Below are 144179 nucleotides of genomic sequence, written 5' to 3'. Positions count from 1 at the left end.
ACTGAAGAAAATGTTGAAAAAGCTCTTTGCAATTTAAAACCATCCCTGTCTATAGGACCTGATGGACTATGTGCATACTTCTTAAAAAAGCTTTCCACAGAACCCTTAAGCAGAACCCTTAAGCATAATCTTTGGAAAAGCCTTCATGACCAGTTCCCTTCCCAAACTTTGGTCACTAGCCACGGTCATCCCTGTCTTCAAAAAAGGAAACCCCAGCTTAGTTGAAAATTTCAGACCAATCTTTCTATGCTGCATTACCTGTAAAGTTATGGAATCCATCATCAACCAATACATTACCCTCCACCTAGAAACCTACTCTATAATAAACAATTTGGTTTCAGAAAAAAATTATCATGTAACTTACAACTTCTTCACTGCAAAAACATATGGACTACTAATCTTGATCAAGGCAAAACAATTGATGCAATTTACATAGACTTCTGTAAAGTTTTTGACTCAGTGGTACACGACAAACTTCTCTTAAAACTAAAATCCTATGGCATCTCCGGACCTCTCCACAATTGGATAACAGCATTCCTGTCAAACAGACAACAAGTGGTCAAAATAGGCAGTGCCCTATCAAATCCTGTTCCCATCAATAGTGCGTTCCCAAGGCAGTGTTCTTGGACCAACACTCTTCATATTGTACATTAATGATCTCTGTGACCATATTAAAAGTAATTGTGTTCTCTTTGCTGACAATCTTAAACTATTTAACACTACCAACAATACAGCTACCTTTCAAAAAGACCTTGACTTTGTGTCAGAATGGTCTAAAACCTGGCAACTCCAACAACTGCAAAAGCCAACACAATCCTAGGTTGCATTAACATAGGATAGAATCAAGATCATGTGAACTATTAATACCATTTTATGAAACCTTAGTAATATCACACCTGGAATACTGTATCCAATTTTGGTCAGGCTGGTTTCAACTCCGCATATAATGGTCTCAGTGGGGATGTATTTGGGAGTGACTGCAAAGTTGAACCTTTGAAAGGACATCGGTTTCAGCTTTGGTGAGGATCCTATCTGAGATGTTATGCACTGTTTGTTTCATGTGTGCTATGAGGGTGGAGGGGTTTGTTTCTGGCGTTCTTGTTAATCCTACCAGCAGACAAGGGCAACGCCACGGTGGTTATGAACACATCTGACTACCAAACCAAATTAACCAACCTACTCCAAGACCCTGCATACAAGCCCCTAAAAACAGACCCCACCACCTACCTAGAAAAACCACTAGATCCAAAATAAAAGCCTCCCCATCAGCAAGAAATCCAAAGAATCATTCCAAGAGAGAAATCATCCAGATGCCCTAAGCTCACGGCCTCCCAAGATACACAAAGAAGAGAGGGTCAACCTATTTTTCAAAGCACCAAAAGGCAAGATGAAACAAAGGATTGAAACTAATCGAGGAGACAAGCAACCTGGGAGAAATTTCCCAACAGTGAGAACAATTAACCAGCAGAATGGCTTGCCTTCAGAAGTTGTGGCTGCTCTACCCCGGAAGGCTTTTAAGAAGAGACTGGACAGCCATTTGTCTGGAATGGTATAGGCTTTCCTGCTTGAGCAGGGAGTTGGATTAGAAGACCTCCAAAGCTTCTCCCAAGCCCATTATTCTGTTAAATAACTTTACTAAATTCTGCTTTGTTTCTTCTTCTCAGCTATATGTTTGACTTCATAACCCCTTAGCCACAATACAGATTTTGTTGTAGACTTCCTGCTCTCCAGTGGGATTCTCTTATATTATCTCATGATTTCTTTACTTATGTCTCCTTGGTTTTTTTTCTTGCCTGTGTTACTACTGTACTTACAAACTCTGGACAGGCAGACTACCAGCACCCAAAGCCCTATCATTTTGAACCAACTGCACTCGTTTTTCCACCTTGTATGCCACCCTTAGGTCACATATTACTAGAATAGCATTTTCTGCCATAAAATATCCATGGCAAGCAACATTTTATAGGAAACACGATGTCCTGAAAATGTTTTATATCCTATCTACTAACTAATATATAGAGAATGTGAGCTTCACTCTCAAAGAGAGCCTTTTAAAAGGCTGATTTACATTACCCTACTACCTAGTTAAAAAAAAACCACTTCCATGAGCATATATTGACATTTTATTTCAAGGTTATATTAAAATGTGAAATAAGATGATAATTTGTAGGAACAGGCACCAAGCAACAGGACTCTTCAACTGGAGTAATGCAGAATTAAAATTTAAATGGACAATGTCAAGCATCCCTATCAATTTTTCATTTCAGGGCTTTTTTTCTGTTCTCATTCACAATGATGTTTCTCTTCCTCCTGCAGGTAGTATGAGCACCTCTTGCATTCTGAATGGTATTAACATGGCTGAGATTGTAGAGGTCAGTGAAATATACTAGAAAGATATAGGTGATTTTGAGTCTGATTTTGTTAGCGCCATCGGGTTGATTTTGGTCAGGCTGGTTTCAACTCCGCATATAATGGTCTCAGTGGGGATGTATTTGGGAGTGACTGCAAAGTTGAATCCTTTGGAAAGGACATCGGTTTCAGCTTTGGTGAGGATCCTATCTGAGATGTTATGCACTGTTTGTTTCATGTGTGGCTATGAGGGTGGAGGGGTTTGTTTCTGGCGTTCTTGTTAATCCTACCAGCAGACAAGGGCAACGCCACGGTGGTTATGAACACATCTGACTACCAAACCAAATTAACCAACCTACTCCAAGACCCTGCATACAAGCCCCTAAAAACAGACCCCACCACCTACCTAGAAAAAACCACTAGATCCAAAATAAAAGCCTCCCCCATCAGCGAAGAAATCCAACAAAGAATCATTCCAAGAGAGAAATCATCCAGATGCCCTAAGCTCTACGGCCTCCCCAAGATACACAAAGAAGGAACCCCACTCAGACCCATAGTCAGCTCCATAGGCTCACCTCTACAAAACCTAGCCAAATTTCTCGCCAAACAACTACAGCCCTATGCAGAATCCATCGCTTCACACGTAAAAAACTCATTCCAGTTCATAGAGATCATAAAGAAACAAAACTTACAGCCCAGCGACACTGTGAGCTTTGATGTCATATCCTCTTCACCCAAGTGCCAATCAAAGAAGCCTTGACAGCTATCCAAAACAAATATAACCCCCAAGCACATCCTAGATCTGACCAACCACTGCCTATCCAACACATACTTCATCTATAACGGACAAAATACAAACAAATAGAAGGCGCACCCATGGGATCACCCTCTCACCTGTCATTGCCAACCTCTACATGGAACACTTTGAAACCCAAGCACTAGAAAAATCTGATCACAAACCCAAACTCTGGCTCAGATAATGACGACACCTTCATAATCTGGCCACACGGAAAGAAAAACTTGAAAACTTCCTCACACACCTCAATAGCCTACACCCCAAAATACAGTTCACCATGGAAACAGAAGTTAACAATAACTTCCTTCCTAGATGTCTTAGTCTACAAGAAACCCAATGGCTCCCTAGGACACACCATCTACCAGAAGAAAACACACAAACCGCTATCTGCATGCACTCTCACACCACCACCCAGCACAGATCAACTGTAGCCAAGACACTCATCTCTAGAACAAAATGCTTAGCTGACGAACAACACCTAAAACCGAACTACACACTCTCACAAACGCATTTAACATCCAATGGATTCCAGAGAAATAAGATTACCAAACTAATCCAAAAGAACCCCCACTAACACCCAACACAGAGAGCAAGAAAATGGCACAGCCCTCCTCCCATATATAAAAGGCACCACAGACAGAATCAGCAAGATCCTCCACAAACATAACATCAAGACAGCATTCTGCACAAACCAAAAAATATCCACCATCCTAAGAAACCCCAAAGACAAAATTGAGTTAGAAAATCAAGGAGTATATGAAATCCATGCACCGCCTGCCCCACCACATACATCGGACAAACCAACAGAAGAATAAGTGCACGATTGAAGAACACAAGAACTCATTCAAAAAGAGGAACCAACTTCTTCCCTGGTCCAACCTTTTAAAGTCACAGGACACGATATTGACTTTAAAAAGACCAGAACTATCGCCAAAACTGAACACTTTAACAACAGAATAATCAGAGAAGCCATCGAGATAGAAAAACGCCCACACAGCATGAACAAACGAGATGATACCTCCCGCCTACCAGCCATTTGGAAACCTGCCTTATTGACAAACGAGTCCTTAACACGAGGAATGACACCAGACCCACACTCACGAGGTCCACACAGGATGTCACCACCACACATCCACCCAGAAAGCAGACCGAAACCCACACTGATCAGGAAGCACGACCAAGGACCAGAAGCCAGACAGCAGCTGCAACATTAGCCATTTCAAACCCCTCCAATCCATGTATGCAGCAGACTGACACCCACTACGAAGATGTAGCACGAACACGAACACGAAGCCAAACAGCAGCAGTGCAGCTCACCAGCTCAAATGCCCCTGCAACTCAGACTAATCTGAGCACAACCAAGCCCCCACCCAAACAGGACACACCCCCAGCCAATCAGAGCACAAACCCCCCCCATCCAATCAGAGCACAGCCAAGCTCCCACCCAATCAGTTCAAACCCCCACTAGCAGTTAAAAAGGAAGAAACAGCTGCAATCACACATTGCTCCCAGAAGCACGAAGCTGAAGCCTGAAGATGACGAATGAGACTTCGTCGAAACGTCGCCAAGACACTTCCAATTTTACGCGGGAGAAAACCCGAATAACCAAAGACCTACATATATATATATATATATATATATCCAGAAGCACACTATTTTCTAGTCACCAGAAGTAGAAAAGTCTCACCCAATAATCAAATAATCACAAATGGCCTGTCTCTATCTGTGTCTTCTGAACCCCATCTCTCCACACTTTTAAATATGCTCAAAAGCTGTAAGGGTGAGACGGATCTTGGAGTCCTAGTGGACAATCAATTAAATATGAGCCAGCAGTGTGTGGCAACAACAACAACTGCAAAAAGCCAACACAATCCTAGGTTGCATTAACATAGGGATAGAATCAAGATCATGTGAACTATTAATACCATTTTATGAAACCTTAGTAATATCACACCTGGAATACTGTATCCAATTTTGGTCAGCACGTTACAAAAAAGATGTTGAGAGTCTGGAAAAAGTGCAGAGAAGAGCAATAAAGATGATTAGGTGGCTGGAATCTAAACATATGAAGAGCAGATGCAGGAATTCTGTTTGTCTAGTCTCGTGAAAAGAAAGACTAGCGGTGACATGATAGCAGTGTTCAAACAGAAACAAACAACAACAACAACAACAAAACAAAAAGGGGCATGTAGCAAATTTCAAAAACCGCTACAGAGATATATGCAACCAAATAAAAATTGAATGCACAAATTACCACACCAAGCAAGAAGACCTTCTGCACACAAATTCCAATCGTGCTTTTTATAATTTTGTAAATAACAAACTTAATGTCTCGAGATTCATCCCACCACTAAAAGAATCTAACGGCAAAGAAAATAATGACGAAACAGTTAAAGCAAACCTCTTTAACACATTCTTCTGCTCAGTCTTTGTCAACAGCAATGGCTCAAAACCAAAATAGATTTCACTGAAGAAAATGTTGAAAAAGCTCTTTGCAATTTAAAACCATCCCTATCTATAGGACCTGATGGACTATGTGCATACTTCTTAAAAAAGCTTTCCACTTATATAGCAGAACCCCTAAGCATAATCTTTGAAAAAGCCTTCACGACCAGTTCCCTTCCCAAACTTTGGTCACTAGCCACGGTCATCCCTGTCTTCAGAAAAGGAGACCCTAGCTTAGTTGAAAATTACAGAACAATCTCTCTATGCTGCGTTACCTGTAAAGTTATGGAATCCATCATCAACCAATACATTACCCTCCACATAGAAAAAAACAACCTACTCTCTAATAAACAATTTGGTTATAGAAAAAAATTATCATGTAACTTACAACTTCTTCACTGCAAAAATATATGGACTACTAATCTTGATCAAGGCAAAACAATAGACGCAATTTACATAGACTTCTGTAAAGCTTTTGACTCAGTGGTACATGACAAACTTCTCCTCAAACTAAAATCCTACGGCATGTCCGGACCCCTCCACAATTGGATAACAGCGTTCCTGTCAAACAGACAACAAGTGGTCAAAATAGGCAGTGCCCTATCAAATCCTGTTCCCATCAATAGTGGCGTTCCCCAAGGCAGCATTCTTGGACCAACACTCTTCATATTATACATTAATGATCTCTGTGACCATATTAAAAGTAATTGTGTTCTCTTTGCTGACAATCTTAAACTATTTAACACTACCAACAATACAGCTACCTTTCAAAAAGACCTTGACTTTGTGTCAGAATGGTCTAAAACCTGGCAACTCCAAATCTCAACCAGCAAATGCTCTGTCTTACACTTTGGAAAAAGGAATCTAAACACTAAATACAAACTCGACGGACATTATCTTACAGATGACCCCCACCCTATCAAAGACCTTGGAGTCTTCATATACAATGACCTAAGTGCCAAAGCCCATTGCAACTACATCGCAAAAAAAGCATTAAGAGTTGTAAACCTAATCTTACATAGCTACTTCTCCAGAAACACTACACTACTAACCAGAGCTTACAAAACATTTGCTAGACCAATTCTTGAATACAGCTTGCCTGTCTGGAACCCAAACCACATTTCAGACATCTATACAATTGAACATGTCCAGAAATATTTTACAAGAAGAGTTCTCCACTCCTCTGAATACAACAAAATACCTTATGCCACCAGACTTGAAATCCTAGGTTTAGAAAACTTAGAACTCCTCCGCCTCCAACAGGACCTGTATTTAACTCATAGAATCATCTATTGCAATGTCCTTCCTGTTGAAGACTACTTCAGCTTCAATCACAACAATACAAGAGCAAACAATAGATATAAAACTTAATGTTAACTGCTTCAATCTTGATTGCAGAAAATATGACTTCAGTAACAGAGTTGTGAATGCTTGGAATACACTACCTGACTCTGTGGTCTCTTCTCAAAGTCCCCAAAGCTTTAACCAAAAACTATCTACTATTGACCTCACCCCTTTCCTAAGAGGTCTATAAGGGGCGTGCATAAGAGCACAAACGTGCCTACTGTTCCTGTCCTACTGTTTCCTTTCATTATATCCAATTTATATAGTTATTACATGCTTATACTCATATATATGCTTTTATGTTGTATAGTTGCTTCATGCTTATGCTTATGTATGCTGTTATGACAAATAAAATAAATAAAATAAAATAAATATTTTGAGGGACTGACACAAAGAAGAGAGGGTCAACCTATTTTTCAAAGCACCAAAAGGCAAGATGAAACAAAGGATTGAAACTAATCGAGGAGACAAGCAACCTGGGAGAAATTTCCCAACAGTGAGAACAATTAACCAGCAGAATGGCTTGCCTTCAGAAGTTGTGGCTGCTCTACCCCGGAAGGCTTTTAAGAAGAGACTGGACAGCCATTTGTCTGGAATGGTATAGGCTTTCCTGCTTGAGCAGGGAGTTGGATTAGAAGACCTCCAAAGCTTCTCCCAAGCCCATTATTCTGTTAAATAACTTTACTAAATTCTGCTTTGTTTCTTCTTCTCAGCTATATGTTTGACTTCATAACCCCTTAGCCACAATACAGATTTTGTTGTAGACTTCCTGCTCTCCAGTGGGATTCTCTTATATTATCTCATGATTTCTTTACTTATGTCTCCTTGGTTTTTTTTCTTGCCTGTGTTACTACTGTACTTACAAACTCTGGACAGGCAGACTACCAGCACCCAAAGCCCTATCATTTTGAACCAACTGCACTGTTTCCACCTTGTATGCCACCCTTAGGTCACATATTACTAGAATAGCATTTTCTGCCATAAAATATCCATGGCAAGCAACATTTTATAGGAAACACGATGTCCTGAAAATGTTTTATATCCTATCTACTAACTAATATATAGAGAATGTGAGCTTCACTCTCAAAGAGAGCCTTTTAAAAGGCTGATTTACATTACCCTACTACCTAGTTAAAAAAAAACCACTTCCATGAGCATATATTGACATTTTATTTCAAGGTTATATTAAAATGTGAAATAAGATGATAATTTGTAGGAACATGCACCAAGCAACAGGACTCTTCAACTGGAGTAATGCAGAATTAAAATTTAAATGGACAATGTCAAGCATCCCTATCAATTTTTCATTTCAGGGCTTTTTTTCTGTTCTCATTCACAATGATGTTTCTCTTCCTCCTGCAGGTAGTATGAGCACCTCTTGCATTCTGAATGGTATTAACATGGCTGAGATTGTAGAGGTCAGTGAAATATACTAGAAAGATATAGGCAAAGAATTTTTATTTGAATATTCAGATAGCCAAGTTGATGTGTTGGTTGGTTAATTGGTTTAAAAACGCATGACTGGGGAAGCCTTTGTAGATGAAAACCAGAAAGTGAGTCAGAATTAGAAATTGTAAGTAGTTTTGAGGGTGACATCATGTGGGTGAGGGTTTTTTTCAAATCTGCAATGGTTCCTTAGGCAAGGTCCAACCTGAAGTCTGCTCCTACTGCTTTTTCAGGAGCAAAATAATGGTGAGTTTGTTTTGAAAAAATATATTGTAAATCAGGGAAACAGACATCTATTGAAATCTAGGAAGGCCATTTTGATCTGGCTGTTCCAGAAAATATTTGGGGACTGAGGTAGAAATGGCTATGCTGAATGCATAAATTGTTTATATATGGTTTCATGATACATGAGAATGTTGATTATTACTCATGTTACTACATATTGTTTTAAAAGGTGAGTGTTTCACTATTTGGAGCCAGCTATGATTTGTTGTTGCCAACATCCCTGAGTTGAACTGAGGACCACATTTTCAGTGATGTGTTATACTCTCAAAAGTATACAAGATTGGGATAAAGAAGTAATAACAATAATAACAACAACAGAGTTGGAAGGGACCTTGGAAGCCTTCTAGTCCAACCCCCTGCCCAGGGAGGAAACCCTACACCATCTCAGACAGATGGTTATCCAACATTTTCTTAAAAATTTCCAGTGTTGGAGCATTTACAACTTCTGCAGGCAAGTTGTTCCACTTATTAATTGTTCTAACTGTCAGGAAATTTCTCCTTAGTTCTAAGTTGCTTCTTTCATTGATTAGTTTCCACCCATTGCTTCTTGTTCTACCCTCAGGTGCTTTGGAAAACAGCCCAACTCCCTCTTCTTTGTGGCAACCCCTGAGATATTGGAACACTGCTATCATGTCTCCCCTAGTCCTTCTTTTTATTAAATTAGACATACCGAGTTCCTGCAACCGTTCTTATATGTTTTAGCCTCCAGTCCCCTAATCATCTTTGTTGCTCTTCTCTACACTCTTTCTAGAGTCTCAGTATCTTTTTTACATCGTGGGGACCAAAACTGAATGCAGTGTTCCAAGTGTGGCCTTACCAAGGTATTATAAAGTGGTATTAACACTTCATGTGATCTTGATTCTATCCCTCTGTTTATGCAGCCTAGAACTGTGTTCGCTTTTTTAGCAGCTGCTGCACATTGCTGGCTCATATCTAAATGGTTGTCCACTAGGACTCCAAGATCCCTCTCACAGTTACTACTATTGAACAAGGTACCACATATATGGTACCTGTGCATTTTGGGTTTTTTGCCTAAATGTAAAACCTTACTTTTTTCACTGTTGAGTTTCATTTTGTTAGATAGAATAGAATAGATAGAATAGAATAGAATTTTTTATTGGCCAAGTGTGATTGGACACACAAGGAATTTGTCTTGGTGCATATGCTCTCAGTGTACATAAAAGAAAAGATACGTTCATCAAGGTACAACATTTACAACATAATTGATGGTTAATATATCAATATAAATCATAAGGATTGCCAGCAACAAAGTTACAGATAGCGCCCAATGTTCAAGTCTGTCAAGATCCTTCTGTAACTTGAGCCTATCTTCTGGAGTGTTGGCTATTCCTGCCAGCTTGGTGTCATCTGCAAATTTGATGAGTTCCCCATCTATCCCCTTGTCCAAGTCATTGATGAGGATGTTGAAGAGTACTGGGCCTAAAACAGAGCCTTGGGCTACTCCACTGCATACTTCCCTCCATGTGGATGTAGTTCCATTGAGGACTACACGTTGAGTGGGGTTGGTCAGCCAGTTACAAATCCATCTGGTGGTGGTGCTGTCAAACCCACATTTTTCTATTTTATCTAGTAGTAGGTTATGGTCTACTTTATCAGATGCTTTACTGAAGTCCAAGTAAATTATATCGACAGAAACAGAATCTATCTATATAAGCAGAGTTTACATACTTATAAGATCAGATCAAAATCTTTTCCTGCTTGTTAATCTACTTAATTGTTGCCCAAAATGGCTTTTGGAAGCCTTGTTTACAGGTTTTCTATCAATAAACATATTTGTTTTCATGTAATTATTTCACAATTATTTCATGCAAAGCTTTTGCATTTGTGCACTGGGGATTTACAAGTCATTGCAGAATAACATAATAACAGAATTGGAAGGTACCTTGGAGGTCTTCTAGTCCAACCCCTGCTTAGGGAGGAAACCCTATACTATTTCAGACAAGTGGTTGCCCAATTTCTTGCCCAATTTCGAATGATGGAGTACACACAACTTCTGGAGGCAAGTTGTTTCACTGATTACTTTTTCTAACTGTCAGGAAATTTTCCCTTAGTTCTAGGTTGCTTCTCTCCTTGATTAGTTTCCATCAATTGCTTCTTGTCCTTTGGAAAATAGGTTGACTCCCTCTTCTTTGTGGCAGCATGTCATTTCAACTGTCAGGTTTTCCCTGATATTTTCTTTATTCTTTTTGTCCCAATGGAAAATTACCCATTAACATCCAGTAAACCAGGGGTCTCCAACCTTGGTCCCTTTAAGACTTGTGGACTTAAACTCCCAGAGCTTTGCTGGCTGAGGGACTCTGGGAGTTTAAGTCCACAAGTCTTAAAGGGATCAAGGTTGGAGACCCCTGCAATAAACCATTTAAAAGTGGAATGATACTTAAAAGTTGATTTTAGGGTCTTCTAGTTTAAAACATTTCAGAAGATGTTTCAAGAATTGGATATGTAGATGCACTTTGGATGGAATTTAGAAGTGAGATTTGCAAGTGTCTTTCAAGTGACCAAGTCTAAGCCTAAACTAGGGCTTAATTCATTCAGTGTGACCTGCTTCATCCTACTATTATGAAACACATGAAAAATATTATTGAGGATTTTGTTAAGATGGAAGAAAATAGCTTGGGTGCTATTATAGGTAATATTTTTTGAGTTGAGTTTGATTCCTAGATACTTCATGTTCATATCTATATTGCTTTCATGGCAATAGTATAGAAGCAGTTTGTCATTATCTTCCATCCAAAGAAAGTCCACAGACTTTCAATGTGATTTTCTGTCTAAGTACTGATGATCCAGTTCTCTTTAACTTGTTGAGATCAACCAAGGCCATAAATAAGAATCCCCCCCTCCATATACAATATAAAGGATCCCAATTTGATTTGTCTTGATAGCCCAACCATATGAATCTTTGACTTGTCTCTGGCATATATCACGGCTCTTTGATTACTGTTTTCATGTGATGCTGCATGATATCTATAAAGTGGTAAAATGCAGATTTGCACATTGATAATTTCTTCTTGGATTCTGAATTTATCATCAGTTATATCAAAATTTAGCATCAACTAAGAAATTAGTTAACCATTAATTAACATTTCCCTCCAGAACAATATATGCTCCACTCACAAGATTTATTTTATAATGCTCATATGATTGGGATCTAATATTCTTTGTTGCTAAAGTAAGAGGAATTTCAGAAAGATGGATGCATTCTTTTCCAAGTAGTGCCTGAGCAATGTTTCTATATGAAAGTAGACATACAATATTTACATACAATACATATTTCTATATACAAGAAGAGTTCTCCATTCCTCTGAAAACAATAAAATACCTTATCCCACCAGACTTGAAATCCTAGGCTTAGAAAACTTGGAACTCCGTCGCCTTTGACAAGACCTAAGTTTAACTCACAGAATCATCTATTGTAATGTCCTTCCTGTTAAAGACTACTTCAGCTTTAATTGCAATAATACTAGAGCAACCAATAGATTTAAACTTAATGTCAACCGCTTTAATCTAGATTGCAGAAAATATGACTTCTGTAACAGAATCATCAGTGCTTGGAATACTTTACCTGACTCTGTGGTCTCTTCTCATAATCCTAAAAGCTTTAACCAAAAACTTCCTACTATTGACCTCACCCCATTCCTAAGAGGACCATAAGGGGCGTGCATAAGCACACAAACGTGCCTACCATTCCTGTCCTATTATTTTTCTTTTCATCTTCCTATATATATATATATATGCTTATACCTCCTTATATTTACTCATATATGTGTTTATATACTATATAATCTTTTTGTATGATACCTACATATATTGTTGTGACAAAATAAATGAATAAATAAATAAAGTCCTAGTTTATTTTCTGCATATATATAAATATAAAAAAATCCTGAATGCCTGCTTACATTAATGTTATTGTCATATGTAGCAGTCTGTATTTCTCTGTTCATTTAAAAATAATAATTTAAAAAGGGCATGGATAAGAAGGTCTGTTGTTTGTTGCAAACATAATAATTAAAAGGGGGCATGGAAAAGGAGGGCTAACATCTATCTTGATGTATCTGCTAAGGGGAAGCAACTTGAAAGTCACTGTGTTGTGTTACAGGCCCCCATGGAGTATCTCCCTTTTATATCAGTTAAACATTAATGAGTTCCAGTCGAGTATGAAGGCAATGAACAGAAGGCAAAAGACTATGGAAGACAGATCAATCTGGCCAAACTGCATGTGTATTTGTTGATGAAAACACTGGAGAAGGATGCATTGAAAGAATAAAAGGCAAGATCTTTGCTACCTATAATATTTTCCTTATTATGAGTTTCATGCTATTGTTGGAATCCTGGTTTTGTATTGCTGACATAGAATAGATCCGAAATGGGAATACATCAGAAGTTTTAGAAAGACTCAGTGAGGAAGCTTTGTCTCTGGTCATCATCTCTTCTTCCTGTCCCTAGAGGCTGTGAATCTCTGATGAATGATTCTCATATCCTGATTTTTTTTTCAAAAAAAAAAAAATCTTTGTAATAGTTTTAGTGTGTTTGTGTCCCCCTAGTTAAGATTAATTAGACAAGCTAATGAGACTGATTAGTCTTTAGCTGTGACCTTTGGCCTTTAGGATGTACTTTGAGCTAATAGAGAGAATGGGGATTATGAGCTGTGATAATGTGCTTGTGTTGGCCTTTTAAAGGCAAACACATTTATTGCTACTTAGAGAAAATTGATCTAATTGTGCTGGAAGCATTTCTGCAGACAGAACATGGAATTTTTATTAAGGAGGTGACTCAAGTTCAGCCAAGATAGCTGGCCTTAAAACAGGAACAAGATCCTTTAAAAAGATTTCATATACTATAGAAATCTTCCTTGCCAACTTCTAATAAGTTTCTTTCAGATGAAGCATACTTTTGCTTTCTGCTTCTTTCTTCAGGAAAGCTGGCTGTCAGGTTACTAGGCTTAACAAACATGAAAGATAGAAACTTCAAGAAAGGTAACTTTTAAATCTGAAAAGTAAAGTTATGCCATGTGTTAGAAAAAGATTGCAATGCGTAGGTAGATACACAGGAAAGGAAATACATCTATTGATTATCACTGTGGTATCACTTCCAGGAAAGGCCAAGTTGGTGGGTATATTGAAAATCTAGAAAGGAAAGAGATTGTGGGAGAGAGAAATCCCTATGCTTGTAGCTAGCAAACATTTATTTGGGATGACCATGCTCCTAAATGAATAAAACTGGATCTCTAAAATACAAGCTATAATTTAAAATTTAAAAATGCAACATTTTTCTCATCAGAATTGTTTCGTTTTTACTATAAAATAGTGAACCCTTAGAAACCAGTGATCAAAAGACCTTTTACACAGGACCTTTCACTCCATTTTTTAATGGCAGAAGCCTATTACTAAATCTGAACTCGCTCCATGTAGCTCAGTAAATTTTATTTCTATTATTGCAACTGGCAACAGTTAGGGTTGTGGCAAAGTTTTTTTTTTTTTTTTATTCACCTGAAAATTCCCGAGTCCTCAGTTTTTCCATTTCTTTTTTGTGAAAGACCTATAAATGACGCAGAGATGCTAGCATATTGGTGTTGACCAAGTAGCATTACTTTAGGGGTTCTTCTCATCGTTCCCATCACCCATCTCCTTCCACTTATGACTGTATGACCGTAACCTTGTTGCTTGTATCCTTACAATATTGTTTCCTCATTGCTTAATTGTATCCTATGACTATCATTAAGTGTTGTACCTTATGATTCTTGATGAACATATCTTTCTTTTATGTACATTGAGAGCATATGCACCAAGACAAATTCTTTGTGTGTCCTATCACACTTGGCCAATAAAAAATTCTATTCTATTCTATTCTATTCTATTCTATTCTATTCTATTCTATTCTATTCTATTCTATTCTATTCTATTCTATTCTATTCTATTCTTTGTTCTTTAAAAAATAATCTTGAAACTTAATTACTCACAATAAATATTTACTATTTAAGTAAGTATATTTAGCTGGAGAATGACTTATTTTCCAGCTAATTTCTGCTTTTGCTGTTTTTTCTAGCACGTTATTAACTCCTCTTTCATTTACTTGTTCATAACAACTATATTTCTTCTTCTCTGAGTCAATTTTTTTTATATAAACCATAGATACATAATAGAAAGCATTTAACATTTCAATTTCCTGAGATCTAATGGCTCTTTGTTCCAGCATTTTCTACCTATATGAACTGGTTTACATGCTGGTTTGCAGATTACCCTATTTCTAGAAGTTAAATGTTTTGGGCTTAAAACTTAGAACTATAAATTTGATAAATGGAGGTTGGATAGTGACATACTTTGGTTCTATTTATTTATTTTAAGTTGTGGTATCTGTCAAGCTTATGTAGCTTGGCCTTATTTCTGGAAGTTCCTATGGTAAAGAAGACTATTGCTTCATTGGAATTAGAACTTCTTTCTTCTAGCTCTACCTCTGTTGGGCATGATAATTATAGGATCAAGGATTAGAGAACTGTTTTTTTATAATTGCTAGTTTTGACTATTCCTTTTGACTATAAATGAAATTTGGAGTCTTGTTAGTCTACCTTGGTTTTAATGAATTAGTATAAATGATTATCTTCTTTTATGTATTATTAATATCTGTAATCTTTCCTGCGAAGATTGAAGAGATGGGTAAATTGCAGAACCAATAAATATACAGGCATAAGCTTGGGACTCTGGATGCAGTTTTGAGAAAATATGCATTCTGTAAATGATTATAAAAATGGCTTTTGTAAATTGTGTTACATTTGCATCTGATGAACCTGAAATCTGCCTGAAATCAGAATACTACCAGTTTGCTTCCAAGGCTGGAAGTCAGATTCATAACTATACCAATTATTAGATGTGCTGGATAATACTTAGATGAATATGACTTTGTTTATATCTTAATAAAGGAAAGCAAGGGTTTTCCCACATTATTATAATTTAATACAGATCACATTTTTGCTTCTTTTTGATTTGTGGAGAGTAGAAATATTTATAGTATTATACATTTCTGCAAACAATGTAAACTTTTCCCCTGTGACATGGTAAACATAAAATAGTTTTTTCACTATAGATATTTAAGTTCTCTACATGCCAGAACCCCACCCCCCAAAAACAACAACAACAACAAAGTACTATACTTTAGGTTCTCAAATATCAGCATTTGGTTTTTCCTGGGTTTATCTAGCACCGATGCAATTATTAGCTAATTTTTACTATACAGAATTAGACTCCTACAACATTTTAAGTCTTCTGCTTTGGGCAAATATGTATTTTCTGCAAAGTTCACTTTTGCCTGTAGGTTTGAGACAAAAAGCACTAATGTGTAGCATATGTCATGGTCTGATCATTTTCTCCTTCGCCTAGACTTCCGGACCGCCACTCACCACCGCAGGGAGACGGAACCTATACGTTGGTTCCGTCCCAGGCGCCTGATGGACCCTGAGAGGTTCCTGACGGAGCTTGGGCCATTCCCTGAGGATCTGGCCCACGGCACGACTGAGGAACTAGTCGCGGCCTGGGAACAGGCCGCGGCTGGGGCCCTGGATCGTGTCGCGCCTTTGCGGCCTCTGACCCGGCACAGATCTCGTCCAGCCCCTTGGTTCTCTGAGGGGCTGAGGGAGATGAAACGCCGGAGAAGACGCCTAGAGAGCACCTGGAGGTCCAGTCGTTCCGAAGCTGATCGGACACTAGTTAGGTCCTATTCTAGGACCTACCTGGTGGCAATGAGGGAGGCGAGGCGTTCCTATGCCTCCACCCTCATTGCGTCGGCAGATAACCGCCCGGCCGCCCTGTTTCGGGTGACCCGCTCCCTCCTTCATCAGGAGGTGTGGGTGTAATGCTCGTCCTTTGCAGGGACGTGCCGAGGAGTTTAGTGGTTATCTATACGATAATATCGCTCAGCTCCGGGACGGTCTGGACCGAAATTGGGATGATCCAAGCGAGGGAGAGGAGACACGTCTTGTTGAGCCGGTTTGGGATGAGTTTGACCCTGTGGCTCCCGAGGACGTGGACAGGTTGTTGGGGAGGCTTCACGCCACGACATGTTTACTGGACCCGTGTCCTTCCTGGCTGGTACTGGCCACTCAGGAGGTGACACGAGGCTGGCTCCAGAGGATTATCAACGCTTCTTTGTTGGAAGGGGTTTTCCCTGCCGCCTTGAAAGAGGCGGTGGTGAGACCCCTCCTCAAGAAGCCCTCCCTGGACCCAGCTATTTTGGGTAACTATCGTCCAGTCTCCAACCTTCGCTGCTGCTAAGGTTGTAGAGAGTGCTGTGGCGCGACAGCTACCCCAATACCTGGATGAAGCCGTCTATCTAGACCTGCTCCAGTCCGGCTTCGACCCGGATACAGCACGGAGACAGCTTTGGTCGCATTGGTGGATGATCTCTGGAGGGCCAGGGACAGGGGTACCTCTGCCCTGGTCCTATTAGATCTCTCAGCGGCTTTTGATACCATCGACCGTGGTACCTGGCTGCGCGGGTGGGGGGGATGGGGAGGGGGAGGCACCGTGTATCGGTGGTCCCCCCCCTACCCCCCCGACCGGCCGCAGACGGTGTTGACAGGGGGGCAGAGGTCGGCCGCGAGGTGCCTCACTTGTGGGGTCCCGCAGGGGTCGATTCTCTCGCCCCTGCTGTTCAACATCTATATGAAGCCGCTGGGTGAGATCATCAGTGGCTTCGGGGTGGGATACCAACAGGACGCTGATGACACCCAGCTGTACTTTTCCGCCCCGCGCCACCCCAATGAAGTTGTTGAAGTGCTGTCCCGGTGTTTGGAAGCCGACGGGTCTGGATGGGGAGAAACAGGCTCAAGCTTAATCCTCCAAGACGGAGTGGCTGTGGATGCCGGCATCCCGATTCAGTCAGCTGCAGCCGCAGCTGACTGTTGAGGCGAGTTATTGGCCCCAAAGGATAGGGTGCGCAACTTAGGTGTCCTCCTGGATGATCGGCTGTCGCTTGAAGATCATTTGACGGCCGTCTCCAGGAGGGCCTTCCACCAGGTTCGCCTGGTTCGCAGTTGCGCCTTCCTTGATCGGGATGCCTTGTGCACAGTCACTCACGCTCGTTACCTCTCGCTTGGATTATTGTAATGCTCTCTATATGGGGCTCCTTGAAGTGCACTCGGAGGCTTCAGTTAGTCCAGAATGCAGCTGCTGGTGATAGAGGGAGCTCAGCTCCACGTAACACCGCCTCCTGCGCAGACTGCACTGGCTACCTGTGGCCTTCGAGTGCACTTTAAGGTGTTGGTTACGACCTTTAAAGCGCCCATGGCTTAGGGCCTGGGTACTTACGGGACCGCCTGCTGTTACCACATGCCTCCCACCGACCCGCACGCCTCACAGAGAGGGACTTCTCAGGGTGCCGTCCGCCAAACAATGTCGGCTGGCGGCCCCAGGAAGGGCCTTCTGTGGGGCTCCCACACTTTGGAACGAGCTTCCCCCAGGCTTACGTCAAATACCTGACCTTCGGACTTTCCGCCGCGAACTGAAGACATACCTTTTTATTCGCGCGGGGCTGGCTTAAATTTTAAATTTTAAATTATATAAATTTTATCGATTTTAAATTTTCTACTAATTTTAAATGGGGTTTGGTTTTATAAATTTTAAAGTTCTAGGCTAATTATAATAAGTTTTTTAACTTGCATTTTAAATTGTATACTGTGGTGTTTGTATTTTATTGTTGCCTGTACACCGCCCTGAGTCCTTCGGGAGAAGGGCGGTATAAAAATCAAATAAATAATAATAATAAATAATAATATAACAAAAAACCATTCAGAAATAGGTGTTGTGATATACAATATATTTATTCAGTCTTTATTATGCTCACCGATCACCAAGATATAGATGACAGAAGGACAGTGGAATGACCCATAAAACAGTTTCGTAAATCTCTACTTCTAAAAATTAATATATGATTTTAGTGATCTATATCTTAGCAAACAACAATGTAACTGCTACTGTGCATGTTTTGTCTGAAAGATATTCAACATGAGGCTAAATTCTGATGAAAGAGAAACCTCTGGTATCTTACTGATACCCAGTTCAAATCTTTGTTGTTTATTGGGGATACCAAGAACTTGCCTGTATGCAGATGGAAATATTCCAAACCACAAAGATTCTGTGGGAATTGTTCACATGTCCATGTCATTTCTCAATGTGAGTGTGCTGAGTACACATCAGTGGGCATTCTAGAGCAATTTTTCTGAAAACTTACCTTATCTATGTCTTCATTGGTAAATTGTATCTGCCCTGAGGAAGTCATTTAATGCTGTAGGACCTTTGGCAAATATGATATGACTCTTCCAAAATATTGTATCATGCTCAACATTTCCTTAGCTCAACTATGAATCTTGGCAATTAATTTCAAAGTTAATTTTCAGTCTCTTTAGCTATGAGCTCATGTAACATTTCAAATGTGATCCAGGTTCAAGTCTTCTTCATCCATAGAAACTGTCTGGGTAACTTTGGTATAGTTACTATCTCTCAGCCCCCAAATGATATGGGAAAATTGTGGAATGATTGTCATCTCATTGCTTTTAGAGAAATGTTGGGAAATAAACTTATCACATAAAAATGAAATAAATATGGATGGAATCTTCCAAATACAGGAGGCATTTGGATTTCTTTAGTTCTAAACTTATATCCATTCTGATTTTTCAGACTTTATATCATTTTCGATATAAAATTCCCACACCCTATCTGCAGGGTGTGGTAATGAAAAAATCAAGATGGAGGCCAGCCCTACTATAGAAGCACATGCAAACTAGGTGGAGCTTTGAACCAAAGTTGTGGCTTCCACATTTATTTTTTAAACTATATACTGCAGACTTCCTTGTTCTTTGGTCATATTCATTCTCTGTAAGGCAAGATGCTTGCCATTAACATTGGAATGCCTTCCAGGTACTATAGCCATGTAAGTTTTTCCCTTAGGAACAATTGGGGAGCATGTAATAGTTCAAAATTTAAGCTTGAAGTGAAAATCTACTAAAGTAGTGTGAGGAATGTAATTGATTTGTCAAAATGTCTGCAAACATGTTCTGAAATCATGGCTGTGTTCATTCTTGTATTAGTTGTGAAACACACTCCACCGCCATTGATTTGTAAACATACTTCCTATGTATTCTGTGCTGAGGAGGGCATGGAACTGGTCCTGATAAGAAATACTTATTAGAGTCACTATGTTTTGCAAGCTCTTTCACCTGCTGAGTATAATAGTAAATAGCCCATTGTTTTGCATTTGTAGTATTCAGCAATTTTAGCAGAGTATTTTGTTGTTTGTGCATGTTCTTTACATGAATACACCTAGAATACATCTAAAACTCTTTAGCTGTCTTGATGTAGATTACTTTGTATGGCTTGATTTTTTTTCTGTGTTATCTCTGGACATTCAATTCTGTGATAACTTTTAGCAATCCCTCGCAGCCAGTGGTGGGATTCAGCCAGTTCGCATCCCTTTGGGAGAACCCTTGTTAGCTTTCTGAGCAGTTTAGCAAACTAGTTGTTGGAAGAAATCATTAGAGCAGAGAACCGGTTGTTAAAATACTTGAAATCCCACCACTGCTCGCAGCCTTGTTAGATTTCTCTAGTTTTGACTTCTCTATTATCACTTCAGGGTTTCTTATTATCTGCATGCCCCCCTTTAATAGTAAAGCAATTTTTATTCATGACTTTTGCCATAAATTCTGGTTTGAAATGCACATAACATTTAGATGATAATTTATAAACCGTGTTGTCTTCAGACAGTTGGAATGATGGCTCAAAAATGTCAAAATGACCACCCAAGTCATGCAGTTGAAGCTCCATTGTTGTTAAAATATGTGATGTATGTAAAAAAGGAAGGGGTTCAATAACATGATCCCATCTTTCACTTATATGTACCTACTTCCTTATGAGTGCTTCTATCTAGAATTTTCACATTCCTTGGTGAAAGCAAGTTCCCTCATGGATCAATTTTTTTCCTGGGAACAAAACATGCCCCCATTTTTCCCAGTACAAAGAGACTTTAATCCAGTGATGGCTAAACTTTTCCAGACTGAGTGCACAAAGCCTGCGCATGTGCACGCTAATGCGTGCATGCACGCCCGAACTCCCAAATGCAATGCATGCATGGGCCCTGCACATGCACCCACCCCCCATGCATGTGTGCATGGCCCCGCACACAGCCCACCTCCGCATGTGTCCTGCCCCCTGTACATGCATCCACAGCCCCCCACGCGTGTCCCATCTCCCCAAGCATGCGCGGCAGAGATCTGAAGATCAGCCAGCTGGCAGGAGGCATGCGCAGTAGAGCTGAACTGGGGCGACAGCTCGCATGCCATTAGAAAGGGTGCTGTGTGCCACCTCTGGCATGCGTGCCATAGATTCGCCATCGCGGGTCTAATCCTTATTTGCATCAGTGTTGGCGCTGGCAGAAATGTCTATATCTGTTTATGATCTGTTTTCATAAATGAAAGTGTGAATTTCACCATTGCTTCTTCCGCATTTAGTTCAGTTTGAGGGAAGTTTTATAGGGAGAGAACCTCGGCTTTCAAATCATCCAGAAAACTTGCTAAAAACCGAAAGCCTCTGGTGGGAAAAGTTGGGCAGGGTATTACATGATTTCAGATGAGAATTCTCCTTACATTCAAGAATCGCCAAAGCTGCAAAGTAATCAGATTCTGAAGCTATGTTTATTCTTTACAAAAAATGCTTTGAGGCTTTCAGTTACTAGCATAGTTCATTTACAATAACTGAATATATAAACAACCACAACCCTTAAGCTGTTTTTTCCCTCCCTACCAGAACGCTTCTTTCCTTGCTAACTACTGCTTTAGTTTTGTGTTCTTCCTTGCTGTGTACAGTAAGTGTATCAGCATCTCCTCCTGTTTACTGATTAGCATCAGATTTCACTACAAGGGCTCCTGAAAGACTCCAGAGCTGGGGTCTCCAACCTTGGCAACTTTAAGCTTGGCAGATCAACTCCCAGAATTCCCCACCCAGCTTTGCTGGCTGGGGAATTCTGGGAATTGAAGTCCACCAGGCTTAAAGTTGCCAAGGTTGGAGACTCGTGCTCCAAAGAGTCATGAGCTATGGGGTTCTGGCAAACAGCCTTTTGAGTTTGAATCAGCAGTCAAACATATACGGGTCCCTGATAAAACCAGGGAGGGTTTCATTCTTCACTGCAGCTTGTCCTCCGTAGCTAACAGCAGTTTGAGATTACAGTAGAGCCTGGAATTTAGAACAGAATGAACAAAATGATTTGAGCTTGAAATGGCATGTTTCAAATTTGAAACGGCCACGTTCTAATGTTTTCCTAATCATTCCAGAAGTTTTCCATGGATGAAATATAGTGCTTCCAGAATGATTAAAAATGATAATAGTTCTTAGATAAGGTCATAGCTATCCTTTTGCTTTTTGAACTCAAAACATTTCGAAGAACTGTCATCCAGTTCCACACTAACAATTCAAATTACCTATTTGCATATGGCTGCTTCATAATGCAGGAAGAGTATTGTAGATAAGTTTCATCACTTGACCTATAAGTGATGTGTTGGATGCTGCTCTCCTAAAATTGTTGAGTTCACTAAAGAAAATTACAATTGGGTTGAGTTCATTTACGTCAACTTTAATTTAAATTCAGCACAACACACATGCCCCATCTACTTAATTATTTCCCTTACATATCATAAATAATAATTTGATGAAAATTTTGGAGGACTTATTTCGTAGAATATACAGTATGTGACCCTGAAATTTAAGTAGGTTTTTTTCAACAAAGGTGCTCTATCAGCAGCAAAAACAAAACCTCAGAAATATTGTCTATTCCATCTCAGATTTCTTCCCTGATTTTTAAATCAAAATAAGACATCAGAAAATCCAATTTATAACATAGAATTAATGTCTATGTATTCTTCCTTTACCTCAGTTTTTTTTCTTTTCATACATCTAGAAAGTGTGTTGAGGAAGGATATTTTACAGGTATACTATCATCCTAAAATGCTGCTTTGCAAAGCTTTGCTCATATTGATCTGCTAAAGAACCTTTACAAGATACTCAATAAATGGCTAACATTCACAGATTCCAGTTTTGCCACTGTAAAAGTAACAAGAACTCAGATCACGGTGGGGAATAGGGGGGGAGGGAGGGAGGCAGAGACCACAATTAGGCACAAAAGCAATCAAAAATAAACTATAAAATACATGAATCGGAGAACATTAGAACAAATTAATGGTCTACATGAAAAGTGATTCCTTAAGGATATTTTCAAAGTTTTATTAAATGCTTCAGAGCTCCCAAAGGGTTTTAATTGCATAGATGGAGAAATGGTGTGGATGGCCCCAATAAATAGGGTCAATATTTCTTTCAACATCACAGAGGCAACTGCTCTAATAAACAGTGCTTAGTGAATCTTCTGAGAGCTGGTTTGGTGTAGTGGTTAAAAACACCAAACTAGAAACCAGGAGACTATGAATTCTAGTTCTGCCTTAGACACAATAGCTCATTTTGGATCAGTCCCTTTTTGTCAGCCCTAGAAAGAAAGCAATGGCAACAATCTTGCCATGAAAATGGCACAGACGTGCCAGGAGACAAACTTGACCTCAAATGCACAAAAGAGCACATATCTATGAACTCTTTGCACCAATATTTTCAAGGCATTGAATCAAATTTAGAGACAACTAAGTTTAGTATTATGCTAATGGTCCAGGTAGTGGCTCCACCTAGCCAATCTTGTCTAAATCTAAAAGGTTAAGCAAGCCAGACTTGGTGAATACTTAGGTGAGAGGTAGAAGAAGACTATCCTAGGCTAGGCTGTGAAGTTAAAGAAATTAAAGAAAGCAATGACCAATGTGGATGTGTTTTTCTGGTGAGACCGGTCTATCAGGGCCACCTGGCCTACCAAATATGGGATGGAGCATATTGCTTCCGCTTTTGCCTTTCAGCCCCAATCCAGGAGCCCTCGCAGGCAGTCACTTCTGCGACAAACTATTTTGTGTTAAATTTAAATTTACCGACAAAGAAATAAAGGGAGACAAATATAGCTATTTCAAGCTTTTTAACTCTCATCAGCTTGTCTGGGATTTGAATCCGAGCGACTTGCATATTTGGCAGATGTATTAACCTCTAGGTCCATGATGGTGAACCTATGGCACGCATGCCAGAGATGGCACAAAGCGCCCTCTCTGATGGTACGTGAGCTGTCACTCCAGTTCAGCTCCGTTGTGGCATGCGCGCATGCCTCCCACTGGCCAGCTGGTCTTCAGGTCTATGCTGCGCATGCTCAGGGGGTGGGAAGCATGCAAGGGGCCGCACACCCATGCATGGGGAATGGGGTACATGCAGAGGGCGTGTGCATGCAGGGGGGTGGTCACATGCAGGGGGTCATTTTGGGGGTTCTGACACGTGCGTGCATTTGCACATGCTCACTTTGGGCACTCGGTCTGGAAAAGGTTAGCCATCACTGCTGTAGACCATGGGCTCTCCTTGCTTTGTCGGCTGTACTGGGTGGAGATTAAGTGTACCCCTGGTACAGCCGACAAAGTGAGGAGAGCCCGTGGCCTAGAGGTTAATGTATACATTTATATAGTAAATAAATTATATAATATATACATTTGCTGCAATGGTAATAAGGGAAGATACACATTCAACCAGGGTTATCTTGCTGTAAATTAAATTCCCTAGCCTTCATCCATGATTGAAATGTGCCTTGATAACTAAGTTTATGAAACACAATCTTTGTAGGACCAACATCAAATCACAACATTTGAACACTTTATTCAAAATCAGGTTGAATGTTAAAATGAGTCACAAAAATCCTAAAGAGTTCAGTTAGAAACAAAAATATTGTTCCTTTCAGTAGAAGGTATAGACATTTGTTTTGACATATAGCTAAAAAAATAATAATCACGGGGTTATACTGGCTATGAAAATTTAAGTACTAATTCTGTGTTTTGTAAAGTGTTCTCTTTGAACCAAGATAGATAGGTACTTTTTACATAAAAAATAAACATAATTTATAGCAGTTCTTAACTATTAGTGCTGTTCCAGTTCACATAATTACCTCCGTTTACTGTTCATGTATTTGAAAACAGGTAATTGAAATTAAACTTCAGTGATTCAAGGCAGGGATAGTAAAAATGAATCTACCAGCTCATACAAAGTCTGTTTTTTTCTTGAACAGTTTTAGTCAATGGAGAAAAACAATTATTGTTCTTCACCTTTATGTTGCCCAAGATTGCATTTACTTTCTTTAAAATGTCTGGCTCATTTTGTGATCTATGAAAACCCACAGATTTCCTCCCCCCACAAGTACCGCTGTTCAATAGGATCTCCTTATTCCTCTACTCAGATCTTTTATTATTATCCCCATCCCCCCAAAAATGTAGGATGTTGCATTTGTCCCTGTTGAAATGGATCTTTCTGGCTTCTACCAGATTAGAAATAGGGATATAAAACAAGGGATCCGATCTTTGTTCCTTCCTTGCTTGCTTTCTGTTTTCTCTGAAGTGGAAAATACTGTAGATATTCTTAGTCTCTTTGGAAGGAACAGGCTTTCTACTGGAGAAGTAACTTATAAAACAAAGCTTGCTAATCCTTTTGGACCTTACGCATTTGTGCTGTATACACACTCTTTAAAGACCTTAGTGAATAGACCATGGTTGTCAAATTTGTGGCGTCACATTGCCATCATGTGACATTTCACGGTTTTCCCTTCATGGAGCTGGGGTGGGCATGGCCTGCGCGTGAAGCATCCGGATTTAAAGAGCAGTGGCCAAATATCCAAAGTGGCTGCTTCATTGACTTCAGTGATACGACTAGCTCTAAGTGGAAGGTGTAGAAAATGAGTTTCATTGTATTGTTTTGAAAATTGTGGTTTAAGATGGTGCCTCAGTTGAGAGGCTGGATCAAAGGAGCTACAGGAAGGAGTTAGGGACATTTTCTCCCTAATAACCAAGAAGTTATCATCTCATACAATACCGTCTTCTCTAACCTCTCCATGAGAGACACATAATTAATACAAATATCACTGTACACTGTTTAGGGGTTTCCCCCCCTGTGTTTTGTTTGCCTCAGTGACAGTTCTTCCTCCCCCCTCTTTTATTCTAACATCCTGAGTCCTGCATGACCTTTAGCTGTAACTCTAGATATTTCAGGGACAGCAGAGTGAATGCCTTGTGTTATCTGATCCCCTGCCTGATCTGTACTAGGCAAAAACTACCCTCCAGATGGCAGTAATTCAAGTGGACTTCCCTCTGTGCTCAAGAGACGGAAGAAAAGAATTCCATGAACAGAAAGATCTTGACAGACTTGAACATTGGGCGCTATCTAACAAAATGAAATTCAACAGTGAAAAAAGTAAGGTTCTACATTTAGGCCAAAAAAACAAAATGCACCAGTACCGTATATGTGGTACCTTGCTCAATAGTAGTACCTGTGAGAGGGATCTTGGAGTCCTAGTGGATAACCATCTAGATATGAGCCAGCAGTGTGCAGCAGCTGTTAAAAAAGCCAACACAGTTCTGGGCTGCATAAACAGAGGGATAGAATCAAGATCACGTGAAGTGCTAGTACCACTTTATAATGCCTTGGTAAGGCCACACTTGGAATATTGCATCCAGTTTTGGTCGCCACGATGTAAAAAAGATGTTGAGACTCTAGAAAGAGTGCAGAGAAGAGCAACAAAGATGATTAGGGGACTGGAGGATAAAACATATGAAGAACGGTTGCAGGAACTGGGTATGTCTAGTTTAACAAAAGAAGGACTAGGGAGACATGATAGCAGTGTTCCAATATCTCAGGGGCTGCCACAAAGAAGAGAGTCGGGCTGTTCTCCAGAGCACCTGAGGGTAGAACAAGAAGCAATGGGTGGAAACTGATCAAGGAAAGAAGCAACTTAGAACTAAGGAGAAATTTCCTGACAGTTAGAACAATTAATAAGTGGAACGACTTGCCTTCGGAAGTTGTGAATGCTCCAACACTGGAAATTTTTAAGAAAATGTTGGATAACCATCTGACTGAGATGGTGTAGGGTTTCCTGCCTGGGCAGGGGGTTGGACTAGAAGGCCTCCAAGGTCCCTTCCAACTCTGATGTTATGTTATGTTATGTTAAGACCTGGTCAGTTTTTGAGCCCACAAGGCGCTTTCCGAACCACACAGTTGTCAATCAGCTTTAAATGAATAGAACATTTCAAAGGAAGGCAATAGTTTTCACTGAATAATATGCAGAGATCTTGGTCTGTTCTGAACTGGGTGTAGCGAATGGGAAATGTGTTATGTCCACTGATGACAAATATTGTGATTTTAGACCATAGGGGTTCTAGTTGTGTTTACATTATCACAGTCCCCCAAATGCTACAAAATCTAGTATTTTACAAGATCATTTTTCTCAGTTTATAACAGCATTCCCAAGCTGGCACCCTCAAAATGTATTAGCGTGTCCAAAATTCCCAGCCAGCCTGATTACTAACCACACTGGGATTTCTCAGAGTTGCTATGCCAGTGGTTATGGTGAGCATCGGACTCAGGAACAGAAAGATCTTGACAGACTTGAACATTGGGCGCTATCTAACAAAATGAAATTCAACAGTGAAAAAGTAAGGTTCTACATTTAGGCCAAAAAACAAAATGCACCAGTACCGTATATGTGGTACCTTGCTCAATAGTAGTACCTGTGAGAGGGATCTTGGAGTCCTAGTGGATAACCATTTAGATATGAGCCAGCAGTGTGCAGCAGCTGTTAAAAAGCCAACACAGTTCTGGGCTGCATAAACAGAGGATAGAATCAAGATCACGTGAAGTGTTAGTACCACTTTATAATGCCTTGGTAAGGCCACACTTGGAATATTGCATCCAGTTTTGGTCGCCACGATGTAAAAAGATGTTGAGACTCTAGAAAGAGTGCAGAGAAGAGCAACAAAGATGATTAGGGACTGGAGGATAAAACATATGAAGAACGGTTGCAGGAACTGGGTATGTCTAGTTTAACAAAAGAAGGACTAGGGAGACATGATAGCAGTGTTCCAATATCTCAGGGGCTGCCACAAAGAAGAGAGTCAGCTGTTCTCCAAAGCACCTGAGGGTAGAACAAGAAGCAATGGGTGGAAACTGATCAAGAAAGAAGCAACTTAGAACTAAGGAGAAATTTCCTGACAGTTAGAACAATTAATAAGTGGAACGACTTGCCTTCAGAAGTTGTGAATGCTCCAACACTGGAAATTTTAAGAAAATGTTGGATAACCATCTGACTGAGATGGTGTAGGGTTTCCTGCCTGGGCAGGGGGTTGGACTAGAAGGCCTCCAAGGTCCCTTCCAACTCTGATGTTATGTTATGTTATGTTAAGACCTGGTCAGTTTTTGAGCCCACAAGGCGCTTTCCGAAACACACAGTTGTCAATCAGCTTTAAATGAATAGAACATTTCAAAGGAAGGCAATAGTTTTCACTGAATAATATGCAGAGATCTTGGTCTGTTCTGAACTGGGTGTAGTGAATGGGAAATGTGTTATGTCCACTGATGACAAATATTGTGATTTTAGACCATAGGGGTTCTAGTTGTGTTTACATTATCACAGTCCCCCAAATGCTACAAAATCTAGTATTTTACAAGATCATTTTTCTCAGTTTATAGCAGCATTCCCAAGCTGGCACCCTCAAAATGTATTAGCGTGTCCAAAATTCCCAGCCAGCCTGATTACTAACCACACTGGGATTTCTCAGAGTTGCTATTCCAGTGGTTATGGTGAGCATCGGACTCAGGAACAGAAAATTGATGTTCTGAGACAATGTGTGGTAGGGGTGAGACGGAAATATCTGAGAAAGATAAATATTTGAAAAACACCAACTGCTGCATTTGCTACTCATTTGTATAATAGCTTCCTGTGGAATGGGGGACTCAATCCTGTGGAATGGGGGTTTAATATTGGGAAGTAAAAATAAATGTGCTTGCTGCCAGAATCACAAAGTACAGAGCAAACATCTAACAACTGTTTCCGCCCGTGAGTGGCGTAAGCAGGGGTTGCATTGTTAGTCCCAAATCCAGCATTAAGCCTCTGGCTTTGTCACAGCAAGACCTATTCTACAGCAGAAAAATTCTTGTCAGCTGCATAATCCATTTCACTAACATCTTTTTGCAAAGACTGAAGACCTGTTCAGCTCCTAAGATTAGGTGAAATTTATATATTCCTGTTTGTATCGTCATTCTTCCTTTGTTATATATGTAATCTTTTAATATATTTTATATCGATCAATAAATATAGATACACATTTTAGCAACAGTTCTTTGTAGCCTAACCCATCAAAATTCTTTCTACCCAGCTCATAAAACAAACAAACAAAGAAATGCTTTGTTTTCCTCTGGCAACTGCCTACTTCGATAATTCACAGAATTGTTTTCAATATTGGAAATGAAACTCATTTTCCACATATGTAATGGGGGCAATATTTAGATGACTTGATAAACTGAACTGTCTTATTGGTTTTCCTCTTAATCAATAACTACCGGTTATGAACTCTACGTACTTCTTTAATTTTAGAAGGGTTTCACCCTTAAATACCAGTAGTATACATTTGGTGCTGGTCCACTTGGAAAGCATCATGGATCCGCTGTTAGATCCCTTGCAGTTAGTCTACCAAACAAATAGATCGCCATGTAGAGTGGTCACCAACTAGTGGTCCATGGCTGGGAGCGGAGGGTTGAGTAGAGGCCGACGAGGTGCCCCTCGACACAAGTGACATCGAGATGGCCATGCTCACCCAGTCACATGACCACCTAGCCATGCCCACCCAGCCAGTCATTAAGGAGATCATATTAGTGGTCCGCAGGATTTTAAATTATGAATTTAATGGTCCCTGAGGTCCAAAAGGTTAGTGACCCCTGCGCTAGACGATGCTGTCAATATGGCACTGCACTACATCTTGCAGTGTCTTGAATCCCCAGAGAACTATTCACAGGTCCTCTTCATAGACTTTGGCTCAGGCTTAAAGTCGCCAAGGTTGGGGATCCCTGTGTTAAAGTACTGAAGTTTGCAGATGGTACAACAGTCATTGGTCTCATTTGAGACAGTGATGAGTCTGCCTATAGATGGGAGGTTGAACAACTGGCCTGTGGCAGCTGGAACAATCTGGGACTGAACATGTAGAGATGAGAGAGGATTTTAGAAAGAGCCTTCCTATTCTACTGCCGTTTACTATATTTGACAGCACAATATCAGCAGTAGAATCCATCAAGTTTCTGGGTTCTATAAATTCCAAGGATTTGAAATGGACACCTAACATTAGAACCTGCATCAGTCTTACATATTGTAAGACTGATGCATGTATGTATGTATTACATACATGCTCAGTCTTACATATTGGAAAAAAGAACCCAAACACTAAGTACATACTTGATGGACATTACCTTACAGATGACCACCACCCTGTTAAAAACCTTGGAGTTTTCAAGGTCAAATGATCTAAGTGCCAAAGCCCACTGCAACTACATAGCAAAAAAGGCTCTAAGAGTTGTAAACCTAATCTTGCGTAGCTTCTTTTCCAAAAACACTACACTACTAACCAGATCATATAAAACATTTGCTAGGCCAATTCTAGAATACAGCTCGCCTGTCTGGAACCCACACCACATTTCTGACATCAATACAATTGAAGGTGTCCAGAAATATTTTACAAGAAGAGTTCTCCACTCCTCTGAAAACAACAAAATACCTTATCCCACCAGACTTGAAATCCTAGGCTTAGAAAACTTAGAACTCCGTTGCCTTCGACAAGACCTAAGTTTAACTCACAGAATCATTTATTGTAATGTCCTTCCTGTTAAAGACTACTTCAGCTTTAATTGCAATAATACAAGAGCAACCAATAGATTTAAACGTAATGTTAATCGCTTTAATCTAGATTGCAGAAAATATGACTTCTGTAACAGAATCATCAGTGCTTGGAACACTTTACCTGACTCTGTGGTCTCTTCCCATAATCCCAAAAGCTTTAACCAAAAACTTTCTACTATTGACCTCACCCCATTCCTAAGAGGACCATAAGGGGCGTGCATAAGAGCACAAATGTGCCTACCGTTCCTGTCCTATTGTTTTTCTTTTTCTTCTTATATATATATGCTTATACTTCCTTATATTTCCTCATATATATGTTTATATACTGTATAATCTTTTTGTGTGATAACTATATATATTGTTGTGACAAATAAATAAATAAATAAAAAATAAATTTAGGAAGTTTTGACTGCCCCAAGAGCTGTTGATATAGTTTTACAGAGGAATTATTGAGTCTGTCATCTGTACTTCAGTAAACAGGTAAAGACTCCAAAGGATAGTTAGAGCTGCAGAAAAACAATTGCAGCCAGCCTGCATATTGTACAGGTCAGAACTGCATACTGTACAGGTCAGAAGGAGTGCTGAGAAAATATCTACAGACCCCTCACATCCTGAACATAATCTGTTTCAACTCCTCCCCCCAGAACACCACAATAGGGTATTGCATGCCAAAAAATCGAGACACAGGGACAGTTTTTTCCCTTGTGCCGTCGCTTTGCTGAATACCTAATCCTCATAGTATTGTTTTATGCCTAAGTATATTAACCCATGTTGTATGGCTGTATTATAGTTATTGTTATTGTTAGCCTTTTCATTGTCTCTATTACCCATTCTTATTGGTATTATATTATGATTATTAATACTCTATTGCTTTGCATGTACATTGAGAGCTTGTGCACAAGAGACAAATTTCTTGTGTGTCTAATCACACTTGGCCAGATAAAGTTATTCTATTCTATTCTGTTCCATTCTGTTCTGTTCCATTCCATTCTTTTCCAAATCAGGTAAAATCCAAATTCAAGGCCAAATTGGGTTAATTTAGATAATTCTGACATTTTTCTAAACTATGCTAAAGGTCCACCCAATCTTCCTTGATATTCTCTTGATTTAGGACTTATTCAAGGTATTGAATAATAATAATAATAATAATAATAATAATAATAATAATAATAATAATAATAATAATAATAATAATAATAATAATAATAATAATAATAATTTAATTTTTATACCGCCCTTCTCCCGAAGGACTCAGGGCGGTGAACAGCCAAGTAAAACAATACAATATATTACAATAAAAACTATTTAAAAAACTTATTCAATGTGGCCTAAATTTAAATATAAAATACATAATATAAAATAAACCCCATTTAAAAACGAATTAAAAACCCCTATCAAGCCAGTCCTGCTCGGAAGAATAGGTACGTCTTCAGCTCGCGGCGAAAAGTCCGGAGGTCAGGAAGTTGTCGAAGTCCTGGGGGAAGCTCGTTCCAGAGGGTAGGTGCCCCCACAGAGAAGGCTCTCCCCCTGGGGGTCGCCAGCCGACACTGTTTGGCTGACGGCACCCTGAGGAGACCCTCTCTATGGGAGCGTACCGGTCGGTGGGAGGCATGTGGTAGCAGAAGGCGGTCCCGAAGATATCCCGGTCCTATGCCATGGAGCGCTTTAAAGGTGATAACCAACACCTTGAAGTGCACCCGGAAGACCACAGGTAGCCAGTGCAGCCTGCGCAGGATTGGTGTTATATGGGAGCCACGAGTGGCTCCTTCTATCACCCGCGCAGCTGCATTCTGGACCAACTGAAGCCTCCAGGTGCTCCTCAAGGGGAGCCCCATGTAGAGAGCATTGCAGTAGTCCAGGCGAGAAGTGACGAGGGCGTGAGTGACCGTGCATAAGGCATCCCGGTCTAGAAAGGGGCGCAACTGGTGCACCAGGCGAACCTGGTAAAAAGCTCTCCTGGAGACAGTCGCCAAATGATCTTCAAAGGACAACCGTTCATCCAGGAGAACACCCAGATTGCGCACCCTCTCCATTGGGGCCAATAATTCGCCTCCAACAGTCAGCCGCAGTTGCAGCTGGCTGTACCGGGATGCCGGCATCCACAGCCACTCAGTCTTGGAGGGGTTGAGCTTGAGCCTGTTTCTCCCCATCCAGACCCGCACGGCCTCCAAACACCGAGACAGCATTTCGACAGCTTCATTGGGGTGGTCAGGGGTGGAAATGTACAGCTGGGTGTCATCCGCGTACAGTTGATAACTCACCCCAAAACCACTGATGACCTCACCCAACGGCTTCATATAGATGTTGAACAGGAGAGGCGAGAGAACCGACCCCTGTGGCACCCCACAAAGGAGGCGCCTCGAGGTCGATCTCTGCCCCCCTGCCAACACCGTCTGCGATCGGTCGGAGAGATAGGACGAGAACCACCGAAACACGGTGCCTCCCACTCCTAAACTCCCCAACCGTCGCAGCAGGATACCATGGTCGATGGTATCAAAAGCCGCTGAGAGATCTAGGAGAACCAGGGCAGAGGAATAACCCCTATCCCGGGCCCTCCAGAGGTCATCCACCAACGCGACCAAAGCTGTCTCCGTGCTGTACCCGGGTCGGAAACCGGACTGGAACGGGTCTAGATAGACAGATTCATCCAGGTACTGGGGTAGTTGATGTGCCACCACACTCTCAACCACCTTCGCCACAAAGCGAAGGTTGGAAACTGGACAATAGTTACCTAAAACAGCTGGGTCCAGGGAGGGTGTTGTGTCTTGCCCGCCCTCAGAGCAGCCGGGGCCTTCTTACCTCATTAATCTTGCCTGACTCCTGACACATCTACAAGATGGATCTGCAACAGCTGGCGCTGATTGTGCAGCAGCTACAAACAGACAACCAGCAACTGCAACAGCAAGTCGCCCAGCTGACTGCTCAACTGGCTGCTGGGAATGCCCCAGCAGTCCAACCTCCTCCTCCTCCTCCTCCTCAGCGCCACAGCCCGGTACCGGTGCCGGAGAAGTTCTCAGGACGGATGGAGATGTTCCCGGCCTTCATGGCCCAGTGCCAGACCTACATGGCAATGCGGCCGGGGGACTTTCCAGATGACCGGGCCAGGGTGGCCTTCGTGATGAACCTGTTGTCTGGCCAGGCTGCGCAGTGGGCCACGCCCTTGGTGCTCAGGGACAGCCCCTTGCTGGCGGACTACCAGGGGTTCTGGGGGCAACTACGCCTGATGTATGAAGACCCTGTGCGGGCCCAGACGGCTGCCTGGCGCCTCGGAGAGATCCAACAAGGGCCCCGCCCCCTCCGGGAGTACATCGCGGAATTCCGGTTGCTGTGCCATGATTCGGACTGGAACGACACGGCACTAGCGGACGCATTCAAGAGGGGCCTTTCGGAAGAGCTGCAGGACGAGCTGGCTCGGGTGGAGGCGCCATGCGACCTCGTTGACCTGGTGCCCCTCTGCCTGCGCCTCGACACCTGTCTCCAGCAACACCCGTCCTGTCGCCACCAGCAACCGTCAAAGACCGTCGCCCTCCCTCGACCCGTGCCGACCCCGTCCCGTGCCACCCCACGCTTCGTGGCCGCCGCCGAGGAGCCCATGGAGTTAGGAGCGGCCAGGCCTCGCCTGACGGCCCAGGAGCGGAGCCGGAGGCGCCAAGGGGGGCTGTGCTTGTACTGTGGGGAGCCCGGCCATTTCGCCGCCGCATGCCCCAGGAAGCACGGCGGAACACGTATGCCCGTCCCCGAATCCCGGCCTGGCCAGTCGGGAAATGGGGCAGGCCCGGCCCAGGGGAAACCCTAGGCCGGGCACGGACCAAGCCCCCGCCAGACATGGCCGACGTGGACCCTGGGCCCCCTCGGCACCTGATTTTGGACACCCGGGTGTGGGTGGGTGACCGGCCGGAAGGGATCCCAGCACACGCGCTGGTGGATTCAGGGGCCACCACGAACTTTATGGACCGGGCCTTCGTGGACCATTTTGGTGTCCCCTTGGTTCCGGTAGACCCTCCGATGAGCGTCGAGACCATCGACGGGAGGGAGCTGGTGGCGGACCCATTAACCGCCACGCAGCCCTTGCGCCGCCATCGGGGACCACGAGGAGGCGATTCGCTTCTACGTGACAGCGGACCTCCACTTCCCAGTGATCCTCGGACTGGCCTGGCTGCGGACGCACGACCCTCAGGTGGCCTGGTCGCGGAACGCCATCTCGTTTCCCAGCCTGCAGTGTGTCGACCACATCCGCCACACCTGCGCCGGCCAGGACGTCTTCACCCCGGCCGTCGCCGTGCCCCCGGAGCTGCAGGACTTCGCTGACGTCTTCAGCGAAAAGGAGGCGGACCGCTTACCCCCGCACCGGCCCTACGACTGCCCCGTGGACCTGCAACCCGGCGCCCCGCTGCCCACGGGACGCCTGTATTCCATGTCCGAGCCCGAGTTGGCCGCCCTCAGGGACTTTCTGGACAAAAATCTGGCCCGAGGGTTCATCCGGCCTTCCAAGTCCCCTCTGTCGGCCCCGGTCCTCTTCGTAAAAGAAGACGGGATTTGCGCCTGTGTTGCGACTACCGCCGCTGAACGCCATCACGGTGCGGAATCGCTACCCCTGCCGCTCATCCCGGAGCTGATGGACCAGCTGCGGGAGGCCTCCATCTTTACCAAGCTCGACCTCCGGGGGGCCTACAACCTGGTGCGGATGCGTGAAGGGGATGAGTGGAAGACGGCGTTCGGCACCCGGTACGGACACTACGAGTACACGGTTATGCCATTCGGGCTGACCAACGCCCCCGCCGTCTTCCAACATTTTATGAACGATGTGTTCTGGGACATGTTGGATCGGTTCGTGGTGATCTACCTGGGACGACATCCTGGTCTACTCCCGGTCCAGGGAAAGTCACCTCCAGCACCTCTGCCTGGTCCTGCAGCGCCTGCGGGAGCACCAGCTCTATGCCAAACTGGAGAAGTGTTTTTTCCTCCGGTCGTCCATCGAATTCCTCGGGCACATCCTCTCACCCGAGGGGATTGCCATGGACCTGCGCAAGGTGGAGGCCCTGAGCAGCTGGGAAGCCCCGCGTCGGGTGAAGGATGTCCAGCGGCTGCTGGGCTTCGCCAATTACTATCGGACCTTCATCCCGGGCTTCGCCATGCTGACGGCCCGCCACCCAGCTCCTTCAGAAGAAGGTCCCGTTCGGTGGGGTCCCCGGAGGAGGAAGCCCCCCCGGCCCTCCAGAAGGCTTTCGCCACGGAGCCCATCCTGCGACATCCCGACCCGCACCGGCCTTTTGTGGTGGAGACGGACGCCTCCAACGTCGCCCTCGGAGCGGTGCTGCTACAGGCCCCGGCGGATGGCGGCACTCTTTTTCCCTGCGCGTACTACTCGCGGAAGCTCAACCCTTCCGAGCGCAACTATACCATCTGGGAAAAGGAGTTGCTGGCTATCAAGGCCGCGTTCGAGGCGTGGCGGCACCACCTGGAGGGGGCCCGGCATCAGGTGGAGGTCCGAACGGACCATCGGAACCTCGAACATCTCACCACGGCTCGGAAGTTGAACCAGCGGCAGATCCGGTGGTCGCTGTTCTTTGCCCGGTTCAACTTCCGCGTCACCTATATCCCCAGTGGCCACAACCGGAGGGCGGACGCCCTGTCCCGTAAGCCGGAGTACCTGAGCGCCCAAGACCCTCTTCCTCCACGGACTGTACTGCCGGCGGAAGCCTTGGCCGCCGCCCGGGAACCGGTGGACTTACGGGCCCGGGTGCGGGAGGCGCAGCGCCAAGACGCCTGGTCTCAGCAGCGGCGAGCGGAGGCGGGCCCCACGCCTCCGTGGACATTGGAAGACGACGTACTCAAGTTCCGGGGGCGGTTGTATGTGCCCACGGGGCCGCTCCGGTCCCTCGTCCTGACCCAGTGCCACGACAACCCTGCCGCGGGCCATTTCGGGTTTTTCAAGACTCTCAACCTGGTAACGCGGACCTTCTGGTGGCCCCGGGTGCGGCATGATGTCCATGCCTATGTGACGTCCTGCGTGCCGTGCCGGCAAGCCAAGGCCGCCACGGGGGCCCCCCCCGGTCTCCTCCAGCCCTTGCCGACTCCTGACAGACCCTGGGGGGCGATTTCCATGGACTTCCTGACGGACCTGCCGCCGTCCTCGGGGTTCACCACGGTGCTGGTGGTGGTGGACATGCTCACCAAGATGGCACACTTCATCCCGTGCCGCGGGCTGCCCACCGCCACCAAGACAGCCCGTCTCTTCTTGCAGCACGTCTTCCGCCTCCACGGCCTGCCGGACAGGGTGGTGTCGGACCGTGGGGTGCAGTTCACGGCTCGCTTTTGGAAGAGCCTGATTGCCGCATTGGAGGTGCAGGTGTGCCTGTCGTCGGCGCACCATCCGGAGACCGACGGCGGACGGAAAAGGTCATCGGCGTCCTGGAACAGTACCTCTGGTGCTTCGTGAACCAACAGCAGGACAACTGGGCCGATTACCTGTCCCTGGCGGAGTTCGCATTCAACAACTCCCAACACACCTCCACCCAGACCACCCCGTTCCTGGCCAACTTGGGGTACCATCCGCGCTCTTCCTCTGGCGCCCCGGACTCCCGGTTCCCGAGACACAGTCCTTTCTCTCCGAGTTGCACGCGTCCAGCAGATGGTGCGCCGGCAGCTGAATCGGGCGAAGGAGGACTACAAGCGGTCGCCGATCGCTCCCGACGGGCAACACCCACTGGTGGTCGGAGACCGTGTGGCTCTCCACAAAGCATCTCCCGTCCGACCGCCGGTGAAGAAACTGGACCACCGGTTCATCGGTCCGTTCCCGTCGGCGGTCATCAATCCGTGGCCTACCGATTGACCCTGCCGCGTTCCATGCGGATCCATCCCGTCTTCCATCGGTCCTTGCTGGTCCCTGAGGCCCCGCCGTCTCCCCTCCGGCGCTCGGCGCCACCCGTCGCTGTCGACGAGGACGGGGCGGAGGAGTACGAGGTGCACAGCATACGCGACTCCCGCTGGCTGAAGGGGCGCTTCCAATACCTGGTTGCGTGGCAAGGGTACGGGACCGAGTTCACCTGGGTCAATGCCTCCGACGTCCACGCCCCGGACCTGGTGCGGGCCTTCCACGAGCAGAACCCGGCCCGACCGCATCCCGATCGTCAGCCCCGGGGGAAGGGCCCTGCGGTGAGGGATAGTGTTGTGTCTTGCCCGCCCTCAGAGCAGCCGGGGCCTTCTTACCTGCTCCCCAACACTGAGGAATGTATGCCTCCGGTCCCAGTCCTGGCTCCATGCCCACACAAACTGCAGAAGGAGAATCTCCCTGCCCCAGCCCTGACTCCATGCCCAGGCAAACGGAGCAGCTAGACCCCTCCCCCTCCTCCACAGCAGGTGAGCCTGAGGAGGGTTTACTCCCAAGAACAGCTGATTGGTGTGACCCTCGCATCAGAAGATTGGAGAGGCGGAGGCAACAGAGGGAAGGGAGGGGCAGGCCTTAATGAGTGCTGAGTCATGGAGCCACACCCCATGGCCTATATAAAGGATCTACTTTCTGGCAGTCTCTGAGTCAGGCAAAAGTCAAACTTATCTTGCTGAAGTCACTTACTGGTCTCCTGCCTGCTCTGAGGACTTTGCTAGGACTTTGGGCAGAGCTGCAGAGGCAAGCCTGATTCGGATTTCCCGGACCCAGCCGTCAGCGGAGGAGTGGGACACGACATCGGGCTTCTTGAGGAGGGGCCTCACCACCGCCTCTTTCAAGGCAGTGGGAGCAACACCCTCCCCCAAGGAAGCGTTGACAATTCCCTGGAGCCAGCCTCGTGTCACCTCCCGGGTGGCCAGCACCAACCAGGAGGGACACGGGTCCAATAAACATGTGGTGGCATTCAGCCGTCCCAGCAACCTGTCCATGAACCTGAAACAGAATGTTTTCAGAATCAGTTAACTTTTCCCACAGTATCTATATAAAGTAAAATATTATAAGTTGCAAGAGAAAGAAGAGAACAAAACTCAAATGTAAAGTCGAAGCTTTACATTTCAACCAGGGAATTGCTTTCCAGGATCTAAAGACCTTCAAAGGGGCACTTTTCTTTTGATAAAGTTTGTTAACCTACAGTAGCTAAGAAATATTGACCAGGCCTGAATTATTTTGTCCTTAATCATTCTTCATGAATATGTAATTTTTTTCAAACAAAGTAAACTTCTGAAGCAACAAATTCAGCAGCCAATAAAAAAAATTGTAATAAGATTGATGTATGATTTATCTGTAGACAAATGGTATCTACAACCTGGGTCCCACAAACGATAAAACCTTTTTTTCTGACTAATTCCAAATGGACATGGATAGAATGAAGATCATTTTATGCAAGACAAACAACAACAACAACAACAACAACCACCACCACTGTTGATGATCACAATCTATATCAGGGGTCTCCAACCTTGGCAACTTTAAGACTTGTGGACTTCAAGTCCCAGAATACCTCAGCCAGCTTTGCTGGCTGAGGTATTCTGGGTGTTGAAGTCCATAAGTCTTAAAGTTGTCAAGGTTGGAGACCCCTGATCTATATGACAGAAAGCATTAACTCAGGAATCCTTGCCCCTAGTTATTTAGATAGGGGACCAGGATAATGGTGCGGTGACAAAAAAACCAGTCAACCTAATTATGATCCAGTCCTGGGATGGAAAGGATAAGCCAGATTCTTCTGTCCTTAATAGTTTTGAGAGTATGCTCTAGCAACTCCACTGATTTCAGGACACATTTTAAGCAGATTCTCAATGTTTTCCTATTAATGTAAGTGGAACTCTAGTGCAAATGCAAATTGTGCCCTTGATATTTAATTTCTAGTTCTCTCTGTGATCATTTGGACTCTAACCAATGTTGCTCCTTTGCAATGGAGCAACTTTGATCCCCCCCCCAGAACAATGGGTTCCTAGAAATTATTTAAAAAGTACACTTCAACTTATCAAGCTACCATTTTCAGTCTTTCCTGCATGCTGGGTTACCTAAACCAATTCCCCCCTCCCTTGCCTTTTTAATGAATTGCATTTGAGAGCTATAACCAAGTCAGATGTGATAAAACACGAGGTCTTTTTGCTGTGCCGTAAATGCTACCGTGGCCTCCAAAGGGTTAATTCATTACAGTCCATTGTCCAGTCAACTTTGTAGCTGGCAGCAGATTAGAGCTGAATGGAATGGCTGAAATGGGGATGAAAAATGAGCAGAGCCTTGCTTTGCATTAAATATTTAATATTCTCTCAGTGGGAGGTGTCAGGGAAAGGACCATATAATAAATACCACGAGAGACAATTCCATCACTGAGCTCGTCTGTTAATGACCTCATTTGCTTTGACAGAAATGTTGCAAATGCACTGTCTCCCTGTTTAGGAGGCTGCTTCATTCTATTTTACAATTGGGCCTCTTCTTCAGCCATGTGGAATCCCACTCATTCTCGCCTTCTCCCTCCCTCTCCCTCTCTCTCCCACTCCCTCTCTCCCCCTTAATCTTTCTCTCTCCCTCCCTCCCTTTCTCTCTCTCTCTCCCTCCCCCTCCCCTTCCTCTCTCCCCCTCTCTCTCCCCCCCTCTCCCTCCCCCCTCTCTCTCCCTCTTTCTCTCCCTCCCTCCCCTCTCTCACTTGGAGAGAGTTTAGATAGTAAGAAAATGGCTATCAGGGATAGAAACTGATTCAGTATTATCCCAGAATGTTAGCTTGCCACTCAGGACCTGAAGTGGAACAAGATTAAGGTTTTATGGCAAACAATAGATGCAAACTGAAAGTAAATCACTCCAAACTCGATTGCAAAAAATATGACTTCCCTAATAGAGTGGTCAATGCCTGGAATGCTCTACCTGACTCTGTTGTTACTTCCTTAAACCCCCATAGCTTTAATCTTAAACTGTCTACCGTGGACCTCACACCATTCCCAAGAGGTCTGTAAGGGGGGGCGTGCATAAGCGCACCAGCATGCCTACCGTCCCTATCCTACTGTCCCCACTTATTTGTAGTCATTACATGTGCTCATGTCCATGTTTATACTTATGCCTGTTATCTTGTACACATTTGACAGACTAAATAAATAAATAAATAAAAAAAAATCTCTACTCCCTTCTCTTTCCATTTCCATTCCTCCTTTCTCCCCCATCCCCCTTTTTTAGCACTTTCAGAAAGTATGTCAAACAACGCTGAAAAAAATTCAGCAATACAGCAAAATACAGTAAGTATTCCAGGTACATTTTGAAGAATTGCTGCTAAACCATTTCCATAACTTCTTCTCCCCCACTCATCACTTAATAATCTAAGGAGAGCTGTGGCCAACAACTGGAAAAGATCTCTTCTTTGGATTTGCAGAGCTTAGTCTTTCTATTGGATGACATATGAGTACTCTTTGGTGGCTGAAGGCAGTCCTTTAATTAACTAGATCCCAAACTGTTGGTGCCTTTAAAGATTAAATCCAGACCTTTAAATTGGCCTTGGCCTTAGTGCCCTGGGCAGTTAGTGTAGTAGAACTACTGCCTGAAATAGTTTTTAAAGGCAGCTTCATATCTCATCATTAGGGCATAGCTAGCCAAACCAGGGTTCTCCTCATGAAGACTGGAACAAGGCCATATGAGACTTGAGTCTAGTAGAGAGTAATCTACTGCCCCAGCTGCATGTTGGCAGACATAGTGGTGTAACTCTGTGTTGGAGGCAAGCAAGAGGAAGCATTGCATGTGTTCTGTTTAATAACATATTCAAGAAAGGCAGGCAGTTCAAAACTAAAACAATGTGCTTAAAAAACTCACACACTCCTGGGTATCAAAAAAGTGGAGTTGAAATTTAGGCAAACATAAGCTTTAAAATATTGTTTCTCCCTCAGTTATTTTATGCTGCATTCCGCGTCAAATATTCCTTTCAGTTAACAAATACCTTGCACTTCCATTAAAGCAAAAGTGTGAAATAAAAACACGATTAATGTTGTAGTTTTGGTCCTTATATTTTCTAAAACCCTTGTTCTTATAAAAACAAAAAGTATTAAGCTACAGCATACGAAAGGATGAGTACACTCTAGGTCTCTTTCCTTAAATGTTGCTATCTGGCAGGATCTCCTAGGCAGCACACCTATCGTATTTTCTGGTGTATAAGATGCACTTTTTTCCCTCTTAAAAGAGGCTGAAAATTTGGGTGCATCTTATACTCCGAATGTAGCTTTTTTGAAGCTTTTTTTCAGCCCTAATGAGGCGCTAGCAACACTAGCGAGTGAAGCGATCTCCCTACTAAGGTTTCTTTCAGTGAAGTGATTTGCCTGCTCCCTCCGACTATCAGCTGTGAAGTTTTTTTCAACTCTAACGCAGTGAGGCAATCTCCATAGTTTTCCTGCTTTTCTCATTGCTTCTCCCTCCAAAGATCGGTTGTGCTGACCAGACTAAGGATGCTAGCCCCCCCCCCCTATTTTCCTCCCAAAAACTAAGCTGCATCTTATACTGCAGTGTGTCTTATACTCTGAAAAATACGGTACACGGTACCAGCCAAGAACATCCTTCCCTCTGAGATCTGACAGGCCCTGACTCTACTGGACTTCTGGAAAGCTATGAAGAGCTGCCTTTTCCCACAAGCTTTGGGATAGTAAGGCCAGTGAAGTCCAGGGAAAGTTTGTTCTGGATGTGTGGAGAAGTGCTGCATTTTGGAATGCCTGCAGTTTCTTGGTTGGCTTTGATGTTTTATGGCTTTTACTCTTTTTATTGTCAGTTGTGAGGCATGCAGGATTATGCTGCATATGGGTGGCTATACAGAATTTTAAAATAAATTTACAAATGGTTAAATACTGTAAGTAAGTAAATAAAAAATATTGGGCTAAGTATAAAGCAAGAAAGAAAGATGGAAGCCAAACTGAGAATAAAAGAAAAAGAGAAGAAAACATTCTAGAGCTCTATCTCTGCTGCTAGAAACAAATTTCGACTTTTGTTACACTGAGTATAATTTCTCTATGGGGGAGCCTAGAACCTCACCGAGTGCATCCCCAAGTGACGGATTGGGGGGCCTACCCAGTATGGCTTTTATGCTGCAATGGTAGGTTGGAAGGAATCAAACATCTCCCGTGAGTGGCAGCTGGCTCATCAGTATCGACAGAAGGCAGAGACCACATTGGTCAAAACGGCTTCAGAAGAACAGCACATGGTGTGGTGGCAGCCACTTGAACAGCCTACGCATAGCAGTGTAGAAAGCAAAGAGAAGACTACTACACTATATATTTCCCTGGAAAACCATGTTAATGGCAAAACCTAATAACGGCCCCAAGCACGGGTGCTCCTTAAATGGGGCAAGGGTGCTAAGAATCTCCTGGTCTGCTAAAAGCATGATATACCCAAAACTACGAATTGGAACGTGGAATCTGAGAAGCCTCTCTGAATCTGGGAAACATCATAGCTTCAAAATCTAAGGGACTGTTTTGGACAAAACTCAGCAACACTTTTTTTGTACGGCTGTTGATAAAAATAGGATCACCAACATGACTGCCAACGTCTGATGATGGATATGGCACAAGAAAAAAAAATAGTATAATTTAATAACACAAATGTCTTTGGGGGGTATCTAGAGGCTGGAGTGAAAAAATGAAAACATGGAATTTATAATAAAATCATACAGACCTAGAGTACATTTACTATAATGTACTATACAAGAATTGAGAATTGTAAACATCAAAATAATTTATGGAGAAAATGAATTGCAGAGTTACCATGTCATTTTTACAAAGGCACCCACCCTGATTCTTGGTGTAATGGCATCGTTTTCCCAGTTTAAATCCTATCAGGTACATTGGGACTATAATTATAAGCAGCGTGTCCATTCTCAGCTGCTGGGAATTTTGGTAGCTATAAGCTAAAGAGATCTGGAGGGTGTTAATTTGAAAAAGGCTGGAATGACATCTAATTTCTCCATTGAAAAATATAAATTGAACCATATCACAAGAATATCAGAGAAAATTTCCAGTGCAATCATGCATATTCAATCCTGTGCTCTCTAGAATCAAGATAAGGATAAGTGAAACAGACAAGATCTTTGACAGAAGAACTGAACGTGATGTGAAAGGGCATTCAGTGTTCCATTCTTTTTGGTAAGAATCCATCCTTTTCTTTTCTGCCAAAATGGAGATATTAGGAAGTGTACAGCTAATTTATATTAATTCAGCTGTATTCATAATGAGATATTATCTTCTTTCAGCAGGGGTGGGGGGACTAATCAAAAGGATTTAAAGCTGAGTTCTCCTTTAATGACCTTGCAGTTTTGGGACTTTAACCATAACAAAGATATCACCAAATCAAGTCCTTGGATTAATGGCAAGAAAGTGGCCTTTCCTTGCCACTGATGACAAAAATACATGTCTGTTTTAAAGAATTTTGCTAATGTTTTTTTTTTTAATTATCATTCCATTTTACTTCCCTTGCTTTCCCAATGAGTTTCAGGGCACAGCCTTCATTTTATTCATGCCGTAACCTTATGAGACAGCTGAGAATGTAGGATATCAAGTGTCTCACTATCAGCCTTCTTTGTATCCTTTCTGTGACCCGTATAGGGTGTCCCAGGCTGTTAAAAACATTTTCACCTTAACAGCAACAAACTTTGAAAAAGGAACAAATGACCCGCATGAGCCAAATGAATTAAAAAAAAAAGGCATTCAGAGTTAATTCCTTTGAATTCATAAACATTTTCAAAACCTAAGACAAATTAAGAAGATTTGGTTTAAGAAGAGCTGGTTTCCTTCGTTTTCCCATCCCTCTGTGTTTTTTAAAAAACGAATGCCTAGTCTTAGTTAACCAAATTCAACATTTCTCAGTGCTTCCCTACAGAAAGAAAATTTGAAAATAAAACCAATGGGAAAACAAGAGGGAAAGGGGAGGGAGAGAGCAAGCATTTAGGAGAAGTATTAAAATGAGCATTTCCATTGAGGTCCGCAGATGTTGTTTAGTAGCCCCTGGTGTTTTTATTGTACGTGTGTGTGTGTGTGTGTGTGTGTGTGTGTGTAAGATTAGGGGGACCTTAGCTCTTAGCCCTGGCCAAATGCCCACTTGGGAAATTAATTCAGTTATTGCCTGCAAGCTCTCAGTTGGATATTCTTGTACTGTTCGCATTCCGTTTTATAATCCTGCATGGTTATTTCAGCTTACTTCTAAGAAAGCGCCCACTCTTTACATTATGCAGAGGTGCAATGGTTGAAAACATAATTAAGTTTTCTCTATTGGGCAAAACCTTTCAAACAGATTCAATCTCTAGATTAAAAATGGTGGAATATTGTGCACAGCTGGCTGAAGAGAGATTCTCTTCAAACTCTCAAAAATGATAACCCATTTTCCTTATTGCTCTAGAACTAATTGGTGGACAGTGCAAGGATATAGATCTCAGCTAAATATTAATACTTCCTGGAGTAAGAATTGATTAACATTGGACCTGATTATCTTTGAAAGCAGAAAGCCATTGTTTGCTGGAAGTGTATATAAGGCTACCTATCAGGGAAATCATGGTTGCATCTTTCATTAGAGATTAATAAACTGAACAAGATTTTGGGCTAGGTGATTTCCAAGAGGGATGTACCCCTATGCTCTATGAATGATTGCCTATACTGTAACTTAAATTTCGGTTCTTGACATGGTTGTCTTCATTGCTTGTCTTAAAAAGTTAAAACTATAGTTATCTATATATTTATAGAGAGCTAATCACATTGAAATTAATTCTAAGTAGATGAATATAGAAGTATAATATAGGCCTTAGTTGGATCAAAATTAGGGAGGAAAGATTCAGCCATGGAAACTCATTGGTTATTTGCAGCTATTTATTTAATCTCTTATCTTTTCTTTGAGGACCTGGGAAAAAAAGGTGCGATATATACCAGATGAATTAATCATCTTAAAACACAATTGCCATCTTTAATCAATTCATCAGATACATTAATTGATTTAAAACATGTGATTGATTTAAAAGATTTCCTGATTTGGCAATGGATCTTTTTACATGTTTATTATTTACAATTGAAATCAGGGCTAGCTCAGGTCAAAAGACAAAATGATGTGCTGTTGAGACTGACAAGTCGGGTAATTAACTTTTTATTCAATACTGGAAACATGTTTATAAGGATATTTAAAACCAATAATAGAGACCATCCCATTAGGATTCCACGAACAGTGGCAATTTAGCTTGGGGCAACAGGGCAGGCAGCCAACATAAAACCCATGAGTCAGTGAAAACATTGAAGGAGAGGGGCACTGAGATCCTCTCCATATCATTTACTAGTTGTAGCCTGAGTCAACTGCCTCCCTCTGCTAAAGAAGATTAATCCTGACTCAAATATTAGTAATAATGGCAAGGATCATCATAAAAGAGACATTCTATCCCAGTGAGTAATTCCTCTTAGATATAACTACTATATCACATACTCGCACAGCCAAAAATCAAGAAGGAACACAGCACATCGTGTTTATTTTTTATTTTTTTGGGTGGGCAGGATGTAAATATTTCAGAATTGATTTTTACTGTTTATTTACTTGGGCTTTTTTGGCAAGAAGCATCAGTGAATCCATTAGCTAAAGCTATTTTTTTAACATGGAATTTTAATTTAAAGTGCAAGCACCAAATAGGAAGCACCAAATAGGAAGAATCTGTGTATTTTCTATTTAAGAAACTCTGATATTGTAAACCTTAATTTATCATAGTAATTTCTAGGCATAGTTAAAGTAAAATAGCCACATGAAATTGAATTATAAACAGAATAGATAGACAGAAGGATAGAAAACTCTGCATTTGAAGGAAATATAACCAGAAGCTTGAAGGTTTCCTAATTAGGAGTTAAGTAAAAACTGGATCTTTTAAAAAAAATGGGTTACTAAAATCATCTTTGGTAAGATGGGTGGCATACAAGTTTGATAAATAAATAAATGATAAATAAATATTTGTAGCACAGTTTGTGTATGGAATGAATATGATGCTATCCCTACACACTATCAGTCCACTGTATTTTTTCTTCGCTTTTGTAGTGCTTTAACATAAAACACAGGAGACAATGTCAGAAATTAAAAAGAAGAAAACTATAAAGGCAGAAAGAGAAAAAAAATCAAGAATAAAATCAGAAAACAACAAAAACATATTTTTTTGAATGAAGAAATCATGCATCTGAATTTTTAAGGACATGATTACATGGCCATATTGATAGTGTTTCATTTACATCAGTGTCAGTTTACAAGATTGAAATAAAATTGTAAATTTGGGATCTCACCGTCTTTCCAACACTGAAGACTATTTTTCACCCCATTCCTAAGAGGACCATAAGGGGCGTGCATAAGAGCACAAACGTGCCTACCGTTCCTGTCCTATTGTTTGTCTTTTTCTTCTTCTTATATATATATATATATATGCTTATTCCTCCTAATATTTACTCATATATATGCTTATATACTATATAATCTTTTTGTATGATACTTATATATATTGTTGTGACCAAAATAAAAATAAAAAAAAATAAAGATTACTTTTTTCACTCCCCTCAATGCACAATAAATCCATTATTTTATATATGAATTATATTTTCATATAATGATAAGACCTAAATTTATGGTATAAAATTTAAAAGTACATTCACTTCCTAAACAGTTCTGATATTTGTTAATACTATACTAATATATGTCTAGATAGTAAAGCAAAATGGGACAGTAAAGGAACAATAAACATGAATAAATTTTCAGTAAACATAAAAAATACATTTTATTCAGTTAGTCTCAGTATTTTAAAAGCTTATTCATAATCCTGAGCGATTGACATATTCATATGGGATATTCCAACTCTTATTCTGGATGTCTTGCCAATAGCTAATATCCAAGAATTTGCAATATTCTTAATTCCTTAAAAAATACACTTTCAACATGGCATCATCTCATTGTGGCTTGTAGCCTTTAATGAAAGAAATGCAATTATACTATAGTAACAATGGAGTCAGTTCCTTGCTAAAATCTAAAGATGTAGAAATTTTCTAATTGTGCCCAGAATAGCATTTTGACTAGATCACTTGCATTCCATAGAGAAATTGCAAACAAAATGCCAAAAATCAGGAAAGTTACCCCTCTCTCATTTATTAGTACACGGTTATTTTCCTGGACCTTTGGAAACATTATATTTGTAGAAAAAAGGGTTCTTGAATCAGCTGAAGGTTTTCCTTTAAGGTAACAAACAAAACAGCATTTCTAGAATATTGGAACATGTAAAGGTAGATCTCGACTTCTGATCACAACTGGGACTAGAATTTCCATCGTAAATTATTGCAGTGAGTCATCACGAGATTGAAGCTGATTTTATGATCATTTTAACCACAATTGTTAAGTGAATCGTGGGATCGATCGTTAAGCAAACCCAGTTAGCTTTTTCCCCCCGGAAACCAGCTGGAAGAATGTAAATTGCAATTGTATGATTGCAGGATGCTAGAACCAGCCATAAATACAAGCTGGTTGCCAAGTGCCCAAATGGCAATCATGTGATTGTGGAGGTGGTGCAAAACCAGATCATAAATCACTCATAAAGGCCAGCGTAACTTTGAACTACCACTAAGCATACAGTAGTAAGTTAAGGAGTATTTGTAGCAGGGTGAAATCTACTTACCTTCCTTACTGGTTCGGAAGTGCACACGCCGCATGTGCGTGCTTGCTTCACTTTGCTTGCACGCGTGCAGATGTCACATGTGCGGGCAGACCTGTGCATGCATAAAATCTTCTGTGTATGTGCAAAACCTGCGCATGTGCAAAACCTTCTGCACATGCGCAGAAGGTAAAAAACACATTACTTCTGTCAGCGTTCCAGAAAACCCACTCTTCAAGTCAAGACTCCGAAGCAAGCATCTTTCAAAGTTCTTTTACTAGGATAGGTAAACTGGCACAACTGGGGAAATCTGAATCTGGGAGATCCAGGTCTTCCCTCAGAGAAACACACTCCAAAACCACCATCCCCTGACCCCCTCTGCCGATCACATGCTCCAATCGCCAACCGTCCCATCTCAAGATATCACTCTGACCACTCCTTCTCCAGATGCAGTCCTGGCCTGACCTTGACTGGCAGGATGAATGTTATTATGTCTAATGGCCCTTTCTACTACCCCCCTCCCCTACTTTCCCACACAGGAGAAAGTGGCAGCACGGAAGCCTTCGGCCTAGTATGGCTTCCAAATCTGACAACTTCCTGGTTAAAACCAGGAAGTAATGACACCTGGGCAGGTGGACGGAGCTTTGCTCCGCCATCGCTACTGGATCGCCGAACCACCGACCACGGGTGCTAACTGATCGCCAGATCCGGTCAGAACTGGGAGCATTTCACCCCTGATTTGTAGGCATTAGTCTCTTGCCTCATCTTCGTTTTAGAATTGTCAAGATTTGCTCTTATTCTTCCCTCCTTCACACAATGAACGGGGTAATGTGTGTTTAGCATTTTTTGTGTTGCCAGTATGTGGAATCTTCATAAAGCCCAGGTCTTCCTATGTCTACTTCAGTCCTGTTGAATTGAGCAGGACTTATTCCTAGTAAATGTGTGTAAGTTTGCCCTTTGTGGCCTAAATGTGACATTTAGGATTCTGAACGTGTGATACTATTTTTAATGTAATTCTCCCTTCAGTTTCTCCTTTGGGCATGCTAGGTTTTCAGTGCATTCAGAACGATTTATGAACTATGAAGCTGAACAGTCTATTAGCCATTTACTGTGGCCTTTCAGGTGATTGACACAGCTGCCCATTTCCAATGGGGCAACACAAGCAGGGACTTTTTAAAGCCTCTGTGCACTGATGGGCTGTGCTTGGCTGCCTAGATGGGAAGCTGTGTAATCGGTACTCTGTAGAATGAAGGCCGACTTTTAAAAACCAATCTATACTAAATTATGAACCCTACCAGGCTGTGAAAGGTGACCCTCTGCTTCACAAAGTTTCCATGGTGCTGAGGTGGTTGCAGGTATGCTTTGCAGCTCAGAAAAAGGTGTCATCTGTTTGACAGAGTATTATGAATTGTTCTGACCCAGCCTTAGCAAGTAATGATGAGCCACTTACTCACGAATAAAAACAAACCCCTTTTCAAACAGGATAGGAACAGTCTTTTATTCATTTGGACAAACAAAAATCAAACATAATTAGTCCCAACAGACCTGGCCAAGAAATCCAAATTGCCTGCTGTATCCTAAAAGCAAACGGTTGTCTGTGACAACCCTTACTATTTATTTCCCAGCCAGGGAGGGGCTAGCTAGTGTTCACCTCTGCTTTTCCTTGAGAGCCGGCTTATTGTTTTCCTTTGCTCTCCTCTCCTTTCCTTTCTGCGCATACGCAATGAATGGGATGGGCCCCATCTCTTCTTCCCTCTCATTCAGCTCAGGCCAGAGGTGGGTTTCAGCAGGTTCTGACCAATTCTGGAGAACCAGTAGTGGAAATTTTGAGGAGTTCGGTGAACCGGTAAATACCACATCTGACTGGCCCCGCCCCCTCTATTCTCTGCCTCCCGAGTCCCAGCTGATCGGGAGGAAATGGGGATTTTGCAGTAAACTTCCCCTGGAGTGGAGAGGGAATGGAGATTTTACAATATCCTTCCCCTGCCACGCCCACCAAGCCATGCCACGCTCACCAAGCCACACCCACAGAACCAGTAGTAAAAAAATTTGAAACCCACCACTGGCTCAGGCCCAGAAGACAGCTGCCTCTCTAGCTGTGAGAGGACAGAAGGCCCCAACACTGCCTCTGCCTCTGATGCTGTTTTCTTATCAAAGCCTTCCAAAGGCTTCAAAGCTGACCCAGGCTCTCCCTCAACCTCCTCCTCATCTGACTCTGCAGCTAGCTCTGCAAGCAGCAGACGAGCCACAACATGAATAGAATAGAATAGAATAGAATAGAATAGAATAGAATAGAAGAGTTGGAAGGGACCTCAGAGGTCTTCTAGTCCAACCCACTGCTCAGGCAGGAAACCCTATACCATTTCAGACAAATTGTTGTTTATTCTCTTCTTAAAAACCTCCAATGTTGGAGCATCCACAACTTCTGGAGACAAGTTATTCCACTGATTAATTTTTGTGTCAGGAAATTTCTCCTTCGTTTTAAGTTTCTTCTCTCCTTGATCAGTTTCCATAGTTGTCCTGCCTTCAGGTACTTTAGCCTGACTCTGAGAAATTTAACTTTGCCAGAACGCAAATCAGTGACCACACCAAATTACACTGCATCATCATTTATATATATATATTTTAAATTGCTTCTGTGCCTGTGAAATGTAGGTAGAAATCCTCTTCCTCTTCTTCCTCATATTAACATATTTTCTTTTGCATCCCAATGAATCTTTTTCAAAATGTAATGGATTCCCCCCCACTCCCTTCCCCTCATCCATCCGTTGGAGCCAAACTTATTTAAATTGTAACTCAGTTGAGTTAGAAGATTTCTATCGTCTCAGCAGGGATCCCACCCCTTTATTCCACAAATCAGCATCCTTTTTATTTGATTTTCTGATGTCCAGACTAAAAGAGATCCTTTTTTCCTCAAGTTTAACTCTGGTGCTGATGTTGCCTTCCTTTTTGATAGCTAAGAACACAAGGAAGGGCAGGCTTTAGGTTCGGCTGAAAACTTGATCAGGGAGGATGTGGGCAGAAGGGAAACTGGTAGAAAATGATACTGTTGAAATAACTCTTTGAAATCTTCCAAATCACATTTGATGTGCCAGTTCCTTAAACCCGAAGCAATACCTTTAGCATCAAATGTGTCTTTTTAGAAGCAGTAAGGAAGCAATGAAATGCAACAGCAAGTTTTTTTTCTTTTTTAAGCCTGTGATGTGCAAAGCAATGAGTTCTGTATTAGCCTGTAATAGTTCTAAAGGTAATATCTTTTAAAATGCATTTATCAGTATTTAGATGAGGTTCTTTAATAGCATCCTATTAAAGTGGAACAACTTGCCTCCAGAAGTTGTGAATGCTCCAACACCATAATTTTTAAGAAGAGATTAGACAACCATTTCTTGATTTTGTGCCTGAGCAGGGGGTTGGACTAGAAGACCTCCAAGGTCCTTTCCAACTCTGTTGTTCTGTTCTGTTCTGTTCTGTTCTGTTCTGTTCATCCTATCTTTGTTTGGGTAACACAGGCTCATGCATGATTGCACTCACACACTCTCACATACTCATTTTCCTTTTGTATTTCAAAAGAACAGCATATGAGAGAAAAAATAGAGCCTATGACCACAAGAGTTGAATTACTTCAAAATAATCTTTAAAAAGGGAATTCTAAAAAAAAATCAAATTAGAAGCTCTATCTGTGGCACGACAGTCCACGGATCAAAAAAGTCAATATGGCTGCCACTATTAGTATCCCTCTTATAAACAATATGGTAATATGTAATTTATAGAAACCCATATTGGATTGGTCTTGTTTTGTGATTGAATAAATCTTGCATGATTTAATTTTAATATTGTCCATTTAATGCCCATATATGGTTTGGTTAGTAGAAGAAACTTTGCTTTTCAAAGTATAATGCTCACATTGTCTTCTGCTTTATTTTGTATAGCAAGCTCTAAGTTTCCCATTTTTTCAGATTGCTTCTAGCTTGTTAGTCCACCCTGCAAGATAGTCCAGACAAGAAGCACAACCAGGAGTATTAAATCTGTTATTGTAACTGTTACATTAAGCATAACATTGCAAGCCTAAAACTATTTCTTCTTTTTTAAAAATAAAGTTTTATTACACACATATTAAAACATTGGACATGGGTGTAACCGTCCTGGGATTCTCTTTGCCATACATATTAAAATGAAAGATAAATATCATATATACCTTATTACTTATATACAATTAGTCTGTTCAGTATTTACGTATAAGACATTTACGTATAAGACATTCTTCTTCTATCTATATTACTTATACATTTGTTTTATCCGTTATCATTCTATTGTAGTTACATACATAACTTCAATTCTCCATTTTATGAATTCTAGTCAGTTCTTGTTTTTAAACCCTCTTTTCTGTTCCAACCATTGATAAAATTTATTCCATATCTCATAGTATTCTGACTCGCCTTTATTTTTCAATTCCAAGGTTAATCTATCCATTTCTGCACATGTCCTAAAACTATTTCTTCTCTCCTCTCCCTTTTCCACTCCAGATAATGTGAGGGTCCCTTCTGAAACATTTCCCATACTCCTCCCCCTCCTCCATGGGCTCAGATATTTGTTGCATGCTGGTTGTCCTCTCTACATCTACCCCTTCGATCTTCCAAGGTCATTCCCACATACATAACTTTAGCATTCCAACCTGCAATAATTAGTGTGAAACACTTTTTCTCTGGGCAATAGTGTTGACAGGTTTCATCACCACTGAGGTATTCAAATTCTCTTCCCTCTGCACCTAGCACAGATCTGAATCCCTGACGAACTATTTGAGGATTGGTCCATTGCCTTTATTGCATTTACGCCCCTGATCTATACTCTGATTATTCAAGGCTCTACTCTTGAAAAGAAAATAGACAGAAGAGCTCTCCACTTGAGAACTTCACCCATCAATTCATAAACAATTAATTTAGGGAAGCTTTTGAGACTAGGGGCACGATTGGAATTTTTGGAGCATCTGGGGCGGGGTGGGGGATATTAACAAGCCTTGAGTTAGGATGGTTGGGGCCCCTGCCAGACTGTTTGGGGATGTGGGTATTATTAGTCAGATTTACCATTTGTTCTTGTTCTTTATCCCTTTTCTTATTTCTTTATTATTATACTATTTTTTCTATTTGTACACTACCCAGAGTCATTTTGGAATCAAAGGATGCCTAAATTGAAACATTTAAATTAAATTCACAAAATGGCTTCCTTTGTATCTGTGACCAGTTAGAAAACATCCATTTATCAAAGTGCAATCTATCCTCTCAAGAAATTGACTCTGAGGGGCTTACAAATGATAAAATGATAAATATAAAAATTTTAAAATTAGAAGAGTTACATAAGAACTAAGGCTAGCACAGGGCTGAGGTCTCCTTATTCCATCAACCATCTCCTGCAAAGAATTCCCATATCGGGGGCCCAAACCAATGAGCAAAACCAGGGTTTAAGGCCCTTCTGGAAGGCCAGTAGGGTGGGAGCAGTACTCACCTCTAGTGGAAGAATGTTTCAGAGGGGCACAGCAGAAAAAGGTCTTCCCTATCCTGCCAGTTGAAGTACTTAGACAGACAGGATTCACAGCAAGTCTCTTCCAGTGTAGCAAGTGACACGGGTTAATGCCATTAGGGTTTTATGGCTTCTCAAAAACCCTGGATACCTACCATAAAGGGTTTTAAAAGTAATGACCAACACCTTATATTGGAGCCAGAAGCAAACTGGTAACCAATGCAGCTTGCACAACAGTGGTGTTATATGCAGTACTATGGGGTCTCCAGAACTGTCTGCACCATTTCATTCTGCACCAACTGATCCTCAAATACTTTTCAAGAATAGTCTTATATAGGGCATATATTTATTTATATCATGCATTTTTTAAAAAAGTAATGGAGGACAAGGAACAATGTAAGTACAGGCGAGAGTCTGAAATCTTCATGGAAATTATTGTCTACTCATGGAATGAGATGAAAGACTTATATAGGAAGGATTTGCTAGAACACCTTATTTTCTTTAGATGGTGGAATAAATTCCAAAAGGTTTTTTTTTGTCTTCTTAGTTTTTGCATGTCAAAACAAATTTTTGTTGCAATATAAACACAATGGAAATTCACTTCTTTCCTCCACGTTAGTCACATGGACATCAATATCACAAAGCAAAATCATTATAATAAATATTATTTCTGATAATAAACCCTTTTAAAATTAAGAGCTTCTACAATTTACTGTGATCCCCTTTCAAAGTGTTCATATTAATCTGATCATTTATTGCTTTGTAAGGCTATTTTGACAAAAGTTCATTATCAAGGCTACTAAATGCTTTTAAAGCATTGATTGTAGAAATTATAGCATCACCGTCATAGACATAGTGCGTTAAGATGGATAGTGTGGCCTACCCCAGCTGAGATTCCCCCCCTTTTAATTGGATCGATCCCCAGAATAAACAAAGTTTAATTGAATTTAGAGGAAAATTGAGCAGTTCTTTTCACATTCTGTCAATAGACATTATTTCAATAACATGATGATATGCAATGGGGAAAGTTTGTAAATAGTCAGAATGAGTACAGAGTCTGCTCACTGAACATGATCTTCACACCAAGTGTGTTTCACTTGACCTTTCCAAAATGGTTTTAGTTTCCAGAAAAACAGACCATTAAGAGATACTTTGGCCACCGAAATTATTTTGCTAAGGCTGGAATAATAAGGAAGAATCGCCCTCTTTCTGAAGGAGAAAACTGAACATGGGCAGAATTTGTTTAGTTGCCCTTGGTTCCCTAATCTTCCTTATTGCAAGGTATAAGTAATTTATAAGCTGACATGATTGTAAACAGGGGTGGGCTGCTGGGGGTTTGCAGGGGTTCAGGCGAACCTCTAGCTAAGATTCTGTGCAGTTCAGAGAACCTCCAAATCCCACTCCTAGCTGGTCCTGTCCACCCCTCCCCTCCCCTTCCCTGAGTCCCCATGCAGCCCATTTTGGATGCAGGTAAGTGCAGGGCACATGTGGTGGCTCGGGGAGGGTGAAAAACAGGCCTTTTGCAAGTTTGGAAAGGCTGGAAACAGGCCCATTTCCAGCCTCCAGAGGGCCTCCTGAGCCTGGGGAGGCTGTTTTCGCCCTCCTGGAGGCTCAAGGAAAGCCTCTGAAGCCCAGTGAGGGGAAAAAAGCCCCCCACCCCACCCCCTCGTGGTGCAGAGACCAACTAGGCCACACCCATCATGGCCACTCCCACCCAGAAACCGGGCAGAGAACCCCTTGCTAAAATTTTTGAAGCCCACCCCTTGTTGTAAACCATGATGATGGAAAGAATGAGCAAATAAAAGACAATTGCAAAACATCAGGAATTCAAGCAAGCCACTCAGCTAGTAGAATGCCTTTTTCAGCTGTTTGTGATCCAATGACAATCAAAACAAAGGGCAGGAAAAGTACTTTGTAAATTGTATTGACTGTCACTCAAAGTATTCTTGCACGTATTATTACAAGAAAAAGATTTGAGAAATTCATACTGTACTATGCTTATGCAAAAAAAAAACCCACAAAAAAAACCAAGGTCGATAAGAAAATACAAATATTAAGGTTTGATTATAAGGGAAAATATTCAAACCAGAAATTTGGGGGAAAAAACCTACCCGGGCTTGAACAATAAAAGCATAAAAAAATAACGTGGTATAAATTGCTGTTAGATAGAATCAAAACTGAGCAAGATTGCCGTTAGAATCAAAGACCGCTCAGCATGATATTCTTTTATGGGGGTTGTCCACATTGCCTGATATAGCAAGAAACAAAGCATTGTAGTCCTCTCCTTGCAGTGGAGGAAGCATGCGGGATATATTTGTGGTTGTACAAACTACTATAAGACTTCCAAATAAAAGAATCAATGCAAATTATGCTAATTGAGAACATGGGATGTAGTAGAATTGCAGATATAAAGCAATCTAGGGTCAATGTGAAACTGGTTTATATGACAAACATTCAAGTAAAGAAACAAGTAGATCTGAAATATTATCCAACTGATTATATGTGTGCTGGCAGATGCACTTATGAAGCCATTTCCAGGGACCGCTTTCTCAGGCTGAGAGAAGCTTTGGAACTTGGCACATGAGATGGTATGTGGTAGTAGAACTTATTATGGCACTCAGTTCAGTGCATGGAGCTGAATTGTGCATCCATTAGATCAGGGGTGTCAAACTCGATTTCATTGAGGGCCGCATCAGGGTTGTGTTAGACCTCAGGGGGCCAAGTGGGTATCGCCAGGGTGGGCGTAGCTAGCTCGATGTCACCATGTCGTGGGTGTCTGTGGCAGTGCGAGTGCTCTGCCAACGAAAATGGGCTCCCAAGCTGTTTCCAACTGCGATGGCCTCCTGCAACCCTCCTGCAGCCCTCCCAAGCTCTATTTTCGTTGGCAGAGGCACCATGGGCAAGTCCTTTGCTGTTTCCAGGGCAGCCTCATGGCCCAGATCTAAGTACCCTGGGCCTTGAGTTTGACACCCCTGCACTAGATTGTTTCTTTCATAATGCAGATTAGAGGAGGGATCATTTAGTGTCCTACTTTCCATCTCTATTCTGCTGTCATTAAATATACAAAAATATTAAGGTTAAGTCTGGAACAACCAACAGCTATTCCAGATGAACCAGGTGGCATGTATGGTTGCTCTGATCTGGAAACAGGGATTCACTGGGATTGTGCTGGGTGGATACCCAGTACTTTATGGATCACAAGTTGGGATGGCAATACTCACTTGGATTGCGGAAGTCTTGAATGAAGGGCCTAACACATATATTCTGCTCAATGATTGTAATAAAGATTTGATATGACTTAATTCATCGTAAAACATGGCTTGCTTAATCATGGATTGTTGAATAAACAATAAACTATAGTTTATGAAGTTTATATAGTTTAGAAGCTCACAAAACCGAATTGACCATATTATGATTTAGTGCAATATGCAAGCTCAGTGAACCGAAGCCATTTCCCAATAATTACAAGTTAAATGCAGAACAGCAGTGGTGCCTTTTTAGCAGCTTGGATGCTTTTCTTGAGTGTTCCTCAATAGATTTGGGGGAAGAACTGATTGCTAATGATTTCTCAGGATAGCTCCCATTTAAATTGATTTCTGAATGTACAGTGTGTAAAGTTCCCCCTGCGATGCCTTCTTGTCCTCATAGACAAATTGGATCAGCAAGAAAAGACATCTTGCTGCAGATGCAAAAAAGTGATAGTGACAGGGATAGTTGTATAAGAGGAAATAACATTGCTGAAATGTTGCTATTTTTTGTTTGCTTGTTACCTTTCCTCCTGAATAACTCTTACCCTTTTAACTTCTCCTTGTTATTGGAAATTCTTTGCTGTTCCCATACTCCCTATCTTAGCTCCCCTCCGATGTTTCAGTACCTTATGGAGAGGCAAGACAGCCCTTTCCAGATTTAGAATAGAATAGAATATAACAGAATAACAGAGTTGGAAGGGACCTTGGAGGTCTTCTAGTCCAACCCCCTGCTTAGGCAGGAAACCCTACACCAGACAAATGGTTATCCAACCTCTTCTTAAAAACTTCCAGTGTTGGAACATTCAAAACTTCTAGAGGCAAGTTATTCCACTGATTAATTGTTTTAACTGTCAGGAAATTTCTCCTTAGTTCTAAGTTGCTTCTCTCCTTGATTAGTTTCCACCCATTGCTTCTTGTCCTACCCTCAGGTGCTCTGGAGAATAGCTTATTTTTTATTTTTTTTATTTGTCATAACACCATACATAAGCATAAGCATGAAGCAACAGTAGGACAGGAACGGTAGGCATGTTTGTGCTCTTATGCACGCACCTTATAGTCCTCTTAGGAAAGGGGTGAGGTCAATAGTAGATAGTTTTTGGTTGAAGCTTTGGGGACTTTGAGAAGAGACCACAGAGTCAGGTAGTGTATTCCAAGCATTCACAACTCTGTTACTGAAGTCATATTTTCTGCAATCAAGATTGGTGTGGTTAACATTAAGTTTAAATCTATTGTTTGCTCTTGTATTATTGTGATTGAAGCTGAAGTAGTCTTCAACAGGAAGGACATTGCAATAGATGATTCTATGAGTTAAACACAGGTCCTGTCAGAGGCGGCGGAGTTCTAAATTTTCTAAACCGAGGATTTCAAATCTGGTGGCATAAGATATTTTGTTGTATTCAGAGGAGTGGAGAACTCTTCTTGTAAAATATTTCTGTACAAGTTCAATTGTATTGATGTCTGAAATGTGGTATGGGTTCAAGACAGGCGAGCTGTATTCAAGAATTGGCCTAGCAAATGTTTTGTAAGCTCTGGTTAGTAGTGTAGTGTTTCTGGAGAAGAAGCTACGTAAGATTAGGTTTACAACTCTGAATGCCTTTTTTGCGATGTAGTTGCAGTGGGCTTTGGCACTTAGGTCATTGGATATGAAGACTCCAAGGTCTTTGACAGGGTGGGGGTCATCTGTAAGATAATGTCTGTCGAGTTTTTATTTAGTGTTTAGATTCTTTTTTCCAATGTGTAAGACAGAGCATTTGCTGGTTGAGATTTGGAGTTGCCAGGTTTTAGACCATTCTGACACAAAGTCAAGGTCTTTTTGAAGGGTAGCTGTATTTTTGGTAGTGTTAAATAGTTTAACATCATCAGCAAAGAGAACACAAATACTTTTAATATGGTCACAGAGATCATTTATGTATAATATGAAGAATGTTGGTCCAAGAACACTGCCTTGGGGAACGCCACTATTGACAGGAACAGGATTTGATAGGGCACTGCCTATTTTGACCACTTGTTGTCTGTTTTACAGAAACACTGTTATCCAATTGTGGAGGGGTCCGGACATGCCGTAGGATTTTAGTTTGAGGAGAAGTTTGTCATGTACCACTGAGTCAAAAGCTTTACAGAAGTCTATGTAAATTGCATCTATTGTTTTGCCTTGATCAAGATTAGTAGTCCATATATTTTTGCAGTGAAGAAGTTGTAAGTTACATGATAATTTTTTTTCTGAAACCAAATTGTTTATTAGAGAGTAGGTTGTTTGTTTCTAGGTGGAGGGTAATGTATTGGTTGATGATGGATTCCATAACTTTACAGGTAACACAGCATAGAGAGATAGGTCTGTAATTTTCAACTAGGCTGGGATCTCCTTTTTTGAAGACAGGGATGACCATGGCTAGTGACCAAAGTTTGGGAAGGGAACCGGTCGTGAAGGCTTTTTCAAAGATTATGCTTAGGGGTTCTGCTATATAAGTGGAAAGCTTTTTTAAGAAGTATGCTCCCTCTTCTTTGTGGCAGCCCCTGAGATATTGGAACACTGCTATCATGTCTCCCCTAGTACTTCTTTTCATTAAACTAGACATACCCAGTTCCTGCAACCGTTCTTCATATGTTTTAGCCTCCAGTCCCCTAATCATCTTTGTTGCTCTTCTCTGCACTCCTTCTAGACTTTCATAAAACGCCCTTGTCATATCTGTGCTATGGTGTTTCTACCACTGTTTCCACCCCTTGTTCTTCAGAAACATTGCAAAAATCAAGTTGTGATTCACTTTGCTCCCATTGACCTTAAATTTTTGGTGAAAAATATTACCACATGAGAAAAGAGCCAGGAGACGAGGGGAAAGAAGCAATCCTGCAATGGGGCAAAAGACTCTGCAGAAAGTCTGCAAAGCTGAGGTTTTTTTTCAGAAAAAGAAAAAAGAAACTAGCATTGTTTGTTTCTGATCGATCATAGATCATGTCAGCTTCAGCATACAGATCATATGAGAACAGGGGGAGATCTAGAACCAGTTCTGAAATCCCTGTCTGCTTCTTGTGTGGAAGTGCCTCAGATTTATATTGACATTGCTTCTCTTGAAACCCCCTTTCCCTCCTTCTCCCCCTTTTTTATTTCTTTTTGTCACAACAGTATACACAAACAATTGTCATGGATAAAACAATGTCGTGTCCCACTCCTCTGCTGACGGCCGGGTCAGGGAAATCCGAATCAGGCTTGCCTCTGCAGCTCTGCCCAAAGTCCTAGCAAAGTCCTCAGAGCAGGCAGGAGACCAGTAAGTGACTTCAGCAAGATAAGTTCGACTTTTGCCTGACTCAGAGACTGCCAGAAAGCAGATCCTTTATATAGGCCATAGGGTGTGGCTCCATGACTCAGCACTCATTAAGGCCTGCCCCTCCCTTCCTTCTGTTGCCTCCGCCTATCCAATCTTCTGATGCGAGGGTCACTTCAATCAGCTGTTGGTAATAAACCCTCCTCAGGCTCACATGCTGTGGAGGAGGGGGAGGGGTCTAGCTATTCCGTTTGCCTGGGCATGGAGTCAGGGCTGGGGCCGGGAGGTGCTCCTTCTTCTGCAGTTTGTCTGGGCATGGAGCCAGGACTGGGGCCGGGAGGCATACATTCCTCCATGTTCGGGAGCAGATAAGAAGGCCCCGGCTGCTCTGAGGGCGGGCAAGACACAACAAACAACATATTTTGAAGAAAATATATACATATATGTAAAAAAAATATGCATCAACTATATCAATTTGATATGATGAAGGGAACAATAGGACAGGAACGGTAGGCACTTTTGTGCTCTTATGTACGCCCCTTATAGCCCTCTTAGGAATGGGGTGAGGTCAATAGTAGACAGTTTTTGGTTGAAGATTTTGGGATTTTGAGTAGAGACTATGGAGTCAGGTAACGAGTTCCAAGCATTAACAACTCTGTTACAGAAGTCGTATTTTCTGCAATCAAGTTGGAAGCTGTTGACATTTAGCTTGATTCTATTTTTTGCTCTTGTAATATTGCGATTGAAGCTGAAGTAGTCTTTTATAGGAAGGATATTGCAATAGATGATTTTGTGTGTTAAACACAGGTCATGTCGAAGTCGACGGAGTTGTAAGTTTTCTAATCCCAGGATTTCAAGTCTGTTGGTATAAGGTATTTTGTTGTTTTCGGAGGAGTGAAGAACTCTTCTAGTAAAATATTTCTGGACGCATTCTATTGTATTTATGTCAGAGATGTGGTATGGGTTCCAGACGGATGAGCTGTATTCAAGAATAGGTCTGGCAAATGTTTTGTATGCTCTAGTTAGTAGTGTAGAGTTTTTAGAAAAGAAGCTGCGTGAAATTAGGTTTACAACTCTTAGGGCTTTTTTCGCTATGTCCAATTTACAGAGCCTGCCAGGACAAGAATGGTAAAGTTCATTTAAAAATAAAATAAAATAGAGAAGATCCCACTGATGGACATCGCATGTATAGTATGAATCCATTCTTTTGAAGGCAAGACTAGAGTAGTATTCTTTAAAGCCAAGTACTTTAGCAAAGGTGCTGAGTCCCCATTGTTACCGATTTGTTAGTTATTCGTTTCAACTGCATGGACCCTAATGACTTCATTTGGTATTCATTGCTTGTCACGCACACTACTGTAGGTCTTCAGCACTAATTTAGGACAATTAAAATGAAGTGTTAGTGAGCAATGTTTCCTTTGCATTGCAACTGTCTCCTCCTTCCCAGGTGCCCCCCCCCCGCATCCCCACCCAAACCCCATAGACAAACATAAGAAGAGGGGGCATAAGACATGAACTCACTACATAGTGCTGATTCTTGGGAAGTAATCTTTCAACATGATGTGGGGAGTGTATCAAATTAATATTACAGAGATAATTCTCATGGGTCAACATACTGTGCTGGTCGGTAGATTTGTCTAGATTAGGCCCTGAAACATTTAATTGATACCTGTATCAGATTAGCTGTAAACAAGAAGCAGATATTTGCCTGGAAGGCTGAAATAGGCAAGATGTATAAAATAATTTCAAGAAATTTATCACACACATCACCATTTGTGTTGCAAATTAGATAACTTTTCATAATTTCTGGGATGCGTGGAAGGCAATTCGTTTCAGGAAGACTTTGTATGTGTGTGTGTATATATGTGTGTGGAAATTTCTGTTCCTTTGAAAACACAATTGAAACATAATTCCTCCATGTGCCCCAGTTAATTATCATTTGCAATATGTCTAGCATCAAAGCTTTACTAGCATGGAGGCGATCATTTCTTCACTGCAATACCATTTTCAAGATTCATTTATCTTGTCTTTTAGACTAATTATCCCTGAATTCACCAGTAAGTTGTCACACTTACATTCTCCAATAAATGTGGTTTTAAATCAGTGGCTTACTGTCTTGTAATTCATACAATCCGGCCTTCCATTGTATCTAACTGGAGCTATTCATCTGTGATCACACAACACGAAAAGGAGAACAACATTGCAGTTTGTATGAATGATCACACTTATTTATATGCAAATACGTCTGACAAATCAATAATGTATGATTTAGCTGTTCGGCATGCATTAGTGGAAGGGCTGGCATTCCTGAGCGTCTGCTGAGAAAGGGAGCTTCTTTCTCTCCCAGTGAAAAATGGGTAAGATCGTTCAAAGCCACAAGCCTGCCCATAATGACCTCAGGCCTTTTATTGGCCAAGCTAAAGAGGGTAGCTGTCTGCCTGTGGAGGAAAATAACCTCATCTTTGTAGAAGTTGCTTGGGAGAAAAAGCTATGGAGCAGTGGCAGGTTTCAAATTTTTTTACTACCGGTTCTGTGGGTGTGGCTTGGTGACCATGGCTTGGTGGGCATGGCAGGGGAAGGATACTGTAACATCTCCATTCCCTCCCCACTCCAGGGAAAGGATATTGTAAAATCTCCATTCCCTCCCCACTCCAGGGAAAGGATACTGTAAAATCTCCATTCCCTCCCCACTCTGGGGGAAGGTTACTGCAAAATCCCCATTTCCTCCTGATCAGCTGGGACTCGGGAGGCAGTAATAGATGGGGAAGGGCCAGTCAGAGATGGTATTTACCAGTTTTCCGAACTACTCAAAATTTCCGCTACCAGTTCTCCAGAACTGGTCAGAACCTGCTGAAACCCACCTCTGCTATGGAGCTGAGATTCCACAATCTCTGCCAAGAAATAAGATAGGAATGCAGGCTGCCTTCTTCTGGGTCACTCTGGTGGCCTGTTTTCCCAGGAATACTTGGTAACACTTTCTACAAATAGTCCTTAACTTACAGCAGTTCACTTAGTGACCAAAATTATGACAATGCTGAAAAAAATGACTTATGGACCGTTTTTTCAGATTTCCAACCTTTGGAGCATCCCCAGGGACATGTGATCAAAATTCAGAGGCTTGGCAACATATTTATGACCGTTGCAGTCTCCATGGATCGTCTGATAACCTTTTGCGAGTATCCGACAAACAAAGTCAATGGGGAAGCCAGATTCACTTAACAACTGAGCAACTAATTTAGCAACTGCAGTGATTCACTTAACAACAGTGACAAGGAAGGTTGTAAAATGGGGCAAAATGCACTTGACAACTGTCTTACTTAGCAACAGAAATTTGGGGGTCAATTGTGGTCATACATCGAGGTCTATATGTAGTAGTCTTCAGCTTAGCTCCAGCATAGTTCCTGGCTATCAAAACCATACAATTAACTAGATATGTCAGCAGCATATTGAGAATGATATGAAGAACAACTGTGACAAATGTTATATATCTTGGTGATCATGTAGTTCACTCTTGTCTCTGCCCGGTGTAGGAATTCATCCCCAACATTCAGTCATCCGGTCTCTGTTTAAACACCTCAAACAAAGAAAAGCCCACCAGTTCTTCAGGCAGTCTATTTTGTTATTGTTACGATTACAAAAAAATTCTTCATATCCAACCAAAATCCAATTCCTTGTACTGTAATTTAAACCTGTTGTTTTTTGTCCAAACTTTATGGAACAACTTTGTCCCATCTTATGCTTGTCACCCCTTCTGATGCTTTAAGACAGCTATCACATATCTCTGCTGTCTCCTCTTCTCCAGGCTAAATATACTTAATGCCTCCAGTCATTCTTCAAAGTTTTATCATCGTGGTTGCTTTCTCCTGGATATGCTCCAGTTTCTAAATGGCCTCCCAAAAATGTGGTACCCTGAACTGAATAGAATATTCTAAGTATGGTCTAACCAACATAGAATAGAGAGAAACAGTGTTGTCTCTTGATGCTATCTTTTGTCTACAGATAGTCCTTGACTTACAACCATTTATTTAATTACTGTTCAAAGTTATGACAGTGCTGAAAAAATTAACTTATCAGCAGCCCTCTCATGTATGACCTTTACAGCATTCCTATGATCGCTGCAAGATTCACTTAATGGCTGTGGCAAAGCAGATTACAAAATTGGGCCTAATTCATTTAACAGCTGCCTCATTTAGTTCTAGTCTCAATTGTGGTCATAAATTGAGGACTACTTGTAGTCTATACTTTTTAAACACATTGTACTTTCAACAGTCGTATCAGATTACACCAATCCTACAAAAAATATTTCTTTAACGAATTTATATATCTGTACATCCTAACCAAACAACTCTGAAATATATGAATAACATAACACAATATAATCGCCATATGGCAACATATCGTTAAAAAAAACCAGGGGTGCTTGCAAAATACATAACAGAATCAACATTGAACTCCATTAACATCCTGGCCTGAGATGCCTGAGAAAAAATCCAGATCTTCAAAGCCTTCTGGAGGCTGAACAAAAACAGATGAATCTGAACATCAGGGGCAAATAAGTGACATAATGCCAGTCCTCCCCTGCTTGGCTGGTCTATTCATTTTGAATACATTGTACCCAAGGGTGGGTTCTAAATTTTTTTACTACTGGTTCTGTGGGTGTGGCTGTGGGGGGAGATGACTGAGTGGGCACTCAGTCACATGACCTCCCCCACCAAGCCACGCCCACCAAAGTGGTGGTAAAAATTTTTGGGACTTTTTGACACTTTTTTTTGACACTCTGGCCCCATATCCAGGGCAGGATGTGGTGGAGTGGCAGTGGTTGTCTTGGCTTTCCCTCCATTGCCTTTCCTGGCTGAAAAACGCCCCTTCTTGCCTCTGATGGGCCTTCCCCATGGTTGCAACCGGAGCGGGCAGGCCAGGGGCAATGGCAACGGCAGAGTCCGGCACTTGGGGAGGGCAAGGTTAGCACACGCCCAGCTGCACCCTGAGTGGCCTCCACCGGCTCACCCTGCAGCCCAAATGGGCCAAGTAACTCCAGGGAGCCTCCTGCGAGTTGCACCCTCCCCCAGCCTTCACCCGTGCCTTTGTGCCATTTTCGGACACCCAGTTTACTGGGCTGTCCCCGGCCTGTCACAGCTCCAACGGTGGCTTTGGGAGACGCTGGCAGCACGGAGGCACAAGCAAAGGCTGGGAGGAGTGCAACACGTGGGTAGCTGAGCCCATTCCCCTTCGCCTCCCCACACTTGTTTACCCATCCCAGAGAGCTCAGGCTAAGTGGAGGATCCGGCCATCTTCCTCGCCGGTGTCGCTCCTGTGCTCTTCCGTCCTCGGCTGTTGTGAAGAAGCGGTTGCGAAGAAGTGGCTGTTGTGAAGAAGTAGTCCGGGTGCACCATGCCTGCTTCATTCTCTGCTTCAAGGTGCTCTCAAAGAGAACGAAGCAGGCGTGGTGCACCCGGAGCTGCTGCTTCTTCACAACAGCCGAGGATCTCTTCCGCTTGGAGCTCCAAGCTGTGGGGAGGAGGGGCAACTGCAATGCCAGCAGCTTCGTGGGGCTCTTTCTTTCAGTGGTTCGTTGTCTTTTACCTCGTCTAGGTGGCCATGCTGACTTTCTCCTTAAAGGCTGCTCCGTGTCTTTTGATCTTTCTCAGGCATGGGGAAAAGCGACCCTGTGAAGGGACTGATATTGCTGCTGAACTTGTAAGCCAAGAGGCTTCTTTTCCACCCAGCCACTGGTGCAGGGCACCAAAAAGACTTCTGGTTACTGCCGCCATCTTTGTGCATGCGCAGCTTTCTTCTCACTGGCTGAAGGACTTTTCAGCGCCCTATGGCCAGGCAGCTGAGAGGCTTCTTTGCCAGCCAGCCACTTCCCAGCTCTGGTCAGCTTACCGTTCGACGGATGTGTTGGTGGGCAAGCAAGCAATGACGGGGGAACTGGTTCGGGGGCATGGCCAGGCTACCCTTACTACCGGTTTGGAGAACTAGTCCCTAAAGTTGCTACCTATTTGGTAGAACCGGGCAGAACCGGTAGGAACCCACCACTGATTGTACCTTCAATACTTACATTCCACTCAAGAGTTATGTTTTACCAGGTTGCAATAGAGCTTATTAAATCATATTTAGTTATATTTCTCCCTGTTGTCTTCTGCACTTGTAATGTATAGAGACAGTGGAATCCTTGATATAACTGGTTTTACTATTTCCTATTTACATGATCATTATTGGGTGCTTCCACATCCAGCATAGCCCTTCATTCTGTTTCATGCCTCCATTCTGTTCTTCATATGGTCTTTCTTGTGTTGGAAGAAATATCCATCTGGGTTCAGTTCCAAGTGGGGACAAAGACACTGGAAACATGGAGACTGCTTGGAAAGATGGTTTAATGGTGGTCAGGATCACATGGCTTGAGTTCCTGAACAGAAAAGGGCTGAGATCCTGTGCACTCCCTGGCTTTATGCTTTCTCTGAGCTTTGAACTTTCTGAGGCACAGGAAGAGTATCCTGATTGGTTGCCAGACTCCCAGGGGGTGGGGGTCTTAGCTAGCCTTGTAGGTTGTCCCTCAAGCTTGCCTGAGCCTTGCCATGTGGTGAGCTTCTGTTCTAGATGGGTTCTATTGTGATGCAGATGATGGCCCATTAGCAAAGGTGGGGGGTGGCAGGAAGTTGCAGGGAGCTGCTTTGTCTTTAAAACATGTTTCTCCATTTCTCATCCAGGGAAATATATTCTGCCTTTTAAATATTTTCTAAAATATTTCATTCTTCTAGGAGGGGGGTGGGTGCTAAATTCCTACAATCCCTACTTTTTTTTTTTCAAAACATGAGTTTTGAAACATGCTCTTGGCAAAAAATTAAAATTGATCAAATCAATGGGTGCTTTTAATTTTTCTGATGCAAAGGAAGCCATTGATAGAGACAACAGAAAAAAGATTCCTTCAGTGGCTCCCAAAAGCTTTCAACCATGAAGGTCTAGCAGCCAGGGGAAAAGTTCTGGTAAGAATTTTACAGTATCCAATTTTCTATGCCAATTATTTCAGCTGTTAGATATCACTTTTTCTGTGACCTTCCAGTCAGGTTTCAAGCAAGCACACATCCCAAAATTTTCACAGCCATGGTTTTCCTTTAAATTACAGGCTGCCCATTTCCAAGGGTTGGTTACTGAACCTGCCCTAGCTCTTACTTTAGTCTATCCAAGATTTTTTTTTCCAGTCCAAATTGAGGTTAATCAGTGTGCAATCCAGGCTTTTTCCTTTCTTTCTTTCTTTTTTTAAATGAGCCCTGGGACTTCTACTCATGAGACCACCAGTGCAACATATCTTGCTTTACTGGGCAACTGGGCAGCATCATTTGTGAGTCATAGTCAGGGCTTGGGTTTTGGATATCACTTTTTCTGCTATCTCTTCAAGAGAGGAATTGCCTGAGGGGGATGCCCCTCCCCCATGGAATTAGCAGGGAGATCTGACTCCTTGGGCTTTTAGTGCCACAGAGCAAAAATCAACTTAGGAGAAGTCTTGTGTGGAGGCAAGTGAAGGGAATAGTTTCAGTCTAATTCTGAATGGTGTGTCTCTCTGTGTGTGCCTGTGTATGCAGCTACCTTTACAATTCAGGCAATACAAACAATACAAACATGCTGGACAAATTTCCCTACCATTAGACAGAAATCTTGGGTGTTCAGAACTAACTGTGGCAGCCACTTTCAAATACAATCCTTACATGAGTACTTTAGACTGATTACAATGTAAATGAGATAAGACCTTACAATGAATTTTCCACCTCCCCCATAGTCTTTCCAGCTGTCTTCTGGGAATTGAAAAGAGTCTTTTAGTCTTTACTTGTACATCTCAGGGTCCTTTCTTTCATATCTGTTGGGTGGCATGCTTGTTGGTCAGTCAGGTTTGGAAAGGTCTGCTCCAATCTGGTTGCTGTGATGACTTTCAGTGGATTCAAACTCAATTCCTGGCTCTAACAAATGGAAGGTCTCCTCTGGGGGCAGCATCTGGAACCATGTGCTCTGCTTCCACAGTTGCAGAGTCATCTTTTCAGGGCTGAAAGACATTAAAACAGGATCTCCTCCCCACTTTTGTGGGTAATCTTCTCAGGAAAGGCATTGTAACAGGATTAAAAGGGGGGGGTAGATATCTTGCAGGCAGTTTGAAAAGAAACAACACATCAATATTGCAGTTACTAAAAGATAATGCAGTTTCAACAAAATGCAGTTTCAACAACTGATGAGAAAGAAAAAAACTGGATTCGCATGCTTCAGGAAGAGGTACAGGTAAAATCATTTAAATACACAGTAAATGCAAGACTGAATTTTTTTTCTCTTGTAAGTGAACTTAAAACGTTTCCTCATAAACTTGAGTTGTTACTTTAAGATAAAGAGAGAGAAGGAGACAAAAGCAGAAATGAAAAGTTCTTTGTACCCAGTTTCCGGTGGCCACACAAAAACAGGGTAAAGGCGCTTTCTTTCTTTTCTCTCTCTCTCTCTTTTCCCCATTTTCATTGTTTCAACCTTTTGTTTTTGTTTTTCCCTAACAATTTAAAATTCTTGTCTCTAGAGATCAGATACATTTTACAGTTACAATTACCTCAAGGGCCCACAAAGACAGACATACACACATAAAAAAACAAGGAGGACAAAGAGAGGAAAACAAAACTGAGATTTACACACACACTGATCATTCCCGCCATAAATCTCAGTTAAATTAGGGAAGGCACAAATCTTAACAGACAGAGCACGTGGTTCAATAGAAGACAGAGAAAGAGACAAACAAGCAAACAAAACAAACAAAAACCCAAACATTCCTATTTACATCCCTTTTCTTTTAAGTACCTTTATTTAGCCAAATTTGTTTCCTATTCTCATCTCTTAGCAAAGCCCATTTATTACACAATTTCCTCAATTTCTTTTTTCGCATACCAGGCAAAACTGGCAGCCTGCGGGCATCCCAGGCCCCAAGCAGGTTTCCTAGGGGATTTCCCGCCACCCTCGAGCTACTGCTTCCCATGTTTCCCTCTCTGATGTGAGGTTTTATTTTTCACTTTGGCTTAGCCGGGTGGACCCTCCTACAGTTTTCAGAAAAAAACGTTCTGGGAAGGACTTCGACTCTCTTCTGTCAAAGTATGGGCCCCTTCCTGTTAAGGGAGCTTCGTTTTGGATCAAAAAGGTGATCCCAGAGGACCTACTGCCCCTCCAGCAGGTACGAGCACCTCCTCAACACTGCTTCCTGCTTTGCTTTCTCTAAAATACACTAGTAAACTCTATTCTTTTTAATTGTCCCCTTCACACTCACTTTCCTTTTACTCGGCTCCCATTCCTGATAAACACAAAGTTCCACATTTGGCTTCCCCCCCTTGCTTTCTCTAGCCTACCAGTCACGGCTCGGTGGAGCTAGCAGTAGGTAGAGGTGCAGCTAGAGGTTGCTCAAAGAGGTGGAATCAGATTGTTTCCTCAGGTGGAATCCCACACACACACTTCCTCCTTCCCTAACAGAAGGTCCTGTGCTCTGGCAAAACCCCCATGCTCTCCAGACTTTTGGTCTTTCTGCGGTTAGGAAATGCACAGAGGAAGCAAGATCCAGCTGTGATTGGGAGAAGGGCTCTCTCATTCACACACATGTAGGCATACACATATTTCCCATGCTTTTCCATGCTTTAAAATTAAAATTTAGAGATACTCACCTTCTTTCCAAGCAGTCTTTGAGCTCAACACTCAAAACCCCTTTAAAACCTAGTTCCAAATGGCCAAGGTCCAGGAAAACTTACCCACAGACTCAATGGGTCTGCTGCTAGCAAGGGAGGCTTACCTGGGCCAGGTCCATTGGTTAGGTTAGCTTGGAGTCCCATCTGTGGGTGCCAATTGTTGGAAGAAATATCCATCTGGGTTCAGTTCCAAGTGGGGACAAAGACACTGGAAACATGGAGACTGCTTGGAAAGATGGTTTAATGGTGGTCAGGATCACATGGCTTGAGTTCCTGAACAGAAAAGGGCTGAGATCCTGTGCACTCCCTGGCTTTATGCTTTCTCTGAGCTTTGAACTTTCTGAGGCACAGGAAGAGTATCCTGATTGGTTGCCAGACTCCCAGGGGGTGGGGGTCTTAGCTAGCCTTGTAGGTTGTCCCTCAAGCTTGGCTGAGCCTTGCCATGTGGTGAGTTTCTGTTCTAGATGGGTTCTATTGTGATGCAGATGATGGCCCATTAGCAAAGGTGGGGGGTGGCAGGAAGTTGCAGGGAGCTGCTTTGTCTTTAAAACATGTTTCTCCATTTCTCATCCAGGGAAATATATTCTGCCTTTTAAATATTTTCTAAAATATTTCATTCTTCTAGGAGGGGGGTGGGTGCTAAATTCCTACACTTGTAGGCCAGTTTAATCTCTCCAGTAGTCCGTAAATCTTTGTGGTATACTAGCTTCAGTGCATCCTCTTCAGATATTCTCCTATTGCTCTTCTTTTTTCTTCTTCAGCTGTCTGATGTACCTGCAACATTCCCCACCCTCCTATTTTCTTTGGTAGGTAATGTCGTGAACACAGCTATTCTTATTATGAAGAGAAATTAGAGGGAAGTAGGAAGGCATCACCCCAAAACAAAACACACATTTAACTGAAATGCAGAAATAGCATATGTTTCAGTGTGTTAGAGATCGTCTTGGCTCCTGCAAAATACTTAGTCTGCTTTTGGGATGTGAACTGTTAACGAGCAATTTCAGAAATCTAATCTAGGCTACACCTACCATCCTGGGCTGTATAAATGTAGCAGCTGTACATAACTGGCTAGAACTAAGTGCCCATTATTTGCATAATCATTCAGAGTGCAGCCAAAGAAAAAGAAATAATCTTGACTTAACGGGTGATGGGGGTAAGAGCTCAAGCTGGAACAGCAGGGAGAAAGAATTGTGGGGAGGGCGAGGGAAAAGGGAATAGTAACTTTAATGGCCTTGCGAATTGTCAAGGAAACCCTCTGCAGACTTCAGCATCTTGGCTCGGTCTCCCTCTGACACAGGAGCGACATTTATAGGTCATAACTCTGAGAAGCAGTCGGTCTCTCTGGCACCATTATGCTTAAATGTGAAGAGCTTCATCTGCTGACTATCACAGTGGAAAAGGCAACTTGAGTAGTTAAAGTACCACTTCAGGAGGATCCCTGTGGAGGAAATGAAACAAGTGAGAAAGGAAAAAAGAAAAAAAGAAAAGAATAATGAAGCATTCTCATAACTCGGCTCTTTCACTAGATTAGGTCTTCCCTATTTAATATTCATATATTTTATTTTCCTTCTGTATCTATGCAACTAGTAGCATAACTCAATCTCTCCTACAAGATTTCATATATTAATAATATATAATATATTAATAATAATGCATGATGCACCTATGGTTGATGAGCCCTCTCCCTGTGCCATAGTCTCTCTCTGGATCTTTGTCTACCTGTTCATCTTTGCAGAGGTCTAAACAACTGCTCTTTACAAACTCTGGCTGTGCTGATATGTATCTGGGAATATAAGATCAGGCTATCATAGGAGAAGGGAGTAGGAGTAGAGAGAGTTGGCAAAGGAGGGAAGATTTGAAATACTCAGCCATCTAGGTTGGTAGGTTAACAACAGAGAGAATTGTAGAAGAAACTTGATCATGGAGATGATAGTAGACAGCTAAAGGTAAGTAGAATGAATTTATTTATTTCTCAAGTTTAGAGACTGCCCATCTCACTCACAGAGCAGAGTTAGTAGTTTTGCTGTTGTTGAACATGATCGGTTGATCTTTGTTGTTGTTAGTTATGAAGTCGTGTCCGACCCATCACGACCCCATGGACAATGTTCCTCCAGGCCTTCCTGTCCTCTACCATCCTCTGGAGTCCATTTAAACTCATGCCTACTGCTTCAGTGACTCCATCCAGCCACCTCGTTCTCTGTCATCCCCTTCTTCTTTTGCCTTCAATCTTTCCCAGCATTAGGCTCTTCTCCAGTGAGTCCTTCCATTAGGTGGCCTTCCATTAGGTGGCCAAAGTATTTCAGTTTCATCTTCAGGATCTGGCCTTCTAAAGAACAGTCAGGGTTGATCTCCTCTAGAACTGACTTGTTTGTTCGCCTTGCAGTCCAAGGGACTCGCAGTCTTCTCCAGCACCAGAGTTCAAAGGCCTCAATTCTTTGGCGCTCAGCCTTTCTTATGGTCCAATCTTCACAGCCATACATTGCAACTGGGAAAACCATAGCCTTGACTATACGCACTTTTGTTGGCAGGGTGATGTCTCTGCTTTTTAGTACGCTGTCTAGATTTGCCATAGCTTTCCTTCCCAGGAGCAAGCGTATTTTAATTTCTTGGCTGCAGTCCCCATCTGCGGTGATCTTGGAGCCCAGGAAAATAAAATCTGTCACTACCTCCAATTCTTCATCATCTATCTGCCAGGAATTGAGAGGGTCGGATGCCATGATTTTAGTTTTCTTAATGTTGAGTTTCAAGCCAACTTTTGCACTCTCCTCCTTCACCCGCATCAAGAGACTTTTAGTTCCTCTTCGCTTTCTGCCATTAGAGTGGTATCATCTGCATATCTGAGGTTGTTGATATTTCTTCCGGCAATCTTAATTCCAATTTTTGATTCATCTAGCCCCGCCTTTCTCATGATGTGTTCTGCATATAAGTTAAATAGGCAGGGTGATAGTATACAGCCTTGCCGGACTCCTTTCCCAATTTTGAACCAATCAGTGGTTCTGTGTCCAGTTCTCACCATGGCTTCTTGATCTGTATACAGGTTTCTTAAGAGACAAATAAGATGGTCTGGTACTCCCATCTCTTTAAGAACTTGCCACAATTTGTTGTGATTCACACAATCAAAGGCTTTAGCATAGTCAATGAAGCAGAAGTAGATGTTTTTCTGGAACTCCCTAGCTTTCTCCATGATCCAGCGTATGTTGGCAATTTGATCTCTAGTTCCTCTGCCTCTACGAAATCCTGCCTGTACTTCTGGTCGGTTGATCTTAACCCAGTCTTAAAACAGATTGTACAATCTTTTGCACGACTGAAGGCTTGTCTGTTGCCTAGCACAAGGGAAGTCTGCAAAGGGCTTAACTGTAAAATTCCATCCCCAAACAAACAAACAAAAAAAGCTCCATGGGACCTAACATACCAATGTCAATGGCACAGAGGCTACGCTGGAAGATAGATGGGAGAAAGAAGATGAAAAGTTTATCTGTCAGAGGGTCATTAGCAAGATCCAGGCGAACTGCTAAATTCATCTGACTGAGAGAAATGGGAAGTTTGCCACTAAATTCTGTAAGCTCCGGATGGGAGTTCTAGTATTTAGCAACATGAAGGAATGTATATATACTGATATCATAACTGATTAAGATACAACGGTACTTACGCAGAGTTGTAAGACTGTTAAGTTAAACAACAGAAAAACATGCTTGTTTGCGCTTTTGCATCCGTCTCTGCCAGATTATGATCCATGGTGGCACAGTGGATAGAGTGCAGCACTGCAGGCTACTTCTGCTGACTGCCAATTGCCAGCATTGGCAGTTTGAATCTTGCTGGCTCAAGTTTGACTCAGCCTTCCATCCTTCCAAGGTTGTTAAATGAGGACCTAGATTGTTGGGGGAAATATGCTGACTCTAAACCATTTAGAAGAGGCTGTAAAGCACTGTGAAGCAGTATAGAAATTTAAGTGCTAAGTGCTATTATTGGTCTGGGATTGGGAAAACTTGCTTGACTGTTCTGATAAAGCAAGAAATTACTTTTTAGTATCTTTAAAGAATAGAATAGAATAGATTTTTTTATTGGCCAAATGTGATTGGACACACAAGGAATTTGTCTTGGTGCATATGCTCTCAGTGTACATAAAAGAAAAGATACATTCATCAAGAATTCTAAGGTACAACACTTAATGATAGTCATAGAGTACAAATAAGCAATTAGGAAAGTGAACAAAAAAAAAAAAGAAAGAAAGAAGAAAACTGGAAAGTGTGGCCCTGGCATTTTTAATAAGATCCCTGGAACGTGCATTCCTACCTTATTGCCTAAAATTTAGTTCTTTCAATTTGGTAGCCTCTTTTTATACCCATAAAAGAATTGAAGATTATAGACACCGGTGTTTCAGAACAGAAAGAACATATTCAAGTGACTCCCAACCTTTTAGGTGCTAGGGACCGGTTCCGTAAACTGCAGTTTTTCCATGAACCAGGGGTATGGTTTCACGCGTTGCCTGGATCTTACTGTCAGCGTTCCAAAAAACCCCCTCCTGCAGAAAAGACTCTGAGGCAAACATCTTTCAAAGTTCTTTTACTAGCATAGGTAAACTGGCACGGCTGGATAAACTCTGAATCTGGAGATCCAGGTTTTTCCTCAGTAGTACAAAACCCCAGACCACCTCCCCTTGACTCCTCTGCCGATCACGTGCTCCAATCACCAACCGTCCCATCTCGAGGCATCACTCCGACCACTCTTTCTCCAGATGCAGTCTTGGCCTTACCTTGACCAGCAGGAAGAATGTTATTATGTGTCATGTCCCACTCCTCCTCTGACGGCCAGGTCTGGGAAGTCTGTATCAAGCGTTGCCACGAAGCCTCTGCAGCTTTGCCAAATTCCTGTCAGAGTTCTCAGGGCAGGCAGGAATCCAAGATGTGACTTCAGCAACCAGATTAGACTTTGCCTGACTCAAGGAATGCCAAAAAGCAGATCCTTTATATAGGCCATGGGGTGTGGCTCCATGACTCAGCACTTATCCAGGCCTGCCCCTCCCTTCCTTTTGCTGACGTCACCTCTCCATTCTCCGGAAGCGGAGATATGTCCACGTTTTGTCAGCTGCAGGCAATTCTAGCTCGTGGCTGGCTTCTTGCTCACACGCTGTGGGGGGAGGTTTATTTCAGTCTGTCTGGGCATGGTGCCAGGGCTGGGGGTTGGAGGCATGCCAGGCCATTCTTCTTCACTATCAGTCTCTGACTCAGATAACAGGAGATGGGAGGGGCCCATCTGCAAAGAGGGGGGCGGGCGAGGCACAACATTATGTCTAATGGCCCCTTGTACCAACCCCCCCTTCTCCTACTTTCCCACCCAGGAGAAAGTGGCAGCGTGGAAGCCTTCGGCCTAGTATGGCTTCCAAAGCTGACACTTATATGTGCACGGATGGGGCTTCACTTGCTTACATGGCCTGGTTCCTGGTGGAGCATGGCCCTGGGAATTGGGGAGCCCTGACATACTCTGCTCTTCATTTTATGTTCCTCTGCAAAAGCAGGCTGCTTAAAAAAATAAATAAATTGCAGGCACCTATTCTGCCCTTTTTGCCTCCAGTTTGAGCCTTTTCTCTCAGCATCAATATGGCAAAATTGCCATTAAAACAGAATCTTGACACAGGAGTGGGCGGAGCTCTGCAACCACCAACAGAGTACAGTACAATAAAAGAAGGCATTTTTCCTTCAGATAATCCACAAGAGAGGAAAAGTAGTATAGAAGCTCAGTAAGACAAAGCACCATGTAAGAAGATGCAAGAGCTCTACATACCAGCCATTAACAGAAAAAAAGAAGAAACCTCAGAGAGTGACTTGAGCCAATAGCACTTAGATTTATATAGCAATTTATGGTGCTTTATAGCACTCTCTAAGCAGTTTACAAAGTCAGAATATTGGCCTCAACAATCTGGGTCCTCATTTTACCGACTTTGGAAAGATGGAAGGCTGAGATAACCTTGAGCTGGTGAGGATTGAACTCCTGGCAGTCAGCTGAATTAGCCTGCAATACTGCATTCTAACCACTGTGCCACCATGACTTTGTTATAAGAATTGGCTTAAGTGAAAAAAAAAAGATATACAGGGGAACATGGATGTTCGGGGTACCATCTTCCCCCTCAAGTTTGACAAGCCTCCATCATCCTAGTTTTCTATAAAACATTGAAGACCTGTTTTTTTTCCTGGAATAGGTTGAGCCTACTGAATATCAGAAGCTTGACTTGGTATCAATTAAATGCACCAATGTTTAATGTTTCATGCATCGGGTGCTTGAAGTTTAGAATATAATGCCGTACTTGTCTTAGTAATCATAATTGTCATAGTAATAGTATAGAGATAGCAATAGCACTTATACCGCTTCACAATGCTTTACCAGCCCTCTCTAAGCAGTTTACAGAGTCAGCATATTGCCCCCAACAATCTGGCTCCTCATTTTACCCACCTCGGAAGGATGGAGGCTGAGTCAACTTTGAGCCTGGTGAAATTTGAACTGCCAAATTGCAGACAGTTGGCAGTCAGCAGAATTAGCTTGCAGTACTGCATTCTAACCACTGCACCACCAAGGCTCTTAGACTAAAATATGGTGTAGGAAGCACCCACTCATCATTTTTTATATGTTTGTTTTTACAAAATGAATATCTCCCTAACTCTTATAGGGAGAAATACAGAAACCACCTACTATAGTCTACCTCTTTTGTGTTTCTGTTAGGTCAACCTAATTGGGAATGGTTTAGAAAAGAATCCATGACTTCCAATCTATGATTTCCACCAGCAGATTTTGTAGTCCTTCAAATAGTACAAATTGCCTATTAATAAAAATGTAGGATTCAACCACCAGAAGATATTTGCATTAAGGGCCTCTAGTGGCTCAGCAGACTAATTCTGTCTGTTATTAACAAAGCTGCCTGCAATTACTGCAAGTTCAAGTCCCACCAGGCCCAAGGTTGACTCAGCCTTCCATCCTTTATAAGGTAGGTAAAATGAGGACCCAGATTGTTGGGGGCAATAAAGTTGACTTTGTATATAATATACGAATGGATGAAGACTATTGCTTAACACAGTGTAAGCCGCCCTGAGTCTTCAGAGAAGGGCGGGATATAAATTCAAATAAAATAAAAAAAGTCAGACCGTTGACTGAACATGGTATTTGGTTGGTGGTAGACCTCAAGATCATCAATGAAGACCTTTTGCATTACCTGCTGGTCTCTGATTTGAGATGTAATAAACTTTATTTAGGAGCTTCAATAGGCAAGTGTGCTCTCTGTTGCTGAGTTATAATCTCTCCCGAATTACTTCATAGCACTGAATGCTTTGAAGCAGAGAAATAGTGACTAGAAGAGCAATGTTTTTTTGTTCATATTGCTTCTTCTTTCTGCTTTGCTTGTCATTTTTCAAGTTAGTTTTTCCTGTGGTTGCACTGTAACACATACATAAGTTTGCTATTGCTATTGAAGAATAGGTTTGGGTGGTTGCAGCCACTGTAAAAAGGGTGGGATTCAGAAAACAAAATGGTAAGGAAAAGTCTCTCTTCAGTCTCAATGGCCTTTTTTCTTTCTTCTCATAACTCTTTATATTTTCCTGCTGAAAAACTTGCTCTCTGGCCTCTATTCATATTTGCTCATACATTAAATCTTTGGACAGTTCCATAGCTTCCACCTCCCAATTCCTTAAAAGCAATCTGAAAACAAGCCACAATCATGATCAAAATTGTCAGCTAAAATACTAAGCAAAAATCAAAGCTCCGCCATGCCAGAAAGTTCTAGTAACTCTGGCTGGCTAATTAAGATATATGAATAAATCAATGCAATATAAAAGCCATAAAACAATGCATACACATACTCGCATTTAAGACAAGATGCCTCATAACTGAAGACCGCGAACTGAAGACACATCTTTTCACTCACGCGGGGCTGGCTTAAGTTTTATCGATTTTAAATTTCTTATTACTAATTTTAAATGGGGTTTTAGTTTTTTTATATATTTTAAAGTTTTTAGGCTAATTATAATAAGTTTTTTAACTTGCATTTTAAATTGTATATTGTATTGTCTGTTTTTTTTACTTTTGCCTGTACACCGCCCTGAGTCCTTCGGGAGAAGGGCGGTATAAAAATCAAATAAATAAATAAAATAAATAAATAAATAAATAAACCTGTTTTAAGCAAAATACTTGCAGTAGACTTTTCTAATGTCTTGACCCAATGCTGGAAAAGAAAGTAGAGCTCAAGGCCTTCCAGAAGGCCAACAGGGTCAGGCCATCTGAATCTTCAAGGGGCCCACTAGATAACATTGTTTCACAGAAGGGACCTGGGCGTGTCGATTCTGTCTGATTTGGTAGGACAGGCAATCCCAGAACTCATCAGGTTGGGCCACGCAGGGCTTTGGAAAGACAGTCAGAACCTTGCATTGCATCTGGATGCCTTCTGGAAGCCAGATCACTTCACCTGATGATCATGTTGTACATGGACATACCATGATAGGGCCAATGCTGCATGCACCACTTCATTTTGGACCAGATGAAATTTCTAAATGTCTTTCCAAAGCAGCTCCCTATACAGGGCTTTGCAGTGATGCAGCTAAGAAGTAAGTAAGGCAGGAGTGAAGGTGAGCAGAACCTCTTGATCCAGTAACAAGCACAACTTGCTGAAAATGCACAAATTGGCTGGTGCTCCCGGCGTTTTTCTTTTTTTCAGGTGTCTGTAACACTTCCGGGAATGAAAGCATGCCCAAATGAAGTTGTGATTACATAATTATTCCAGGAAATATGAAAAGAAGGACTAACCCTATCTAGATCCCAACAAGAAAAACACAGACTTCAGAGGATAATTAGAACTGCAGAAAAAATAATTGCTACCAACCTGCCTTCCATTGAGGACCTGTATACTGCACGAATCAAGAAGAAGGCCATGAAAATATTTACAGATCCCTCGCATCCAGGACATAAACTGTTTCAACTCCTACCCACAAAACGACGCTATAGAGCACTGCACACCAGAACAACTAGATACAAGAACAGTTTTTCCCCGAAGGCCATCACTCTGCTAAATAAATAATTCCCTCAACACTGTCAAACTATTTACTAAATCTGCACTACTATTAATCTTCTCATCATTCCCATCACCAATCTCTTTCCACTTATGATTGTATGACTGTAACTTTGTTGCTGGTATCCTTATGATTTATATTGATATATTGACCATCAATTGTGTTGTAAATGTTGAACGTATCTTTTCTTTATGTACACTGAGAGCATATGCACCAAGACAAATTCCTTGTGTGTCCAATCACACTTGGCCAATAAAAAATTCTATTCTATTTTATTCTATCCCTGGATTATTGCAACTTATGCCAGGCATTTTCAAAAGTCAGCCATATTTTTTTTTCTGGGGAACGACATACATTAGCTGGTCTTGTTTCCACTAGATTTATTATTACAAATCTATTCCCAGTAGGATCTGTAGCAATATTCTTTAGGATTACATTGCACTAATTAGGATAATTAGGATTATGTGGCATTGTGACTCCACCTCTTCATTACATTAATCATTTCACTTCAGCGAGATATCTATTATGTCAAGAACAACAGCTGATTACCTGTTTCCATTAGTATTTTATTTCTCCTCTCTTTTGTCTTGCCTACTGACTCAGGATGTCAACCACCAGAGGGGAAAAAAAAGAAAACTACATATCCCAGCATTCTCAAGAGGAGCTTTTCTTCCTTGCAATAAAAAGAAAGGGAATTTGTTTCCATTTGCTAATAAAATGTAGCCTCAAAAAACTAGCTCAGTGCTGTTTGTTTTTATTACCAGTGACAAAATGGCTTGTGTACGTGATATTATGCCGACTTTGGAAAAAAGGTTTTGGTTGAATTTATTCCTATACCTTGCATAATTTCTCAGCTCCCATCCTGTTACAAATATGTAGTTCTGTGGCTGCCTCCATTTAGGTATCTGGCTTCAGCGGGGTGCTTACCAATATGAAATATTAAAAGTGCAACGTCCTTTTCTGTTCATCTTCCTTCATATTTAGAATAGTTGTTCAATTGATATGTAAATAAAGCAGGCCGGCACTCTGTAAACCACAGCTACCCTGCATTATTTAAGCATTCAAGGCGATGCATCATCCGTTATGTGGCTCATTGTTGGAGTCCTGCTGAGTATTTGGCAATAAAGCCTCAGAGTGCCTCATCAGAAACAGCAGTTGGTCCAGGGGAAGTTCATTTATGCATGAAATATTCACAGAGCAACAATGCAAACCTTAAGCATCAGTAATTGTTGGGTTTCTATTGCTGCTAACGAGTGTCTCTAAATTATTGTAAAAGATGGGCCAATTTACAAATTACATATATTTGTCATGGTTTTGTTCCTTTAGTGAACTAACCATAATGGTGATAGCAGTTTTCTTTTTGAAATGTACTTCCATTTGCTGAGCCTACAGGCTGCAAAAGGGTGGGCACAAGGCTGGAAAAAGTACTGGGAGCACATTAAAAACTGGTTGACACTTGTGACTTAGCTGTGAGCAGAGCTGCCACCTAGCCTCAGCCGAAATGTCAAGCCAGCCACTCAAAGATAATAGGAGACTAATCTCCCAGCAATTTATCTTTAGGACCATGATTTCTTAATTATAATTTTCTTACCTTGGGCTTCACATAAAATCTCTTATTTTATCATCTGTGTTAATTTCCCCAGTTAGACAAAACTATTGATCAGAAGGTGCTATCATCATCTTGTTAGTCTTCTTAAAATGTGACTTTGTTTGTAACATAACATTTTGCTGAAATAACTTTCCCAAATTTCCAGGGATTGCTCTCTTTTACAGGGCTTCTTCCAGATCTATTAGATATCAGCTTCTATCTCTTCTAACTGCTAAAGCTAGGGGTGTTTCTTGACAACATTTTGAGAAGTGACTTGCCATTGCCTCTTTCCTAGGATTGAGAGAGAGTGACCAGCTCAAAGTCACCCAGATGGCTTCGTGCCTAAATGTGGAACTAGAATCCATTGTCTCTTGGTATCTAGTTAGTGCCTTAACCAGCATACCATACTGACTCTCATTACATTTATGTTAGAAACAAAACCATGGACAAACTTTTGATATATTGTCATGTTTATTTGGTGGAGTTATAAACTTTGCAAATGATTTGCCAACATTCAGGCACATTCTCTTCTCTATTTCAGGTAATAATTTTAAAGCTGCTTTTCTTTATTAAATCAATACGGGGAAATCAATACAGCTTTTGGGAAAAACCTACCCTTTATTTCTGTGTTTTGTGTATATAGTTACCTAATTAAAGTTACATATTTGTAAATAAATATTCTAGCATAAAATATAGCCTGAAGTTTGATTTTGGAATGGTAAGTAAAAATACATTTGGAGTGTGAGGCAATTTAATAAAATGAGAAATAACAGAATAGAAATTTCAATAGGCCAGAGTAACAATTCTGGCATAAAAGTCATACTATGGTGGCTAGGGTGTTGGATGATAAAACAGGGGTCTCCAACCTTGGTCCCTTTAAGACTTGTGGACTTCAACTCCCAGAGTTCCTCAGCCAGCAAAACTCTGGGAGTTGAAGTCCACAAGTCTTAAAGGGACCAAGGTTGGAGACCCCTGAACTAAGAGGAGATTCTTATCCATCCTTAGCCATGGGATTATAACTGTCTCTTAGCACAGCATACCTCATAGAGTTTTCAGGAGTAAAGGTGAGAACAAAATACTGAATGCTGTTTTCTTTAGAAAAAAACAACAACCCAGAATAAAAATATAATATGTAGGCAAAATAAAACTACCCAGAATGAGAAGTTTCTCCCATTTTCATTAGCAAAAAATGATTCCTCGAGCAGGTTTTAAAGCTATTCTTTCTTTTGAAGCCTTTGCCCTGACTCCACATTTCAGTTTGACTTGTTTTATGATGTTTTCTTCTAAGTTCAGAAAATTAAATCTTTTCCAGTTTCAGAAGTGCACATGATGGATGTGTTTTGGGACTCAAATCAAGGGTAGGAGAAATGTTTCTTTAAATTATTACCTTGGCTTCTCTCCATCATCCAGCCGCTCTGTTAATTAAACAGTGGACATATGTTAAGGCTGTTTTACAAGCATCTGGAAAGAAAAATTAAGATTTTTTATCACTGTCAGAGTAATTTCTTAACTGTATGTATATGTGGACAATATGAAAATTAAGTTTATTAAAAGTTAGGATAGCTTGTATTAATTATAAACCAGGTCTTGTAAAGAAATACACTGGAGTCATATTTCTGCTTTAGGCTACCTTGACTTTTGGGTGGAGTACAATTGGGGCACATAGATTGTTCATTTATTGTTTGTATTTTTTGATAGCGCAATAGCCACATTTTTCTGAGTTGTATGCAGATCAGTAGATCACTAATCAGTCGATCAGTAGATCACTGAGACATGCAGAGAAATCCCACAAATGCATTCTGGAAAAATAATCCCATTACATCCAGTTGTGTTTACTAGGCAGTAGCAATAGATTACAACTTTTGTGCCTAGGCAAAGGTGTGAAGTGATACACTCTTTGGCTCAACATTTCCTTCATTTGGCTTGTGCTAACCTGTAGTTGGTCTTGCTATTCTCAGTGGTGCTATGGGAATATGAATAATATGTGGAACAAGAGGACAATCTCAAAGTTTGCAAAAACAGACAGGAAAGCTGGGAAACAGACAGGAAGAATATTTTAGCGATACTAAGGGAAAGCGCAGATAGAACAGCTGCAAGGAAGTGACTCAGCACCACAGTATAGAAACAAAGCAGGAGAGGGACCCAGAGAGTTTGGAGCAGCAAGCAGACATGGTTAAATACAGGACTTTGTAGTTCCTGCCTAATTTGTTAGTGGTTGGTTGCAAACACTACGTGAAATAGATTTGGAGTGTACAGGAAGGGAATTTAATATTTTTTTCTCTCTTACATCATTTCCAGAATGGAACCACCAGTTCTGTTATCATCAGTGGGAATTGTCTCCAGGGCTTGTAATGAAGTATTCAATCTATATCAGGACAAAAACCAGGAATAAGGGTTTAAATTCCAGTTTCTTCATTCCTTTTATATGGAATGTATGTTCAACCATGAAAATTGAGGAAATATTTTCTTTCCAACAGATCTTTTCTACAGTCAGTTCATTAATCCCCTTTCACAATGGGTATGGTTTGAAGTTTACAGAAATAAACCATAAACTTGCTATGAAATCTGAGATACTGTGTGTTTTTTTATAATTAACTCCAGATTATCTTTAAAATGGGACATATTCTGATTTAACTCACAAAATGATGATGGTAGCAATGATGAAGAAATGGATTATTATTTTGAAATGTTTAGTGTATTAGACACAATTGTTCAAAATTGGAAACATCACACAGACTCTACAATGGTACGCGGCGAGACAGGCAAAGAGATGCAGCCAATGAAATGGTCAGAGAAAAGACAGCTGAGCCTTCAGAATGGATGTTGGTGGGCAAGAGGCTATGTAATAGTATGTCAGAAAGACAGTGAGATATGGGGCAAAGAGGTGCTGCCTAGGGAATGGTCAGACAAAAGATAGCATAGCCCACAGCTGAATAGTAGGTGGAATAAGAGGCTCAGGAAGGATCCTCCCTAAATTCTTGTGTTGTAAAGGTGACAGTGGGAGAAATGTACAGAAATGTACAGAGCAAGGCTCTGTTAATGTAGCTTTACAATGAAATAGAATTAGTTTATCTAGTCATGCTTCCTATCTGGTCTACCTGGTAAGGCTTTAATCTTTAATCTAGATTGCAGAAAATATGACTTCTGTAACAGAATCATCAGTGCTTGGAACACTTTACCTGACTTTGTGGTCTCTTCACATAATCCCAAAAGCTTTAACCAAAAACTTTCTACTATTGACCTCACCCCATTCCTAAGAGGACCATAAGGGGCGTGCATAAGAGCACAAACGTGCCTACCGTTCCTGTCCTATTGTTTTTCTTTCTTCTTCTTCTTATATATATATATATGCTTATACCTCCTTATATTTCTTCATATATATGTTTATATACTATATAATCTTTTTGTGTGATGCTTATGTATATTGTTGTGACAAAATAAATAAATAAAAATAAATAAAAATAAATAAAATAAAATACTGCCCATCTGAAAGTACAATTCTCCCATCACCTTTCCAGCTGGAGAACATAGGGTAAGTCCTATCTGAGCCTCTTGCTTCTTCTACCAAGCAGCTATGGGCTATTCTGCTTCCTATCTGACCATTCTCTAGCATATTCTCTTTGCACATGTCCAAGAGCCTTTCCCACATGTAATTACAGGTTAAAAGAAACCTTCCATAGTTTTTTGAACTATAAAGGAGATAGGGGGATAGGAGATTTGCAAGATTCTATTAATGTAGCTCTACAATGAAGTAGAATTAGTTCATCTGATTGTGTTTCCTGTTGAGTCTACCTCAGGCATGCCAATGTGGTGGCCAACGGGCCGGATGCATCATGCACAAGCCAAACCTATCCCAGCTCCACGAAGGAAAAAATGTCACAATGTAATGTGATGGAAACATGATGCAGTGAGTCTACCTCATAAGGCTGCCACCACTCTTGCTAGTCTGAAAGTACATTCTACAGATCAGATCAAAAATAACCAGATCACTGGATTCAAACAAAACAGATGGGCCACTGTTAGAAACTTAATCCTGGAGTCTTGGTCCATTAAAGGCATTTCTTTGCCAATACTTTCAATGAACTATAAAGCATTTTGCAACAATGGATCTCACAGAAATGATAAAACTGTAATGATGTGATATTAACAACCTCTTACTCCAATGCAGACTATTAAAGAAATCAATAATAGTTGGACAGCATACTTCAAGAGACTGTATTGTGCATTTTCATATATCAGCAATGTAATATGTTCTCAAACTGATGTATTTATTACACCCATTCATAGTATCCTTTCCAGAACTCCCCATGTGCTACTGCTAATCATGACAATGTGTTATATATCAGTGAGACTATATCCAATTCCTAATTTTCTTGAGTGATGATACATACCTGCTTCTCCAGCTGGAGAGAATATGTCATAATCCCTAATGAAAGAACTGAATGGAGCTTAGAGCCTCCACACAATATTGTTCTGTAATGGGCTGTGAAATTTCAAGACTTGGTGCCAAATTCTGCCTGATGTGAGTCACACATAGACTCCAGCTATAGTCAACAAGGCTGTGCATGTCAAAAAAAGCTATGACTTAAGCCAAAAGCAGGCAGTGCTCAGGGAAAACCTGTTACCAAACTCATCATCATTAGACCTACAAAATAAAATTCTTAAAACTAATACTTAATTTTCTTCCCTAAGAGCAGTACTATATATTTATAATTTAATATTAATATTTATGGAAAAGTTTCAGATTTAGTCATATTTAGACTAAACCCACTGAACTAAATAAGTCAAATTAAGCACATTTAAGTCCAACTGATTTTATTAAGTCCACTCTTGACTTGACTAAGTCAGGGCCCAAATTATGTCACACTCATCAGGCTGTCAGGAAGGATTATGAGTTGGGATTGATAGTTAATATAAGGTAGAGAGCTGCCACCAGACTGTGCAGACCAAGCTGAGATAGAAATAGTTTAATTTTATGAAAGGCAGACATCTTTTAATTCATTAAAAGACTTGAGAGTCATTTTTATTAAGGGAGTATAATTATTCCCTTTTGGGTACAAAATGAAAATATTTTTTAAAAAGCCATTTCATATTGATACTCCATGTGTAAGATGCATTTAAAGAAAGGAATAATAGCATAATAAGGCAAAACTCATAATTTCAGGGTGGTCTTCAGTAGTTATATTCTTCAAAATGTTGCAGATGATTATTAGTCACCAGTGTCCACTTGACTTGACTAAGTCAGGGCCCAAACTATGTCGGACACCCATCAGGCTGTCAGGGAGGATTATGGGTTGGGATTGATAGTTAATATTTATTTATTTATTTATTTTATTTGATTTTTATACCGCCCTTCTCCCGAAGGACTCAGGGCGGTGTACAGGCATAATAAAAAACCGACAATACAGAGACTTCCGGTTTGGCACCGTAGGTGATGGCGGTGATCTTTACGATCACCAACCTCTGGATTATGTGGAATCGCTAGGACAGCTTAAATCTGCTGTCCAGTGGTTCGGAAAACCCCCTCTTCGGGAGAAGGAGAAGGTGGTGAGCTGAGGGCAGAGGTTGAATTTCCCTAAAGCCCCTGAGAAAAAAGGGGTTTGAAGGGTTAAGTTCCCTCCAGTAACCCGAAGTGCTCCAGATCCGAGGATTCTTCTGCTTTGGCGGAACCAATCACCACGACCAAACGCCGAGATTTATTTTGGACAATAAAGGATTATACCGGACAGAACGAAAGTGGGAGAACTTTATGCAAGTAGCCAAGCCGATTCCCGATACTTTGTAACAAGCTTGAAAACAGTAAAAAATGGAGGCGAATTGTTAACAAGTTAACGAGTGGAAAGCGAAAGCGATACTTTCAGCGTTGCCGTCTGCAGTTGGTAATTTGCATGTTACTTGCTGCTTTACTCTTTAACTCTTTGCTGCCTGCTGATAGAATCTAGGGGAGATTTTTAAATACTGCTTTAAAAGACTGTGTTTTTTAGAGGTTAAGAAGATTTAAAGTGAATATTAAGTTGGAAATAAATAAATAAATAATTTTATAGAAGATGGCAGCCAAACAATTAAAGTCTACTGTAACAAAGAGCTCTGGAACTTTATCAGCTGGTGCCTCTCCAGCTCATACAGCAGAGACTAGAACATTGAATTTAGAGGCGTTACAAGAGAACTTAAAAGGCTTTATAGAAGAAAAATTTAAAGTAATAACTGATGAGATGTCTGAAATGAAAGAGCAGATATCAGAAATTCAAGTGGGAAATAAAGAAGTTAAAGAAGGATTTGTAATGGCAGTACAAAGTTTGGCAACGAATGTGATTTTATTGGAAGAGGAGGTTGAAGAAATTAAGCAACATAATTTAAAATTAGAAAATAAAATGGATGAATTTCAAAGTAAAATGGAAAAACAGAGGATGAAATAGTTTTGATACAATATAGAAATATGGAATTTGCTCTTAGAATTCGAGGTTTGAAAGAAAATAAGGAAGAGAATTTAAGGAAATTTTTCTGAAGTATTTGCTGAGATATTAGCAGCTCGTCCAGCAGATGTGGCTTATCAAATTGATAAAATATATCGTGTGAATTCTTGGATAGCAAGGCAAAAAAGTTGCCAAGGGATGTTGTTATTTATTTTACAAACAGAACAGTGAGAAATCAGATTTTGCAAGCTTCATATAAGGGGAGAAGATTCAGATTGCTGGTCAAGATATTTTGATATTAAAGGAAATTCCACCAAAATGTTAAGGGCTAGGAAGGAATTTGCCTTCCTGGTGAATGAACTTAAAAACATCAGATTGAATATAGATGGGATATTCCAACTGGTATAATAGTATATTATGCAGGAAAGTACATCGTTTCAATACGGTTGGAAAAGCAAGAGAATTTTATGTTGAGGTATTAAAGTTGGAAGTCTTCCCCATTGGAAGCTAGAAGAAGGAGGCTGAAGTGAAGGAAGAGAAGTGAAGCAGGTACAAGAACAGATTGTGATGGAAGAAGATTTATTACAAGTGTTGGAAATACCTACGACGGGTTTAGATTCAAAAGAACAAAGGCTGACAAGAGCTGCTGCTAAACGCAAGGAACAAGAGATGAAGGCACAACAACAACTGGCAACTACTACAACGGAAACAGTGGGAGGAGCAAGGCCTAAAGTAAAATGTGATCTGCGGCTGGTGTTCCAAAAGTTTCCTTTGGCCGATAATGGCAATTAAACTATTATCTTGGAATGTTAATGGTTTGAATTCACCGCAGAAGAGAAGGAAAGTATTTCACTATTTGAAACAATTTAAAAATGACATTACTTGTTTACAAGAAACACATATTAGATCTTGCTAAATGTTGAGATGCGATTGTGAAGATGCTACTTATTACCATATATGGTGGACTTGTAAAAAGTTAAAGCATTTTGGATTAAAGTATGGTGGATCATGCAGAATATTTTGAAAAGAAGATTAAGTTTACTCCGCAGTTCTTTCTACTAGGAATAATTATGGACTATACAGCTATAGAGACTAAATTGTTTTTGAACTTAATAACAGTCGCAAGACTTTTGATTGCTCAGTATTGGAAGAAAGAAGAATTACCTACAATCGAAGAATGGACACTCAAAGTATCAAATCTGGCAGAGATGACAAAATCTCCGCTTACTTGAAAGACTATACACTAGAAAATATATTTTAGAATGGAAAATGTGGATTGATTATATTCAAAATAAGTATCAGATAAAAAAATATCGAATAGCAAATGAGTAAATTTAGGAAATATTTTGTATTAGATATATTTTTGAAGGAGAGGGGAATTGAGAGTGTGACTAAGTGTGGTGTGACTAGAGATTATAATTTAGGAATTATTTTGGATTATGATTGTTAGTTTTGATACCCTGCATTTTGTTCTGGGAAGTCGGGGTGGGGGTGGGGGTAAGGGGAGGGAATTGGGGGTTTGGTAGAGATGGAGTGATGGTTAATGTACAGGGATTATTGAAGAAATATAATTAATGTAGGGTCGGGTCTGCATAGTTACCATTTTAGAACGGTGAGGAGGGAGAAAAGAGAGAGTAGGAGGTAGGAAAGAGGAGAAGAGGAAGGAAGAGGGATAGTAGAGGGAGAAGGAAGGTGTAGGGTGGAGGGAGGAGCGGATGTAGATAAGAGAAGGAGAGGAAGGTTTGGAAAGTAAAAGAAGGTAGAAGAGGGAAGAGTGTTAAAAAGGGTGGTGGTGACTTGGCAAGCCGGACTAATTGTATATAACTGTACATTGGATGAATTATTTGATATGATTGTAAAAATAAAACTTTTTATAAAAAAAAATAAAAAAAAATAAACCGACAATACAATATACAGATTTAAAATATGATTTAAAAAACTTATTTAAATTAGCCCAATAATTAAAATTTACTATACTAAAACCCCGTTTAAAATTAATAAATTTAAGATTAAAATCCCGATTTAAACCAGCCCCGCGCGGATAAAAAGGTGAGTCTTGAGTTCGCGACGAAATGTCCGAAGGTCAGGTATTTGGCGTAAACCCGGGGGAAGCTCGTTCCAGAGTGTGGGAGCCCCCACAGAGAAGGCCCTTCCCCTGGGGGCCGCCAGCCGACATTGTTTGGCGGACGGCACCCTGAGAAGTCCCTCTCTGTGGGAGCGTACGGGTCGGTGGGAGGCGTATGGTAACAGCAGGCGGTCCCGTAAGTACCCAGGTCCTAAGCCATGGAGCGCTTTAAAGGTCATAACCAACACCTTAAAGTGCACCCGGAAGGCCACAGGCAGCCAGTGCAGTCTGCGCAGGAGCGGTGTTACATGGGAGCTACGTGTAGCTCCCTCTATCACCCGCGCAGCTGCATTCTGGACTAACTGAAGCCTCCGAGTGCACTTCAGGGGGAGCCCCATGTAGAGAGCATTACAGTAATCCAAGCGAGAGGTAACGAGCGCATGAGTGACTGTGCATAAGGCATCCCGATCAAGGAAGGGGCGCAACTGCCGAACCAGGCGAACCTGGTGGAAGGCCCTCCTGGAGACGGCCGTCAAATGGTCTTCAAACGACAGCCGATCATCCAGAAGGACACCCAAGTTGCGCACCCTATCCTTTGGGGCCAGTAACTCGCCTCCAACAGCCAGCTGCGGCTGCAGCTGACTGAATCGGGGTGCCGGCATCCACAGCCACTCCGTCTTGGAGGGATTAAGCTTGAGCCTGTTTCTCCCCATCCAGACCCGTACAGCCTCCAAACACCGGGACAGCACTTCAACAACTTCATTGGGGTGGTCCGGGGTGGAAAAGTACAGCTGGGTGTCGTCAGCGTACTGCTGGTATCTCACCCCGAAACCACTGATGATCTCATGTAGATGTTGAACAGCAGGGGCGAGAGAATCGACCCCTGTGGGACCCCACAAGCGAGGCCCCTCGCGGTCGACCTCTGCCCCCCTGTCAACACCGTCTGCGACCGGTCGGAGAGATAGGAGGAGAACCACCGGTATACGGTGCCTCCCACTCCCAATCCCCCCAACCGGCGCAGCAGGATACCATGATCGATGGTATCGAGCGCTGAGAGGTCTAATAGGACCAGGGCAGAGGAATATCCCCTGTCCCTGGCCCTCCAGAGATCATCCACCAATGCGACCAAAGCTGTCTCCGTGCTGTATCCGGGTCGGAAGCCGGACTGGAACGGGTCTAGATAGACATCTTCATCTTCTGATGCGAGGGTCACACCAATCAGCTGTTGGTAATAAACCCTCCTCAGGCTCACCTGCTGTGGAGGAGGGGGAGGGGTCTAGCTGCTCCGTTTGCCTGGGCATGGAATCAGGGCTGGGGCAGGGAGATTCTCCTTCTGCAGTTTGTGTGGGTATGGAGCCAGGACTGGGACCGGGAGGCATACATTCCTCAGTGTGCGGGAGCAGGTAAGAAGGCCCCGGCTGCTCTGAGGGCGGGCAAGACACAACACCCCCTGAATATAAAATATAAAGTAGAATTTTCCCTAAATCCATATTATTAAAATAATTGACTGAATTATCTACCTTGTGTTGTCTGTTAATCTTAAACCTACAAAGCCAAAAAGGTTTCCTTGTGTCTGACTTTAGGGTGCAGTGCTCATCTCTGTTTCTTAGCTGAAGGAGCCAGCATTTTCTGAAGATGCTTCCATAGACATGTGGCCAGTGTGACTATATGCAGAGGCGCACAGAATGCTGTTACCTTCCCAATGAAGTGGTACCTATTTATCTCTTTATATTTGCATGCTTTTGAACTGGTAGGTAGACAGGAGCTGGGACAAGTAACAGGAGCTTACCCCATTGCGCATCACTTTGGTCTGAAACCTGGGCTGTCAACTTTCCAGCTGACAAACTCAACATTTTTAAATGCTGAGCCATCATGTCCCCCTTTAAAGCTACAGGGTTGCAATTTCATCAAAAAAATTCCTCCTCCAATACTAAAAAGAGAACAGATAGGTCTGGTATGCATTGATTGGGCTATTTTCTTTGAGAAATTAGAAGCTTGCATAAGTTCCAAAAAATTGAGCCATTCTTCATTAGACAGATCTATCTGAGTAATTTATAAAAATGAAGTGACGGCACTGGTACCGAAGGGGGTTATTTTGACTAATAATCATCTGCAACATTTTGAAGAATATTACTACTGAAGACCACCCTGAAATTATGAATTTTGCCTTATTATGCTATTATTCCTTTCTTTAAATGCATCTTACTCACAGAGTAACAAATATGAAATGGCTTTTTAAAAAATATTTTCATTTTGTACCCAACAGGGAATAATTATACTCCCTTAATAAAAATGACTCTCAAGTCTTTTAATGTATTACAAGATGTCTGCCTTTTATAAAATTAAACTATTTCTTCCTCTATCTCAGCTTGGTCTGCACAGTCTGGTGGCAGCTCTCCAGATTTTTCCTCCAAGCCCTAAATGAAGATTCTAAGGATTAAATTTATGACCTTCCCCATGCAAACATGTGTTCCATCACTGGACTACAATCCTTCAGCACCTTCCTTGCAATAATTTATGTCTCTACACCTGTAGGAGTGATTCTTATCATTCCTCTGTGGTTGGCTTGTCAGAAGGAGCAGAGTGTTGAAAATTTGGCTTGCATACAATGGAGATTATTGTCTACCACAGAATGGGCTGGGTTTATTAGCATCTATTATTGGTTTATGGTGTGCTCATTTTTACAGATATTCCTGGAATGAATGGGTGGGGTAAGCTAAGAAAGCAAAACATTTCTGTGCAGCCCAAAGTTACAATTTGATTCAATAAAAATATTCAAAAAGCACAACCGAAGCATACAATTTGTGAAAAAGTACTAAATGCTCCAAATATTGCTTGACCCTTATTTTAGTGCTAATAAAGGAATACCTTACTAAATTTTGGGGTTTCTGAACTTCATGGTTTTTTTAAACTGCCCAAATAATTTTGTGATCAAATGTTTCTTATACCTAAAATTACATAGGCACTTCCTGAATCCAGATGTACAACATGTTGTTTGAAGCACCTTTACATTAGTAAACTCAATTTTTATCAGCCCCTTCAGGTAAACAAGATAGGATTGGATGAGCTGTTTTTACTTTATTGTAAGGATATATTCTTTTGCCAACCTAGCAGTTCGAAAGCATTTAAAAAATTCAAGTAGAAAAATAGGGACCACCTTTGGTGAGAAGGTAACAGCGTTCCGTGTGCATTTGGCATTTAGTCATCCCAAAGACATGACCACAGAGATGTCTTCGGACAGCGCTGGCTCTTCAGCTTTGAAATGGAGATAAGCACTGCCCCCTAGAATCAGGAACAACTAGCACATATGTGCGAGGGGAACCTTTACCTTTACCTAAGGATATATTAACAGAATTTTGCAAGTTTGATGATACAAATTTCCCACTGCTACTTTGAACTGCCTGACAAACTAGGATAGGTTCTTCCTCTGACTGTTAAGCCACTGGGGTCTCTTTCCTCTTGCTTGCTTGTTTCCTAGGCAGCATTTCTTCTCGTTATTCCTCAAGATGATTTCCACATATCATTACAATTTTCTGGAAAAACTACTTGGGGCCTAGTAACTTCTGGACTGTTTCCCCATCCCCATATATCCCTCCACATGTGCTTTGTTTAGCATTTGAGGCCTGTATCAGATTCTATTGCTCAGTAGGCACCAGTCATAAGGAGGTATTTAGAGATTGGCAGGTCCGTACAATTTTCCCTAAATGGCAACCTTCATAGCCACTGGAACATAACTCTCAGCATCCTATTTAGTTAATGCTGGTAAGGCATAATAGGGTTTGCAGAGCATCTGGAAGATGGAGTTGGAGAAGGGTAATTTGTGAATATAAATGTTTAGCAAAATCAGGTTACTTAATAAAGGTCCTTTAAAGAAAATATTTATTGTGCTATTTTATCAGATACATCCATATTGTTTCTTCCTTGAAACTTAATGAATTTCTCAGTTTGATCAGAACTCCCCTTCGCTTTGGTTTTTCCTGAGTCTATATCTACTGAAATTCCAATACTGTACCACTGTACAGAGGTAAAAGCTTTCATGATATGGCAGATGTTGGAGGAGACACAGGATTACTAGAGGCCAATACTGTACTGATCTGCTTTCCCTTGTCCCACTCCTGCATTTGCAGAAGTGACCTTTTGTTCAGATTTAAATGTCAGTGCAATCTACTGGGATAAAACTTCCATTGTGAAGAGAGGAAGCAAGCAGATAGACATCCTTTTGAAAAGTGGATTGGATTACATATCTCATCAGTGCTGCTCACCTTGAATGCAAGATGAAGGAGGTAGTAAATCCCTATTGGGTTTGTTGGAAAAAGCCTTTTCTGAACATGCCTCTGATTTAAGAATGGCTCTAGAACAAACCCACATCAGGCAGATATTGTATAAAGTAACAAACCTTTTGGCAAGGTGCAAAGGAAGAAAAACCTCACTCTATCAATAGCTGAACTAATGCAAGAGGAATTGCATTCTCCAACCTTGCTTACTATTACTTGTTTAGAAAAATGTCTTTGAGTCTTCAGAAACCTTGGCAGATTGGATTTGAGTCTGATCAGTGTAACCATGAAGTTATTGTATATTGATCTAGACTTATAGTTACAGTCCAAGGTGGCTTCCAAAAGCAAAGTTTAGTCCCTCTAGTATGTTGTCCTCATAAATGCAGCTTCTCTGCAGCCTTCAAGCAGTCCCTGCAGAATTCATTTTACAGTTTAGAAGAGACAGCAATGCCTTGCTCTTAATCATCCGAGTCCAAATAACACAAAGGAACAGTAATACATTATTGACATTTGCAATTGTCATATGTTTAGTCTCTTGTGCCTCTATAAAATCCGGCCTTTTGCCCTGAGATACACAGTTCTGAAATACTCTTTTGTTAAAAGATCTCATTTGCATTTTGACTCCTGTTGGAGGCTCCCTGCACAACTAACCTTTGGAGCTTCATAGGTGAATTTTCAGTTGACAGTTTTTGGATTTTCTAGATATTGGCATTTTCTAATGATTCCTTTAGTCCTTTGGCAGATTTGTTTTGCTTTTTCTTCCTGTAAATCACAAAAACATTTCTCTCCTGGAAAAAAAGTGGGATATAAAGATTTTAAAAATAAAGTTATTGTTCAGACTAAGAATTCTTTCTTGCTCCTTTTTTTTGGAGGGGGGGAGATTGTTGGCGATTCTGCTGGCAGCATACTGTGTCATTTGCTCCTGATAGAAAATTCTCTTTTAGAATTTTTGAAGACCACTCTATTTATCTCCCCAAATATAATTGCCTATTATGGATTGACTGCTTATCAATTTCAATGATATTATGTCATTTATTATGGCTGGTTGTACAGTCAGATATTTAGACTTGGCATTTTTTATCTCTCTTTGAATCCTTCCTAAGGAGCTGCAATAGGCAGATATTGTTGTTTAGTAGTGTTAAATTATTGTCCCAGAATGTAAGCTGTTCACTAAAGCTGCCTTTTGCAATTGACTGATGATGATTTTGTCAATGCCGATAGTGTTTAAGTGGTACTCCAAATGTTTCCGATTGCACCCAAGGTGCCTATTACTATTATTTTCTTTTGCCACAATTATTCTACTTGTATTTGCAGGACTTTTGTGATAACCTCCAGTTCATTCTCTTCTATTCTGGTGTCCCCAGGTGCTGGGATATCCACTATTCAGATTTTCGTATCTTTCTTATCAACAATTGTTAAGCCCGGGGTTGAATGTAATTATTATTAGTTCATTTATTTAAATCATTCTAGTTTGTCTGTTTGAAAATGTTCAAAGTAGCTATAATGCTCCTTGCCCATACCTCTATAAAAGTTCTCCATGCTAAAAAAAAAAGAAAAGAAAGACTGAATCCTTTATCATGTTATTATCCCTTTTTGCACCAGTTCAATTAAACCTTTTGGGTAGGGGATAATGTGTTGTGCCAAATGGGGCTCATGATATTTTCATTTTAGAAGTATTGTATCACTTTTATTCTATAATACTGAGCAAGAAAAAGTGTACTAGTAGGTTAAAGCAAATCTTTATCATGCGTTTCAACTTTGTGAGTTAACAAAACTATCCATCACACCTCCTTAATGACAAATGTCTAAATGTCTGAATAATGCATGCCCTGAAGAAGTATTCTTTTTCACAATCTAAGCCATTATTAAAAAAAAAGAAAAGAAAGAAAGTGGGGGACTTTCAAAGTGAGCTGAATGAAGAAATATTATGAACCAATCCTTCAGTTTGCTGCAGTGCAGGCGGTATGCAAATATGTTTACAAATAAAAAGCTGTATTTGAACACACGGACTTTGTGAATTTCAGGATAATGCTGATTTGAAGTACAGCTTTTATGGAATGATTTTGTAGAAGGATACCACAAGCCAAATGAAGTGAAAGCTCCATGGAAACATCTTTCAAAATGCATTCTGCTGAAATAATGATAAATCAACAACTGCAAAATGCAGCCTTTCTTGAAAACCAAGGGGATGATTTAACAATGTATTTAGGGTTTTGTTCACACAAATAATATGTGCAGCTACCAGGATTTACTATATAGCCAAAAGAATTTCAGTTAGCAGGACTGGGAGATATCCTGGTCTCAGATCCTGGAAAAGTACTGCCATTCAGGCATAATAATACCAGGCTTAAAGACTGCCTCATTGGATAATGCAGATATAATCACAAATTACATCATCATGAGCACAACTCTGCATGAAGCCCGAACTCATACTTTCCCCTCACTCTTTTTGCATGAGAAGGACTTCTGTTTTTATTTTTGACTAAACATGCTTAGACCTGAAAAACCTGTCTGCTTCTAAATAAGGATGGTCCTACCATGAGTCAAAATAAGACAGCTGCCTCAGGACAGACTGAGATGGGACAATATTGGGGTGCTGGAGGACAAAGTTGGTATTTCCAAATGGCTCTGCACTTTCAAAGAACTTTGTTGCTTCAGATATGATGAAGCATTCAGGTAAGATCTTGCCTGAAAGTATTGCCTGAATCTTCTTTTTTTTTTAGAATATCACATGAGAAAAGGGTATTTTATCCTCCCCACGCCCCAGGTAGCAAAATGTCAGTTGCTTCACTTGATCCTAATACCATAATAAATAAATTGTGTCAATGAAGAGAGACTACATGACATTTGTTGATTTCAACGGATGTAATATAACCATGGTTAAATCTAAATCCGAGATAATATTTGCTTTATTAATTTAGCACATTTCCTCAAAAATTTGGTACTAGCCAATTAAGTTGGATTCGCACATCCCATCTTCCCATTTAGTAATTAGGGATTGTTCTGGCTGGAAGCTGCAATTCAACATATAGAAATCAGTAAATTAGGTAACTTAGTGAAATCGTTATTTTTGGTGCTTCCTTTTGATGGGAATCTTTTCAATTCTAGTATTATTTAAAAAAAATAATACAGTGATATCTGGAGATTATTTCCTTAAAAAAAAGAAAAGAAAGAAATAGAACTATGGTTGCCAGCACATGGAGTTAATCACTTTAATATCTGAAGTATTCATCTGCAATCTCAATTTGCTCCAAGTCCAGCAGCTGCATTAGTTGAGATAATTCTGTCAGTGCATGCTGTTTGTACCCAGAACATGCCTGCTAAATTTGTTAAAGAATACCCCAGACTAACGCATCATTACACTCACAAAGTCATCTATCTTTTACTTCAGATTAATTCCTCCCCCCTTCCCGCTCTTCACCTCCTCCATAAATCCTGGTGCACTTAATTAATTTCAGTTCCAGTGTAAGGTCCATAATACAGAATTGTTCAAGCAAACACAAAATTAATTATTCTATTTACGGCCTTCTCATTGAAAGGAGCATTTCATCTTTCATAATTACATTTTGGAACGTCCAATTATGAATTCAGGCTTCTGCTATTTTGCATAGTGTGATTGTATACAAGTATCTCAATGCCAATGAAAACTATGAGTTGGGCTGTTCGTTTCATTCCAATTAGGCTGCAATCATGTACAGTTTCAGTCCTATGAGGGGAAAAAAAGCTTTTCAGAAAACTATATTGGTATCAAGTTATGGAAATTCACGAGCAAAGGTGACTTCACAGTCTTCACTGAGAAAAATGTACAAAAAGGCCATTTCACTGACATTATAATATCATATACCTGATGCTGAAGGACTGAATTAAGGCAGCTTTTTTTTTAACAGAATCCCCTGAAATTCAGTTCCCAGAATGCTGAGCAACTCTGGCCAAAGATCATGCTGGCTACAAATTCTGTGCACTGTAAATTAACAAAAAGGATCAGGTTGGAGGAGATAGCATAAATTATACATTCCAGTACAGCCAAATGATATATGACTTTGAAAACAAGCTTTCTCCCATCTGTTTCTTTCTGGACAAGGAACTAAAATGGCCAGTGCTCGCTATGTACTAAGTGTAATAGCTCTGAAGGGGGGAAAAAGATGATAAAAGGAATACAGATATTCTTGAGGTGAGCAGGCAGGGCTAAATTTAATTTCTCCTTCCTTTCTTGTTAGCTAAACAGCAAGTTTGCTGCTGTAATAGGCTTAACAAGTGCTGGTTATTTTGAATGTTCACACAGTTTCATAAGACCCCAGTGTTTAAAATATATACATTAACATCTAATAATCGCTATTAAACATGAAGTAAACAAAATCCTAAAAGTGCCCAGCTGTCTTTCTCATCAAAAAGGTAGAATTTTCCATAATTATGTAGCAAGCGTTCAGGACTTGTCCACAAATAGATTCTTACTCTTAGATATAAATTGAGGATATAGTCTGAAGTATTAAGAGGACAGATAACTGCGAGCATTGTGATAAGGCAAATAAGAACCGCAAAAGTAATAAAATTGGGTCAGTCATGTGATAACCTGCTTTACAATCGTCACAACTTATGACTGTAATGGACAGATTCCAATAGAGTCCTAAGTCAAGCATCTTAGAGCTTAAGATACTATATCTAGGCCTTTATAGATCAAAAATAAGCACTGTGATTAATTTTACCTGGATAACTTTTGAAAATAAGGGGAGATCTTGAAGTAGGAAAAGCCATTTTTAGAAGAATTTTGAACTTTGAAATTAAAGTTAAAAAGAAATGGTAACTTAAAGAAGAAGTAAAGGCAAACATTGTTGCTATTATGTTCATGAATAAAAAATTCCTGAAATAATTTGTGAACAGAAATGTACCATAGTTTTTGGAGTATAAGACGCACTTTTTTCCCTCCTAAAAGAGACTGAAAATTTGGGTGCATCTTATACTCCGAATGTAGCCCCGCCCATCCGCTGGCACCTACCTTTTGGCCTCCGCGCGTCCTCTTCCTGGCTGCAGAGATTGCCACCGACAATGGCTTGTGTTTTTGGGCTCCATGTGTTGCGTTTTCAGCCTCCAAATGCTCCGTTTGAGAGCCCTTAAAGGCTGTGGGGATCGCCAAAGCACATCACCACCGATTGCCGCTCGAAAATGCGACACATTTGGAGGCTGAAAATGCAACACGCAGTGCCCAAAATGGCTACTGAGAAAAGCTGTTGCCTTCTCTTATCTCTTCCATGTTTCGCCTACTTTAGTCACTGGAGCTCTCTCCGATGATCAGCTGTGCTTTTGAAGGTGTTTTTCAGCCCCAATGGGAGTGGAATGATCTTCTGTGCTTTGCCTGCTTTTCTAATTGCTGCTCCCTCCGATGAACAGCTTTGCTTTAGAAGCTGTTTTTTTAACTCCAACCACCCCAACCTCAAAACCAGCAAGCGAACTAATGTGCTGAAGCTACCAGGCTAAGGACTAGCCAGATGAATACCTGGTAGGCAGATTTTTTTTTCCTATTTTCCTCCCCAAAAACTAAGCTGCATCTTATACTCCGGTGCATTTTATACTCCAAAAAATATGGTAGCTTCTTTCAATAGTTACGAGGAATATGCACGCAATTAAACCAAAGTTTGAATAACCACTTGAAAACGGTTGCTTCAGTCCAATCTGTGGCCATATTCAACTGAATTGGACATCTTTTTCCTCTAAGATGGGAAAAAGGAGAGAATGAGTCAAGACATGACTTAGAGGTCTACCAATCACAGGGGGTGCTTTATTGGGTGCTCCTATTTAGAGAATCTTGGAAATCCTAAAACAGATGAATTGTAATGAAAAGAACCTTGAATATCAGTTCTTAACTGAACCTAGACAAGATTACAATTACAAATTCCAAGATAAAATACTTGCCATAAAACAATCACAAACCATTTAATATTTTTAAGAACCATTTCCAAATTTAAATATTTGTTTAAACAAATCAAAGGCCCTAAGTCTATTTGGTAGGAGAAATTATGCCTTCAAATGTCTTCTATTCTTGTCCCTAAACAATTTCAGGCAGTATAGGGGAGAGGTGAGAGGTAAAAGTAGAGATAGAAGTAGACATATATCTAGAACTATGTTTTTCTGGATTAATTAATTAATTAATTAATTAATTTGTCAACAAATACAAGAAAGTAAGTAATAGAGTAGACACAAACATGGACACATGAAAAATTTTTACTACCAAAAAAAAGGATATAAATTGGCGAAACATAGCCATAAACACATAGAATGGTTACATATAAATGGGGACAGTAGGACAGGGATGGTAGGCATGCTGGTGTGCTTATGCACGCCCTCTTAGGGACCTCTTAAGAAACATGAATGGTCCACGGTAGACAGTTTATGGTAAAAGGTATGGGGATTAGAGAAACTAACAACAGTATCAGGTAGATTGTTCGAGACATTTACTACTCTATTGCAAAAGTCATATTTCCTACAATTAAGATTAGAGCGAATTACATTGAGTTTAAATCTATTGATGGCCCTTATATTATTATGGTTGAAATTAAAGTATTCATTTACAGGTAGAACGTTTTGGTAAATAAGCTTATGAACTAAGCATAGGTCGAAACGTAGACGACATAGTTCAAGGCTTACTAGACCTAAGATTGCCTCCTACTCTATATAAAAATGAAAATGTTACAACCGTACATATTTCCCCCCTCTTAGGAGATAGGTATTTTTCTCAGCCTGGGTTCTGAGTCAAAGTGAGTAACCTCTGATTCAATCCAAGTTCAAACATGTTATTTTTTTGATGTGCTAAACTAGAGCATGAAATAAATCTTAAAATCAGTGTTCATCTATCATTTTCCATTTTTTTTTCAGAATTTGCAATACAGAAATATAAGGTAAAGGTAAAGGTTCCCCTTGCACATAGGTGCTAGTCGTTCCCAACTCTAGGGGGCGGTGCTCATCTCCGTTTCAAAGCTGAAGAACCAGCACTGTCCAAAGATTTCTCCGTGGTCATGTGGCTGGCATGACTAGACACCAAAGGCACATGGAATGCTGTTACCTTCCCACCAAAGGTGGTCCCTATTTTTCTACTTGCATTTTTTACATGCTTTCGAACTGCTAGGTTGGCAGAAGCTGGTACAAGTAACAGGAGCTTACCCCATTACAAGGCACTAGGGATTCGAACTGCTGAACTGCTGACCTTTCGATTGACAAGCTCAATGTCTTAGCCACTGAGCCACCACGTCCCTTACAGAAATTAGTAAATCATTAGTAAATAATCATTAGTAAAACATTAGTAAATAATCCCAGACCCTTGGGAAGGACTTGATAGTCAACAAAAATGCCAAATCCATTCTAAACATCTGGCTGACTATGTGATGAATCATAATAATGACTAGCAAAAATGTGCACCAGGAAAACAGTACTCTATGGGCCAGGACTACTTTTATTGTAACAGCTATAGCAACAGGACATGCAAGTCAGGATGTGCTTTTCCCTCCTTCACTTTATCTTCCTATGAACTAGAGAGTGGCTTGTCTGAGATGTTTCCTCAAGATATTTTCTTGGTATGGGCTTGAGCCCCATTTATCTGACCTTTGCCTTGGTAGCAGCTCTTCACCTCGTGTCCTCTCCTTCCCTTTCAGGACTTTCCTGTGTCCTCTACAATGAATGACCATCAAACATATTTTTGCACATTTTTTTAATTTAATTTAATTTTGGAAAACAAATGTGGAAACAGAAGAACACAAATTTAAGGCTACAAAAACACAACATTGAAAGAAATTGCAATGAACCGATCAGTCTATTAATTTGCAATAACTACACTTCTACAATAAGTTGATTAAAAAGCATAATATTTCTAACATTGGCTCTGTCAGAAATTGCTGTGTTTTCCTTCAAGATGTAAAGAGAGGAACACAGATCATAGATATGTGTAAAGAAAAACAAAGTGAACCTGAGCTCCCTTAGCAAGAAAGCCATAGAATTGAAAGAATATATGTGGAAGATTTTGGTGGGCCAAGATTGGGTTTCTAAGGGGAAAAAAAAAAGAATTTTCAATATTGTCTTTGTTTTTAAATTATGGCAAGCTTATTTTAGGACACATTACTGTTTTTTTATGTGTTTCCCACCTCCTTGCAGTAATACCTTGCAGTAATTTTTAGCAATCCTGACATTCAGGGAAAGCATGTGAGAGCCAGTTTTCTGTAGATCCCATATCTGTTTTCAACATGTAAAAAAAAAGTCAGTTTCTGTATCCTTGAGTTGCATTTCTTCCTAATAAAGGGCATTTATTTCTTATGGTTACCGTAATTTGCAAAAGATGGGAAGAGAAAGGAGATGCTGAGCCTGGCAGAAGGGAGCTGAATGCAGTGGTTAGAATGCACTATTGCAGGCTGACTCTGCCCAATGCTAGGAGTTCGATCCTGACCAGCTCAAAGTTGACTCAGCCTTCCATCTTTCTGAGATAGGCAAAATGAAGACCCAGATTGTTGGAGGCAATATGTTGACTCTGAAAACCACTTAGAGAGTGCTGTTAAGCACTACAATGTGATATATAAAGTCTAAATGCTGTTGCTATTTCATAAAATGAAGGGATATGTGAATTGATGCAGAGAACAAATTTCATGAAGAAGAATTAGTCTACATCAGTGGTGGGCTTCAAGTAATTTAACAACAGGTTCGCCTAATGACTGGTTGGGTGGGCATGGCTTGGGGGGGTCATGTGACTTAGTGGCATGGCCAATTCGACATGACTCACGGCAAGGTGGGGCAGCACAGGCGGGCCAATGCTGCAGAGACAGGGCGATTTCCTACATATCATTCCAAGCCCCTTCCCCCCCTTGGGCTGACAAAATAAAGCCCATTTAAATGTCGCGACTACTGCCGAGCCTGCCTGGCGCATGCTGGCAAAAGGAGACTAGAGGGGGGGGAAAAAGAAGAGGGCCTCGTTTTCTGCCTCCATTGGGCTGTCTGTGCCATGCTCGATCGGGATGGGGAGGTGGAGGGGAAGAAAAAAGCCAACTTGGTCCATATGTACTCATCAGCATGATGGAGGATCTCTCTTCCAGCTTGCCAGTTCCGACATTGGGAGCTTGAGGAGTAGATTGTGTGCCCTGAGCTCCGTCTGCTGCTGCTCCAAGCATTTAAGGAACCTTGGAGGAGCTTAGCAGCAGCATATTGCATACTTTTCATCCAAGCAGCCCTAGAAAACGCATGGCTGGGGCAGAGCAGTCCTCCTTAACAAGCTCCAAACCATTGCTGCTGCTCCAAGCCTAGGTTCCCCACATGAGTATTGGAAGAAATGGAGTCTGATTGTGAACGCAGGCTTTTCCATGGTCGGTCATAGAGAGAAACACTGAGTGTGCCTTTCCTGTCTGAGGAAAAAACCCAACCCTGCCAGGTGCTCTTGGCCAGTCTCCAGAATATGCGGCGCGAAGGGATGATTGTGGCATCACACTCGGCTCTACATTGTCCAGAAAGCCTGTCAGGCAAGGCTTCCAGGTCTAACAAAGGAGCTGGGGGCAGGACTTCCTCCCCTCTCTTTTTGGGGGAGATTTTCAAACAAAGGGCTGGGCAGCGGTTCGGCTTTCCTGGATGGCTACAACCATGACCTTACCTTCCTCCCACAGCTGGTGGCAGAGAGGAAGGTGAGCCAAGGCTGAGCCATCGCTGCTCAGCCCCCCGCCTCAGATCACATATCGGCCTCTATCAGGATTCTCTGCAGTTGCTTGACCTCACCTGCCTGTGGATGGGAGGCAACCAGGGAGCATGAGGCTATGTGGCCTGAATCATCCCTCTGCCAGCTGCCCCTGTCCCTCCTTTGCCCTCCAGCCCATACACTTTGGACGAGCACTTTGGCTGCCGCTGTGAGAACAGTATGAGCCCCATGGGTGGGAATGTAAGGCTGACAGCAGGGAAGGAAGATCCACTCTGGGCTTCCTGCAGTCAGCCAAAGGGCCACCTTGGTGGTGGTGGGGGACACAGTGAAGATTGGCAGCCTTTTGGGCCCTGTTCTGGGCTGCCATCTGCTCACCCTCCCCTCCACCTCAAGTCCTGTATCCAGCATGACAAGGGGACACAAATGCAGTTTCCAGGCTAGCCTGGCTGGCAGATGGGTGAGCAGGCGGTGCTCGGGGGAGGCATTTCCTCTCAGGCTTCCCACCTGGGCTTCACAGAAGTCAAAGCTGGTGTTGTGGCTCCAGCCTCCGAACCTGGCCCTATGCCCGAAAGTGACTCTGAGAGTGAGGGGGAAGGGCTGGTAAGGTTTACCTCAGAAGCACTGATTCCTTTGGCCTGGCTCCAGGAGCCAGAACCAGGCCAGTCAGAGGACGTAATGAGGCTGACATCCCCTGATTCCTCCCTTCCTCAGGCTACGCCTTCAGACGCAGCTGATAATCATACTAATGAAGCCTGGATCGACCCACACTTCAGAAAATTAGAGAGGCGGTGTCATCAAAGGGAAGGATATATAAGGAGCTTTGGGACTGCTCTCAGTTCCACAGGAAGGAAATTAGCTGAACCGTGTCAAAGTGAGCTGAAGTCTTAATCTGTTTGAACTTTTTGGCAGGCAGCTGCGTTTTCTCGGCCAGGACTGATAGGAGCCGTGAACCCACTGGCTGTAGGCCAGCTCGTTACTCCAAAGTGAGGACGGAGACAGAACAGCTGGGCTCAAAATGCTGCCAAGCCTCGCCATGTCCCCCACCCCCCAGTGGCCCTTCAGCTGAGTGCAGCAAGCCTAGAGCGGATCTTCCTTCTCCGCCATGAGCCTTACCTTCTAGCACCCCATGGGACTCACATGGAGGTGTGTCCCTTTAGAAAGGCAGGAACTGGTGTGTCCCCTGACCCAAGGTGAAGGGCGAGTGGGAGCCATCCACCTGTAGGTCCCAGAGAAGGCCAGAGGCAGGAACTGGCACATTACCTTTGCAAGCAGCCACAGTGAGCAGAGCGGGCGAGGTGCAGAGATCAGCTGGGGTCACATGGCTGGCATGGAGGCTGCAGCAAAGGCAGGCAAGTTGGTGAGGTGCAGAGATCAGCTGGGCTGTGTGGTCTGGGCAAGCGAAAGAGCAAAGGAGCCAGAGTGTAGCTGGACATGACTCTCGCCACTGGCCAAGGTGGGTGAGCCGAGGTAGGGTGGGGTAGGGTGGGGTGGGGTGGGTGGGGCCAGCCAGTGGGATTTGCCAATTTGCCGAACTGCACAGAATCGAAACAACTGTTCGCCAGAACCGGCAGCAGTCCACCTCTGGTCTACATGGCTAATTTTAGTTTTATGAAGGTAGATTTATTCTACAGAACAGTTTGAAAAACTCTAGGGAAAATGTTTTATTTCTGAATGTTTTGAAAAGCAAACACTAGATTCTCTGTCTCTCTCTCTCTTTTTTAAAGGTTTGTGTTTGACTATGAAAACCCCAAGAGGCTCCTAGTTATTTGTTCTATAAGTAGACTTTTCCAATTAAAGCAGCTCTTGATTTATAACAGGACTGTACTAGGCTTTTAAAAAAAACAAAAAAACAAAACATAATAATGATAATGCACTTCTACAAAACCTAGATATAATAAATTAAGCAAATTCTTTTCTCTCCCAAGACAAAACAGGAATTTTAGGATGGAAAACCAAGGATTATATATGCTACAATATGTGTTTTCATCTCAGTTGTTCAAGCTGCAGTCAGGTAAATCCAACTATTTATTAGAAGGTAAGACATGTAGAACTTCTAATATTGTACTAAAACCATCAGATAAACCTGAAAACTTTTTTTCTTATGGAAAATAGTGTGATTTTCAGTTCTATTTTCAAGGTGGCAGAACTAATAGAATAGAATAGAATAGAATAGAATAGAATAGAATAGAATAGAATAGAATAGAATAGAATTTTATTGGCCAAGTGTGATTGGACACACAAGGAATTTGTCTTGGTGCATATGCTCTCAGTGTACATAAAAGAAAAGATACGTTCATCAAGGTACAACATTTACAACACAATTGATGATCAATATATCAATATAAATCATAAGGATTGCCAGCAACAAGTTATAGTCATACAGTCATAAGTGGAAAGAGATTGGTGATGGGAACTATGAAACGATTAATAGTAGTGCAGATTCAGTAAATAGTCTGACAGTGTTGAGGGAATTATGACCTTGGTCGATCAGGAAAAAACTAACCAGAGCTGGCCCTGAATAATACTTTGATGGGAGATTAGCAAATTAGTCGCAGACCTGTAGACCACACTGGAGAGTCAAAAAAAAATATTCTGAAAAAAGACAAGCCAAACCACTGGTTTGATTCAAAGGTTTTCTTAAAACAAAATTTAGAATTTCCTTTAGCAGCATTTCTGAGCTTTCTTATTACAAAGAGATGGAGGATGCGTTCATATCTCCTGACACATTTTCTTTTCCTGATACATCTCTCTGCAGCTTTCCTCACATTTCCCTATCTGAAAAGGTTCATAGGAAGAGTTTCCTCACAAAGTTTTATTTTTGGGGACCTGAGCAGGCTGCTGAAAAATTATTTTACACAGGGGTGGGCTTCAAAATTTTTAGCAAGGTTTCTGGATGGGTGTGGACAGGGTGGGCATGGCCTAGTTGTCCTCCTGCACCATTGCGGGGCAGGGGGGACGATGACACACAATGTTTTTGCCCTCCCTGGGATCTGGAGATCTGAAGCCTCCGGAAGGGTGAAAATGGCCTCCCCCAGGCTCCAGAGGCCCTCTGGAGGCCAGAAACGAGCCTGAACTTCCTTCCTGAACTTCCGGGAGGCCCATTTTTCACCCTCCCTGAGCCTCCACATGCTCCCTGCACTTACCTGCATCCAAAATGGGCTGCATGGGGACTGGGGTGGGGTAGGCAGGGCCAGCCAGTAGTCAGATTTGGGGGTTTTCTGAACTGCACAGAATCTTAGCTAGAGGTTCTCCTGAACCCCTGCGAACCCCCAGCAGCCCACCCCTGATTTTACAGCACAACTCTCTCATACATGTACACCATTGCACCTAAAAGGAATTTGAGAACCTCCATGAATCCGCATAAAAAATTAACTTTTTTCCCCCTCCAAAAACAAAATGAAAACATTTTTTTCCTCACCAAACTTAACACTTAAAAATCATTTCTGGCTCTGTCTTGATTAATTCACACTGAACATTTGCTGCATCTTGAGCATAATAGGAGTTATACCATTGCTTTCACACCTAATAGGGACAATTTAATACATTGCTGCAAAGGAATTCTACAATGGGACGATAAAATGTCCTGTCATGCTGAAAATTCAGAAACAGTTGTTCAAGCTCTGTTTCTCATACTGATTGTTCCCAGCTGGGCTTATTTTAGTAAAGCTTGGATGAAAATATCTAGGGATATGGCACCTGGCTCTATGCTTTTTTTTTTATATTTTTATCAATGACATGGATGAGGGAGTTGGCTGAATGTTTCTCAGGTTTGCAGATGTTACAAAACTGAATGAAAATGGGTAAGATTTTAGAGGAGAGAAAGATTAGAAACATGTTGACGGGCTTGAACAGTGGACTGAAATGAATAGCCTGGAAATTAAAGGGAGAAGAAATGTAACATTCTGCATCTGAGTAGGAAAAAAAATGGAATGCACAATTCAGTGGGCAGAAATCTGTGGCGTGTTTATAGATGATAAATTAAAGGTGAGGTAGTTGTGTGATAGAGCTGTAAAAAAAGCTGGATAGTTTAACAGGAGCAGAGAGTCCAGACCATAATTATTCCATTATACTCTGCTTTAGTCAGACTCCATTTGGAGTCCAGAAAATGACTACCAAGTGAAGGGTTTGGTAACGAAGCTACATGAGGAGCAGTTAACGGAACTGGGCTTGTTTAGCTTTCAAAAGAGGCAATTGAGAGGATATGAACCTCCATAAGATGCTTATGAATTGCTGAGTTCAACTTCACTGGGTATCTTCAAACAGAAGCTGGATTGTCATCTATCAGGGATGCTGTATAGATCTTGCAATGAGCTGGACCAAATATATTCTAAGGTTTCTTTCAATAATTGCAATATAGCAGTAAATAAAGGTAGTAAATTTTTTTGCTACCAGTTCTGTGAGTGTGGCTTGGTGGGTGTGGCAGGGGAAGGATACTGTAAAATCTCCATTTCCTCCTCACTCCAGGGGAAGGTTACTGCAAAATCCTCATTTCCTCCTGATCAGCTAGGACTTGGGAGGCAGAGAATAGATGGGGGCGAGGCCAGTCAGAATTTTTACTACCGGTTCTCCGAACCACTCAAAATTTACTCTACTGGTTCTCCAGAACTGGTCAGAACCTGCTGAAATCCATCTCTGCAATATAGCCTCATGAATATATTGATTTCTACTTTGGATCATATTTCTATTTTTCTGTTTTCCAACTCCAGGTACACATCCAGAGATGTCCTAGGAAGAGAAAATACAGGATGTATCCTTACCTATAAAACAGGAGTGGAGAAAGATTAATCTGAAAATAAACCACTGGATGATTTCCGATAGAACAATCAGGATCTTTTGATTCTCGGCTCTTTCATAATTACACCATAAAAATCACATTTTCTCCCCCTCCCCAAATGAAGAAAGGTCAAATAAGAGAGAATGAATTTTATACAGAAGGTTCATGAGTTTTATGTACTCATGAAATCCATAAACCAACTTTGGACTCAGAATTTTTTCATTTCCTCTCAAATGTCTGTCATTTGCATCAGACCCTGGAAGGTGACTGGGTGAATTTCAGTGCTGTCGTAAGCAAACTAAACAGATTGAAAACAACCTATCCTACCTTTTGGCATCAAATTGCAGTTGATCTGTTCTTGCATCTGATTGTAATTGTAATCCCAACTGATCCATCTAACTGATACCCAATATCAAAATTAGTTGGGGAGACTGGGAGTATATGAATATTTGTCCTGTCAATAAGAGTTATTGATGGACAAACCCCTTTACTTGTCTGCTTTCTCTATCATGCCTCCCTCTTAATTCATTTTCAGTCTTTAATGTACTGTTGTTTAGCTTCCTCTCCCATTAGGCTCTGTAATGTGCTCCAATTGCCTTCAGCTTGACTGCACTTAATAGCCAGCGTAAATAGAACTTAGTGTAGCATGCACTAACATCTCTATCCATTGTCCGGAGATTAAATACATGCCACAAATGGTTTACGCATCATCAGCCTCAAGCCCTAGTTCTACAGCTACCAACCAAAAGAGGATATTAAATTAATTTGCAGGTTGCTTTAGCAAATCCTAACAAAAAGGGGGAAAAGAAAACCTAAGGGTCATTATGCATATAATAGCCATCAATCAAAGAGAGGGGTGGAAAATGATAATGGCAGGTCATTATGGTCAGACAGGTGTGCATATGCATTAGTTCTTCCATGACTGGCACAGACCCAAGCTTAATGGGGTTAACAAGAGAGGAATGTCCATATGTATGCACCTAAGGACAAGGCAAAAGGGCAATGATGTGGCACATCAGATCATGCTTAACCCCTTTTGTTACTTAGACTGGGTCAAGAACATGGATACAAGAATGGGTGGGGAGTGTAGACCTACTGAGGTTCTAATTTTAGCCTTATCAAGTAAATTGCTAAGTTAACTACAAGCTAGAAGAGCAGTTGTGCATGCTGTATATTAATACAGTACAAAATCCTGCTTTGCTGAGTGAAGTTTTCTCCCTAGAAAACATACTTATGTTTTATTTGGTTATATTTATTTACTTATATATGCAAATTATATGTATATAAATTATATATAATGCAAATTATGTATATTTATTTTATTTTATTTTTTATTTATTTATTTTATTTGTCACAACATTATATATAAGCATAAGCATGAAATAACTATACGATATATAAGCATATATATAACCATAAGTATGTAATAACTATATGAAATTGTATACAATCAAATTGAACATTAGGACAGGAACGGTAGGCATATTGGTGCTCTTATGCACGCCCCTTACAGACATCTTAGGAATGGGGTGAGGTCAATAGTAGATAGTTTTTGGTTAAAGCTTTGGGGATTTGAGGTAGAGACCACAGAGTCTGGTAGTGCATTCCAGGCATTAACAACTCTGTTTCTGAAGTCATATTTTCTGCAATCAAGATTGGAGCAGTTCACATTAAGCTGAAATCTATTGTGTACTTGTGTATTATTGTGATTGAAGCTGAAGTAGTCTTCAATAGGAAGGACGTTGTAACAGATGATTCTATGAGTTAAGCTCAGGTCATGTCGAAGGCGGTGGAGTTCTAAATTTTCTAAAGCCACGATTTCAAGTCTGGTGGCATAAGGTATTTTCTTGTATTCAGAGGAGTGGAGAACTCTTCTTGTAAAATATTTCTGGACACGCTCAATTGTATTAATGTCTGAAATGAGGTATGGGTTCCAGATAGGCAAGCCGTATTCAAGAATTGGTCTGGCAAATGTTTTATATGCTCTGGTTAGTAGTGTAGTGTTTCTGGAGAAGAAGCTACGTGAGATTAAGTTTACAACTCTTAAAGCCTTTTTTGCGACGTAGTTGCATTGGGCTTTGGCACTTAGATCATTTGATATGAAAACTCCAAGGTCTTTAATGGGGTGGGGGTCATCTATAAGGTAGTGTCCATCGAGCTTGTATTTAGTGTTCAGATTCTTTTTTCCAATGTGTAAGACAGAGTATTTGCTGGTTGAGATTTGGAGTTGCCAAGTTTTTGACCATTCCGACAGAAAGTCAAGGTCTTTTTGAACGGTAGCTGTATTGTTGGTAGTGTTAAATATTTTAACATCATCAGCGAAGAGAACACAATTGCTTATAATATGGTCACAGAGATCATTAATGTATAATATGAAGAGTGTTGCTCCAAGAACGCTTCCTTGGGGAACGCCGCTATTGACAGGAACAGGATTTGATAGGGTCTGCCTATTCTGACCACTTGTCTGTTATCCAATTGTGGAGGGGTCCGGAGATGCTGTAGGATTTTAGTTTGAGGAGAAGTTTGTCATGTACCACTGAGTCAAAAGCTTTACAGAAGCCTATGTAAATTGCATCTATTGCTTTGCCTGAACAAGATTTGTAGTCCATATGTTTTTACAATGTAGAAGTTGTAAATTACAGGATAATTTTTTTCTAAAACCAAATTGTTTATTAGAGAGTAGGTTGTTTGTTTCTAGGTGGAGAGTAATGGATTGGTTGATGATTGATTCCATTACTTTGCAGGTGATGCAGCATAAAGAAATTGGTCTGTAATTTTCAACTAGGCTGGGGTCTCCTTTTTTGAAGACAGGGATGACTGTGGCTAGTGACCAAAGTTTGGGAAGGGAGCTGGTCGTGAAAGTTTTTTCACAGATTATGCTTAGGGGTTCTGCTAAGTTAGTGGAAAGCTTTTTTAAGAAGTATGCACATAGACCATCAGGTCCAATAGATAGAGATGGTTTCAGTTTGTGAATGGCCTTTTCAACATTATCTTCTGTGAAATCTATTTGTGTTAGGTCATTGTACTCATTGTTGGTACGACTGGGGAATGATAGGCATGAGCCATTACTGTTAACAAAGACTGAGCCAAAGAATGTGTTAAAGAGGTTTGCTTTAACTGTTTCATCATTATATTCTTTGCCGTTAGATCCTTTTAGTGGTGGGATGGATCTCGAGTCTTTAAGTTTGTTGTTCACAAAATTATAAAAAGCACGATTAGATTTTGTGCGCAGAAGGTCTTCTTCTTGTTTGGTGTGGTAATTGGTGCATCAATTTTTATTTGGTTGCATATATTTTTGTAGTGGTTTCTGAAGTTGGTCACATAGCCAGTTTTGTTTCTTCACCAGAGGGATTTCTTTTTGGATTGAAGCTTTTTTATTGATATGGGTAATTTGTTTTTCCTGATTTTGGTGGTGGTTTGTGGTACGTATAGTTTAATGACTCTATTGACTTCAAGTAGGAAAACTCTATAGTGGTCTTCAGCAGTGATACAGGTTGAAAATAGATTTTGCCAGTCAAGATATGAGAGGTCGGTGTTTATAAGTTCATAGTTGACTTTTTTGAAATTGTAGTTTGGAATACCATTATTATGAAGATTTTTGTAAGGGCGTATATTGAGACAAAAGTCTATCATGCTGTGGTCACTATTGGAAAAGGGTTCTTTTATTTGTAGTCCATAAATTGAGTTTGGTTGTTGCAGAAGATGAGGTCAAGGCAGTTGTTGGTCTTGTATTGTTAGTTACTAGTTGATCAAGACCTAGATTTGTAACAGCATTGTACAGGGTAGTGTGGATGGGTTCAGTTGTACATTTGTTTGTTATCCAGTTAATAAGAGGTAGATTGAGGTCACCCAGGAAGATGAGAGGATATGGGCAAGAGGTGGCCCATGCTAGTAGTGTGGTTAACATGTTTGCATGTGTGATGTCATAGTCAGGGGCTCTGTAGCATAGCAAGAAGTGAAGTGTGATGTTAAGGGACAGTTCGCATACAATAGTTTCAGGAAGAGCGAGTTTATGTGCAACTTGAATATTTTTTAGATTCAGTGACTTTTTGTAAAAGATAGCCACTCCACCTCCTCTGCGGGTTTCACGATCTGACCGAAAAACATGATACTCTTTGTCTGAAATAATGGAGTCAGGAAGGGATGAGTTCAGCCATGTTTCGCATACAAATATAATATCAGGATGAACTCAATCTAAAGCACATAATGGGAAAAAACACCTGCAGAGTCACAATGCAATAAGTTAAACTACATACAGAAGTTTGCAGGCTGGCAATCCCTGTTTTAAATTTTGCCTAGGTGACCTGATAGTTTTTTTTTACAAAGGAAATGTATTAATATTGTTGTATAATACAGAGATGTTTCCAAGGACTATTACTGGGGTATTTTGAAATATGTTATTTAATTGACCATTATAATATCCAAGCAAGTCAGGGCAATATAACTCCTGTGTCAGAGTTCCAAGTAACACCCCCAACAGAATCAAAACTCTGAGAGAGGCATTTTCCTCAGAGCTTAAATTTATTAGAGATGTCATATTGGCACATCTGGGAAACCTGAATCTGAAAGGCCGCCAGGTTTTCCCCACCCAAAGTAAAGTCAAAGTTCTTTCCTCTGCATCCACATGGGCATCACATGGTCCAATCACGTCACTGTCCCAACTGTAGTTGACTTCCAGTCACGCCTCTCCAGGGGCAGGCTGAATGTCCTTCACTCCCAGGGAAAAATGTTGTTATGGCTATACATCCCACACAGTCTCCATCCATCCCCCCTCCCATTTCCCACGGCTTGCCCATCCACCGAGTGTGGCAGCCCTGAAGATCCAAATTTAAAGATGGCCTCCAGGGCTGACATCTTGAACATTTTAGCCCAAAGCTAAGGCAGTTTAACCAATTTGATGTCTGGGGTTTGAAGCTTTTTGCTTGCCTATTTGTTTGTTTGTTGGTTAATGTCTCACCCATCTCATCTAGAGGTGACTCTGGGTGGCTTACAAATACTAAAACTGGTAGACATTAAAATGATAAAACAAATAACAACAATAATAAGTACATTTAAAAGATGGGGAGCAGGGGAGCACCAAAGCACATGGGGAAAGATAGTTTTTTATGTAATCCAATAGACACCTTCTGTTGTGACCCAGGTTCCTGGACCCGGACTCCTGGACTCGGATGATTCAGAAAGTGAGGGAGAAGACCTGGCCAGCCCTGCTTCTCTTGAGCCCTTTCCCTCCCTGGCACCCACTCAAAGGGAGGGGGAGGGGCCGGCACAGCCTGATTCCATGGAGCCTCCTTCTGATTTGGCAACGCCCCAAGAACAGTTTTGGAGCGATGCAAGGTCACGTAGACGTAATCGCCGTGTGCAGCAGCGGAAGAGTTGGGACAAAGCCAAGTCATAATTGTCATGCAGTGACATCTGCAGAGACTATAAATAGGAGGCGGGACTTCCTGGTTTTTTGTCTTGGACAAAGTAATGAGTTGGCGCGAGCTAATGAATTGGCGCGAGCTAACTATTTCAATGGAGGGAAGAATATATTCGTGAGTAATTCTGGCCTTATCTATAATTTCCTCGTTATCTCCAGAAACTTGGCAGGCCCGTGGGTAGACGTGGCCAGGACATGTATCTATGTAAATAAAAGAAAAAAAAAAGGAAGGCCTCTGACGGACTCTTTGCTGGGAGTATTGGGGGAAGGGAAACAGAACACCTTCAGAATGGTCCATCCATGTTGGAATCCCAGGTCAACTGGTGGAGTCAGGTCTTCAGGCCCTTATGGAAGGTCAATAGGATGGCTATAGATCTTACTTCAACGGAATAGACTCTTCTCCTGGACCCAATCCACCCAAAATTCCTTGACTGACCGGGTCTACAGCATGCCTCTTCTGCCAGCAGAGGTACGTGTCCCATTGGGGTGACACAGTTCTTCAGATAACTTAGACCCATGCCATGAAGGGCTTTAAAGGTGATAGCCAATACCTTGAATTGCACCCAGAAGAAAACCAGCAGCTAATGCAGCTCACTGAACAGCAGTGTAACATGGGCGACCCTGGGGCCCCCTAGCACTGCCTATGCTGCCACATTCTGCACCTGTTGTAGCTTCTGAATACTGATACTAAATGCTAGAATTGTAATGAAAAGAGAAAATTAGCATGGCCCCTGAACATGGATTAGGCTTTTGGTTAGGGTTTAGGATTTTGAAACAAAATCACTTCCAAAAGGGAATTTCAAAATTGTTGAAAAAATAGCAACCCTTTTGAAAAAAAGATATGCAAGGCTATTCATTTTTGTGAAATGCAGACTACATTTATGGGCATTAGACAGGATTTTGCTCAAGCTATATTGTTTCTTGTTTGTTCCGGTGCATATTTTTCAACATGACTTCTATATTAAAATTACATATTTTAATGTATATATGTATGATAACTTATATGAAATGGGTAAAGCAATTAAAAGAGAGACTTGCCTTTAGCAACAAAATTCCCCAGTCAATTTGGGACTTTAAAATAGCTGTAATTTTTCTTTTATCACTCACTTGCACGCAGCTGAGAGGAACCTTCCATTGTGTCATATTGTTATTATATACACAAGAATGTGAAATCACAGAGGTCAGTTATTTGGCTAGTGTTGAGCTTCATGGGAATAGAGTTCTTCCTAAGACTTAGGTTATTGTAGTGCATCTGTGTAGAATATGTGCAGATCCAATTCTGTGACCTTTTGCGATAGACCAATGAAATTGTTTTGAATGAGCAGATTTTCTAAGTGCTATCCAAAAATTTTTGTAGGGTACCCAGTATGTGGATAACCATTGAGATCATCACATGGGTGCATGCCATAATATTTCTACTTTGATTTTCAGATCTTGATACTTGGTGATCTTCTCCAATTCTTTGTCTTCTATTCTACTACATCTTGGTATTGCCACATCACACCTCCTTCTTTTCCACCATAGTTACATCTGGTATGTTATGAACCAAATCAGTTTGTATTAGAAAACCCCATAATGTTTTAATCTGCTCATTTTTCACTACTTTTTCAACTGTATGTTCCTATGTTCCCACTATTATTACTGGGACATTATAATTTTTATAGATGTTCCAATGAATCATTTTGACACGTGTGTTATATTATGGTTTATAATCAGTTTGTATGATCTTCTTGCATGTACTAAGTATATGATCCAGAGGTGGGATTCACTTAACTTCCCTACCGGTTCACAAAAACGAGCACACACATGCGCAGTAGCTGCGCATTATGTCCGGGTGGGTGGGCAGAGCCTCCCGCAGTCACCACTACCAGTTTGTGTGATCCGGAGAAAACCAGATGAATCCCACCACTGATATGATCAGAAAAAAATGTACCATTTGCAGAATTACCAAGAGAAAGACAAAGACTGCCAGCCCTGAAAGTAGTTTTCGAGAAAGACCTAGCACACATAATAAACAATGTTATTAGGTGCTTGCAAAATTGAAAATAACCTCTATTAAACATATGAATAATTGAATTGGAGAAGATCACAATGTATCAGGGTCTGAAAATTGAAATTGAAAGATGATGGCATAAACTGGCTGTTGGGATCCCAGTGGTATTTTGCCATATCAAAAAATTCTGAATGGGAAGTAGAAAGCACAATGACAAAATTTCCATCTGTTCATTGCAAAAGGCCACCCTACTTGGATTTTCACATATACTACACTGATACATTACAACATCTTAAGTTCTTGTGAAAAACTCACTATGTATGAAGGCTAACACTAGCTTAAAAAAAATAACATCTGTTCACAACATCACATTGTTGTGAACAGATAATAACCTCTCTTGCACACCATCGGCACTGGCAAACCCACCACCAGTCAATAGCTAAAGGTGGCTTTATTTGAAACAGCTTATATCCCATGATGATAAACACCAACATCTGCCTATCCCAGGTCCTTGGGAAGGACTTCGGATAAAAGTGCCAGACTGAATCTGAATATCTGGCTTTCTGTGTGACCAACCATAGTGACTGCAAATCACTTTGCAGAAAGTTGTTTTAAGCTCCTTGAGTTCCTTAAGAAAAGGTGGAATAGAAATAGAACATCAATGAGTTAAAGCTTCCTCCTCTTGTCATATTTATTAGATCTGGATATATGCCACAATCCAAAACATTATAAATTTAGTTATCCCATCTCAGGATGTTTGCTGTCACTGTTCTTTTAAGCAAAAGATTCTGATAAAAATTACGAGCAAGAGTCGTACATGATAGTGGAGGGGTTTAGGGGAAAAGTGAAAGATGCAAGAGGAAATAGTGTTGGAGGGAATATGTTGGTAATCAATCCCTTGTCTGAATGTTGTACAGCCCGGAACAATAGACGATCACTCTTCATTACAGCAGCCTAAATGTGTGTTACTGTGCCAGTTCTTTTTCTCACTTTATCAGATCAATAGAGCCTTAATTGCTGAAGAAAGGGAGGATCGTATACTATCACAGCACAATGGTTTAATCACTTGGATGCTTGAAGTTAATTTCCAGCAGTTAATTTTTCACTGATGTTCTCACTCCACCAGAACCAGCCTGACTTCTTGAGCTGAACAGGTGGCATCGGAGATGGGCAGTGGATGGCTAAAGGTGGTTTATTAATAGATTTTAACAAGATCACTTGGGCTAATTGCCTGAGTGTCTCTCTCTCTCTCTCTCTCTCCCTCCCTCCCTCCCTCCCTCCCTCCCTCTCTCTCTCTCTCTCTCTCTCTCTCTCGGTGTGTGTGTGTGTGTGTGTGTGTGTGTGTGTGTGTGTATTCACACACATATATCAAGGGTGAAATCCAGCAGGTTGTGACAGGTTCTGGAGAACCAGTAGCGGAAATTTTGAGTAGTTTGGAGAACCAGCAAATACCACCTCTGGCTGGCCCCAGAATGGGGTGGGAATGGGGATTTGCAGTATCCTTCCCCTGCCACACCCAACAAGCCACGCCCACAGAACCGATAGTAAAAATAACTGAATTTCACCACTGACATATATGCACACCATTTGAGAGAAAGTTTCTTTGTTGCATCGTTTTAGTGTTTATTTAGCCCATAAATCTCAATCTCAGTGCAGGATCAACATGGAGACCTTTCTGGTGGATGGATCCCATGACTTCAAAAAGCTTAACAGATCTAATTCCCTGAAACTTTTCTGATGTGGCTTAGTTTCCAATATCTTGATCTTCATCTTTGCTCTTATTTATTTATTCGTTGATTTAATTCCTGTTGAACTGAAGTCTTCCAGTGTGATGATACCAATCCCATAATATAAAACATTTTATCTCTCTTTTTTATGCCATCATTTCAATCTGAATAGAGCTGGAAGGGACTTGGAGGTCTTCTAATCCAACCTCCTGCTCAAACAGCAGAGGCTCTACCATTTCAGATAGGTGGCAGTCCAGTCTTTTCTTAAAAACCTCCAGTGATGAAGCACCCACAACTTCTGAAGGCAACTTCTGTTCCACTGGTTAATTGTCGTGCCCTTTGCCTGCCATGTGTTAGGAAGTTTCTCCTTAATTCCAGGTTGCTTCTCTCCTTGATTAGTTTCTATCCATCGTTTCTTGCCTTGCCTTCTGGTGCTTTGGGAAATAAGTTGACCCCTTCTTCTTTGTGGCAGCCCCTCAAATACTGGAATACTTATTAGCCCTTCAAATACTAAAGGCTGCTTCTTAGAGAGAAGGTATTATCATCTTCTGCTTCCTTCCTTAATGAAATGTATGTATAAAAATAGAGGAAAAACTAAATTCTGCAACTCCTTAATTATCAAAGGCCACTGATGGCACTGGTTTCTCTTCTCTTCTAATTTCCTTTGTTTATCGTTGCTTCTTTCCTCTCTAGACAAGTTGCAGGAAGATCTCCCTTATTTGCTACCGTAAGTTCAGCACCATGATAAGTGTTCAGAAACACAGCATCTTACCTTGCTTTCCTTGACCTACTGTGGGACCTCTTCTTACTAGGGTTTTAATCTTGCATTCAATCCCTGTGGAAATTTGTAGCAAAAGTGAGCTGAGTCCAACACATCAAAACACTTGTTCCTGCTCAAAGGGTTCTGAACATTTGATTTTGTGGCGTGATAGTGGTAATGGCAACTCCACTAGATTATGGAAATGCCAACCAGAAACAACTGCTGCTGCCACTTCCATCTCCCACAGGGTGAAAATGTACAATCTCCCCCACCCCAATTTTTCCCTGAAACGTGACAATTGGCTTTGGAATTGTATATCTATCGCGTTCCTCAAAAACCAAGTGGATGAAACCAAATAGAAGTTAATCTCATTTAATTTATCATTTTTTTAAAAAAATGACACCAACTTTGAAAGATTCTGGGACTACATTCAATAATGACAAGGGCTGCAACAGTCCCGGAGACTGAAAATTTGCACTTCTGTCTTGAGAGGGCCGCACGGTTTATCTCCAGCTCCAGCGGGTTTTGTACTGATTACAAATAATGATTTTTTAAGAAAATAAATATGTTCCCTGTACCTACGTGACAACCTATGTAAGTATATATAATATAAAATATACATGCAACACATAAGAAACTACGTAAATGATTCACAGAATGCAGGAAAGGGGAAAGTGTGTAATTAAAACAAATTACACAGAAAAAATAGGCATAATAAAAGAAGAGGGAGCACAGAACTTAATTTAAGATTTCAAAAAGGAGTGAGATAAAGAAGAGAGACTTCATGGCTGTATATTCTGTTTTGACCAGACACGAGACAAGCAAGCAATGACAACGGTAAATGAAATTGAACTTCTATAGAAGTAAAGCCTCTGGGGACCTTTTGGGGTTCATCACAATATCACTATTTTAGGGGTGTGAGTAATATAAAATGTATACAAAAATGGGGAGAAGAGAATCCTCCTGTAACAGGGGAAAGATCTGAACTATTTCACAATATCTGAGAATCTTTTCAAAAAGTCAGGAAATCGAATGATGGTGCTTTTTAAAACTTGTCAAGATTTTAAGGGAGCGGGGAAAAAAAGAAGTTTTCAAAATTCTTAATTTCCCTCTTCTTCCCCCATTATTCTGCAGTGAAGTAAGTCTTAGATACCAAGAATGTAATTGATATCTCCTGCTCTAATTATTACCTGACCTCTGGAGATATTTAATGCATGAAGTGCTTGATTTCAAGCAGCATTCCCAATTCAAATTAAATACTGAGATCCCCTCCCCCATTCCCCCTCGCTTTCTGCAACATGCTCTGGCAGCTGCCAGGGTTAATGCATACAGTGGCTCAAAGAAGAAAGATTGCTACTGTTCTAGGTTCAGCAAAGCCTTTGATTATGTTTTGCTTTATTGGATCCCGAAGGAGTAAATTTGTACAGTAGTTGCCTTAAACTAAATATATAAATCTACCCTTTCATCATCGACATTGTTATCATCACCACTGTCATTAGAAAACAGAAAGGAATTGTACACACTTTGCTGTTATCTAGTGGTTGCTCAGTTTTTTGTGATCAAATTGGAATGGGTAGCCATGGTTCAAATACACAAGTATTGTATCCCTCCCTCCCTCTCTTTCTGCTATGGGGAGCAGCAGTTTTTCAAAAACATTTCTTAATTGCAGTTGTGTGACAAATATAAACTAGTATAGATTTTACATAACCCATTTTGTGCAGCTGCAAGTATTAATATTCCTGATGTGCAACCAAAATACTTCTGTCCTTTCCTTTCCTTTCCTTTCCTTTCCTTTCCTTTCCTTTCCTTTCCTTTCCTTTCCTTTCCTTTCCTTCCCTTCCCTTCCCTTCCCAAATGGTTGTTGAGGACTTCAGTGGCTTTGCAATGGCTGTTTCATTTCGTAGATTTTTGGGGTCACTTTTTTGCAGTCTCTGTTAAACTCCATTGCAAAACCAATTTAAAATCACTTAAGCAAATCATGAAAGATGAAATATGGGGGTGGGGGGAGAAGGTGGTGAATAATGGTTAGCCTAAAGCATCACAACAAAGAAATTGTGTTTCCCTCCTAGCTTCTTCTTTTGAGTGGAAGTTTTCACTGCAACTTCTTTTCTATCTGACCCTCTGTTGATCTCTGTTGATCTTTCCCCCTCTACCTATTTTTGAACAGGGTTAAGCAAAATGCTGTAGCATACTCATGCCATATACTAACTAGTCACTTTGCATGGAAGTTCCATTATGTAAACATTTGTATGAAATATGCCAAGGGTTGCAGTCTAACAATGTAAACTATAATAAATCTAAATTTGACAATCTCTTTAATGAGACCAACCACAATGGTGGAAAGTTTCAAGTTCTTCAGAATCAATTATGCTATGTGATACAAACAGCCATGATGCAATAGAGTCCAAATATCTTGCCCTGTTAACTTTGGAGTTGTATTCTTTGACATGAACCAACCAAAAAATACATACTTACTATTCAGCTGTGTATAATCTTCATCATCGTATCTATAGGCATCAATGTGCCTACAGAGGTTGCCAGATCTGAGCTGCAAAGCTCCAGAGAACCACAAGGTGGCAGTAAAATATTATTGCTTTCTGTATGCCTCTGCTGTCATCTAGTGGTCTTCCAGATTGATACAGCCCAGATTTTGCTAGCTCCTTCTGGTATTTCAGAGAATCTCAGTGTTACTGCTACTGAACTATTGCTTTACCATGGTTTGGTTCATACAGAATACTAAGCCATCATGTGTTCATCGTTATTTACTTGTTTGTGTCTTAAGACATTGCATGAAAGGCACTTAAAACAAATATTGCTTCAATATTGTAGTCAGTTGACTTCCTATCTTCTTTGAGACAATTCAACAACAACAAAAATCAGTGCAGTGACTCTTTGCAAAAGCATTAGCAAAGTTCCATTGAATCATCAGAAGGGTGGCTACTCCATGAAACAATCTGGGGATCCTCATTTTTCTGTACTGCTTAGTAAGCATGTTTGTCTTGCGGTATACAATCATTAACTTACTCTGAAACTGTTCTTTTCTTTTATTGTGGATAGATACTGTATTTTCATGTTAAATCTATAGACACTGCTATAGACAACTGTTCTATCACATGTTCCACTTAAAAATACAGAAATGATTTTTGGAGCAAACTATAACGGACTAATTTAATGCCAAATTGCCAAAGTCAGTAGCATACAGGCAGAAAAGGCCCAAACAGTTTACCTAGGCTCACCTCCAAAGATTGTTCATCCCCGTTTTAAAAGGCAATGGTTAAAAACTAGGATTTGATGATATTAGATATGATTATTGTGCAACATTTTGAATGCTTTCTCTCCTAGCAACCAATTAAGAGATTTTATAAGTCACCAGCATCTTGTGGGTCTCCCAAAAATCTAATATGTGTCTTGAAGTGATTATATCTTTGCAGGACAGATGTTATATAAATCAATCACCTCAAACATTATTTTTTTTTCAAATATTCAGTGATGGGTCATGCTAATTTGGTTCAGACTGTTTTTCCTTCATTTTCTAGGACAGCTCTTCGTCTTTGCAGTTTAGAAATAAAGTGCTCAGGAAAGAAATGTGAATAGAGATGAAATAATCATTCTTTAATTTTGGATCGCTACAGTGCAAACCTTAAAATGAAAAAAACAAACAAACATGTCCTCTTTTCAACCTCTCTATTCTTACGATGTGGTGTTAGAAGGGAAATGAGGGAGTCTAAGGTACTATACTCACATCTAAAGGAATCTGATTTTGAGTCTTTGTTGCTTCTGTAGCACAATCTATTTTGCTGCAGCTGTGTAATGAATTCACATCTGCTAGCACCACATGTTGCTCTGGATTACCCAGATGCAAAGTCTCAATTTTTCTAATTAGCAACAACACCAAGTATATCTTAATTTTCTTTTCCTCTGCCTCAACTAAACATGATATTAACAAGGTTACACATCTACATCCTCAGTGTTTAATTGAATAAGATCCAAGATTCGATTAGACTGCTCTGTCCTCTTAATATGGTGTCTGTCCAGATCTAAAATCATGTGTTAGTAATATTATGTGGCAGGCAAAGGGCAGGATATAGGGACACATCTCGCTCACCTTCTTTAGTTTGTATTGCATATGAATAGTGGGATGTTGAAGGTATTTCATGAATTTATTTCAGAATAATTTTAGGTAATTCTATATATACTTGCAGTCATATATTCATAAATATAGATTCATTTTATTCTGCAATTTTAGTGATTAACTTATGAAATATATGATCTTTCTCCTCTTTGCTGACGTCCCATAGTACATCTGCTTATATATACTGTAAATATACACAAACTGTGTGAATCATGTATGTTGCATGACTGAAGTTTTACCTTCACACCTATGCTTCCAACTAGTTATTCAATAATTAAGTGGTAAGGTAAAGCACTCTGCATGTACTCAGATATATATTATATTACTCCATATTGTATAGTCCTGACTAAAGCCTAACTTAATATAGATCATAGGATTGGTTCAGGCTAAGATTTAATTTTTTAGTACTTAATTTGGTACAACACAATTCTAGAACAAATTTCAAAACAAACAAACAAAAAAACACTCCAAGACAATAAAAACAAAACGATGCAGCAGAAGAATCAGACTAGAAAAGAAATAAAAGAACAATATGGAGAATCCTCCAAACTAGAATATCACTATCAACTTTGGGGGTGAGCCACCTTAGCCCAAAGCTTGGGAGAATAGCTAGCTCTTGAAGCCCCACCTGGATGGCATCAGGGAGTGAGTTATCTGCTTCTCAGATGGAACCTTATTCTAGAGGGCAGGTGCTGCAACAAAGAAAGACACTGGAAGTTTTAAGAAGAGATTGGACAAAATTTGTCTGAAATGGTATAGGGTTTCCTGCCTGAACAGGAGGTTGGACTAGAACAGTGCTTCTCAATTATTTTCTGTCATGCCCCCCTAGGAAGAAGAAAACATTTTTCGCGCCCCCCGCGCGACTGTAAATAGTATTCATTATTAAAAAAAATAGCTTGTTATGACAGTGTTTGCCGAGGTCAAACGCGTCCCCCTTTACGGAGCCTCGCGCCCCCCCTGGGGGGCACGCCCCACTATTTGAGAAGCACTGGACTAGAAGGTCCTTTCATTCTCTTCTCTTCTCTTCTCTTCTCTTCTCTTCTCTTCTCTTCTCTTCTCTTCTCTTCTCTTCTATTCTATTCTATTCTATTCTATTCTATTCTATTCTCCTGGTAGATGACTGAAGGAACCCAGAGTCTTGTATTAGCCAACCAGACTCTATGTGAGATAGGTAGGTCCTGAAGAAACCAGACACTTTGCCATCTAAGCTTTTATAGGTGATAACTAGCATTTGAATTGTAGTTGCCAGCAAACTGTCAACCAGTACTCTTTGTGGATCAGAGGTGTCACATGGATATACTAAGGCATGTCTATAACTGCTTGCACTACTGCATTTTTGACCAGTTCAATCTTGTGAGTGTCTTCAAGGGACGTCCTATGCAGAGTGCATTGTAGTAGTTGAGCCATGACCCACTATGTGCTAAGTGACTGTTTGAAGGCTCTCCCAATCCAGGAAAGGAACAACAGGCATAACAGATGAAGCTGTGCAAAGGTTTCCTTCCACCTGCTCATTGAGTTCAAGAAGAAGATTGCTTTTGGATATGCCCATTATTCTTATAGGCTCTGTGATGTCATAGTAACTCAACCAATAAGAGTATCCTTCAGGCCCAACTTCCAGGTTTCTCAGAAACAACTGGTTGATTAAGATTAGAAATAGTATTTTAAATCAGATGGGCCACTGACCGGACTCTTTCGATTTTTTCTTATGTTCCATATATGTGTAGGGCAGTCACACTTCTAATGTGTACATAACAATTCATATAAAGTTTAGGTATACCTTCAAGTCACAGATTTCCATTAACATTTATTCAAGAATGCCTACATGTGTCATGGGTCAACATGTTGGTTTGTGACAGTTTTTGGATTTGGAATAGAAACAACTGAGTTCTTATTCTTATTCATCCACAGAGTAACTTATTTGTGAGGAGTATTAAGAGTGGGACAATCTATGAAAAGCTACAATGAGTACTTTAGAGAAGGAATGGATCATAGATCCAATAAATTGAACATCATTAAATGCAACCTTTGTTGGTTCAAGACAGCAGGATATCAGATTTATTGATTGGAAAGATGAAAAGATTAAGAATAGATTGAATGGGCAAAGTTGGCTGGGAATTTCTGGGAGTTGAAGTCCTCCAGGTTTAAAGGTGCCACGACTGGAGACCCCTGCTTTATAGAAGCTCTTAAGGCAGCATCTTGTGCAAAGGAGAGAATCAAAAGGATGGTGGGGTAGAGGAATGACTTCCCCTTAATATCAGAACACTCTCCTCTGATCATCCTTCACTCACATTCCACCTGAATATGCGAGAGGGAATTCTACTGGGAGACAACAGCAATTATTTGTGTGATTTAATTGGCATTATCATTTTACTCGCTTGACAGAGATAAATCACTTGCCTATATAGTCCTGCAAGAGTGACTGTACTGCAAAGGGAAGGGGGCTTTGCTTGCTGTAGCTGGTAAAGGAGATGCCATGCCTACCAGCGCATCTTAATAATTAGCTCAGTTATAATTAATTGGACTATTTGAGAGCCAGTTTAACAAACAAATGGAGGGCTTGATCGTTCAGTAATTGACAATTTGTTTCCAATATTATGTCTCTTTGTAACTGACACAAGACACGGCTGGCCAGAGGGCTGACCCGAGGAATGAATATGAGACCAGGAGGCAGCCGCAAGGGAGAGCAATGCCTTCATAGCCTCCCTAATAACAAGTATTCAAGGGATGCAATTTGCCTTGAGGAGAAGGGGGGGAAGGGGAGGGGAGAAAAGATTGCTCCCCCCCCAATTGCTTGCTTAAAACAGCTGCTGCCAAATGGCACTGAAGGTTGTATTGGACAAGTAAAGACAAGCTCCCAGACTTCAACAGTATTTTTATCTTTAGAATTCGTCTAACGTTTATTTTGGTGCAAGTCGACAGAAGAATGGCCTGCAGTAGAAAATAAAACCACCTCTTCTACTGATTGTATGCACAACTGTAGCTCATTGTCAAGAACTTCTCCGGATTGGATCTCATTTTTAAAGCTGCCTTCCCTTTCTTTGCAATCACTCTGATCTAGTTCCTTTGCAGCTGCTTCTTTGGGGTGCACGCAGTCCCTTCAAATATAAACTGGACCGTGCAAGGATAAAGACTGGATGGCGATAACTGCAAAAGCAGCAGTTGCAGCCATAATTTTTTATGAGGAGCGTAAGTTCTGCCCACTTTATGTGAACAATTATCATGTTATTTCCCATGCAGTGGACAAAGAGAGATATAATAATACTGGTTTGGAAGTCTCTTCACAGGATGCAGCGCAGGAGTACCTTTTCTTCTCTAAATAGTGATAGTGCCAACTGACTGGTATCTGCAATATCAAGGCTGATATCATCTTCAAATCCACGGGGATTGTGGTATCAGAAAAGGCAGGGTGATTATAACAGTGTGACTGAAATCCCACACCTTTGGAAGTACATGTGCATAAAACCGATAATGACTGAATGGTCCAATAATGACTGAAAATAGATAATATTTCCTATTTTGTAGTCTGGTGCCTTAACCACTACACCAAACAGGCTTTCTGAATATAGATGACCTATGCAATATTTATATGAGTTTTTTTGATTCCTTATCTTAAAATGGGAAGAATGGGGATCTATCTCCTATATTGTCAATAACTTCCAAGAATGTAAAATGAACTGGCAATTTTTAGTACTTTGTTCATGCAGTGTGTGTATTTTAACTGTCCATGTATTTTAGTAGCGTGACTTGGAAAATCCAAAAAAATCCAGAGCATTCAAAGCAACAAAATACAAACAAAGTGGTAGCTGCATATTGTTGGATCAGTCTTTAGAAAATATCATATAGCTGAATGTTTTCTGCATTCATGCTATGAGTTGCATTTTCCCTGCCAATAATGAGCATCTGGAAGAAATAATAATAACTTGGGGGGGGGGACTCAAAAAGTGGATAAAAATATCAATTCTAGTCTAAACATCTGGTTGACTGTGTAACCACCACCGCCAACAACAACAATAACAACAACAACAATAATAATCACCCAGTGGCTGTGGGGGTCTGTGTTTGAAGGAGGATGAAAGCTATGCCAGAAGTTCAACCATGTACAACATGTTTCATCAGAGAAGCCAGATAGAATAGAATAACAGAGTTGGAAGGGACCTCAGAGGTCTTCCAGTCCAACCCCCTGCTCAGGCAGGAAACCCTACATCACTTCAGACAAATGGTTGTCCAACATCTTCTTTAAAACTTCCAGTGCTGGAGCATTTAGAACTTCTGGAGGCAAATTGTTCCACTGATTAATTGTTCTAACTGTCAGGAAATTTCTTCTTAGTTCTAAGTTGCTTCTCCCCTTGATTAGTTTCCATCCATTGCTTCTTGTTCTGTCTTCAGGTGCTTTGGAGAATAACTTGACTCCCTTTGAGATGAACAGTGCTTCAGTCTACAGTGATCTTCAGAGAAGCAGTGATCTGTTATTACAAATCAAACAATATGGTGAAATGTAATTTACAGAAACCCATACCAAATTGGTTTTTACCATGGTCATTGTGCTAAGTGCTGGAGTTCCTGGACATCTGGTGACAAATGGGCTGCAGGATTTAGGACTATTAGGACTATTAGGATTTAGGAATGAGCCGTGGTGGCATAGTGGTTAGAGTGCAGTACTGCAGGTTATTTCTGCTGATCACTGGCTGCCAGCAGTTTGGCAGATTGAATCTCACCAGGCTCAAGGTTGATTCAGCCTTCCATTCTTCCGAGGTGGGTAAAATGATGGTTGGAGGCAATGTGGTGACTCTGTAAACCACTTAGAGAGGGCTGTAAAGCAGTATGAAGCGGTATATAAGTCTAAGTGCTATTGCTGTTGGCTAAGCAATCAGGACCTGCAAGTGCAGGACTACTGGAAAAAAGTTTTTACTATATACAGACACTGAAAACAAAGAAGCAGTGATCTGTTATTACAAATCAAATTCAGTGAGAAGAGAATATTTGAAAAGAATGCACCAATTCTAGAAAGAACAACATCCAGAATCAAAAATAACAGCAGAGACTAGCAGAGAAACATCAATTTATAATATGAAATAAAGTATTTACAGAAGTAGATTTGGGAGACTTGCAAAGATCTACCAAAGGCAAAGAAATTGAAGCCTGCCAGAAGTAGCTCAGACTGTAGAGGCAAAGAAGGGAGAGTCAGCAGCAGAGGAAGCTTGCATAGCTATTATATCATTATTAAATCTTATGTAGCTTCTTCTCCAGAAACAATACACTACTAACCAGAGCTTATAAAACATTTGCTAGACCAATTCTTGAATACAGTTCGCCTGTCTGGAACCCATACCACATTTCAGACATCAATACAATTGAACGTGTCCAGAAATATTTTACAAGAAGAGTTCTCCACTCCTCTGAATACAACAAAATACCTTATGCCACCAGACTTGAAATCTTGGGTTTAGAAAACTTAGAACTCTGCTGCCTTCGACAGGACCTGTATTAAACTCATAGAATCATCTATTGTAATGTCCTTCCTGTTGAAGACTACTTCAGCTTCAATACAAGAGCAAACAATAGATTTAAACTTAATATTAACAGCTTCAATCTTGATTGCAGAAAATATGACCTCTGCAACAGAATTATTAATACTTGGAACACACTACCTGACTCTGTGGTCTCTTCTAAAAATCCCCAAAGCTTTAACCAAAAACTGTCTACTATTGACCTCACCCCAATCCTAAGAGGTCTGTAAGGGGCGTGCATAAGAGCACAAGCGTGCCTATCATTCCTATCCTATTGTTTCCTTTCATTATATCCAATTAATATAGTTATTACATACTTATGCTTATATATATGCTTATATATTATATGGTTATTTTCATACTTATGCTTATATATACCGTTGTGACAAAATAAATAAATAAACAAAAATAAATAAATTTTCATTCACAAACCATTCAGGCAACCTCTCCTTTGCTTTCTCAGAAAGAACAAAGCTCTCTAAAGAAAAAAAAAAGAACACAAACAAAAAACAAGGGGAACTGAAACAAAGAATAATTAAGCTTCTAGAACAGCACAAAAACAAAAGAATAAAGTTGCCTGCATTGAAGCTTGTTCCAAAGAAACAGCTAGCACTAGTGTTAAAAGATGTTAATATTGTAATATAAGCACCTGTAAGAAACAAACCAATTGCTATACAACACAACTGTAGTTATAACTGAATACCTTGGATGCAAAATCAGCAAACAAGAAAAAAAGAAAGCTAAATACTGCACCAACAAAATGGAAGCTCAAATTGAAAAATAAGATCAGCATGCTAAAATCAGATGCAAGGAAGCTACAACAGTTGACAGAAAAGAACTGAAAAAAAGAAAATTTTAAAAATGCCTGATAAAAATAAAATAAAAAAATCACCTAGAAACAAGGAAGCACTAGAAATAATAAAGTAGCAAATAACAGCAGTAACCAAGGTCAGAAGATATCAAGTTCAAATTGCAAACTATAGGCAGAATCTCCAACTTTAATTGAATTTAAAAAAAAATTCTAGCAATCCATCAATGGAGAGACCGCAATGAACCATGACATAGAAAAAAAAGAATGCAGTACTAATAGTAATAGCACTTGGGGGTGATTCCAAAACATCTTGAACACCATTTGAACACCAATGGCATTGACAAAATCACCCTCAGTCAGTTGCAAAATGTAACTTTACACAGCTTACATCCTGCGACCATACCTTTAATATTGTTAAATTGCATCTGCCTGTCCCAGGTCCTTAGGAAAAAATAGACAACATTCTTAAATTCAGTCTAAACATCTGTGCAACCAACCATAATAATAATTCTTTTCCCTTCTTAGTTGCATTGTTGCAATGACAGAGTCCCCACAGTATATAAAGCCTCTAAAAACACTTATTGTCAAATGTCCATGTTATTTTCTTCCTTTCGTTTAAATGAGATATGAATAATTGATTCCTCTCCTGAATAATTAATAGAATATTCAATAACGAAAGTAATTGTTTGGCACCTCCCTACACTGATAATCCACCCTAATCTTAGCCTTTCAATATATGAGGAATATGCACATGTAAAGCACTAAGAGACTTTATTGGCAATAATTCAACTAATATGCACCTGGGAGATCACCTTGTCCAAATATTTCCCTGAATCACTTGAATGTTTTGATAATTTATGGATATATTTTTTAAAATGTTCATATTCTAGTGTGCTGAAAGTTTTGATTCCTGCACTATTTCCTCTATCAGGTTTCTTTCTGTGCATGAAAACAAAAATAAAATCTTCAGTCACCTTGCTTTAAAGTGATTTTCTGTCTGTCTCTCCAAGTCAGTAGTACACAAATTAATGATACAAAATTTATCTTTGTAAAATGAAGGGTAAGTTAACTCCAAGAGTATTTAAAATACAACAATGACAGCAATTCTCTGGCCCTTTGCTTGAGGAAATATAGGTAGTCCCACAAAAACAGGGGTTGCCACAAAGAAGAGGGAGTCAAACTATTCTCCAAAGCACCTGAGGGTAGAACAAGAAGCAATAGGTGGAAACTAATCAAGGAGAGATGCAACTTAGAACTAAGGAGAAATTTCCTGACAGTTAGAACAATAATAAGTGGAACAACTTGCGTGCAGAAGTTATAAATGCTCCAACACTGGAAATTTTTAAGAAAATGTTGGATAACCATTTGTCTGAAATGGTGTAGAGTTTCCTACCTGGGCAGAGGGTTGGACTAGAAGACCTCCAAGGTCCCTTCCAACTCTGTTATTATTATTATAATTTGGACTGGCAACCTGGTCATTAAGTAAAGCAACTGCTAAGCAAAACTGCAATTATGGTTATGATCTTATATCAGTTTTCTTTTGCTTTACTGATTTGTAAATATAAATACAGGCATTGGTCATAAAATTACTTTTTCATCACTATCGTAACTTTGGATGGTCATTGTCCAAGAAAGTCATTAAATAAGCATTACTGTATTTTTCAGACGCACTGGAGTATAAGATGCACCAAGATTTCGAAGAGGTAAACAAGAAAACAAAAAGTTTTTGCCCTCCCTGGCCCCCAGGAGCACTCTGCAGGCCTCACAAACCCTCTGCATGTCCTGTTTTTGTGAAATGGGGTGTGCAGAGTGTTTGAGAGGCCTGCAGAGTGCTCTTGTGGGCTGGGGAAGGCAAAAATGACCCCATTTTATGAAAAACAGGCCTGTTTTTGGCCTCCCAAATACCCACACATCGTGTTTTTACCCTCCCAGCCCCCAGGAGCACTCTGCAGGCCTCCTAAATCCTCTGCACATCCCGTTTTTGCAAAAAACAGGCCTGTTTTTTGCAAAAACGGGACGTGTGAAGTTGGATTTTGGGAGGCCAAAAATGGCTGTATTCAGCATATAAGTTTCCACCCTATAACCAACGTTTCCACCCTCTTTTAGGGGGGAAAAAGTCTTATACTCTGAAAAGTACAGTACCTGTAGAGCCTATTAAAGTTTGGGGAACACTTAAATGCCACATTTTTAGTTCTATTATTTTCTTTCTTTGTAACTTTTTGAACAGAATATGTAACTGAGCTTTGGATACGTAACATCACACATCACACGAAGAAAGCATTTTTTTCCTATCACTGTAATTTCAGAATAAGATTCATAATCAGGGCATCAAATGCATAGAGATGGTCTCTAGTCATGGCTTCCATCTTGTTTTTTGTGGCACCATCTTACCAGGAGAGGCGAGGGGAGGAGAGGAGCCTAGATCAACTTTTGACTAAATGTTATGTAGATTTGGAAGCAAAGGAAGACATATAGGTCTGACATCATCATTTTCCATGGTTAATGCACTAACATAGGTTATTTTATTACTCTTGATGTTTTAAGTATACATGCATATGAATCTATCTTGCTTTTGCTGAACCAGGATCAGAAGAAATAAATTATCTACTTATATGAAACAAGTGGGACATATCTGGTAAATGATATGTCCATGTTTTTTGTATATGTATAGAGTTTGTGCAGAGTTTGAATTTATATTCAGATCTTTGAGAAGTGCTCTTTTTGCACATTTTTTCTTGTAATAAAAATGCCCTAATTTAACTCCCAACACACATACACAAAACTATCACAATGGCATCTCAGAAATTTATACAATCATGTATTTTGTATAATCTCTAGTTTCCTACAGTGCAAAGATGCTTAAAAAGGTTTCACTTCAGATTCAGGTTATAAATTATAATCTGAGGACAGCTTTATATGTGTAATGAGAAATATTATTTGTAATATTTCCTTGTGGCTTGTTTGTAAAGTCATTTTTCAGGCCTAGTTTTGATTTCGTGTAGGAAGCATTGTTAACAATATTCGCTCAACATTATATTTCACCTTTGAATGTTGCCATATTGATTTTTTTTAATTTTATTTTGTCACAACAGTATATATAAGCATAAGCATGAAACAACTATACAACATATAAGTGTATATATAATGAAAGGAAACAATAGGACAGGAACGGTAGGCACTTTTGTGCACTTATCCACCCCCCTTATGGGAATGGGGTGAGGTCTATGGGGTGAGGAATGGGGTGAGGTCTATGGTAGACAGTTTTTGGTTAAAGCTTTGGGGAGTCTGAGAAGAGACCACAGAGTCAGGTAGTGTGTTCCAAGCGTTAACAACTCTGTTACAAAAGTCATATTTTCTGCAATCAATATTGAAGCGGTTAACATTAAGTTTGAATTTATTGTTCGCTCTTGTATTATTGCAATTGAAGCTGAAGTAGTCTTTAACAGGAAGGACATTGCAATAGATGATTCTCTGTGTTAAACACAGGTCTTGTCGGAGTCGGCGGAGGTCTAAATTTTCTAATCCCAGGATTTCAAGTCTGGTGGTATAAGGTATTTTGTTGTTTACAGAGGAGCGGAGAACTCTTCTTGTAAAATATTTCTGGACTTGTTCAATTGTATTAATGTCAGAGATGTGGTATAGGTTCCAGACAGGTGAACTGTATTCAAGAATAGGTCTAGCAAATGTTTTGTATGCTCTGGTTAGTAGTGTAGAGTTTTTGGAAAAGAAGCTATGCAAAATTAGGTTTACAACTCTTAGAGCCTTTTTTGCTATGTAGTTGCAGTGGGCTTTGGCACTTAGATCATTTGATATGAAAACTCTAAGGTCTTTAACAGGGTGGGGGTCATCTGTAAGGTAATGTCCATCAAGCTTGCACTTAGTGTTTGGGTTCTTTTCCCCAATATGTAAGACTGAGCATTTGCTGGTTGAGATTTGGAGTTGCCAAGTTTTAGATCAATCGGATACAAAGTCAAGGTCTTTTTGAAGGGTAGTAGTATTGTTGGTGGTGTTAAATAGTTTGAATATAATATAATATAATATTACAATAGTTAAATTGTAAAGGGAAAGATAATTTTTTGAATATTACAATTATATGAATGATTCTTTCAACTAGGAAAAAGGCTGCTGAATAAACAAAGCTAGAACTGATACCAAGAGAGAAACAATATATTTTTCTGAAGTATGATAATCAAATTTATTTAAGGTTGCTAATCAGCTACAAGATTTAACAATCTTTAATTAATATACCTTCTAATCTGATTAAGTAGGTCATTAGGTATTTTAAAACCTGAATTCTGGCCTTCTTTTTTTAGTCCTTGAAATTCCCTCTAATACTGAAACTGACAGAATTGTTTCATTCTGAGAATGAAGAATTCTGAGATTCTTCTGTGAATAAGCCCTTGAATGGATTTATGACAATTAGAACCCAAAGAGAAAAAGGGGAAAAAACCCTAAAAAAAACTTCTGAAACTTTTGAATTAATATGTATGGCATGATCCCTTCCGTTTTGTGACCTCAACTTCCTTGAACGAATTTAATTTGGCTGGTAGCCACCAAAATGTATTTCTATCCTATCCTATCCTATCCTATCCTATCCTATCCTATCCTATCCTATCCTATCCTATCCTATCCTATCCTATCTCGTCCCATCCTGTCCCGTCCCATCCTGTCCCATCCTGTCCCGTCCTGTCTTATACTAGTGAATATGCCACCACCAAAAAATATATACATATAAAAATAAACAAAATAATCCATCCTTTGTTCATCTTTTCTTTCCCTGTACAATTGAGAATGCAGAATATAAATACACTACTAGCAAAGAAGGTTGATTATTGCACAGTAAGGCTAAACCTAGTTTATATTTTAGTAAATAAAATTGTGGGAAAGCCTTGTTAAATAAAGTTAACCTTGTCTTCTGAAGGCAGGGCAGGCTGATATTTGAGATTGTCAAGAGTGGATCTTGTGAACAAAGGAACATAGAAGAAGAAAAGTGGAAAAAAAACTAGAGTGGAAGTTGAAGGATTGCAGAACGAGTGTGACTTTTATGAAAAAGAATTAGAAGGCAATCTTCTAATGGAACTAATGGAAAATGAGTGTAATGAAAGAGGATATGAAAGTTGTTTAAAATAAGGTGAAAAGAATTATGTTATAGAAGGCCACAAAATGTTTGGAGTTATGCTAATGAGAAGTGTTATGTATTCATGTTTGTACCTTTAAATATTTGAGCGGGAAATCAGCACGTTGCTGATTGGACAAAGCCTCCAGCAGAACTGTATAAAAGGAGAGGTTTTTCCCCCAGCCTGTTGCTGGGTTCACCCTATATTAAAGAGCTGTTGTCACTACCCTGGTCTCCAGCCTCGTTACTTCCCGAACTTAACATTGGCGACGAAGGTGGGATCTCGAGGCTAAGGAGAACCAGAACCGAGCTGAAGCACGATAGACCCGAACCCAGCAAACTCAGGGCAGAAAAACGGAGATGGCCAGTTACACTCCGCCCGCACCATTTGACCCGGCTAAGGAGAAATGGGGAACGTATATGACCCGTTTCGAAAGCTTTCTAGAAGCCAACGAACTGCAAGGAGTTCCAGATAACCGAAAAAGGGCTTACTTCTTAAGCCATTGTGGTCCGGAGGTCATTGATATCGCGGAAGCCCTGGCAGAGCCAACGCCGTTGCAGTCGGTGTCGTGGCCAACTTTACAGACTTTACTAAAAAACCACTTCGCACCAACGCCGTCCAAATACGTGCGGCGGTTTGAATTCGGAGAGCGAAGGCAGATGGAGGGCGAATCCATCGGTGACTACATGGCCGCCCTAAGAAAAGCGTCCAAGGACTGCGGATACCGTGACCTAGACGAGGTGCTCCTCGAGCAACTCATCCGAGGGGTCAAAGACATCCGTTTGCGGCGACGGCTGCTAGCAAAGAGCAACCTGACGCTGGCCAACGCTCTGGACGAAGCCAGAGCACATGAAATGTCCTCCCAAGCGGCAGAGACACTGCAGAAGCCGGTCCCACAGAAGGCGAGCGCGAAGGCAACTCCGGTGCACCAGGAGGAGGTTCAGACCGAATCCGACGGTGAAGATGAGGAAGGGGTCTGCCGCACCGAGAAACGCGACAAAGGGGACCGAGGCGAGTCACGGAAGCTGCGGGGGCCAACACCAGCGCCAACGCTGCAAATTTAAGGACGCGATATGTCGGCGGTGTGGGAAGGAAGGGCACCTAGCCCAAGTTTGTCGAGCGGCCCAACCTTCCCGCCGAAAATTCAAATCGGCCAATCAGAGCGCGGAATCGGCAAGGCGACCCGCGATTGGCTCAAACAAAAAGCGCGGATTCCAACCAAACAACGGTGGTCATAGGCGGCGCCTCGAAGTGGAGAAGAAGATCTTCACCAAGCCAAAAATAGAGGAGTATGGTGCGGCTTGAAGTAGACACGGGATCAGCGATCACCATCATGTCCTGGGACACTTTGGCGAAGTCGTTGCCGTCCGTCATGGCGCCACCTGCAAGCACAACGACTACGAGTCCACGACTACCAGGGAAATCGCATCCCTGTTCGAGGGACCACCTCCGTCCGAGTCGAGTACGGTCCATACAAGAAGACCCTGCCCATCACGATCGTCGAAGGAACTCTGCCCAGTCTGTTGGGACTAGACTGGTTTCGTGCCCTGGGCATGGGAGTGACTGGCATCTACAAAAGTGACTGTAACCTGAAAGACATTCTCTTTAACGAGTTCGAAGATGTCTTCAAGGACTGCCTGGGCAAGTACAAGGGGACCCCTATTTCCTTCAACTTAGACCCCCAGGTAGCCCCCATTAGGCTTAAGGCGAGGAGAGTCCCTTTTGCCCTAAAACCGAAAATCGATAAGGAGCTGGACAAGCTCATAAATCAGGGGATTTTGGTGCCAGTCGATCACGCAAAGTGGGAGACGCCAATCGTCACCCCAATAAAGTCGGACGGGTCAATTAGAATTTGCGCTGACTACAAGGCGACGCTTAACAAAGCCTTACAGAAAAGCGCTTACCCGGTTCCCATGGTGCAACACTTATTGCACTCTTTGGGGCAAGGACAGGTCTTTGCGAAGTTAGACTTAGCTCAAGCCTACCAGCAACTGCCCGTAGATGCCCGCACAGCCGAAGCCCAAACAATTGTAACGCACAGGGGGGCATTCAAGTGCACCCGATTGCAATTTGGGGTCAGTGTGGCACCAGGGTTGTTCCAAAACCTAATGGAACGACTACTGCAGGGGCTCCCAGGGGTAGTTCCCTACTTTGATGACGTCCTCATTTCAGGGGAAAACATGGAGGAATTGGGGGAACGTTTAAGAAAGGTTTTGGGGATTTTCCGGACAGCCGGATTAAAAGTCAAGGCAAACAAATGCCAGATAGGGGTCGAATCCTTCGATTTCTTGGGCTACCGCATAGACAAGAAAGGAATTCACCCTACTGAGAGCAAGGTCAAGGCAATTAGGAAGGCTCCAGCGCCTAAAAATAAAGCAGAGCTGCAGGCATTCCTGGGGTTGGTGAATTTCTATGCGGTCTTTTTAAAGAACAAAGCAACCGTTGCGGAACCGCTGCATAGGCTCTTAGGGAAAAATACTGTTTGGTCTTGGGGAAAGACAGAAAATAGGGCTTTTGAAGCAGTAAAGAACCTGCTCTCAAGTCATAGGCTGCTCATCCTATACCACAACTCATTACCCTAGTGTTGGTTTGCGATGCCTCCCTTATGGGGTGGGGCTGTACTCAGCCATAGACTTCCAAACGGCACAGAAGCCCTATAGCTTTTTACTCTAGAACGATGTCCTCCCCAGAGAGAAACTACAGCCAATTAGACAAAGAAGCACTAGCCATTGTGTCAGGGGTTAAAAAATTCCACGAATATGTCTTTGGGCGGAATTTTGAAATCGTGACTGACCACAGACCGTTACTAGGAATACTGGCTGGCGCCCAACGCCTGTGGCACTTTCGCCACGCTTGACCCGATGGACTATATTCTTAGCCGCTTATTCGTACAAGCTGCAGCATCGACCAGGAAAAGAAGTGGGGCATGCAGACGCGTTAAGCCGATGCCCACTACCAGGGGCGACCGAAGACCCCACCCCGGGGACGCCCATCCTACTTATTGACTCTTTGGACTCTGGCCCAGTCACATCTAAGGAAGTGGCTCGGGCATCATACCGGGACATTGTGTTAAGAACTGTACTCGGTTGGGTACAGAGAGGGTGGCCGCTGCGCGGGCGAATGGTTCAAAGAATTTGTTAAAAAGCGAGATGAGCTCTCGGCTCAAGGGGTGCCTGTTATGGGGTGATCGTGTAATAATTCCTGATAAGTTAAGGGAAAGGTATTGGACCTCCTCCACGAGGTCACCCAGGGATCGTAAGGATGAAGGGTTAGCTAGAAGCTATGTGGTGGCCACTCATGGACGCAGAGATTGCTGAGAGGGTAGGGAAATGCCAGGCTTGCCAAGAGTCCAGACCTCTACCCCCAACGGCCCCAGTCAGGGAATGGGAAAAGCCCCAAGGGCCCTGGTCAAGAATCCACATTGATTTTGCTGGCCCTTTCCACGGCCAAACGTTCCTAGTGGTTGTTGATGCATTCTCTAAATGGTTGGAGATCATACTCATGAAATCCACTACGGCCGAAGCAGTAATCGCAGCCCTGCGCCACCTATTCGCAACTCACGGGTTGCCGGACACTCTGGTGTCCGACAATGGGCCGCAATTCACGGCAGCCCAGTTTGAAGAATACCTGGCAGAGGAGGGCATCCGACATGCCCCCTCTGCGCCTTTCCACCCTGCGTCGAATGGCCTTGCAGAGCGTTCCGTCCGGAGCGCTAAGGAGGCATTGTCCAGGCTCAAGCCAGGTGACTGGCAAACAAAGATAGACTTTTTCCTAGCCGTCCAGCACAGAACCCCAAGCACGGCCACCGGAAAAAGCCCAGCCGAATTACTAATGGGACGGAAACTCCGGTGCCCACTTGACCGTTTGGATCCCATTACACACCAGAGGGTTACAAGGGGAACTAGAAAAGACAAGGAAATGAGCATAGGCGACGGTGTGGGCCCGAAACTATGGGGACGGCCCTAGTTGGCTCGCAGGCCAAATAATAAAGATAACCGGGCCAAAATCGTACGTGGTAGAGCTACCAGACAACCGAGTGTGGAGGCGCCACATAGATCAGTTAAGGAAACGAATAACTGATCAAACCGAACCAAATGAAACAAATCATGACCAATACCAATTTGAATTCACAGCTGACAATGACCCGGGGGAGGCGCAAGACTTAGCTGAGGTCCCAGAGTTCCAGCGACGGCATCAGGTTCGAGGAAACAGCTGGGAAAGTTTCAAGTAATCCAAGGCCGGATGGCCAAGAAAAAGAGTCAGCCAATAATCCAGAGCCCGTTGGCTCAGAGAGAGAGCTGGGAGGAAAACAGCCCTCCGACCAGCTCAAAACACCACCCAGAACTGAACCGCGAGGTCAGAAAGAACTAGGAGACGCCCAGGTTATTTGCGTGACTACGTCGAAAAATAACATGTAAATAAATATGTAAATAGAGGCAAAGTGTTTTCTGGGAGGGGAGGAGTGTTATGTATTCATGTTTGTACCTTTAAATATTTGAGCGGGAAATCAGCACGTTGCTGATTGGACAAAGCCTCCAGCAGAACTGTATAAAAGGAGAGGTTTTTCCCCCAGCCTGTTGCTGGGTTCACCCTATATTAAAGAGCTGTTGTCACTACCCTGGTCTCCAGCCTCGTTACTTCCCGAACTTAACAAGAAGTGTGAATGAGAATGTTTGATAGAATAATACAATTAAAAAGACTATGAATCAGTGGTGGATTTCAACCAGTGTTACCACTGGTTTGCTTCACGCAAGCTCATTGAATTTCAGAACAGCTGAAGCATGGAAATCCGCTCTGCCACGCCTATCAGCTGGACTAAAAATGAACGAATATAGGTAGGTTTAGCACAAAGGCAGGCAGGAGAGCCCAACTGACGGTCGGAGTGAACCATTTTGTTCTCACCTCACCATCTCTGCTACTGGCTTGCCTGAACCAGGGAGAACTGGTAGCAACCCACCGTTGTTATGAATGATAATAGAATAGAATAGAATTTTTTATTGGCCAAGTGTGATTGGACACACAGAAGGAATTTGTCTTGGTACATATGCTTTCAGTGTACATAAAAGAAAAGATACGTTCATCAAGAATTCTAAGGTACAACGCTTAATGATAGTCATAGGGTACAAATAAGCAATTAGGAAACAATCAATATCAATATAAATCATAAGGAAACAAGCAACAAAGTTATAAGAAATGTGCATTAGAGAATGATTGCTGAGAAATGAGGATGAGAGAAAGCTACTGTATAATGTGTATATAGAGACAAAGATAGTTACAAGAATGTAGTTAAAGAGAGCAAGGAATGGTTAACACTGAAAAAAAGAAAATGCAGAACAATTTTGAAAGAAATAAAAAGCATGTTTTGTGAACAAGTAAAGAGGACTGAAGAAAGAATTTGCGGCATAGTGAACAAAATTATAAATAATAATGATGAATGATTTGGGATGAAACTGAAGTAAGGGAATGAAGATTTGTATGGAAATGACAGATCAAAGTACTTGTTTTTGACAGGGAAAATTATGCAAACAATTGTAAGTGTTGCATAAAAGCAGAAAAACTAGAGCAAGAAGATTAATTTATGCACTTTGGTAGAATATTTAATACAGATGAGAATAAATGAAGAAATTTTAAGATTTGAGAGTACCAGTAGAAAAATGTCTATGGAGATTCTCAGTCATTCAGGTCATGGTTGTCTCCAAGATGCTTTTTTCAAGCTGATCATTTGCATTATTTTAGAGAGTCATTCAGGCCACCCAGAATCTGTACATTGGGGAAACAAAACAACCACTTCATAAACTCATGGCACAACATAGGAGAACAAACCCATCAAGATAAGATTCAGCAGTCTCTCTGCATTTAAAAGACAAAGGCTACTCTTTTGAAGACAGCAAAGTCCACATTTTGGGCAGAGGGGACTGCTGATTTGAAAGAGGAGTCAAAGAGGCCATGTATGTCAAAATTGAACATCCCTCTCTCCTCAGATGGGGAGGGACACAGGGCTATCTGATTGGCCTGATGGACACTTGCCCACAGGCCCCACGAGCATAATCTGTATTAGTACCTATACTAATCTGTGCATGTTAACCTTTCAATGCACCTTGTAGCATATAAATACAGCAACATATTTATTGCATTTTACTGAATTTTTTAATTAATACTAACATGCAAATATATGTTTAATTTTATTGACTATTTACCTTTTTATTTCTGTGAGTAGTTGTCGTAAGGGCCCCAGTACACTGCTTTTCCCGGGGCACTTAATGCTGTTAAAGATGGCCCTGGAGGGACATGACATCTATCTCCAGTTTACAGCACAGTCCTTTCTTTAGTTCCAAGAAGGGTCCACACCTCTTACTCAAATGACCCTGATGACACAAATAAATCTCCAGGTGGCCTCAATGACTCTAAAAGAATGCAAATGACCAGCTGTCTGCAAGGAGTATAAATCCTTCCATTCTCCACCATCCAGTCAGAGCTGAAGAAGTTTCTTGCATAAGAAGTGAAACATTTTCAAAGAAAAACCAGAAAGTCAAGTTGCCTCTTGAAAAAGCACGTTTGGGACTACCAGTAGAAAAGTAGTGGATAGGACTGTATGCATGTTGGAGAAACAAACATGGCTATGTATTAAAACATGCATCTGCCTGTAATGTTATATGGAAGTGAGAATTGGGTATGTCATGAGAAACATGCAAGTAAGTTGGATGCAATTCCAATGGGTACATAAGAAGTGTGTTTTGTGCAATAAGAAGAGATAAGGTCAAGAATGAATGGCTGCTAAATAAAATGAAAGTAGTAGATTGGGGTAGTTTGGCCATAGTTTTGCCTGAAGCAAAACCAAATATAAGAAATGTAATGAAATGTAAGAAAAAAGAATTAATAAGTAAACAGAAAGTCATGACTGGGTGGAGTTCATGAGATCCTGAAAAAGAAACAGGTGGAAAGTTTAAAGAACAAAAGTAGTGTGTGAGTTGATGCATGGATATAGTGGAACAAGAATGGTTTGCAAAGATAGAAAGATGTGGCAAGGTATAATGAAAGCCATTGGTGTAAAGTAGACTTAGATATGTTCCTTTTCTTTTTCGATGCCTTTTCTTTGGCTTACCATTACTTACTTTTTACTGCACTCTGCCTAACTTTGCTTTCCCAAAAGGAAGTGGCATGATGGGTATATATCAGGGGTGAAATGCTCCCAGTTCGGACCGGATCGCTGTGATGGCAGTGGGTGGTTCGGAGAACCGGTAGCAAAAATCCCTTCCCCCTCGCCCCAGCTGAGCCGCGTGATCATTAGAGGTTTATTTTTTTACTTTTAAAAGCAGCCAAAAAAATGCTTTTAAAAGTAAAAAAAAAGCCTCTGATGAGCGCGTGGCTCAGCTGAGATCGTCAGAACCCTTTAAAAGCATTTTTTTACAACCTCTTCGGCAGAAGAACTTGTAGAAAAAATGCTTTTAAAAGGTTCTGGCAATCAGGCAACTCAGCTGGGATCGTCAGAACCCTTTAAAAGTGTTTTTTCCTCTGGCGATCCCAGCTGAGTTGCCTGATCATCACAGGCTTTTAAAAGCATTTTTTTACTACCTCTTCGGCCGAAGAAGTTGTAGAAAAAATGCTTTTAAAAGTAAAAAAAATTGGCCACGCCCACCCAGTCACATTACCCCCCACCAAGCCACGCCCACAGAACTGGTAGTAATAAATTTTAGATTTCACCCCTGGTATATATGTGTGCATGTCTGACTAACAGAGGCATTGCCCTTATATAACATTTAAAATACTTAGAATATCTCAAATCAAAACTCGCAAGTTCAGGTCCCTCAGTACAGTAGAAAATCAAACCATTGGTCATTATTTTACTGAAAAAGCTTTCTACCGAGTATTGTCAGCTTTTGTAATCTTGGAGCATTCATAGCCCTCCCTGTTTGAGAGACATACTTTCAATTACCTTTGAATGTGAATCAGTGACATCTTTAAGTTTATATGTATCTTATCATTTCTTGTTGATCAAAAAGTTTTTTTCTTTGCTCAGTAGGCTTATTCCAAATTAACTAGGCATACAAATGCACAGTATTTTTGACTCACTAATAAGTACTGATGAATTCATGAATTTCTCACTAAACGGAATGACAGAAAGCTGACTAAGCCAGTACATTATATATCAGCACAATTCCAGTTTTGTTCCAGTTGAGTTATATGAACGGTCCATGTCATGTTGGTCTTACATGGTTAGTTGGGTTTTAAAGGCTGGAGGCAACCAAGCATATGGATATGCACTGTCAAAAACCACCAGCTAGAAAATGGCGGTAGGGTCAGAGAAGAAAATGAGAGAGGGAGGATTTGATTTAAGTCCTCCGTGAAGAAACACCCGTTCCAAGAGGAGATCATTTAATTTTATATGCATAGACATTAAAGGGTGTTATGTATGCTGCCAAAAGCTGTTATCTGTCAGATGAACTCCCCCCACTCCTTCCTTTACTTGGGTTTAGCTAACATTTACAGTAAATCTCTTGCAGTCACCATTAAATCTGCAGCTGCCTTGAGCGATAGTTTCAATGGGTGTGTTGACAGCCTGAGTGTTAATAATGATGCAAACACTAACCTGTTTATTGATTTGCTTTTTGTACCCTTCAACCTAACTCACTTCTTCTCACTCTCAGAGGAGAAATCTTGGAATCAGTAATCAGGTGACAGCTCCAAGTCCTTTTTGTTCCCAGCATTGTCATCCAACCCAAACTCCCAAAGATAAATTACAGGTGCCTTATTCTGCCTGTGCCAGCCACTCACTACACTGTTACTCAGAGCGAGATGTAATATTTGTCACGGATGCCAGCAGACGGAAGGCCGGGTGAGAGGGGGAGCAGCTACTACAGACATAAAAAGCTTTTAGTGTTTGACAAGAGATGCATAGGAGAGTTTTAAATTTAGCCATTGCAGTGAAGGCCATTGCCTATCCATTAAACTAGCTTGTCACAGGACTGGAGAGGTGGGACCAGATCTGAGATTCAGACAGCTTTTAAGAGTTTGGAAATCTGCATGGGAATGGCACACTGTCAGTGGAAAGTGATGATCTTTTTCTTTTTCTTCTTAACCGATTGATCTTTTCTGAGACCTATTTGTTGAAGCTAACTTAGATTTTATGGGACAATCTAACATTAATACAATTCAGCGCGTCCAGAAATATTTCACAAGAAGAGTCCTCCACTCCTCTGCTTGCAACAAAATACCTCATGCCACCAGACTTGAAATTCTGGGTTTAGAAAATTTAGAACTACATAGCTTATAAAATCATCTGCTACAATGATTGTCAATGACTACTTCAGCTTCAACCACAACAATACACGAGCACACAATAGATACAAACTTAAAGTGAACCGCTCCAAACTCCATACTTATATATATTATCTAATAGGTACTTGACAAAACCCCCCCAAAAACTAGGGCTCTGTACCTAGAGCTCTATAGAAGAAACCTGTCATGTCCCACTCCTCCTCTGACGGCTGAGTTGGGGAAGTCCGTATCAAGTGTGCCTCTGCAGCTCTGCCAAAGTCCTATCAGAGTCCTGAGGGCAGGCAGGAATCCAAGGTGTGACTTCAGCAATCCAGATTAGACTTTGCCTGACTCAGAGAATGCCAGAAAGCAGATCCTTTATATAGGCCATGGGGTGTGGCTCCATGACTCAGCACTTATCCAGGCCTGCCCCTCCCTTCCTTTTGCTGACGTCGCCTCTCCATTCTCCGAAAGCGTGGATCTATCCATTGCATCGTTTCGTCTCCAGCTGTTGGTAATCCTAGCTCGTGGCTGGCTTCAGGCGCACATGCTATCGGAGGGAGGTTTGTTTGTTCGGTTTGTCCAGGCATGGTGCCAGGGCTGGGGGCTGGAGGCATGCCAGGACATTCTTCTGTACTATCAGCGTCCGGCAGGAGATAAGAGGGGCCCGGCTGCGGCGGGAGGAGCGAGCGAGGCACAACAAAACCTCTACTCTATAACAGAGATGGGTAAATATTTTATTGAATTTATTTTAAAAAATTCCAAAGATTTGCACATTTCTTCACAAATGGCAAGGAAAAGAAATTGCTATTTTTTAAAAAATAACAAATGAAGGCAAATATAGGTGTCCCAGGATAATGCTGTAGGATCCAATCTAGGTCAGTCACTGGGACCAGAGGTTTTGTCTTCCGAGCTTTTGAACTTATGCTGGAGCCCATTTTCAAGGAACTTCTCCCTAGCTAGAGAGAAGTTATCTGAAGATGGGCTTCAGCATGAGTCCGAAAGCTTGGAAGACAAAACCTCTGGTCCTGGTGACCGATCCAGATGGGATCCTGTAAAAAATAAATAAATATGAGCAAAGGTTAAAGTTTTTGCTCTTTCTATGACATTGAATGCTTTCTAGGCTATTAAAAAAATCTGGGATTGAATTTTTCAATCTTTATCCATAGTTATTCTAGTGAATTAGGCCTGCTGATATTTTTACCTTAGTTCCTCATCTTCAACAGGCACACAGTAAATCCAGGGATGAAATTCAGCAGATTCTGACAGGTTTTGGAGAACCAGTAGAGGAAATTGTGAGTAGTTTGGAAAACTGGCAAATACCACCTCCGGCTGGCCCCAGAGTGGGGTGGGAATGGAGATTTTGCAATATATTTCCCCTGGAGTGGGGTGGGAATGGAGATTTTGCAATATTCTTCTCCCAGGAGTGGGGTGGAAATGAAGATTTTGCAACATCCTTCCCCTTCAACCACTGAGTAAATCATCTTCAGGTGAGAATACTGTAAGCAGGAACTATTGTGCAGCACTCTTTTTTTATCTGGTAATAGCTGAACAGAGACAGAAGGCTTTTGTTTCTTTTTGATAACAGCTGACAACTCTGTTCATAAATCTAGAAGCATAAAAAAGAAATTGATTGTGAGAGAAAGCAAAGCAGAAATATTCATCCATTCTTACTCTTACAACCACCCCAAATTTCAGAAAAGCTTCAAGATATATTTAGCCAATCACTACTATAATGAGCCCAATCTGTAGTGCAAACAACTATCGGCAGACTTGATCTGGTCTTATCTTGGAGAGTACTATAGAAAAAGTTTCTGAAATTATCTTCTGTTAAACCATTGAAGAGTGTAAAGGTTACTGGCAAAATTATGAATTTT

Source organism: Ahaetulla prasina, chromosome 3 (assembly GCF_028640845.1).
Source record: "Ahaetulla prasina isolate Xishuangbanna chromosome 3, ASM2864084v1, whole genome shotgun sequence".
In the NCBI taxonomy this organism is placed as follows: domain Eukaryota; kingdom Metazoa; phylum Chordata; class Lepidosauria; order Squamata; family Colubridae; genus Ahaetulla; species Ahaetulla prasina.
This window is presented reverse-complemented; position numbering follows the sequence as displayed.